Source organism: Pyrus communis, chromosome 14 (genome assembly GCF_963583255.1).
Source record: "Pyrus communis chromosome 14, drPyrComm1.1, whole genome shotgun sequence".
NCBI lineage: Eukaryota > Viridiplantae > Streptophyta > Magnoliopsida > Rosales > Rosaceae > Pyrus > Pyrus communis.
In genome coordinates this window covers 9,117,702-9,260,206 of record NC_084816.1, presented here as the reverse complement: position 1 = coordinate 9,260,206, position 142,505 = coordinate 9,117,702, and the positions used below count along the sequence as shown (strand labels likewise).

The following is a 142,505-nucleotide window of genomic DNA, read 5'->3' as shown; positions in this document are numbered from 1 at the left end:
AGTTGCTCTATGTTTTTTGGAATTTAGTTTTTGTAATTTTTGGTGTTCTGTTTATTTCCTTGGAACTGTTGTTTGGTTGTATGATTTGCATCTCTTTTTTTGTTTCAGGACATTTTGCTTTTCGTTTTTTGGGGCTTCAATGTGCAACTTCGAAGCCTTTTATGCTCAAGGTAAATAATTTCGGTTTTTTCCTTTTAGCATTTTCTGCAACAAATTTTATTTTATTTTTTTAATATTGTGAAGTTGTGTTTTCTATTGTGTAAAAGTCAAATATGTGGGAATTATATATATACATATATATATATATATATATATATATATTAGATTTTGGTGTCTTTTAGGGTTTTATTCTGGAGCTTGCAAGCCATTTTTGGGTCAGGTATATACTTTATCTCTTTGCTGTTAAATTTATTTTTATTTGGGTTTTTTGATTGTTTGTGGTTCAATTTTTCCCTGAAAATTTAAAAAGAGAGGAATGGTCATGATTAATTTTTCCGTATTGAATGTCAAATTATCATTGTATAGATACAAAAAATGATTTCAGTGTATGTAGGCAAGATAAAATTTCTATGTCAAATGGTGAAGTATCACGACTTGGTTTCCAGTTTTAATGTTCTTTTTATGTGTTGTCTTTGCTTTCATAAATTGATACTTTATTGTTGATAAAACTGATTTGGTTTTGCAAACCATAATTTTTAAGCAACAAAATTAAGCTGGAAATTAAATTGAGGTATGAATGCTTCCACTTATTCAGGTTATTCAATTGATATTTTCCTTTACTGGATTTTATTTTTGAATGTTGTTTGATAAAACTAATTTGGTTTTGTAGATTAAGATTTTTAAGCGAGAAAATCAAGTTGGAAATTCAGTTGAAATTGTAATGAATTTGCAAATTTGTCAAGTATATCTTACATTCATGGTTCCATATTCACTTTACCCATAACTATTGAATTTTCTCTCTTGACTGGATGGATTTTTATGGTTTCCAGGATCTACAGTTGCAATGCCTTTGATGGATAAAACACAGAGGACCCAGCTACTCTTATAGAGCTTCTTTAGCATCGTAAGTTAAAATTGCATATCATTTTTTTTGCTTCATGGAATTCATTATGTTTAATAGCATACCAATTATGTGATACCAATTGTTATTATAGCAGTTTCTAACAATTTGTAAAGTACGGATAAATGTGTAGAAATTTGAATTATACATATGAAAGTTTCATCTATTATACTCTTTTACTAAGTTTTGTTACACAATCAATCATTTACTAAGTTTTGTTACACAATCAATCATTCACAAGTAATGCTATTCAGAGTGGTTCAAAGAATTTCAAGAGCTTCATTCATCCAATTCATGTAAAAATTCTTTCAACAAGTATAAACATCTTTCAGTGTAGATAACATTAACATTCTGTAACAATATATAATAGCTTTGAAACATTTGTTTTCATACGATTTCTAATCCCGTAGCAACGCGCAGATAATATTTCTAGTCAATACTAAAACCCTGGACTATTCTTCTTTTGATTAAACTACAGTAGTTGAATTGACAATGAACTAAGATAAACCTCTATTATTTGGATTGGGCCACAAAAATCATGGTTATGTCAAATGTTTTTAAAAATCTGTTGATCCTAGAAACTACAAAGCTTAAATGGTCTGCAAGCTGAGTAACTAATAAGTTAACTACGTCCTTCGGTTGATGCGGGGCGTGCCAACTTGTCAATCAAGCTCAGCCGAGGAGTAAAATTTGATGATGTTGCGTTGAGCGCGCTGTTGACTTCTTGATCTTGCAACTGCAGCTGAGGAAGAAACAAGTTTCGGCTTTCGGGTTCTCGAGCTTGAAGACAAGGCTGCTAGTTCTACGAAGTTCACGAATCGTCGACGTCGGGTTTGGTCACGATGATTATATTCATAAGAGTATAAGCACGTCGAACTGGCTCTAGATTATATGGACACAAGTACACAAAAAAATGTATGTTTTGATGGTGAATGTGGTTCGGCCGTCAGAATGTTGAACTTTAAAACTCACTTGTGAGTATCAAATCATAAAATCACTCGGCGTTCAATATGCCGAATGTAGTGACTCGTAACACCTTACTTCGCCGAGAAGGCTAATGAGATGACCTCTGCCAATAAGGATTCGAAAATCTATGTCGACCAAGACTTGGATAGATAACCAGTCGGCCTTGACGCAGTGCTCTTTATCCAAACTGAAGGTGCTCTGGGAACGGCTGATTCTACGGCAACAGTGTTAATTATCCAAATTGAAGGTGTGTTGGCGGAAAAAGAAAATAAAAAATCTCAAAGTGTTTGAGAGGTTTGCGCAGGGCAGTTTGTGTGTTGAATTAGAGGGGGTTGAATGATGAACTCTGCTCTCTATTTATAGCAACAAATCCTCCTTAAGATCGAGTCGGAACCATATTCGGATTAAGACTTCTTATTCTAATCCAACCTTATCTCGACCAATCCTACTCCTATTAGAGCTTTGAACTCACCCCCTTTTCAGGCCGTATTCATTTCAAGCCAAGAGTCCTCATTGCATTAGGACCCCTTATCGTACTAAAACTTCGACCCATCCGCTCTTATCCAAATCACTCATTCTTGCAATAGGACTCGACCATCCTAACTGAGCAGCTTAGAACCACCAGACAGCCCACCGTACATTTGAAAAAGCTTTGGGCCAAACATAAACCTACACTCGGCCCAATAATATTATTTTGTGCCTAAACAAAATCATATTCTCTTTTCGAATTTTAAAAGTCCAAAAGCTATTATATTATTATTATTATTTGATTTTTAGTAGATCGATAAATTTTTGAAATCATACATTCTTGACAAATTTTTTTTGACAAATAATAACGTTAATGAGTTAAATTGTTAGTTTTTAGAAGGAGAGGATCAGAGGGGATCAAATCTGCACCAGAGTGCATTAGCATGATTGCTTTTTGCTACTGCAATAAAGCGTCATCTGCTATATAACTAACAAATTTAAATCTTATATTTTTACCAATTTTGCTTTTCTTTTGTGGTGCTATCCACACACATCTTTTCATACACTCTTTGTTCATTTCTGTCATTTGATCTTCTTCAATTCATTGGACTCGAATATGTGTGGAAGATAAAAAGGGGTGTGTTGATAGGAACAATGCTTGGTTACTCAATGTAACAGCCCGTCCCGAGAATTTTAAAACGTACGAGTGAAAAGACGATTTTGCCCCTAGTTCGATTTCTTTACGTTTTGTGTTATGTTTTGAGTTTTGTTGGCATGTTTTGGGCCACACACATTCTCCCACACTCCACACTCTTTTCTCCCTATTCCTGCACCCTGTCCCGAGCCCCATTCCTTTCCCATTTTCCTTGAAACGTACGGACACACACACAAACACATCAAACCTTCACAGATCGAAGAAATAAAGTACATATCCATGCTCGTGAAGCTCGTAGGAGTCTAACCATACCTATTTCAGGTAAGGATACCTTCGTTTTCACGTCAAACTCGAGATACCCGATTTTGGGTACTGTTTATGCACACGTAATTTCTCATGTTTTTGGGAATTTCAAGCTTGTAGGAAGCTTGGTGAGGTCCCTAGGAGGCTCGGGGTGGTTCGTTTGAAGGTTTTGGACGTCGGGATCACGAGTTTCGAGGTTGGCTGGAGTTGGGGTGATTTTCCAGTTGAGATTTTGTGGATTTTAGCACTTGAAAGTGGATGATTGTGTTCTTCTCGTTGTAAGCTTCATTTTGGTACCAATTTTGTGAAATTTGGTTGAAAAACGAAGAAGATAGGACGATTTAAAGTTTTCCCGATTTTCCGGCGCCGGAGCCTCGCCGGAGAAAACGACGGAATATTCCTGACACCGTTGACGGAATCTGTTAGGTATAACGGAATATTCCTAACGGCGTCAACTGACGCCGTCAGCATGCCAGGCACGTGCCTGCGCGTGGCCAGCGCGTGTGGCCGTGCCTTGGCCGGCGCGTGGGGGCGCGTGCGACGGTGAAAAATTATTTTAAAAATATGGGGATGTTCCTGAGGTTGAGTAGATCACGTTGGTGTATTCATACATCCCATTTGAGCATTGTATGAGAAGTTATTTCTAAAGGTTGGTTATGTGCTTTAAAATTAACGTTTTTGTAGTTGTTTCGCATATAGGTGAATCCTATCCCGAGGACGAGCGTGGTCACTCGAGCAGGGGGCTACGACCCTTCCACATACCAGTGAGTGGGCTTTTGGTTTCCCGTATATACCTATATACTTATATTTTCCCAGAAATCGATTTAAACGTTGATTAGTTTTATGCCATATATTATATTGCCGTTTGTTATGCATGGTTAGTTGCATATATATGTGTGTATGTATTGGTGCTGCGGACGCACAGGTAAGTGCCAGGTAAGTGTTATTCATGTTTACATTCAGTAGTGATTCGAGATGCTTAGAGAGCTCATAACCTGCACCCCCGGTGTTAGTGCTCCCGCCCAGAGTTGGGCACAGTCCTTCACGTGATGTTCACCTCCCGCACCACACGCTCAACTTGGATCCAAGTTAGGTGCACAGTCCTGTCGTACAGACCACTTTAGGTGGTTCCGACTCGTAGGTGACCCGCGTCTATTCGCCCAGCCTTCACGTGATCGTAGCACTTGAGCGTATATATATATTACACCCAGGCCTGTCGTACAGACCACTTTAGGTGGTTCCGACTCGTGTGCAGGTCTAGTTAGTGAGATTGAGATTTGAGCTCTAGATTCAGCCGTACAGGTCACGTTAGGTGACTCCGGCTGCCAGACTATATGATAGTGATATGATTATACCTGAGCACTTGCATTTTATTCTGAGGTTTTGGCACATCATATTCTTGAGCATGATTGGTGTATATATATATATATATATATATATATCTATTTTCTGGGAAGTATACAGGTTTTACGGCGAGGGGTTAGAACTTATTTGTTAAATGGTTTTTGAAAAGCTTTGTTTTTGCCCACTCACGCTTTTGTTTTGCGCCCCTCCAGGTTCTAGTTGGCTAGCATGTAAGGTGGTTTCCCAGAGGATTTTCCCGGCATTTCTGACAGACGATCACCAGCGTAGGACCACCTTCGGGTGTACTGTTGTTGCGTCCTTTTCTTTTGGACTGCTTTAGGCTTTATGCTCTGAACTTAGCGTCACACTTACGCTTGCACTTGTTATTACTCTATGTAAAACCAATTTTTATTTATTCGTATTACTATTTCCATTATTATTTTATTAGCTTCCGCACTGTGCACATGGTTACGTCACTTACACGTGACGGCCAGCATGCCCTGATCTCGATCGGGGTGTGTAACTCAAGGATGAGTAAGAGCTCCTAATCAAAACTCATCGTTTTCGAATCATATAGTTTTGTGTTTATGATCAAAACCATTCATATTATGGATCACTCTGTAAAGATCATTTTTACAAAAATTGAATTAAAACTAAGGTTGTTTAGTCAATCTATTGTAGCAAATATATAGACGATTTATGATGCTTTTACTAATTTCGTTCATCTGTTTTTATACAATTCAATAACTAAACGACTTTAGTTTAATTGATTTTTTTTTTGCTTAGAATCCATTCAACTCAAGAACAAAGTGAGTTGAGAAATATTATACCTTTATTGATTCCTTTTTGCATAAGCAAAGGCTAATCACCCAAGAAAGGGCCTTCATTCCTTACTTCTTAGCTCCATGGATTTCTTGAAGGAGGATGGATGAATGGATTCTCCAAGTTCCCAAAATAGAGAACCTCTAAGTCTCCACACCAAGGAGAGCATTGATGAAGAGATGAGTGACCTTGAATGAAATAGATGCTAGTAATTTCTCCAAGGGTGGCCGGCCTCTTAGAGAGAAAAGAGAGCTTTGTGTTCTCATATTTTCTCCAAAAGAAACCCCTATGATGAAATGTTATAAAGTTCTTTATATAGTCCCTCCAATTAAGTGACAAAAGAACCAAAAACCCTTCATCCTCTAATGTGGCCGGCCATAAGGGTTCATTGGGCTTTCAAGCCCTTTGTGTTTTCAAGTTGTCATGCAACTTGAGTTAATGGGCTTGACATTCAAATCTCATTGGGCTTTGCGGCCCAAAACTAACCCGAGGTCTATAACGAACATATTTGTTTGATTAATTAACATATTAATTAAGGGAACTTTAACGAAAAGCTCCCGGTACTATTCACTTTAACGAAAAACCACATTTTTACACTAAAAAGTCAATCATGGTACTATTCACTTTACCCTTTATTTTGTCCTTATCGTTAAAACTCAAAATTTTCAAGCATTTTTCATTAGTTTTCCTATTAATTAATCCTAACCATAAATAATTAAACCATTTAATTATCCTTACTTATCTCCGTTGTTTCTTCAATCTCTACCTTACACGGTGTACGATCCATTAAGTTCCTTTTAACGAGGCATTGGGCGATTAGAACTCGTAGATGCGAGTTCCTGTTTATGTTAAGTGTGAAAGGAATTAGATGGGGGGTTTTTTATGACGTTTGAAACTGTAGCTCTTAGTATATAAGTACAAAATACTATTGGTTGTATATGTGTGGACTAAATGATGTAATTTACATAAAATAAACCACCAAATAGGCATCAAAGTTTGGTTCACACTGAATGTTACTATAATAAAATCAATACTAAAACCTTGGACTATTCTTCTTTTGATTAAACTACAGTAGTTGAATTGACAATGAACTTAGATAAACCTCTATTATTTGGATTAGGCCACAAAAGTCATGCTTATGTCAAATGTTTTTAAAAATCATATTCTCCTTTCGAATTTTAAAGTTCCAAAAGCTATTATTATTATTATTATTATTATTATTATTATTATTATTGTTTAATTTTTAGTAGATCGATAAATTTTTGAAATCATACATTCCTGACAAATTTTTTTTTGACAAACAATAGCCTTAATGGGTTAAATTGTTAGTTTTTAGAGGGAGAGGATCAGAGGGGATCAAACATGCACCAGAGTGTATTAACATGATTGCTTTTTGCCATTACGGTAAAGCGTCATGTGCTATATAACAATCAAATTTAAATCTTATATTTTTACCAATTTTGCTTTTCTTTTGTGGTGCTATCCACACATCTTTTCACATACTGTTTGTTCATTTCTGTCATTTGATATTCTTCAATTCATTCGACTCGAATATGTGTGGAAGATAAAAAAGGGTGTGTTGATAGGAACAATGCTTGGTTACTCAAGGATGAGTATGAGCTCCTAATCAAAACTCATTGTTTTCGAATCACATAGTTTTGTGTTTATGATGAAAACTTTTCATATTATGGATCACTCTGTAAAGATCATTTTTACAAAAATTGAATTAAAACTAAGGTTATTTAGTCAATCTATTGTAGCAAATACATAGACGGATTGTGATGCTTTTACTAATTTTGTTCATCTGTTTTTATACAATTAATAACTAAACAACTTTAGTTTAAATTGATATTTTTGCATATGCAATCTTTATAAAGTGATTTATAAATATAAAACAGTACTAATCATAAATATGGAGTTTTATAAATCGGTAACGAATAATTTTGAGTAGGAACTCATCTCATCTTTTGAGTAGTCAAATATTATTCTGTGGTAGTACCAATTTCTTTTTCTTGAGAATTTCTTGGGAGTTTTAACAAAACATTCATGGTATTACTCACTTTTAACGTTAAAGACATTTTTACTTTAAAAAGTCACTCATGGTATTATTTACTTACATTACATTTTTATCATTTTGGTTAAAACTCAAAGTTTTCAAGTCATCTTCATTAGTTTTTCTGAATTTGTTTTTACTGATTGAGGTAGTCTCGTCGCTGCATTTGGTGGGCCGTCGGGCTCGTATTGACTTGAAAAAGGAGTTTCCAGTTTTAACGATTGTATTAAACGTTAAAAAAATTCTCAGTGTAGTAGTAGTAGTTAGCGCTAAACCCTCACTATTCAACACGATGTGCTGGACACATAATAATCTTTTTCAAACAAATCATGAGTCGTGACAATCAAATTGTTGCATACATAAAAATATTAGGTGCTTCTTTGACTTTGAGAGCGAGCTCTCTTGCGTCACTCGCTATGTCATTTCGGGGCCGGATTAATTAGGGCCATGGCCCATGACGGTCGGACCCTGATAATGTTCAGATAAACTGATTAATTAAGCTTAACATTTTTATTCTCATTACTTTGCTCCTCCGAAGTCGGAATGGATATTTTTTTTTTTTTTTTTTTTTTGGTAAAAAGGTAAATATTGCCACAAGAAGCAAACAAACTTACAAACTATACAAGCAATGTTCCAAAGACAAAAGTACATAGACAAGAAAAATAGACTAGCCAAGCAAACCAAAGCAAAGCCCAACCAACAGCGTGGGTCCAAACTAGAAAAAACCAAAGAAAGCCGAGAATTCAGCAGCAACCATCGCTGCAACAGTATTTCATGATTTGCCTAATTCCAAGCCTCCAACATCACGCTGACTCGTCAATCATAGAATCCAACCTCAAGCACCACCTAGTACGCAACCTTAATTGAAGAAATCAAGCGACCAGAAGAAGAAGTCTGGCTACCAGAAGAAAGAAGTCCGTGAAAACCACGAGCAACACTGCCATCAAAGGCAGACATAGAGAAGGAGGTGGCGTTGGGAACACCCGAGCCTGTGCGCACTGAAGCTTTACACACCATCTCAGTAAAGCATATTGGAGTATGGATGAACAATGAGGAGGGACGCCTGTGGGATAAGAAGAAAGGGGAAAAACGAAATAGAGAGAAGGGGAAAGCGCAATCGAAGGTAGGAAGAGGAGACAACGAAAGGAAGGGGAGAATGGCTAACCAAACCTAGCCGAAGCTAGGGTCTATGTTCTAGTGAATCCACTTTCTTTTCTATGGAGTAGGATTCTCTCCCCTCTTTTTTTTTCACTCCCCTTCCTTCCTCTCCTATTTGAACAGTCACAGTTAAGCAACGTCAACATTTTATATTAATTTTTTATAGAAAAAGAAAGACTAAATAGACAATGTTTTTTATAGAAAAAGAAAGACTAAATAGAGAATGTGAGAGGAGAGGATGGAAGGGATGGGAAGGGGATGGAAAGAGGATGCGAGAGAATTATAGTCCTTTTCTAATAGCTTCTAGGTTACATGGTACTTTTTTGTTTTTTTTTTTCCAATGTTACGTAGTACTTTTAAGCTTTCTATTTTTTGCAGTTTTATATTTGTTGTTATTGTTGGAAAATGATAAGTGTAGGGTTTGGGCCCCGTCCGTTCAAGTTAGGTTTTCGTTTAGAGATTAGAGTTTAGTGTATTATAAATGGTATGCATGTTATTTACTTGTAAATAATAAGTCAATCTAATAGTCCTCAATTTGTAGTTGTCTCAACATTCTCGTTTATTTGTTTTTCATTAATAAAATAATGTTCATAGTTATATTTCGTTTGATCGTCCCTTCGTTTAGTTTCAACTTGGTATCAAAAAAAGTTTGATTCTTAGGGGTTTTATTTACTTCTGTTTTGTTCGTATCAATTTATCTGTTTCCATTGTTGTTTTGTCCAGTTTCGTTCCAAGAAACTTTTTGTTCTGGTTTGAGTTACCCTTTGTTTGTCGTTCATAGTCAAAGGAAAAAAGAGAGTATGTTGTAGTCTGGAGCTGAGTCGCATCGAATCAGCTGCCATTGAAATCAATTGTTGTGCACCACTGACCACCACCTTCTGACGAAACCAATTATGTCTTTGTCTAGCACCACCATCTGCAAACGTAGTTCGCTGAATCGCATGATTGACCTGCATCTAACCTGACGTTACCTATGATCAACTGTTTTCGATCAACACTACCGCACCACCACCGCACCACCACCAACCTAGAAATTTAATAAATCCAGTCTCGACAAACCCTAATCTAACTACGCCAGTCATCGTGAGGAACACAATTTCCTTACGTTCCTTCATACAAATCAATTTCGTTTGAAGTGTAGCTGGACTAAAAGACCAGGGCAATTTTTCACTTCGACCCCAATCAGGTCTCAGCATAAGAGAATTATCAATTTGGCCAAGGAAGTGCTTAGGAAATAAGGAGGCAACAAACCGTTGTTTGAAAGAAAAAGAAAACAATTTTAATGGCCACCTATTTTAGTCAATACGCCTTCATATAGGCTAGTTGGTTAATCTAGCCGGAAATGTTCACATCTAATTCAACCGAAAAGGCGTATAGGACGAAACTCAAGGAAACTGGGGGACAATGTTTGAGCCTAAATTAACATTTTAGGCCGAATTAAGTCTCGGCAATCTCAACCTAGTAGTGTTAAAGTAGCCAAGTCATAAACAAAGTAGGATTGTCTACGAACTAGAGTGTGGCCAAGTCCTAAATAAAGTGTGACTATTTGAAGATCAGGTATGGTCTTTGAATAGAAGCTCGAACTGATCAGGATTGGTTTTGGATGGTATATGAAATGATCCTCAAATGAGTTTAGGTTTAGAATCCTAGTTCAAGATAAGGAAGGTGAGACTTCACGATAAAATTTCGGCTAAGAATAATTTCGAGTATATTCAAAGAATATGCCTAGGAAATGGAATATTATCATAATTTTATCAATCGACAGGCTTGGGCACCAAGAAATGTATCCTATAAATACAATAGGGTGTTCAACGTAGAAACCTCATTCGACACAACAAACAACTTAAACGCTCTAGGGGAAAATCTTTGCTTTACGTGAAACCTTCTCACACTTTTTGAGAAAACACTAACTATTCACCTCCCATCAATACATATTCAGTTTAGACTAACAACACTGTGCTGACAACCGGCGACATATTCAGTTTGGACTAACAACACTGAAGTTGTATAATCAAGTGATCAATGAGCATCTTCAGTTTGAATTAACATCATTACTTTTGGTTGGTTGGTTATTTATCCAAGTCTCAGGCGATAAAGAGTCTTACTTTTTCATAGAAATAGGCCATTCCATTAGCTTCCCAGCGAGTTGAAGTGTTCTTTGATAATTTATTCTTAAGTACATTTTGAGTTTGGCATTTAGACGACTGAACCACATCCACCATAAAAATGCTTATCTCCGTTGCGTACTTGTGTCCCTATAGGCTAATACTGATTTGACGCACCTATATTCTCACGAATATAGTTGAGGCAGCCGAACCTGGAGCAGGAAATCCTAAACTTCGTAGTGATCTAGGCAACGTTGTCTTTAAGTTCTAGAACCCAAGGCCGAGACGTATTCCTTCCTCGATCGTAATCCCTACAGTACAGAAATCAGCAGCTCATTCAACACCACCACCACCAAATCTATTCTACTCGCCTGACTGAGCTCGGTTACAATTTGGCACGTCCACATTCACAAGACAGACATAGGTAGCTCATAGTTACTCGATATGCGGTTTGTTATTTTTAGGGTCAGCAATACTGTTGAAGTTATTTTAATTGATATCGCTCTTCCTTAAATTAATAATGAGGGAGGAAATGAGGTAAATTTAAAAATAAAAAAAATTAAAAAATTCATCTTTTGACAATGTCCACGTAAGCTATATATATGTAAGGAGCACCCCAAAATGGTGAAACATTCAAAATACCATAAATTGCCTCTCAAGAAGAGTGCTGCTAGACCCACCTCATTGTCCTATTTTCCCACCTACATTATAATTTCACCCACCATAAAAGTTAAAAAATTGAAACACTATTTCTCCACCCACTATTATACCTAAAATAACCTCAACTATACATTTAAATTCTTTTTAATTTGAAGTAGAATAAATATTAGCTAATAAGCCCAGCGACTTTGTTTTGCAAACCCAGCGAAAGATACGAAGAGCTTCCTCCCCACGATCTTGTTTTGCAAACCCAATGATGATGTTGGTCCATGAGACAGTGCTTCTTCTTGGCATCTGCTTGAATAACTTATAGGCGTCATCAATTAAACCGCATCTGGCATGTGTATGAGTACACCCCAACTCACAACACTCCTTTCACCAAACACCCAGCGTGCATACTCCACATCACTACCCGACCCTCCACTCGTTGCATACAAATTAACCGAACTCGTCTGAACAAACACATTGGACCCAAACCCTCCCGTGCACATGTTCCCCTTCTCTCACCAACCTCAACCTTGCACTAATACATACAAATAGGTAAAACCCATCAGCCTCCGCTTTCGAACCCACTAGCCATTCATACAATTTAACAGATTTTCGCGGTGTGGCCTATGATCATCTGGTTTCACACATTAGTACCGGGTTTTCGACATTTTCAAAAACTTCGCAGGCATGATCAACACCCAAAAGCAACTTAGAATGATAAAATCCAAACAAGAATGTAGCTTTTTTGTGTGAGTCCGTAAATATTTTTGGTGTGAATTAAGGGTGTACTTGCAGATCAATGGAAGCAAGTACTTTTTGGTTTTAGTCCTTACTAGAAAGTACCACCCGCACATTGCTGCGGGATTAGAAAATGCATGAAAGATTATGTTTAAAATATAAAAAAGGTTGTGTTGTAGTAAATTGTTTCAATTTAGGTACAATGAATTGAAACTTTGAACAATCATACCCAATGTTGTGAATAAAGGTTTTGTCCGGAATAACATTGATTTTGTATCTGCATAGCGGTTCCTGCTAGAATAAGAACAAATTTACAAAATGATTTGCTTTTCAATCCAACATCATCCAAAACAATGAAATAACAGATTATTTACGAAGATTAAAAAAACAAAAAAGAATTCACAGATTCAACTTTCACAACATATAAAACACGACTTTCACAATATTCAAATAAAAAAAAATTGTTGGAGAAAAGGCTGAAAGGAAAAATCCAAAATTATTTACCTTGAGCATAAAGGGCTTCAAAAACTGTTAAGATAAAAGCCCCAAAAAATGAAGAGCAAAATGTTCTGAAACAAAAAAACAAAAGCAAATCATACAACCAAATGATCTTACGATATAAACAAAATATCCAAAATTATAAAAACAAAAATACAAAAAACAAAGAACGTGTTCTGAAACGAAAAACAGAAGCAAATCATATATAGCCAAAATTACAATGAATGATTTCATATTTTCAAGATAAATCGTATTCCCTTTCGTTATGTATGATAAACATTGAAAGTTATAGCATGCCAATTCCACAGATGCCAATTGCACATTGAAAGTTTGTATAGCTTTATTTTACAGAATACCAAGAGCCAAACCTGCAGAGCCACTGAACATGCTCCAAGGTCCCAAACTTTGAAGTTCTTAATAGCAGTCTGTTCATGGCTTGGTAGCTCATATACCATGACATCGCCCATGTTTGTTCCAACTGAAATCATAAAATCGCTTATTACTAAAAGAGAAGCTATAATCCAACATTTGAAACAATGACATAAAAAAGACATACAAACACAATAATTCACAATGAGTGGAATTGGAGGTCAGCTCTCTAGAGCTTACCAAGAAGTAAAATTTGTTGCACTGGGTGGAAATCCATACTCTTGACAGTTGAACCTGGACGTAAAGTCATAACAACAGACCTGGGCAAGTCATCAGAAGAGTAGGAACTCTGACCATGGCTCTGATTAGGATACGCAACAGGTGGCCTGTTAAAAATTGAGTTAATATAGAATCAATTACAAAAACTAAGAAGTTGAAACTTGAAATTTTTCTGTAAAATAAAGCTATACAAACTTTTGGCATCAAAGTTGCACACTGCTCATAAAAAATAAAAAAATAGGGAACTGCAGGACCATTTGCATCATGTTTATAAGAAAAAAAAAATTGCTTTTAATTCTGTTAAGCATCCTTCCTCATCAGCCATGTTCTAGTATTTTGCATAATCTAAACTTACCTTTTTGTTACTGGCCTTTTAGGAAATAATTTCGCTACCTACCTTTTATGGAACAATACATTAAGGATATGAAATACATTTATTTCTGTAAAACTGAAATAATTCAATATTACACAGTCAAACGAATATATGTCATAACAAAAACTTCAAATTTAGCAGTGTAACTCGGACTTCCATCAGATAAATCAGAATATGCAAAAATTAACGGATAGATTTATACCTCATATGTTATCCCGAAAGGTCTTGATCTCTTCAGAATGTGTTCAGAATCAACCGTTTGATAATCCATAGTTGGGTTACTGGTTGGAGGAGTCGTGGGCACTTGATTGCAGCTATATGATAAGCTTTCTGCAGCTTCCTCTTGGTTGCCTAAAAGTCAATTCAAGTTTAGACTTTGCACAAAACTGCATTAATTAGCTTCACAAGAAAGATAAAAACTTTGCAGTAAAAATATAGCCTTTAATAAGTGATTTTAGATGGAAAGACCTTTTCTAACACAGCCCTTAAAAAGTTCATTGTTACAGTTAAAAGCAGACAGTTCATTAGCCTTATAAAAAGTGTGAGAACAGAGTTGCCTTAAAAATAAGTCCTTTTGAAGAAGTGCTTAACCAAAGAGCCTCAAGGAATTTAGAAAATGTGACCAAAGTACCATACAAAACTTGATCTAAGGCAAGTGTAGCAAAAAATTGATCATAATTTTCGAAACAATGTAAAAACTAACAATATTTTGTTGATAAAATTTGTATGTAACACCTCAAGAATATTAATATTATATGGTATGGAGTTGGACATGGCGAAAAATATAAAACTTACAGCAGAAAGATGCTTGGAAGCATCTACCATGAGAACTGGTCTGCTGTTAACATAAAGAAAGTCGTGTACATTAGCTTTTCCAGTTTCGGCTATACCCTGCACTCAATCATAGTATTAGGGAAGTACCAAAAATGAAACATTAATCATAATTATATTGTATTTACAGCTTTTGAAGATGATTTGTTAACATGCTTTTACCTAATATTTGGTATGTAATTTCACACTTGTTTTCAAAAGCCTTCTAATCAGCCACTTTTTGTTCTATTGCAGCAATGTGTCCAATAACAGCTTGTAATCTCAAAAGAAGCTTATGATAATTAATATAATAAAACCTAAACAAAATACCAAACTCAACTCCAATATAATGAAGAGAACCTAAACAAAATACCAAACTCAACTCCAAAATAATGAAAAACTAAACAAAACTCTCAATTCAATAACCCTAGAAATTGAAATCGCTCACCTTGAGTACACAGGGCTTTGCAGCCTGGAAACAAAAGCCTCAAAATCCGAAAAACCACCATCTCCTGAAACCAAACCCTATTTAAAACAAACATTTCAAGTAGAGGGAGGACATGCATGAAAAGAAGTCATCTTGCAAGCAGAAACTAAATGGTTTTTTTTCCTTTTGATCACCCACGTTGTTATTCGACTCAAGAAATCAAGAAATCATGAAACCAACCACGCAATTAAATTAAGACCACAATGCACTAAATGACATTTACAACCACAATGCACAAAAACTAAAAACGAATTGAAAATGCTAAATAAATGTAAGTATTCATATCTAAATTTAATTTTGACAGATAATTTTCTTGCTGAAAAACTTTGATCTGCAAAACAAAACAACATTTTTCCACAAAAAAGAACTAATTTAACAAAGCAAATACAGTATACAAAAACAGCTATTCAATTTAGCTTCATTTAGAATACAGGAAATCCATTCAAAACGACCAAAAGGATAAAAATACAGAAGAACCAACCTTTTTGAAAGATCACTGGTTCCATCGTACGTTCAGTAACTTTATCATGAACCAAATTATCTGAAATAAAAACAAACTCCATTATCCAAATCAGAAGAAAGCCAATACAGATTAACAGAGAAAAACGCATTCACACACATGCATAATACAATACATACATATACAATTTTAAATGACATACCTTGATGGTCCGCGGATCTGCGACCTTGTTTCAAGAAGAGCAGAAGGGAACAATTTTAATGATGAGGCAGTACAAACTTCTGAGTGGGAACTGAAATTAGAAAAATGCAAATTTCAAACCATTTATAAGTCCCAAATCACAAAGGCCCCAAATTTAAACAAATTAAAGACACCCGAATGTACAACCCGAAGAACTCGCCCAAAAGCCCTAGCTTTTCTGCCTAAAAAAATCCTTTAAATCAAACCGAAAAACTGAAGATGGTTACCTGAATTCAATAAAAATTAAAATATAATGAATTTACTATTAACCATGGTTTTTTTAAGAATCATAAAAATCTAAAAATATCCCAAACGATCCCAAATTTTGGAACTCTTTAAACCAACCTGCCATGAAATTATAGCCGCTTGAGAAATCTTCTTCAAATCAGACCGGAAGAGGCAGCACGTGCAGTCGGTTTCCGCTGTGCCTCGAACGTTGCTTCAGCTTTCTCCCTTGCTTCTTCACATGTTTCCATCCCTGAACTGCACTTGTCTGCTTCCCTTTGACACTGGGATGCAATCTTCTTAGCCTCCAGCAGAGCCATATGAACTTGTTGCTGATTTTCCAAAGCTTCAACTCCTCAGTTAAAAAATCCACAAAGTTCTTTAAACCAAAGGAGAATTCCAGAGATCCACCCGAGAGAAGCAGAAGAGTGCCACCCGTTCCCTTCCCTTCTACCACGGCGGACACGCGTACAGAAAGGTAAATCCCTGATTTTACTATATAATACATAAAAAAGTCGAGAATTGTTAGCAATTGAAGGGTAATCACGTCAAAACACTGTTAATGAATAGTACCATTCGGTTTGGGTTTTAGTATTTACTAGAAATAGTGTCCACGCGTTGCTGCGGGATTACAAAATGTGTGAGCATATTATATACAGATGTTTAAAGAATAACGAAGTTTGAATCAAGGGTGTATAAGGGCTTGTGAAAATGATGACATTCAAACAAAACTCTGTATGAAAGTAAAGGAAGAGAAAAAGAGAAATATAACACATACCATTTGTTTAGTGTTAACCAATGTGATTCAAATGTGTTCATTACGATGATAGAAATTGAGGATCTGAAAGAATTCGACAAAATCACATATTTGAAATCAAAGATCAAAACTGCCTAAATACCAAACTATTCATTAAAAATACTGAAAACTTAAAAATTAGATAAGTACATCAGTGAGTTTTGTAAGATCATCTATGTTGAAAATGTTTCGAACTAAATTTATTAAAGTAACTGATATATTGTGATAGAGCAGGAGAAAAACAATAAATACAAATTGGATATAATAAGGTATAATTGTTTGGTGACGTAAGAAAAAGTATTGGTTGATTGTAAAGAAAGTGAAATATGTTAAAATTAAAGTAATTGAAAAGGAAGTGTCATTGAATGCAACTGAAAATGTGGTAAAGTTATTAGATTTTTGAGTTCAAAATTTGATGTCATTGTTTAGGAATTTTGGTGTAAATGGCAGAATTCTAAAAGTGATATGGTACACGAAAAAAGATAGATCAGATATAACTTTACATGTTATCAATTTCCCAACAAAATACATAGGTTCCAGCACTAACAACATAAAAACTTTTAAAATTGCAATCTAAACTAATGTTTTCTCTCTTCCTCTCCCTGTCCATATTCCCTCTGTCACATAAAAGGCATAAACACAAAACTGTCTAAAATTCCAACGACACCTCTCATTTCTTCCTAAAAAATACAAATTCATTTTAATCCAACAATTATCAGTGCATCCCCAAACTGGAAAAAAGTAGAAGGACAGAAAACGTACCCAAAATATAACAGCAGCGTCACAGATGCTTCGAAATAGTCACACCTTACTTTCTAACTCATTCGTATACTTGACTTTCTTTTTCTTCTACCTCAGAGCAAATTGTGTATTAGTTAAAGACCACAAAATCAAAATACTAGAAAGCCACAATTTACAACCCAAGCATATAAGATTAAGAAAAATCAAGCAAAAAATAGCTGCACAGACCAAATGAAATCCACAAAACTAAGCCAAATGTAATATGTAAAGATTTGGCATAACACAGAGACCAATTTCCCCTAGTTTAATTCTGATAAATGCAAAATGATCACAAATAACTCACTCAAAAATAGGAAAGCAAAATGACCTAAAAACAATAAAATCAAAACCTCAAAATTAGAACAAAAATCGCAAACCATATAAGCAAAATTATTGAAAATAAAAAATCAACAAGCATTAAAGCCAACAATGATCGGCAAAAGCATGGAAATCAATTAGGAAAAAAGGTTTTTATTTCGAAACTCACCAATTTGATCCTCTCAGCAACGACGAATTGAAATCAGCAACGTGGAAACACCGAATTTTGATAATTTAATCTCCAGGGCAGCAACCCAAGGAGCAGAACCAAGCCTCAGAAAATTGACTTCAGTTGGTTTCTATCCTTTGACACACGCGGACAAAGCCAGAATCAGAGAGGCAACACAAATTGAGAGACAGCAGTGGAATGGAAAACAAAAATCCACAGGATAAACTCAAAATAGAGAGTTGATCGACGATGGTTTCTATGGCTTGACAGGCACGGAGCAAGCCGTAATCAGCGAGGCACCACAAAGTGAGATAGACAAAGGGTAAGCTCGAGAAGAACATAAGAGATCTAGATATGTGAGAAAGCTGAGAAAAACCGAGAAGACTCAGTCCAAATAGAGCATGCATCGGTGACAGACGTGTGGAAGTAATGGCCAAAACCGGCAATTTTCTGTGGCAAAACCTGAAGAGAAGAGAAAACGGAGACAAAATAAAGGGCATTTCCGCCCTTTACTATTTCTGAACAGTGCTAAAACTCAACTGAGTTTTAGTTTATAGAGAAAATTTGAAATATGTCCAATTTTTAGTGACTTTTAAATTGTGAAATAGATCTAATTTTTAGTTACTTTGGACCCATTTCAAAAAACTCCTAATTTATATAATGTAAATATAAATTTGTCATTTTATAAGAGGGTAAAAAGGGCATCAAAATTTTTATTAAAATATGGGTGAGGGGAGAAGACAGTGGAATGAAATTATTAGCTCTACTCAAGAATTTTAAAACTACAATTGAATTACAAGGAGTTATAATAATTCAACAAATATTAAATTTGAATGAAATTAAAATTTTAAACTTTAGAAAGAAAAAAATTAACAAAACCCCACATTAATGGGTGGTTTATGTTTAACTTCTAATTTATTCAAGAAAAAAAATTTTCTATTTTATTTTCAAAATTTTTTTAATAAATATATATATATATATATATATATAGAAAACACTTGAATTTCTTAGGGGGTGTAGTCAAACTAAGATTTTAAAGGATTTTAAAAGTGATAGATTTGATAGGATTTAAGAGGATTAAAGATTCCTACAAAATTCATATGGATTTTAAAGAATTCGAATGGATTGTGGTGGATTGTTTTGGGTGGATTTGAAATTCTAGGGGGTGAGGTTGGATTCTTTTTAGTCTTGGTTATATATACTTTTTGCTCTCAAATCCTACAAAATCCACAACTTATTGAAATCCTCCAAAATCTTAATTTTTTTAATACACTTAGGTTTGGATGGATTTTAAAATCCTTTAAAATCTTTTAATTAACTACACCTAGATTTGAATGGATTCTAAAATCTTTTAATTTACTACACCAAGATTTGAATATATTCTAAAATCTTTTAAAATCTTTAATTGACTACACTAGGATTTTAAAGTTTTTTAAAATCCTCTCAAATCCGAGTTTAACTACATCCCCTAATTTATTTTGTAAAAAATCATAAATAAAAAAATTTAATTTAACATTCAAAAGCTAAGGGGCTAGTATATTATTTATTGGTTTGTTTTTTTTTATTTTATTTTATTTATTTTTACTTGTTTTAGTTTTATTATTTTATTAAATTATTTTAAAAAATAATAAACTTACAAAACCACCCAGTCCCACTACGCGGGTGTTTTGTTCTTTTGAAATCCTAATAGGAGAAAGACAATTTTGAGGTTATGAAAACTTCATTATTTCGCCTTCTCCCTATATATATCACTTTAAATAAACATTAGAGAAATTGGATAAAATGCATTAGAATTCAAATATCAGAAGAGTTGCTACGTAAACTACGTCAACATCCCTTTCACATTTCTTCTCAGCCTAGATGTTCCACCTTTCCCTCCAAATTCACCTTCTTTTTTTTTCTAATTCGACATCTAGTAACATGGCACCGAATGATTGGATGAAATTGGTTCAAATATAATTTAGGGGTAAATTAGCTATTTCCAAACAGATTAAGTGCTAAATTTGGAGATTTATAAAATAATGAAAATATGGTGATAGTTCAAGATGGTAAGAAAATATTTTTGCTCACCTCCTAAAGTGGGGATTAGGTTCACCCTCCATTGGTTATTGTGAGGTTAGTTTTAACTTTGAAATTTGTGTCTTAAATGAATTGAATCAAACTAATCTAACGATAAATAATATAGGGTGAGCATTGCCTCCACTGTTGGGGATGAGCAAAATGTGTTGAGAAGTCAACGATATCATTCCTGATATCTTGGCTTAGTTTTAGGAAACTATTTTGTAAATTATTTGTAATTGATTTGTGAATATTTGTAATCCTAGAATGTAGGCTAGGTTACTTCCTCGGTAAGGACTCTCATTGTATAAAGTCTCTTAGTATCAAATGAAGAAATTAACTTCTGCAAATATTCTTTGCACGATTCTTTACAAAATGCACTCAAGAGGACAAATCGCAGTTTAACAAAGTAAACAAAGAAAAGAAACATACCAATACCGCTTTAGTTGTAAAAATGTAAATGTCAAAATTCAACATTATATCTTGGAGAAAAGTAATAGGGCCTAGTTACCGCATGACTTGTTGGCTTTAGACTCTTAATATGCATTTGCTTCAGGTCCATAAGACTAGTTTCCCCGTAAGATTGACAGACTAACATGTTTGCATTAGTGTCAATTCCACTTTCACTAGCTTTTTCTTCAGACTCATCACCTGATCCACTTGCTTCTTCTTCAGACTCATCACCTGATCCATTGGTTTTGGGCTCATTGGCTTCAAAATTATCATGGTGTCTTTCTTCTTTTTCTTCTTCTTCTTTTGGTTCCCCTGGCACGATGACCAATGCCGTCTCAATGCAAGATGAGGCCTAAGACGAAAATGAAATGAGACCTTCCAAATGTAGTACTTTAATATAATTTCTTTTAATAAACTAGGAAAACTAGGAGAATAAGGAAACTTTTGCTTTTTTCTTATCTTTTTTCGAGTATACGATGAAGATGAAATTTTAAATATATATGTAAAATAAAGGTATAAAAAAAAACATGAGGCCTATTTCAAAGTGAGAGGTCCAAGGAACAGGCCTTACTTTCTTTGCCTCAGTGCTGCCTCTGACAATGACAAGACCACATTTGAATCTCTCAGCATCTTCGACATACAATGGGTATATCCCACACTTCTCCACCTTCATGTAGGAAGTGGGTTCGCCGGAATCCTCATCCACCAGGCAGAATTCAACAGAGGCTTCATTGGCAAGGTTGCAAAAGTCAGGGGAGCATTTTTTTGCTACCTCTTCACTTTTAAAGGCCTCATTCCATAGGTACACGTGACGTTGGTCGTAACAGTAGTCATTCAATTTCCAACTGGCTTGTCTGATATCGAATTCACTAGTGAACATTTCGTGGCTTTCACCCTTGAATTTGACGTTGAAACTAGCTCTTACCATCCAGTTCAGCTGGCAGTTCAACTCCCAAGAAACAACAACAGCAAGCGCGAAACCCAATAAACCTGTTCGAAACCAATCCTGACGAAGCTCGATGATTACCGAAGATTCCTCACTTCGATAGCTGAACCAATTTGGAATTTTTTTTCCCGGACATACAATGCTAACCAAAGGCCAATAACTGTAATACTCCTGTAATATTTATGGGAATTACATTATTTAAATTTATGGGAGCTAGCAGCTGCTCCAACATTAATTTGGTGAGAGCACAGAAACATATATATTCAATTCAACAACACAAGTGAGAAAGAAAAAGGGAGGCATACATGGTCGTGGTCTTCATCAGCATCTTCTTCTTCTTCTTCTTCTTCTTCTTCTTCTCTTAACTTTGACGATGCAATTGCCACTTGCATAATTCTAAGCTGTGCATCATCCATTATGTTGCTCCTTGCATTTTGATCCAAATTTCGGCAATTAGAAAAATCAAGTTCTCCAAAATATTCATATTTATCCCAACCTTGTGTGTAGTGTGTGGTCCTTGAACTTGACACCGTCTTCAGTGACGTGCAACCATGTGCTTGAAGTAAACGTACTACTGGGAGCTCTGGTAAAGATTGAAGCCACTTGCAGCCAATTAAGCAAAGTGTAGATAACTGAGAAGCTTGTTTGATGTTCGCAGGTAAGCTCCTAATCGTGCTTCTACTCAGATCTAAATCTCGCAATGAGGTTGTGCAAACGAAGCCATCGGGGATTCCTAATATACTGCTGCGACTAAGATTTAGTACTTCCAAAGAGAGCAAACCGACAGAGTTGGAAGGCAATTTTTTAAGTTTCCGACAGGCATAAAAGCTGAGAATTTTAAGATTGGTCAAATTGTAGATACTTCTTGAGACTACTTTAAGGTTCTTGCACATACCAAGATCTAATGTCTCAAGCCCAACTAGATTTCCAACAGACGAAGGAAGCTTTTCGACCGCTGTGCCTTCCAAACTAAGAAAGTTCAGATGTTCCATTGGCTCCAAGATTTGAGGGAATTTGTAAAATATTGAGCACCATTTGAGGTCAAGACTCTCAAGATATTTCAACTTACAAATGCTCTTTGGGATACTTAAAAGCCTTTTGCAACCGTTCAATTTAATTCTTTTCAGCGCAGGGAGAAACTTGATTGACGAGTGTAGCTCTTGAACAGCTGTTTTATTTAAAATAAGAGACTCCAAATGTTCGATTGGGTCCACAATCTCTGGGAAGGATTCAAGTTTAGAGCACCTAGACAAATCGAGTTCCTTGAGAGATTTCAACTTGCAAATGTTCGTAACACTGAAGAGACTCGTGCAGCTTCCAACATCAAGATAAGTAAGCTTGTCAAGATGTTGAAAATATGAAGGAATTTCAACCAAACTTTCACAGCCACGAAGATTTATTTGCCCAATTTTTGGACTCCCAGAGAGATTTGGAACTTCAGTTAGATCGCTAGAGTACTGTAGATTGATCACTTCTAAGTTCACAAGTCCCTGTAACACAATTAAAGATAACTAATAAGCGTGATTTTCTACAATGCAATTTATGCAAGAACTAAAATAAACATATGTACCTTGTCTTCTTTCCAAAGCTGCTTAACTAGGCTATCGGGCATATGAAGCTCAACTAGGTTTTCAGGAGAAAAATTTGACGGCAAATATTTCAAAGGATATCGACTCCAGTAAAGATAACGAAGAGAATTGGGAAGATCTAGAGAAGTGGTTAATGTGCTGTTGTTTCCAAAATGTTCAGAATAAACCACAATTAGCATTATTAGGTTAGGCATCACTTTGAAATCTGCACGTTTCAATGGTCGCTTTTCAATTTGCCAACATTTAATCAATATGGCTTGAACAATTGGAGTTCCCTGACAGTAAGAGCAAAGTTTAAATGTGAATATATATACAACAAAATTCAATCAAATTAAACTTTCAGGAATCTGACTTTTTTTGCTATGAATGAGTTCTTTGGTGTTTTATCAAATAAAGTTCACTATTTACTTTTAGTAGAAAAGGAAAAGAAAGAAATTGAATGTAGTTGGCTCTTACCGTGTTACTTTCCAGTAAATGGTAGACATCCTCATCGTTGAACAACCTATTACGTTTACCAGGATCTTCAATACATTGTTCGTGAACAATTGTATAACCCATTTCTTGAATCAAATCATGCATCTCTATGATTTCCTGTGCTGAATCAATTGATATGAGAGACATGTCAATGAGAACTCTAATTCCAGCTGCCGCAAAGAATCCACGAATGCCTAACAATTTTTTTACGTACTCCACATTCTTCCCTTTATGAAAACAAGCTATATCTAAAAATATCTCCTTTTCATTTCTTCCCAATCGATCATAACTTAGTCTCAACACTCTTTGGATATTTTCATTGGGAAATTGTTTCAACTTGTTCAATTCATCTTCCCATTCTTCTTTGCTCTTGCAATTTAGGAGTGAGGACCCTAGAGTTACAAGAGCTAAAGGAACACCTCCAGCATAACCCACTGCCTTTTCTGCCAATTCCTTATAATCTATTGTAGGAGTATTCTTGAAAGCACGTGAATGAAATAGCTGAAGAGCATCATCTGGTTTTAATCCCTCGACCTCGTAGATCTTATCCTCTTCAACAGTTTGCCGAAGTGTGCTCCTATCTCTACTTGTGATAATTATTCTACTTGCAGTGCCATACTGAAGACAATTGCCAGCTAAACGTTCCATTTGCATTGAATCACTCACATCATCAAGAACAATGAGGACCTTTGTACGACTGAGCCTTTCTCGAACAAAAGTTGATCCTATGGACAGACCTTCCTCCTTTAGTATGTCTTTAAGAAGTGTTTTTTCCAAGTGATCTAGTCCATGTGGTTGTTTTGAGTTCTCCCTGACATTTCTAAGAAAACAACAGGCTTCAAATTTAGAAGAGAGTTTGTGAAATACAGTTTCAGCAAGAGTGGTCTTGCCAATACCAGCCATACCCCAAATACCTACAGTGATGCAAGCGTCCTGTGAATGAATGCCTAATAGTGATTCAATTTGCTCGATGCGGCTTTCAATTCCGACCAAACCCTCTAAATTGCATGATGATTCACATTTCAATCTGGTCCAAATGTGATCAACGACTTTCTTAATTAGATCCGCCTCCGTCTCCGTCCTGGCATATTTAAGTATGATTATGTACGAAAGAAAAAATTAGTCTTAAATATGCCTTACCAAATCTTAGCACAAATCAAATTGTCACAAGTTTAAACAAAATTATTATTTTATACAGAGTAATGCTATTCATACCATGTGTTTATACCACATTTCTATATCACCTTAAGTGGCATCTAATGTGGACAACCACATCATTTGAAAAATTGCAAAACCCAAGGAAAGGAAGGAGAAAGACTTCTCATATACAACAATCATCATTTAATTAACTAGTTTTTCTTAATTATTAGTTTATTAAATAATGAACTAAATATAAAAATCTGATTAATTCAAATGATGTGGATGTCCACATCAAATGCCACCTAAGGTGGTATGAAAATGTGGTACAAAAACATGGTATGAATAACATTACTCTTTGGGTGCTTTAGATTTAGCCCCTTACAACTGTTGAACTCTAGACATAAACCCACCTATATTAAAATATCTAAATAAAACCCAAATTTTGAATTTGATGTCATGTAAGATAAAAGATGTCCATATATTTAAATTAATTTACAACACCATGCCACCAACATTAATATGGCTATTACGGTTTTTTTGTAGACTTTTAATTTATTGTCTTTTGTTTGTCAACAACATTCAATTAATTCAATTTTTTTTTGCTTTTAATTTAGAAAAACAAAAAAAAGAAGTTCTTTTCTTCTTTTAAGTGAAATCGCCTAATCCAAATCTAATTAGTTCAATATACATTCTATTGAAAAAGTAGATACATTAACTTGTGAAAATTAAAAAAAAAAAAAAGGGTAAAATTAAACTTGTAGATACATTGTTTCTTGTAAAAACTAAACAATAGTTACATTATTTTCATAAAAAAAAAATAAACAATGTGTAATTTTTAAAAAAAAAATTACACAATACGTACACAATTTTCGTAAAAATTAAATAATAGGTACTTTATTTTTGAAAAAAAAAAAAAGAAGAAGGAAAAACTAGTAGAAACATTGTTTCTTTTTTAAATTAAACAATGAATTTATAAGGTAAATTAGTTTTCATGTATTTTGCATATATGGGTTTGTTATTATGTAGGTAAATTATTTTTCATGTATTTCACATATACTGGGTATATTATTTTTCTTTTTTTTTTAAGCAATCTAACATTTTAAAATTTTAATAGTAGGTGCACTATTTGAATCAAATGTGTCACATCCCGACCCAGGACGGATCACTTCCTGGGCCCACTCCACCATCGTAGCACGATATTGTCCGCTTTGGGCTTACCATTCCCTCATGGTTTTGTTTTTGGGAACTCACGAGGAAATTCCCAATGAGTCACCCATCATGGGATTGCTTTAGCCCCCTTCTCGCTTAACTTCGGAGTTCCTACGGAACCCGAAGCCAGTGAGCTCCCAAAAGGCCTTGTTCTAGGTAGAGATGAGAATATACATATAAGGATCACTCCCCTGGGCGATGTGGGATGTCACAATCCACCCCCCTTAGCTCTGATACCAAATTGTCACATCCCGACCCAGGGCGGATCACTTCCTGGGCCCGCTCCACCACCGTAGCACGATATTGTCCGCTTTGGGCTTACCATTCCCTCACGGTTTTGTTTTTGGGAACTCACGAGCAACTTCCCAATGGGTCACCCATCATGGGATTGCTCTAGCCCCCTTCTCGCTTAACTTCGGAGTTCCTACAGAACCCGAAGTTAGTGAGCTCCCAAAAGGCCTTGTGCTAGGTAGAGATGAGAATATACATATAAGGATCACTCTCCTGAGCGATGTGGGATGTCACAAAATGTTTTTTTTTTTTTTGCAGGTAAATTATTTTGCATGAATTTTGCATATATCAAGCATTTATATATATATATATATATGTGTGTGTGTGTGTGTGTGTGTGTGTGTGTGTGAGAGAGAGAGAGGGAGAGAAATAATTTAACTACATTAATATGTAAAATATAATTTTATTGAATTAATTAAGCTTGTATAATAACATATATTAGACATGTTTTATGTTATTATATATTAGGCAATGAATTTATAACATTATTGTTTTATTTTTTATTTTTTATTTTTTTTTGGGTAAAATCATTAATTCTCCCTTACCATCTATCAGCATGACATTAATTATGTACATCAAACATTCAAATAGGGTTTATTAAAAAAAAAAAATCAAATAGGGGTATTTTAGGCATCCGAAATTTTTTAATGTGTGAAGTCAAATATAATTAATGAATTTGCTGATGTGGAATCTAGTTAATGGGTTTTATTCAAGAAAAAAAACTTATGTCTGGTTTTATGTAGAAAAAATTAAGTTTTAGGAGCTAAAGTTATATTTTCAGTTACTCTTTTATACAAGTTAAATAAATAGTTACCTTAATTTTTCTGAATAAGGAAACCCAGACAGATTGGCTGCAGTGGTCAAAGCATCCCTCCACTTTTGCACCTCGTCGATACTGTCGTTGAAACGTTTTTCAAGTTGAGCAAATGCACGTGCATAACTCCCGCGCTGTCGTCGTACATCAGATGGATTGATGTCATAGAATATGGGTATAACTATCTGGCCAGATTTTTCCTTGCATTTGAGTACATGCACAAGTTCCTTCAAACACCAGGTGGAAGAAGCGTAGTCTTGTGAGAAAATGATCACCGAAAGAGTGGATTTCTCGATTGCCTCTAGAAGGGCAGGTTCGATTTCTTCTCCTCTCTGAAGGTTGCAATCTATGTAGGTTTCAATTTTCCTCTGAACTAAGGCAGCATGAAGATGGCTAGTAATATTAAAGCGGGTGTCCTCACCTCTGAAACTGATGAACACATCATACTTTTCCTGGCGAGGGGTGTTATCAGCATGAATATCATCATCAGCAGCAGCAGCAGCAACACTAGCAGCACCAGCAGAAGACGGAGAAGAAAATCTTAACGATCTGCAGCACATGTGCAAGAGAGGCATGATACACTCCATCGCTCTCTGTCTGTCTCTCTGTCTCTCTGTCTTTCTGTCTGTCTGTCTGTCTGTCTGGCTGTCTGTCTCTTTGTCTCTGTCTCCCTCTGTGCACTAAGCATAGACAGAGAGAGCTAGAAGTTGGGAAGCAAGCAAGGGAGGAGAGAGCAGTTGCCCGCAGAGACTAGATCAGTTTTGAGTTCAGCAATTGTACTTTTTGACTTGACGTGCAGAGAGTACCGAAAGTTCGGAGTACTCTATACGGAATCTCCAAGAAAGTCATCAAAGAATGATGACAAAAAACAGTAGAAATGAAAACCCAAGTCAAGCACCTTCCGCGAACAAAAATTCAAACGTTCACACAAATAAAGACAAATAAAGGGCACATCATCATCAGTTCATACATTTCATTAAAGCTGACGACTCACGCAACTCTTCAATTAAAGATAAGAGCAAACCAAAACATTTGAAATGAACGAGCGAACCTTGAGATAGAAAACGTACACCTCCCAAATTGGCTTTGGTGAACTAGAGTTTAGCCTGATTACTAGAGTTATTAGAAGGACATGTGGTGGATTTGCCCTTATGATTAGAACATTTCTCTTCAACTTACTGTGTGTCACGTTCAAATCCTCTTCTCTCCCTTTAGCATAAATTGGTGTAAAATATTGGTTATAATTAAAAAAAAAAAAAAAAAAAAGCAAGCTCTTTCCCATTCAATTGATGTGTTTACACTTTTTACATTCAAAGTTTGGAATTTTCCCAGTAGTGAAAATGCACATATGCTATGAAAGTGCTCCTTGGTGGAGAATCTCTTAACAAAACATGAGACCCCTTGTATTTTTTGTCTCACCCTAATTTGAGAGTTGCCCTAGAATTAAGATGGGACAATTAGTTAGCGTATTAAACAATACAATCAGTTTGACAAACTCACATGTCCATATCGAAAATGAACAAACTGTAGTAAAATTGATGAGGTTCCAATCCAATTTTATAGGACCTGGATTAAAGTTAGCTGCAATATATAGGCCATAACCTAGCTATCTCGTACACGTTGTACTACGTCGTACACGTTGTACATTCCAACCCCAGTTATGAAAAGATTAACTGAAAAAAAAAAGAAAAAAAAAAAAGCGAATGCAAATTATGACGTTGGATCTCTCCCGCTTGAGGAGACCATAGGCAGCAGCACCTGTCCTATGTGCAACAGAGGTTACCAACCGGGCCATGTGCTTTCTTATAAATCATTGACCCATCTATATGTGTTTTTTTTTTAAGAAAAATTAATGACAATGATTTCAAAATTTTAAATCTTAATCAAAAGTCATGTAATAATTTTATTTAACGATTATAACAAAGTCTAAAAATAAATTAGTCTAATTTAAATAGCCCAAATATTAAGTTTTCAATTTTGTCCATGACTGCAAACTTTTGTCTGTTTAATATATTTCTTCATTTATGGATGTCCTATTTTGTCTACTTCCCCCATATCTTCTTGACATTCAAAACCTTTCATTTTTTTTTTAATTTTACATCGCAGCTCCATCTCTGTCACCATGCAAAATCCACAAATCAGATCCCCAAACTTCATTTTGAGCCGTCTCTATCTTGGCGGCGAGGCAATACAAAGTGACTAATATTGACTGTCGGGCTGACAGAAGTCGATATTCAGAGGACATTAGAGTTGGAGAAGGTTGTGTTGTCAAATTCTAATCATGTCTAATCTAGGGCTCGTGGACATCTTCCACCACAAAATTCAAGGAATTCGTCGACAAACACCTAAACCAGACCTCATTTGCGCCATTGCACAACGGTACCGTTTCATAGACCCTCTCCCAACTACTTTATTGAAGCCATTTTCTGTGGTTTTCCTTGCCGACATTAACAAGCTCCAATTGCAGCAAAGTTAATTGCTCATCAAATTAAATTGTATTATGTTTTTTTTTTTGGGGAGTGATTCTTGTTTTGCATAGACAAGGTGTTCGAGCAACACAAATTTTTGTATCCTTTTCTATTTTCCCTCTTTCGTTATGATTAATTAAATTTTACCCGCATGTGATTTTTTTATTTTTTTACTTTTTATTTTTTTTAAATTCGACAATTGGGAAATGCAATCCCATTTGGTGATGTTTGGTTGTTGAAGGTGTTTTCTTGACTTTTATTTAAATTAAAGCTCGGATTTACGGAAGACCATATAAAATTTGGAGAAAATAGTGTGACCAGTCTTAGGACTTTGGTTAATCTTAGCTCTGACGTTCGTGTAAAAGTATAACTTGAATTCATTAAATCATTCAATGTTCTTGTTTTATGACTATGGTTGAAGAAGATGTGGTATATGGACCTAAAAGTTGTAGAGTATGTAGTCCTTTGATCTTGAAAATTGTAGTTGTACACCCATGGATGTATATCGTATGGGTCAATTTTACTTCCATTGACACAGCTAAATATAATCTCGCTTTTCACATTCAGTAAAATTGAATGATGGAATAATCACTATATTGTCTTTATCTTGACACACACATGGGATGATTACATGATCACCATATTAAGATGCTTGTAAAATGATAGAGATTGAAAAAAATAATTCTCATGGTCTTGCCGAATATTGCTTGTTTATGTGGGGTTTTCACATTTTTTTTGTCTGCTGCACCACGTGTAATGTAACATACCTTTTCAAAAAGGATGAGAAGCATCTCTATATATAAAGCCAAACCTAAAGGTAATAGTGTTTTTGGATACACAAGTTTCACCAAAAAGAAGTGGATAAAAATGCTCCCAAAACCAAAAAGTTCAAAAGCAACCCAAAATAATGCATCAAATGTGGTAGGGGTATTTTCATCATTTTAACAGTGTTTTTCTAATAATTAATTTTTTTGTACAGTTTTTTCTTTCAAATAATTAGTACCTCATAATAGACTAGCAATAATGTGATTCAATTAGTTGTTCATTAAATATTATTTTCTCTATTTTAAAATACATTCAAAATATCTTAAGAGGCTGCAATGCCGGTTATAAGAAAGGTCTTTCGCACGCGGATAATAATGTGATTAAATTAGTTGTCAAATGATTGTTTGTTTTAACAAACGATATTATCTACACTAAGGGGACCAGGGGTGGGCTTAGCCTCACAATGGGTTAGCAATAATGTGATTCAATCAGTTGTTTATTAAATATTATTTTCTCTATTTTGTATGATTAGTACCTCAAAATAGGATAGCAATAATGTGATTCAATCAGTTGTTCATTAAATGTCTCACAATGGGATAACAATAATGTTATTCAATCTGTTTTTTGTTTTTTTTGTTTTTTTTGTTTTTTTTTTTGAACAAACGATATTATCTACACTAAGGGGATGGGGTGTGCTTAGCCTCATAATGGGCTAGCAATAATACGATTCAATAAGCTATGTATTAAACATTATTTTCTCTATTCTTAATATAAATTCAATAGAGACTAATTTTATTATGTGGATTTAGCTACTTTAATTGATTTATGAGGGGTTTCTTCTAGTATGATCTAATATCAAGTTCTAAAAAACGCTAGGCGCTAGTCCTGTGGCGGGCAGAGGCCTAGCGCCTAGGCGGATTTATGCAAATTTATTATATATCTTGTAAATAAGTGTCTATTTACACCTAAAAAAAAACTATATTTCTATAGATAATAAAAGAATGATAAAATGCAAAAATAAAAGTAGCAAACTACACAAAGTATATACATCCAAAAAGACATAACCCAAAAATACCTTGTATGTGTAGTTATTTACAAAGAAAACCCTAACCTAGGATGATAAAAGATTCGACAACAACTTCTAGATATTTTGTTTAATTTATTATATATATTAATCCATTATTCTATTAAACAAGTATTTTTCTTTATGCCGTCAATTCCAAAGTCTCCGTCCCTTATCTTCACTTCTCCATCAAACTCCAGATCCCTTGGTTTAAACAACCCAGTTACCCTCTTCCTACGGTGTCGACGTGTCATCAAGCAAACAAGCCTTCATCTCCATCAAACTGCAGATCCCAACCAACCCAACCCAAAAATCAACTGAATTTTGTGGGTCAGTGTAGTGGTCATCCCTGACGGCTCTCTCTCTTTTCTTTCAACAACAAAATTGCAAATCTGTCTCTCCTTGCTTAACAGATCACAGTATAAAGAGTTTTTATTTTTTTATTTTTTTTTTGGTTACAAAACCAAGAGGTTGTCGAGGCCGCATTGCCCACCCAGCGGCCGCCTAGACACCAATTAATAGCCTTTCCAATTTTTGAACGATTTCATAATAATCGTGGCAGAGGCCGGCCGTCCAGCGCCTAGTCCGCGTTTTAGAACACTGTCTAAGATTATTCATTTACTTCAAATATTTGATTTGTTTTTTTTTTTTTACGCATATAAAGACATTTAAATCGTGTAAGTCACGCATAGCATGTCGTGATTAAAAAAAAAAAAAACCTTATGCATGATCATGAACATGTGCATGAAGGCTAGTGAATCATAAACTAAACACAATAGTTTGGGATGTAGTTGGACATGCGTGGGTACTTGGTGAATCAAGAAACTTCATGGATCTGGGATACCCAACAATCAACACGCATACAATATAAGTTTGGAATGAATACTGTCATATCAGTTAGCTATACCAAAAGATTTTTTGGCATCCGGAGGATTATTCTTCCATAGAAATTTCAAAAGATGATAAAGTTGAACTAATCAAATTTCAACAAGTTTGAAAAATCAACTACTTATATATGTGAGGATCCGGATTGATATGTTATGTTGATTTGAAGAACGGTGTTGAAGTTATGGAATGAGACATTCATTTAAAATTAACAAAAAAAATGAAATAATTAGAAAAAAGGTTGTCTAAATGGTGGGATACTCATTGACACATGACCTAAAATAGAGGAAAAATCATACAGTTTATTTTTTAAGTCTTTAAGGAACAAGAGTGGCAGGTTCCAAGTTGGAATAATGCAATTTTCATCTTAAGAGGCTGTAATCTGGTTATAAAAAAGGTATTTCACACGTGGATAATAATGTAATTAAATTAGTTGTCAAATGATTTTTTTTTTTAACAAACAATATTATCCACACTAAGAGGAGGGATGGACTTAGCCTCACAATAGGCTAGCAATAATGTGATTCAATCAGTTGTTTTTTTGTTTTTTTTTTTTTTTTTAACAAACTATATTATCTACATTAAGGGGGAGGGGGGTGGGCTTAGCCTCACAATAGACTAGTAATAATGTGATTCAATCAGTTGTTTATTAAATATTATTTTCTCTATTCTTAATATAAGTTCAATAGATGCCGATTTTGTTATGTAGATTTAGCTGCTTTAATTGATTTATGAGGGGTTTCTTTTAGCATGATCTAAGATTAATCATTTACTTCAAATATTTGATTTTTTTTTTTTTTGTCATTTTACGCATATAAATATTAAAACGTATAAATCATGCGTAACATGTAGTGATTAAAAAAAAAACATATATATATATATATATATATATTTATATATATGTATATATGCAAAGTTGCAAACAAAATTGCAACTTGGTCTGCTAAGTTATAGCCTTAAACCAAATCGATGACTGTTTGTGGATCTAACATGTTTTTCTTGAGGTCTTATGTATTTTCTAACTAATTTAATCTTGTTAAGGGATCCGAAATATTATCCATATTTATATTATTCAAAAATTCAATGTTTTTATATTAAGGGCAGAGTATGAAGCACTGTTCACCAAACTTGGGGCAGCAATGAAACTCCAAGTCAAAGAACTGTCAATCAATGAAATTCGATCATCAACTAAGTCGAGGGAGATTACATTGATCATCATGCGACTATGGAGATCTAATGCATGTACGAATGAGGCATCCAGACTAGGAATTCTCAAAAGGAACTTTATTCTTGTGAAGCTCTAATAGGCAGAAGTTCCTTAGCAAGCCAGCTAAGTGTATTCTGATCGGAAACAATTAGTTCCAACGCATAGGGTTTGACAAAAAGATTCTGAAAGTGTTTCTGGCCAACACACAAAAGACCAAACCCCTAACAAACTTTCCTTTAAGATCCACTAAGGACGGACACACAAGTTAGACTTAGGGGGAAGCCTCTTCTTAGTGACACATTGCGACTATTAAAATCTTCAAACCCGGAATGGAGCAAGGTGAACCAACAAATCGAGATACTCATGCTTTTAAGAATTGGAGACCAATCCAGATAAGACTCATCACTTTCTCATCCTGCATCTAACCAATGCACCAAAGCAAGTCCAGAGTAAAAGATTTTTTTATAGGTTTTTGAACCTGGTGTTGGAATAAGGTGGTATTCCAATTATCGCAGTGAAAATCATTAGGAACACTATGTTTAAGAGATTTTTCCAACTCAATGTTACCGAGGGGGCTTAAAGCTCTGTCTCGGGCTTACAAACTTGTTCGTGTTTCAATTTGTTACATAGTACTCCGAAGTTGGTTTACTTCGGAAAGATTTGTCGGATTAAAACTTTATTTAATATGTGAATAGGAAGCAAGGGAAGAAAATTTTTAAGTGTTTTACTCTAACAGGATTAACGATTTGAGTAAAGTAGTATTTAACAAAATATGTAAACACATGTTTGTTGTCAAAGTCCCATAAAAATAGTAAAAAGATTACAATTATTAGGGGAGACACGCAGTCACCCCTAGCACATAATTTGACTAAAAAAAAAAGTGTTTTCTTCCAGTGGTGATGCTTGTTATTCTTGCTCACTCAGCTCACTTTAGTAGGATGTCGAAAGGGCTCCAATGAAGAATAACCATTGAAGAATCTCAATACTTTACTCAAGTTGAACCCATATGCAAAGACTACAAGAAGGATGTTGCTTTTGGCTATGGAGCAGAATATAAAGACTAAGGAACCCGATAAAGGAGAAAACTTATTGAAAGCTTATGGTTCATTCCTACTTCATCTAATAATTCTTGATAACACCGAATGGGAGTGTTGCAAATTTCTTGCCTAAATATATTAATCATCAAAGGCTCAAAGTGAGGAATAGGTGAGAGAAGTGGAGCAGGAATGGGGGAGAGCCATACTTTGGTTCGAAATTTGAAAGAAATGAGTCAAAAAAAGGAAAGAATACCAACTTTATTTACAAAGGAATCTCTGGATGATCTCTCCATTGAATTTGAAACCCCTCACCTTGAGATCGCGTGTCCAAAAGCTGAAGTCACTCGATAACGTAAAAAGCCACTTCTTGTTTATTGTGCACACGCAACATGACATCCCTCATCGTTGATTTCTTCATGCCATAACTTTCGAGACCGCACCTTTGGATCCAGAACGTCATAGTTTGTGGGTTACGAAGTTCAAATTTCCACATGCTAGAAGAATTAAAAAGGGTATGTATTTCAATTTACTTCGAAAGGCTAGTCTTTAGATAACTATATATCCTCAAGGGAAACAACCATTTCAGATACATAGTTATGGACAATTATGGGACCATGTTTTTTTAAGGCCAAAGTAAGACGAATCGGAATACAAATACCTTAGAAGTCCGTCATGGTTCAACAACTTCCACCTTGGAGCTACATAAACGGATTTGCAATACCACTATCATCCTGCTCCAAAGTAGTAGGCGAAGTTCGTCTACTTCGCTGTGATTCACCATGCTTGTTCTGCAAGATACAGAAACTTGATCCAGTATGGAATCAGTCAGGTTTCTTATATTCTAGGAGATTCCTTCAATATAGAATTTGGTGTGTGCCGCAAGTAATCATACTTTGAAAATAATGCAATATCTACTCCTAGATATCCTCTGAGATTCTCTCGGATTAATACGAATTATATTTCCTAAAAGGACTTTATCTCACTTGTATAAATCCACACTTCTAGGGGTCATTTTGACAGACTGAGCTGCATGGTATACAACTGCTATTGTTTTGTTCTAGGCCTAAGAGGCTTGGGCCTTAGTTCCAACGTGGACTGCCTGCTCCTAGGCCTCATGTCTTAGTGTTACTGGGTCTTCACGGTGCAAAGGCTGCTGGGCAGCGCCTTGTGTCGTCACCTGGTGGCCTTGTAATGGCTTCTAGGTAGTGGTCATGATGGTGGTAGTAGTGGTAGTGTTCCGCGGCGGTTGCGCTCCAACTGTCGTGTTGAGCTTTGAGGATCATCGACGTAGGTTGCATCTCGGGCCATATCCTTCGATGTAGGCTGTTTCGTTCGTCGTAGCTTCAGAATTTTCTACCATTGTGTTCTCTCTCCAAGGATTGATCAGAGAACGTTTCTGAAAAAATTTCGATGATACTGCGTTTGAGAAATTTAGTGTAACAAACAATCTTGAAAGCAAATGCAATAGCCTTTTTCGAGAATATTAAATCAGGTTTTCAATGAAAGCACCAATTTATGGTAGAAAAAACCTGTCATCTTTAGTCTTGATGAATTTGTACCTACAATACAATAAACACATTGATTTGATCAAGGCCAAAGCTTTATGTGCCCGTGAAGTGGGGAGCTTTAACCAATGAATCTCTAATACCTATGTTAGTTTCTCATAAAATGGAGAAAGTTTAGGGCTTAAAGGCACATCAAAACTATACCAAAAACTGGTGTAGATGAAGTATTTATAGGGAGGTGGCTGGCCACAGTAGGGTTTTGCCTTACACGTGGCAGTTTACGATTGGCCAAGGTGAGTCATATGTAGGATGGATGATGAAAGAATTATTCCGAAGATATTAATTAGGAAATAATAGCTTGGGATTATCAGGCAAGTATCCTTGATTGATTCTAATAAGGATTCCTTACATGTGCTTATGGGGCCCACTTAGTAGCTTGGGATTATCACATATATACACATATGGCAGATCCAGGGCACCAAGTTTTTACACAACTTTTGACACATGTGTTTGTGGGGCCCACTTAGTAATGTATTTTAAAGATCCAAATCGTCAATCTTTTAGAACATTCATAGATCATCCTTGCAAAAAATTAGACAAATCCAAAATCATCGAAACTTTCATTTGCTGTTAAGAAAATCGATGAATATAGTTCTAAAAAAAAACCAAAAACTCGTAATCCAATAGTCCTATGGTTTCTTTTAAACCGGATTGAAATCCTCGACAAGGTTTTTATCGAGGCCCATTATGCACCCTATTCCCAAGTTTTGTGTACGTTTTCAATTCCATTAATGACTATCGTATCTTTTCCTCGAAAAAAAAAATACTCATATGGTTTCAAATTTGGGTATTTTTGGTAGACATGCTTTTTGAGGGATGACCTAAAAGATAGATTGTTTGGATCGTTGAACATTACGAAGTAGGGCCCACAAAAACGTATGTCCAAAGTGTAAAAAAAGTGGTGTTACGCATTTGTCCCCATTATATTATATGAAAATAAATTACTTAGGGAATTATTATTGGTACTCTAAAAATCTCATTTTATACTCCAAATTTTCTATAATTAGGAAGAAATATACACCTATGAGAAGTGTAAAATAAGATTTGGGGAGTGTTAATAACAGTTCTCATTACATATATATTAGCAACAGTTCCCATTATTTATATCATGTAATGTTGTTATTAATATGCAATAAAATCATGACATTATATATATATTTTTTTTTGTCAACTTGCGTAATTTATCTCACAAGGTACATCAATTATATGGATTGATCTGTAAATGTTGACAACAGGTAACCAACCAAAAGTCAAATGTTATTAGGAGTATTTTAGGCATAAAAATACAAATTCTACGAACAACGAAAAATAATTAAATAAGGGTGCATAAAATAATATATACATAAGAGGATGGGAAATATATTGTGCAAACAACGAACCCATAGAGAGGAGGAGAAGAAAGAACAAAGAAGATGATATTAACGATATATTTAAGTAAAGAGATGAGAAATATATTAGTTGTGAATTCACTGCTTTTGAAATTCGAATATAAAACTTGTTATTTACAAATATATAAAAAATCACTAAACTGTTCACAAAAAACTAAATTACCATCAATGGGGTTTTAGTGGAAGTGATGAAAATTCCCTTCTCGTGAGGGCTCTCTCTACTCTCGCTTCTAGCAGCAACTAGGATTTCTGAATTTCAGAGTGCATGTTTTCTGGATTCCAAATAGCGTGGGGCGGCCTGAAATGGGTCTTCAATTTGCTACGATACATGGATGAGATGCTCCATTCCTTTGCGTCTCGTTCTGGGTTGACAGAGGAGGAGGAACGCAAAGTTGTAGTCTCGGCCTATGGGGATTGTCGTATTTCCCAGTATCTTCTTGTAGGCAAACTTCTTGCACATAAGAATTATAATAAGGAGGCTTTTATGTCTTTCTTAGTGGAGATTGTTTCCTTTTTGATTTTCGTTGGACGAGGACCGTAAAATAGTTCTTCATGGGGGTCCTTGGACGTTCAAGAAGATGCGGCTCCTTCTTGCTCTTGTGCAGGACAATGGTATCCCCCAACATATTCCCCTACAACGTCAAACATTCTGGGTTCAGGCATTCGTTATCCCGTTGGTCTTTATGGCCATGGAGATGGGTAAAGTTATTGGACAAAGCCTTGTTTCTCTGGTGAAGGTGGACCAGAATCGAAATGGAGATTGTCTAGGGGATGTTTTTTCGTATTAAAGTGGAGATTGATGTGTTCCAGCCATTGCGAAGAGTTCTTAAAGTTTGTCTTCCGACGGGTGATGGTGTGGCAGTTGCTTTATTATATGAAAGACTTCCAGCATATTGTTTCTTATGTGGTTGTTTTGATCATACTAGTTTGGGGTGACAACGTTATACTGGGGGTCACATTAACCTTCATTGTTTTGAGGAACCACCGGATTATATCCATAGTATCCTCTTGGATGATTGTTTATTTTTTCCTTGACATTAATAAAACTGCTATCATTTCTCTCAAAAAAAAAAAAAGAAGTAAATTTCTATCCAAACTCTTCAAAAACTTTTCTCAGTTTAAAGGAGAAACGTTAGATTTTGATCTATTCGCTAAGAGACTTGGATGCTATGGGCCCTACTGATGACAGACCCACTTGCTACAAGATCCTAATCTAGCGGCCATAAACGTATCAGTAGTGCTGGAATTTGCACATCATTTGCAGTAATACTATAAACGTTGAGTATTAATTGGGTCTTAATAAATTAATTAGGTAATTGTTAGGAAATGACCTAGCCAGGTAAAGGCAAATCATATTTTAATATGGCATTCTTTCCTCCCTTTAATTTTTCTTTTATTTTAATGTGACAACTGTGTGCTTTCCTTTTTTCCAGCTTCATTTTCTACCGTATGATATAAATAATCAAACCCGTTTTTCTTTTTCATCACCATCATTTGGCACAATAGCAAAGTTAGATTGGAGTCAATGAATGAAAATGACCCCAATAAGCTGTCATTTTCCAACACCAGTACCGGTCAGCCAAGCATAACCCCTGTTACCAAGATTTCTTGAACTTACAGCCTCTAATGTCCCTACTGTGAATTAATTAGGGCTCCGCCACTAATTCGAAAAATTATCATCATCTGATAATTTCATAACAAACTATTTTTTTAGACAAATAAGTCCGCCAACTTACTAAAAATTGTTATTCTACTCTTTTAAGTGTGCCACTTCCCATGACTTAAATTGACAAAAATGAAATAGAATGGCTTTGAATCTTGTAATAGAGAAGAAATTGATAGTTTTTAAAGAGTTTAAGGACTTAATTTAAAATATATATAATTTAAGGAATTATTTTTTACTTGGATAATAATTCTAAAACCAAATCAGCATATTACAATATACCAAGTACACTGCTAGATTTACCAAATCAGCAAATTTAAGGAATTAATTTTGTTATTATTTAAAAAAAATATTAGGAACATCAAATGCCGAACATCACATGCATGTGTACTACAATATATCACTTTTATAATAGAGGTATGAACTACTTGTATTGATGAATCATATGATTTTATCTTTATTATATAAGTGGTACAATGTGATACAAATCAAATGTAATCTCCCAAGTAATAGACCTTTTATGATTGAAGCACTCTAATGGGCTCCCTCAATAAGTCCCTAACTAAAATTTAGAGAGGATATGAAAATTTGACCTTCAATAACTCCCTATCATACTTCGAGAATAGCAAAAGAAAAATCTCTAGGAGCTCCTAGCGTAAATTACTATTTTTAACAAAAAAAAAAAAAAATTGAATAACTTTTAAATAAATAAACTCTATTTATATTGGTTCATAATTTTTCTCCCTCCCTAAATTAGAGAGTATGGTTGAAGTAGAATTTTTTTAGGGAGTTTCTAAAATAATTTTCTAACATTTTAATCTATTTAACTTAAAAATAAAGCAGTATTTAACGACTTGAGTAAAGCAATATTTAACAAAATATGTAAACACATGTTTGTTATCAAAGTTCCATAAATAGAGTAAAAAGAGTACAATTCTTAGGGGAGACACATTTTCACCCCCAACGCAGAATTTCTCTAAAAAAAGGTGTGTTTTTGTACATTACCCATCATAATATAAATAGTAAATACTACACTTGTCATGAGGTAGGTGATGTATGCAAGTTACCATCAGCCAATTACTTGGATAGTATAAATTTTTTGAGTGGAGTGTAGCTTAGGATATTCAGGAACAACTCTGTCAGATTCATCTGCAAGTTCGTTGATCGGGAGAATTAGAGAAGACGAACCCATGACACAGAGGAGGAGAAGAATGAAGAAGATGATATTAACGATAAATTTATGTAAGAGAATGAGAAATATATTGGTTGTGAATTCACCACTTTGGAAATTCGAACATAACTTTTTGGGTAAATTACACATAACTACCTCAACTATTGAGTCATTAACAGTTTCATACCTCGTCTTTAAAAAGTTTCAATGTCATACATCGTCTACGAATTTGTTACAATTTTATACCTTCCGTCAGTTGTCTGTCAATTCCTTCGTTAAAATGCTGACGTGGCTTGAGGCGGGAACCATTTTCTATTAAAAAATGGGTTTGGGATTTTTGGGTTTTTTTTAAATATTTAATTAATTTTTTAAAGAAAATGGGTCATGCCTCAAGCCACATTAGCATTTTAACGGAGGAATTGACAGACAACTGACGGAAGGTATGAAATTGTAACAAATTTGTAGATGAGGTATGACATTGAAACTTTTTAAAGATGAGGTATGAAACTGTTAATAACCCAATAATTGAGGTAGTTCTGTGTAATTTACCCTAACATTTTATTTACAAATAAAAAGAAATACTACTAAATTGTTCACGCAAAACTAAATTACTATCCAAACTCTTTAAAAACTTTTCTCTATTTTAAATGAGAAACGTTAGATTTTGATCTAATCGCTAAGGCCATCTCCAATCGAAGGTCTAGAGGATCGAAAGTAGCCCGAAAACCGTCTCCAACCGAGGGTTAGGCTAGAGGGCTCGAGGAATCTAAGAAGGGCCCATGGAATTTGAAAGGGCCAAATGGCTGGAGAGTTGGCTGCATGCAGCCAGCCTGGGGCTAGCCAGAAAAAACATTAATCATGTCGGTTATAATCAATAGGAATGCTTAAGCTAAAATTCAAATGCAACGGCTAGCTGACGTCAACTAGCCGTTGCATTTGATTTTTTTTTTTTTTTATAGTTTTATTATTATTTTTTATTTACAAAATTTTTCCTATAACTTCTATTTTTGATATTTTTTTTTAAATTCTATTTTTTTTTCCTATAACTTTTATTTTACAAAATTTGTTTCATTTTTTTTTAAATTCCATTTTTTCCTATAACTTCTATTTCACAAAATTTGTTTCATTTTTTTTTTAAATTATATTTTTTTTCCTATAACTTCTATTTCACAAAATTTGTTTCATATATATATTTTTTAAATTATATATTTTTTTTCCTATAACTTCCTAAGCCATTATACAACATTAAATTAAGTAACATGAAACAACATTAAACAATATGAAACAACATTAAAAACATTAACCAACATACAAATTATACAATATAAAAAAAAAACATTTAACAACATAAAACTTAAACAACATTTTTAAAAACATTTAACAACATAAAACTTAAACGCCTACTCCATGCTTCTTTTGGCTTAAAGATGTGCAACAAGATCCTATTGTAGGTACTTATTTGTGGCACAAGAACGTATCATTCTATAGCCCTTCATGTACTCATTTATGGAGATACTACTAGTTCTTGGATTGAAAGGCAAATTAGGCCCATCATATATTTTTGCACGAGCCCTTCTTGATCTATTTGGATCTTTTTGGTCATCATCGGACTCCTAATCAATATATCTATCTCGCTTATCCTCCACTATCATATTGTGTAATATGATGCAAGATATCATGATGGCGTCCAAATTTTCTCGACTCCACCCTCTTATCGATTTGCTGATGATCTTCCACCGTGCTTGTAAAATACCAAAAGCTCTCTCAACATATTTCCGATATGCCTCTTGGTGTAAGGTAAACAACTTTTCTGTGTCATTCCTAGGGTTTGGAATTTCTTGGACAAGTGTCGCCCACTTTAGGTAAATGTCATCTGCCAAGTAATACTCCATATTGTATTGACGGTTGTTGATGTAGTAGTCAAGCAGAGATGCTTTACCTTCCGTCAAGTTATTGAAAAGGGATGAATGCCCAAGAACTGTAATGTCATTTTGGGATTCAGGGACTCCAAAGAAAGCATGCCAGATCCATGTGTCATATGAAGCAACTGCCTTTAACACAATAGTTGGCTTTCTCGACCTTCCGGTAAAGCCTCATTGCCATCCTGGGACAGCTCTTCCAATCTCAATGCATGCAGTCTAATCTGAACAATTGTGTCACAGAATTGTTCAAGAGTATAAAGGCATGTAAACTTTAGACATACCATGGGTTTCATCCATCGAATTAGCTGGGGAGCCATAGGCCATCATTCGGAGTGTAACAGTAACCTTGTGATAAGTTGAGAAACCAGGGCGGCCTACTTTGTCCCGCTTCTGTTGAAAGTATGGATTGACATGTTGGATATCACGAAGTAAACGCTCAAAGAAATGACGCCTCATCCGGAAGCGACGTGTGAAATCCTCTTCTGTGTACACCGAGTTAGGGTTGAAGTAGTTGTTCATCAGATTGGCATGCGCCATCACTCTGTTTCATGGTTTGTAAGAGCGATCAGTAACAGAGCCACCCCATTGAGGTTGTTCCTTAGTTGGTTGACACACCATGGTCGCAGCCATGGCTGCTGCTCTGTTTTGTTTGTTGCACCTTACTTGAACTTTTTCATTAGACCCCTCATCTTCTTGTCTCATTTGTGCCCATTTTGCTTCCAATTTGGAATTGGATGAGGACCCCCAGTTGGAATCCGAAGAGGATCCAAAGTTGGAATTCATTGCAGACTTGAATTGAAAAAGATTGAATTGAAAGAGATTGAATTGAAATAGATTGAATTCAAAGTTGTGTGAATTCTAGCCCAATATCCACCCAATTTATAGCAAAAAAAAAATTCAAATCCAACAACTAGCTGACGTCACTTAGCTGTTGGATTTGAATTTAAGTTGTAGTTTTTAAATAATAAATTATGTTTGACCCAATGGCCCTTTAGCCCTCGATTGGAGACGGTATTTTGTGACAGGGGTAAAACGAGCCATTTGGCCCTCGGTTAGAGGCAGAGGCAAATATGGCATTGTACTGTTCATTAAAATATTAATATCTTGGAGGGCCAGATGGCTAAAACGAGCCATCTGGCCAGCCTTCAGTTGGAGATGGCCTAAGACTTGGATGCTAGGGGCCATACCAATGACAGACCAACCTCTTACAAGATCCTAATCCAGCGACAATAAACGTAACAATAGTGCTGCAATTTGCACATTATTTACAGTAATACTATAAACGTTGAGTATGAACTGGGTCTTAATAAATTAATTAGGTAATTATTAGGAAATGACCTAGCTTGGTAAAGGCAAATCATATTTTAGGGTGAATTACATTTTGCACCCTCTAATTTGGATGCAATTGCAACCTCATACAATATTTTTAAAATATTTCAATCTCACACACTTACTTATCATTTCATTTCAATGCCATACATCTGTTAAATATTCTATTAAGCAATCTGTTAAATGATGATGTGGTTAATGTAGAACCCACACTTTGATTAATTAGTGCCATGTGGAAAAGAAAAAAAAGGAACCTAATTGTTTAAAATATTAAAAAACTACAAAAACAATTTAAAATAAAAATCTAAATCCTCCAGCACCACGACCAAACCACCCCCGAAACCCTTTGCCGTAAAGAGAAACTTCCACAGCTTCCATCTACGATCAGCCATGGGCAAAGTTCACGGATCATTCGCACATGCCTTCATCCCTTCACTCAAGGACCTGCAAACAGATCTCGACCCACCGCCGCACCACGAATCTGTTCTGAACCACCACCATGATATTAGGCCCGATGAACCACAAAGACCTACCCCAGACCCGCTGCATCCACGGGCACGGCCTGCTTGCCTCGAGCAGATGTAACCAAAAGGCTCGGTACCCTTACCCTATGTGCACTGCATCCCGCACCAGACTACCACCGTGTAGCGCCTGCCTGAAGCCAAAACCTCCTTTTTTTTTTTTTTTTTTTCTATTTTCGTGCTGAAAGGGGGCTTCAAGCCCAGATCCTACTTCATCAATTTTAAATCGAGTTGAAATGAAATTTTCAAAATCTTTTCAATTTTTTCAAAGTTGCAAATCAAAGCAATTCATAAAATGAACACAATTTCATCAATTTGGAGCCTTTGAAGTTGTTAATGGATGAAAGAGGAGGAGAGGGTGAGTTTGGAGAAAGAAAGACGGTAAATTGCTCGAGAAAATGCAGGTGGGCCCTTTTTATTATTTTTAATATTTATGTGGATAAATTTAACTATCGCGTCATCATTTAACAGAAAATTTAACGAAATATTTAACAATTGTATGATATTAAAATGAAATGATAGATAATGTATCAAATTAAAATGTTTTAAGGATGTTGTATGATGCAAACTGTAATTTATCCTATATTTTAATATGGTATTCTTTCGTCCTTTTTATTTTTCTTATATTTTAATGTGATTAACTGTGGACTTTCCTTTTTTCCAGCACTCTTTTCTCTTTAACGTGATAATTTCACCATATAATATAAATAATTAGAATCGGTTTTCCTCTTGATTGTCATCATTTGAAACAATAACAGAGTTAGATTGGGGTAAATGAATGCAAATGACCCCAATACGCTTTTATTTTTTAGAGAAAAACTAATAAAAATGATTTGAAAATTTTGAGTTTTAATGATAAGGACAAAATAAAGGGTAAAATGAATAGTACCAAGATTGATTTTTTAGTATAAAAATGTGGTTTTTCTTTAAAGTGAATATCATCGTGAGTTTTTCGTTAAAGCTCTCATTTTCTAACACTAATAATAGTCAGCAACCTAAAATCCCTTACCGATGAGCCAAGCATAACCCCTATTACCAAGATTTCTTGAATTTAGAGGTTCTAAAATGTCCTATTGTGAATTAATTGTGGCTCAGCCAATGATTTGGAAAATTAGCATCATCTGATAATTTCATAACAAACCATTTTTTCAGACAAGCAAGTCCGCCATGTGACATCCCACATCGCCCAAGGGAGTGATCCTTAAATGTATATTCCCATCCCTACCTAGCACGAGGCCTTTTGGGAGCTCACTGGCTTCGGGTTCCGTAGGAACTCCGAAGTTAAGCGAGAAGGGGGCTAGAGCAATCCCATGATGGGTGACCCATTGGGAAGTTGCTCGTGAGTTCCCAAAAACAAAACCGTGAGGGTATGCTGGGGGCCCAAAGCGGACAATATCGTGCTACGGTGGTGGAGCGGGCCAGGGAAATAATCTGCCCCGGGCCGGGATGTGACAATTTGGTATCAGAGCCTAACCCTGGCCGCGTGTGTGCCGACGAGAACGTCAGACCCCTAAGGGGGGTGGATTGTGACATCCCACATCGCCCAGGGGAGTGATCCTTAAATGTATATTCTCATCCCTACCTAGCACGAGGCTTTTTGGGAGCTCACTGGCTTCGGGTTCCGTAGGAACTCCGAAGTTAAGCGAGAAGGGGGCTAGAGCAATCCCATGATGGGTGACCCACTGGGAAGTTGCTCGTGAGTTCCCAAAAACAAAGCCGTGATGGTGTGCTGGGGCCCAAAGCGGACAATATTGTGCTACGGTGGTGGAGCGGGCCCGAGAAGTAATCCGCCCCGGGCCGGGATGTGACACGCCAACTTACTGAAAATTGTCAATTTACTCTTTTAAGTGTCTCACTTCACGTGACTTAATTAAATTTACAAAAAATGAAAATAGAATAGCTTTGAATATTGTAGTAGAAAAGAAATTGGTAGTTTTTAGACCTACTTCAACCTTTGGAGTAAAACTCAAATTTTAGGTTCTAAATTTACCCCAACTTGCTCCAACCCTTGAGGCAAATATGAGTTAAAATTCAAAACTCATTTTTGGGCAAAATTTAGCCTAGGATTACCTTATGAGTTAGTGGGGCTAGCCCACCATATATGTATATTTTTTTTAGTTTTATATTTATAAATTTATTGAATTCAACGGTTAAGATCTAATTTAATGAAATCTAACAGTAAAAAATATATCCAACGGTCCAAATTTAAATTCAACGGCTAAAGTAATTAAAATAAATTCTTTTATGTGTTTCATATGCTTTCATAATATTTCATGAGTTTCATGGTGTCAGCTAGTGATTTTTCAATATTTGTCAGAATCTAAATACTTTAAGGTTAAAATGTTCATAAAATTAAATTAGGATAGTCTACATAGTTTTATCTTTTAAAAAAGTTACTTTAAGAAAAAAAATTAGCCTAAATTCATTCTCTAATAATTTGGAGCTAAAATTTTAACTCCGAAGGGTTGGAGCAAAAAAAGTTGTTTCTAGGTTAAAACCTAAATTTTTTGGGCTAAAAATTTTAGGTTTTAACCCAAGAGTTGGAGATGGTCTTAAAGAATTTAAGAACTTAATTTAATAAAAATATATATAATTTAAAGAATTAATTTTTACTCATATAAAAATACTAAAACCAAATCAGCATATTACAATATACCATGTATACTGCTAGATTAATTTATTATTTAAAACTAAATATTAGGAATATCACATGTATGTGTGCTACAATATATCATTTTTCTTATAGAGGTAGAAACTACTTATATTGATGAATTGTATGATTTTATCTCTACTACATAAGTGGTACAAATGTGATACAAATAGAATGTAATCTCTCAAGTAAGACATTTTATGATTGAAGCACTCTAATGGGCTCCCTCAATGAGTTCCTAGGGAGGATCTGAAAATTTTGACCTTCAATGACTCCCTATCATACTTCGAGAATAGCGAAAAAATCTCTAGGAGCTCCTAAATCTAGGGAGCAAGAAAGGATTCCTTAAGAGCATCTCCAAAGAAGATGTCAAAATGTCTAAATTAGGAATACCAGTAAAAAAGACAACAGTAATGTTTTCCAACCGAGAAGCCAAATCTGATATAGCATGACATGAAATGACATCTCTCCCAATTGTTGCAAAATTTGATAGCACCTTCAATTTTTTTTTTTTGATTAATTATTAAATACTTTTTATTAAATTTTTATTAGTTTAAAGCATTGTCTTTCTGTTTCTTTCCATTACCAATGCAATATTTAAATATTTTTATACCTTTTTATTCATTTTATTTCATTCTCAATGCAAAGAAAATAAATATGAATTTTTATTTTATGTTTAAAATTTGGTAGATCGGGTGGAGAGTAAAATTTTAAAGCCTTCAAATTTTAAGTTTAAAATTTGGCATCCCCTTTGGAGATGGTCTAAATGATCTTAGCATAAATTACTATTTTTGAATAAATTTTCAAATAAAAAAACTCTATTTATATTGGTTCATAATTTTTATCTGTCCCTAAATTAGAGAGTATGGTTGAAGTAAAAGGTTTTTAGGGAGTTTCTAAAATAATTTTTTAACATTTTAAGCTAAAATTTAACTTAAAAATAAAGCAGTATCTAACGACTTGAGTAGAGCAGTATTTAACAAAATATGTAAACACATGTTTGTTATCAATGTCCCATAAATAGAGTAAAAAGAGTACAATTCTTAGGGGAGACACGCCTTCACCCCTAGCGCAGAATCTCAAAAAAAGGTGCTTTCTTCCATAGTTATTCCAGCTCACTCCTTTAGGAGGATGCTGAGAGGGCTCCAATGAAGAAGAACTATTGAAGAATCTCGACACTCTACTCAAGTTGAATCCGTATGCAAAGATTGCAAGAAGGATGTTGCTTTTGGCTATGGAGCAGAATATGGAGACTAAGGAACCCGATAAAGGAGAAAAGTTTAGTATTAAAAGCTTATGGCTCATTCCTACTTCATCTAATAATTCTTGATAACAATAAATGAGAATGTTGTGAATTTCTTGGCTACATATATTAATCATCAAAGGCTCAAAGTGAGGAATGGGTGGGAGAAGTGGAGCATAGAAAGAATGGGGGAGAGTCATACTTTGGTTTGAAATTTGAAAGAAATGAGTTGGGGAAAAAAAAAGGGAAAGAATATCAACGCTATTTAAAAAGGAGTCTCTGGATGATCTCGCTGTTGAATTACGAATGCCTCACCTAAAGATCGTGTATCCAAAAGCTGAAGTCACACAATAACGTAAAAAGCCACTTTTTGTTTATTGTGCACACGCAATATGACATCCTTCATCGCTGTTGTCTTGATGCCATAACTTTCGAAACCACACCTCTAAATCTGGATGTCACGGTTCAATGTTACGAAGTTGAAATTGCCACATGCTATAAGATAAAAACTGTATGCATTTCGATTTACTTTGAAATGCCAGGTCTTTAAATAACTATACATCCCCAAGGGAAACAACCATTTTAGATACATGGTTAGGGCCATTGTGGGACCATGTTTTTATAGGGCTGGAGTAAGGCTGATCAGAATACAAATACCTCGGAAGCCCAGTCATGGACTTAACAGTTTCTATCTCAAAGCTGCACAAATGGATCAGCGGTGCCACCATCATCCTCCTTCAAAGCAATGGGCGAAGTCTTATACTTTGCTGAGATTCATCATGATTGTTCCATAAAATACAGAAACATGATCCGATATGGAATCAACCAGGTTTCCTGTATTCTCGGAGATTTTTACAATCTAGGGATTTTGTGTGCGCAGCAAGTAATCATACTCTTGAGATTATGCAATATCTACTCCTAGATATCCTCTGAGGTTCTCCCAATTTAATATGAATTATATTTCCTAAAATGACTCTCTCTCGACTTGTATAAATATGCCTTTTTAGGGTTCATCTGGGCCACCTGAACTGCATGGCTTGCAGTTATTGCTGCTTTGGTATGGGCCTACAAGGCTGGGGCCTCGGTTCCAACTTGGGCATCCTGATCCTAGGCCTCATGCCTTGGTGTTGTTAGGTTTTCACGCCATAAAGGGCAGTTGGGCAGCTCCTTGTGCCATCGCCTGATGGCCTTGTGGTGGCTTCTAGGTAATGGTCACATTGGTGGTATTGCTACACAGCGATGAGGCTCATGCGGTCGCGTTGAGCCTTGAGGATTGTCGGCGTGAACTGCATCTGGATCTGTATCCTTCGACGTAGGGTGTTTTGTTCATCGTAGCTTTAGAATTTTCTACAAATGTATCATTTCTCTAGGGACTGATCAAGAACTTTTCTAGGAAAAATCCAATGATACTAAGTGCGAGAAATTCAATGTTACAGAAAATCCTAAAAGCAAATGCCAAAGCCTTTTTTGACAATATTAAATCGAGTTCTCAATGAAAGCACCAATTTGTGATAGAAAAACTCTATCATCTTCAGTCTTGACGAATTTGTACCTACAATACAACAAACACCTTTGATCAAGGTCAAAGCCTCATGCGCCCTTAAGGTGGAGAAGTTTGGCCAATAAATCATTGATGCCTAAGTTAGTTTCTCTGAAAATGCAGAGAGTTTATTGCTTTAGTGAGTAGCAAAAGCTTACTAGAAAATGGCATAGATAAAGTATCTATAGGGAGGTAGCCGGCCACGGTAGGGTTTTGCTTTGCATGTGGCAATTTTTTATTTGCCAAGGTGAGACATCCTCAAGATGGATGAGGAAAAAATTATCCTGAAGATATTAATTAGGAGATAATAGCTTGGACTTATGAGGTAAGTAACCTTGATTGATTATGATGAGGATTCCTCACTTGTTTGAGTTGATCTTCAATTAGAAATGTATTAAATATAGGATTTGATGATTAATCCTATCTTTAATGCCCTTGAGTTTCTTTAGGAATGTTAAACTACGCGTGAGAATATTTGTGTGCCCTCCCCTTTTAATGAAGGCATTGTTGTCTTCTTAGGGAAAATGTCCACGTGTTGTATTCTGGTTTTTTGGAATTATTTTTGCTCCATAGTGATCTTTGAGGGAACATTTAAAAGATAGACGGTTTAGATTGTTATAATACATTGCGGAGTGGCCCCAGAGAAAACTTGTATCAAAATGTGTGTCAAAAACGTGTGTCTTTGAATCTTAACTCAAACATATGGGGCGGATCTAGAGCACCAATTTTTTTACACAACTTTTGACACATGTTTTTTAGGGACCCACTCAATAATGTATTTTAACGATCCGAACCATCTATCTTTTAGAACATTCATAGACCATCCTTTCAAAAAATTAGACAAATCCAAAACCATTAATACATTCATTTGTAGTGAAGAAAATGAACGAATACGGTTCTACAAAAACGATAAACTCTTATTCCAACAGTCATATAGTTTCAAATTTGGGTATTTTTGGTAGACATGACCCTTGAGAGAAGACTTAAAAGATAGACTGTTAGGATCGTTGAACATTACAAAGTAATGTCTACAAAAACATGTCAAAAGTTATGTAAAAAAAATGGTGTCACGGATTCGTCCCCATATATATTATATGAAAATAGTCTACTTATAGGGAATGATATTGGCACTCCAAAATTATCACTTTACACTCCAAACAAAGGTTTGAAAAGATGTTATGCGCTAATCGGGCGACGAAAAAGGACCTAGCGCCTAGGCAGATTTAAGTTAATTTAATATAAAATTTAAATTTATTATATAAATAATATGTTTTTTTTTAAATAATATATATGTAATTAATAACCCTTAGATACTTTTGAAATGGTCCAGATTAATTATCTGGTACAGGATCCTAATCCAGGGGACATGCATGTGTAGGTGTGTGTTTTTATATATTACCCAGCATATTATAAATAGTAAATACTGCACTTGCCATGAAGTAGGTGATGTATGCAAGCCCCCATCAGCTAATTAATTGGATATTATAAATTTTTTGAGTGAAGTGTAGCTTAGGGTATTCAAGAACAACTTCGTCGGATTCATCTGCAAGTTCGTTGATCGAGAGAATCGGAGAAAACGAACCCGCCATGACAAAGAGGAGGAGAAGAAGGAACGAAGAAGATGATATTAACGATATATTTACGTAAGGAGGTGAGAAATCATTTTTGAAATTTAAACATAAAACTTCTTATTTACAAGTAAAAAAAAATACTACTAAATTGGCCACACAAAACTAAATTACTATCCACACTCTTCAAAAACTTCGCTCTAGTTTAAAGGAGAAACGTTAGATTTGCACATTATTTGCGGTAATACTATAAACGTTGAGTATTGTCTGGGTCTTAATAAATTAATTAGGTAATTATTAGGAAATAACTTAGCCCGGTAAAGGCAAATCATATTTTAATATGGTATTCTTTCGTCCTTTTTATTTTTCTTATATTTTAATGTGATTAACTGTGTACTTTCCTTTCTTTCCGCTCTCTTTTCTCATTAACGTGATCATTTTTACCGTATAATATAAATAATCATTTGGAGACATTAAGCTCCAATATTCCTCCAATATATATATGCGATTATATATGTATAGATATATATATATATATATGTATAGATATAATTATGCAAATAAGTATTGGTATAAATATACAAACAAGAACCGAACTGGTAGGAATATCATAAATAGATACTGGGTTTTGTGCTAAGCATTTCAGAAATCTAGATGCTGAAGAAATCTATGTGCTTGGGAACAAGAGCAGAACCGTTTGATTGGGAATGCATTCCATATGCAATTTTTTTTTTTTTTTTTTCAAATTCTGCATAACATATCAACTTAAAAGCAAGCACACATATATGTATATCTGTATACGTATGCCACATGGATATGAACCGATTGCACTGCAAGAACTCATCCATTAATCCAAAATAGATTCCAGTACGAAACGATGCGACTAAGAGAAGAGCCGCATACAGTTTCTGCATTGAGTAACCAAATAACGGACAGATTGAAAAGTCATAAAAATGTAATCGCATAAGAATGTTATAAAGGTAGAGTTATGAAAGCAAGTAGATTGTTATATTCCTGGTCGCTGTGTGCATTTGTAAATTTTATAGGACGGAGAGTTGGATGGAGACCTCAACTATAGAACACAAGCTATATGGATGAAGTGGAAGAGTGCATCCGGCATGTTGTGTGACCATCGTATGCCATTGAAGCTCAAGAAAAAAATTTATAGGACGGCAATAAGGCCAACAATGCTTTATGACACATAATGTTGGGTAGTGAATCATCAGCACGTACATAAAATGGGTGTAGCCGAGATGAGAATGCTTCGTTGGATGTGTAGGCACACGAGAAAGGATAAGATTAGGAATGAGGATATCCGAGGTAAAGTAGGAGTAGCCGAAATTGAAGGAAAGATGAGAGATAATCGGTTACGGTGGTTTGGACATGTGAAATGATGGCAGAGGTTCAGGGTCGAAGGGGTAGAGGAAGACTTTGGAAGAGACTCTAAGAAAAGACTTAGAGTACTTGGATCTAACGGAAGACGTGGCACAGAATCGAGCGGAATGATGTTCTAGGATTCATACAGCCGACCCCACTTAATGGAAAAAGACTTTGTTATTGTTGTTGTTGTTGTTGTTTGTGTGCATTTGTAAATTACTTGCTTACAGGAAACAAACTTTGTAGTTTCAACTTTCAACACAGTCACGTGTGGTCATTCAGAAACTAAGTAGTTCAATTTGAAATGAGCATAAACAAAGTCGACAATAAGTATCATATATTTTTACCTAACATACCAGGTCTCTCAAAGCTATGTCAATAAAATGAAGCAAGAGAGAAATATATGTGCATAGCAAGATGAAGATCTTAACAACTTGAAAAATGAATCAATTTAAGCAAAATTCCCAGGACGCAAACGTCCCCTTTTAATCAACTTAAAAATATCGATTTTCATGTTTTTATTCAATCATAAAGTATACTAAATAAACCATGTAAACTTGTCTTAAGATTGTTGGACAAATAGAGTCTAATTGCTATATAAAATCACATTGAAAATCAAAAAATAATTCATGCAATTACATAAACAATTTAATGCACAGAACAAGAACAAATAATGTTAAATGCACATGATTAGAAAAACTTGAAAATTGGTCGAGGCAAATATTAGATATTATGTCCTTAAGACAAGTTTACATCTCATTACTGTAATCATGGTTGATTGTCGCTTGTCTCTCAGGATACAACAACCATGTCCTTATAATAGCAGCACTTCAAATCACAAGGCTCCAATAAACCACCATTGTGTTGAAAACTCTCTCATATGAACTCAATGAGACTCTCTAATGTTTAGTGCACTCTATATATGATTATCTAAAACTACATTAATGAAACCCTCTTTGTCAACCAAAAGAGAGTGAAAAGACTATTTAGTCTTCTCTCATATAAAAAAATGATGAGCAATATTGTAATTTCAAATGTCTAAATTTTACTGTTTTTTATTGAAGCATCATCTAGCGGTGAAGTTAAAACATCTCTAATATTTAAAATTAAAAAAAATTAAAAATTAAAAAAAAACCTCTCACTTCTCTCACGTTCTCTCTCTCCCTCTCTCCTTCCCATTTTTCTAAAAAAATGCGTAGGCAAATGCTAGTGTAAACAATGAAAAGTTCTTTAATTACTGTAGGGGTTTTCCCTATTTATAGAAGTTGAGATGTTTCTTTGGAAAGCATGTGACTATTCATGAAGCGTTAAAAGTTATAATTCATTTTAATTAAGATAGGCACATCTTTTCATCAGAATGGACCACTTCTAATTTTCATTTAATTAATAAATTTAATACAATAATAATATTAAATTTTCCAACCAGCTCTGCCACCTGCGAATGCCATTGTTTTCGACCTTCGTGGGTAAAGACTCGAATAGCGTCACTAGTTTCTAGGATCCGAATCGCAACCAAACTACCTTGGTAAAACATTTGCAACCGAAAGTCAAATTGGACTCGAAAACTCAATCAACACTAAGTTTTCAAAATGTGGGTTGTGAGGGTTTTATGAGTCGTGGGCGTTATGAGGGGTATTCATCGATTGACCGGGATGTCGGCTTAATGGTGCACTCGGGAGAGGATGAGTGGTTTCGTTGAGAGGAGTGGGTGCGTGTGAGGTGCTTAAGAAGTTGCAATCACTTCCAGTTGTCTACACCGAACACCAGACAAGTATCTCGATGTTAGTTATCACTCAACTTGTCACCTCTCCTCGCCTAACCAATTCAAAATACAAAGCTTTAGTCCATGCCAACCCACCAAATGAAACCCAGTTTGGTGTTCCTAACGGAATGTTAGCTATAACTAGGATATCTCTCTTCCTCTTTCTAGAGCACTGGCTACGGGGATGACATTTCTCTAATGCACAACAAAACTGCATAATTGAATACGGAGGTCTCATTAAGTAAAAAGTGTTTTTAGATTTTTTTTTTTTAGTACAAGCGATATTCTACACTAGAATGAGAGGGGAGAGTGTTTAAATTTCAGATGCAGCAAGTTGAAAAGAAATGTCTTGACCGCTAGGGCAATTTACTACTCGTAAGAAGTGTGTAAAACAACCCAAACACTATTTTAAAGAGCCAATCTAAAAAAACATATCTCCAACAGACTCTATGAAAAAGTCTCTATTATAGTATAATGAACAGTTGCTCTTTAATTTTACAGAGCAACTGTTCATCAGCTGAATATTAAAAAAATAAATAAAACTCAAGGGTGGGCCTTTTTTTTTAAGAGCAACGATAGCAAATTCATTCAATACAAAAAAAGGTTGATTACAATACAAACCACAAAAAGGGGACAACAGAGCAGCCCCTCACAAAACAACCAACCATTACATTCAAGCACAAAAAGATCAAACAACAGGTCAGGAGGTTCCTCGAATCAAGACTGAAAATCCTCACGATGCAATGAGGGTTGTTTTAAAAAAAATGAGTAAGTTGAATTTGAATGTTTTCAAAGTTTGTTAGAATAAAGAGTGTTCTTGAAGATGAAAATTAAACTAATAGCTAAATTAATTTTTAACATTGTTCACTTGCTAATTTAAAAAAAATTAAAAATTCCTTGGAGATGCTCTTTTGATTTGTGCAAATTATTTCGCACTTTCTTGTTGTGCATGGTAGGAAAATCTTGACGGGCCGAAAGCCTCTGCTTGGACACAAAAGATTAAACACGTACTGTCACACTGCTTGGACATAAAGGCTCGTTTGGTAGGTATAATGGGATGAGTTATTTTCAATCAAATTGGATCTGTAACTCAGCAAATGTTTGTCTAGAAAAATTGTAACAAATAAGAAAAACCTTCGATCTTCTTTTCAGTTTTGCAGCGATCTGCTTCTTCGATCTGCCGGTGTTCATCGTTTTTGTTTTAGCTAGCGTTCTTCTTCGTCTCGTTGCGAGCAACACCGACGACGTTGCAAGCAATGTCGTATGGTGGGCGTGGCGGGTTGCGAGAGATGTGGGTCGATGACTCGATGCCTACCTATTAGCTAAGGGTAGGCCCAGGCCCAGTGCAGGCAAGGCGACCGTTTGGAGCCCAAAAAAATTAGAGGCACCAAAATTATTATTGTGGGATATTTATATACGTTTTCATAAAAGTATAAATTTATAAAATTTGGTTTAATGACAAAGAAATTTAACTAGAACAAATGATTATGTTGGTTGAAATTAATGAGAAGGTTTTGGGTTCAAAACACAATGTGTGCTTATTTAAATTTAAATTTTTACAAATTTCTTTTTATAACAATATAAATTTATAAAATTTGGCTAAATGATTAGAAGTTTAATTAGAAGCAATGGTTTTTGTATTTAAAATTAGCAAGAGATCCTAAGTTCGAAATGTTATGTGCATGTTTATTTTTTATGAATTTTTGTTTGGTTGTTAATTTATTTTTAATTAGTAGCTAGTAATTATGTGAGTTGATATTTTTAAACATTCATTCCAATTCAAGTCTAATCTTCAACAAAAGGTAATGCGTAAACTAAATTTTTAGACCAAATTTGCAAATCATATGACGTGTCATCCAAAGGTTTTATTTGGTGCCCTTTCATTAATTATACATATCCCTAAAGACTTGAAAATATCGTTATTTTTTTTAGTCTTATATTGACAAGGTTAGTAAATAAGAAAAAACACCTCACAATTTACAAAAACACTTTAAAAGTTCAGATGGAAGACAAAACTCATAATCTATCTACTTGTAAGCCTGAAGTTTTTTTTGTTTCCTTCTCTCGATACAAAATAAATTAGTTTTTCCGTGTTTCAAAATTACTGAGTTTGAAGTGCTTTTCTAAATATAATTTTATTAATATCTTACGTGTAAAAACAAATAATTTTTTTATATGAAGTGAGGTATATTTTTTGACTTCACCCCGGGCCTCAAAAATCTCTGGACCAGTCTTGAGCTAAGCTAGCTGTCCCACATCCCAAGAGACAGAGGAGAGAGATGTTTGTATGGTGGATGTTAGAGTAAAAAAGCTGCTATTATGCGTTTAGCTATCCCAAGCTATCCAACTTGAGTTGTCTATACCAAACGTTATCTATCAACCTATCCATTCCAATCCTAACTTAACCAATCTAAAATACAATATCCTATCACTTACAGTCCGCCAAACGGACCCCAAAGGACTCTGCTACTTGATACGCAACGCAATTCTCCCCAGTCCAATCCAGTATAGTCCACGTCCAGTCCAATCTCCACCACCTTAACATCCAAAATACTGAGACAGGTCACACGAGGACCACCACCCACTTCAACCACCACCAGTCCCTCTCCCATCTCCCTCCCCACCGCCTCATGAGCCGCTTTTATTATAAATGCAACCTTGTATCCCTACTTGTCTTTTTGCTTTGAGCAAAACCCCAGCACTTGGTGTATAAAGAGAAAAACCAAACATTATTCTCAATCCTCACCCCTTCCACTGCCTTGACAAAAGCACCAAAGTATCAAAGGAAAAGTGCCCTTACATTACAGCTCATATATCCCCCGCAGCTCCTTTTATTTAGCACAATTTACATAAAACAAACACATTATCGTTGGGTGTATGATACGAAGTCATATGAAAAAAGAAAAAAAAACTTACACCTGCTGCGGCAACATCGACACGGAAAACCACAATGATGGTGTAAAGGACTTAAATTTTAAGCATCACATAAAAGCATCTCACATGGGAGTAGATTTAGAACCTTTTTTTTTTACAGCCCATGCCCCATTGACTCTAAAGCTACTTTGCCCAAAAAGAAGAGATCTAGCTTGTCACCAAACGAGAGGAAAACCAAGTCCATAGACAACCAAGAAATATAATAATTTAGAAATCTTGTCACTCCCAATAATGATAAACCACTATTCAAGGAACAATGGCATTATTATATGAACTGTGCAACAAGGGGAAAAGTGAAATCTCTCTCTCTCTCTCTCTCTCTCTCTCTCTCTCTCTCTAAATGTTACTACCTAACTCCAAAGTAAGTTGCTTTGACCTTTTGAGTGACATTTTATATTTGAGAAATGAGAGTCAGAAGTACCTTTTGCATAAGAGTCAACCACTTTACAACAAGACATAAGGAATCCAACGAGATTTTGAAACCCAATAACGACGGTAAATTCGTTTCATGCAAGTTGTTCTCTTACCTCCGAAGTTTTTCTAGTATCAATCAAGTATGTAATACATTGCTCAAACTGAATGACTTAATTTGAATGTTTTAGATGAAGCCATCATGTCAGAGAGAGAGAGAGAGAGACTGAAACCCATCTCATGACAGTAAAAAGGAAGATTTTGAAACCCTAGTTACAGAAAAGGGGAACCCCATTTGAACAGCCTGACCCAAAAACCCAACTCCATATCTCAGGATTAGCTCCACCAACAACCAGGACCGCACCTAATATTACACCATTCCCTTTTGCAAAGTAAATGATTGCTCCTTTCTTTTTACTTTTCAGATGTACAAAAAAAAAAGGAATTCCTTTTACCTCACCCGCCAACAAGTTTACATCATTTGAAATTCAAACCACCTGAAAATTTACCCCTTGCTTTTCTGCTTGGCATTGGTGTCTACGAGCTGCCAACTGCGGTGGTATCGACAGGTGCTCTGGATTGGATTATAACCCGAGCTCCTGAAGCAAGCCTGTTTTGGAGGAAAACAAACAAAATGTCAACCAACATTGACAAGAACAAAACCGGATTACGGTAATAAATTTGAACAAGGTGAAAACAGAGAGGACTCGGCACTCAACTTTCTTCGATTTTGATCACCTTCTCCTTCTCTTCTCTAAATGAATCTAACCTTTTTGATTGCTTTTTAAGAGATGAAGGGTCTTTGATTCTTTTACTAACTCCATTGGATATACAGTGGGTATTGATATGTGCACCATCAACTCCATCTGAGGAGTTCCTTGGTTTATCGGAAATGGGGGATCTCATAGATTCGCTTCGCAGTTGCTTGTTCAGCGAAGCTTTGATTGATATTGGGATGCATTTCAAACGTCCTGACGTAGACTCCTCTTTGTCCTCTTCTGAATCCAGCTTCTTGCAACTCCTGCAAGTTGACAAGTTTAGCATTTGAACCATAAAAAGTAGTTATGCTGGTACAGCAGTATCAGAAATATGGATGGTTAGCATTTAACTGATGACCGCCCAGTACCGACCAGATACAATTAAAACTCAATCAACAAATTAACCAGAGGCTAATCCTTTCTTATAAGTACCCACATAACTTTTTAAGACAAGAACTCCAGAATACTCGACAAACTTATCCCCAAATGAGAGGAACTCCCAAAGATGGCGACTAGGTGGACCTGAGACATGTAGCCCCTTGAATTTGTTTTCAGCTAGCATGTAACATGCATCGGCTCATAATGTCAAAAGAAAGAAATGAATCTGCTTCATTACTTGTTCAGGATCAATGCAAAATCTCATGATTTGACATGATTTTTTATTTTAGAATCAAACTTTTATAAGAGTTGCACATTTGTAATATTACCACAGCTAAATTCTTAACAAAGAAAGGCATTCCTTTCTACCCTAGTAAACCCGAAAAAGTTATTAAATACAAACCCTGTAATTGACCGAGCTAACTTAGGAATTTGAGACATCACACCTAAAACAATTCAACATTCTTTTGTACCATTTTATTTATTACTTATGAGTTACCATCTAACAGGTATTGTCCCTGCCTAACTCAGACATCACACCTAAAACGATTCAACATTCCAATTGCTTGAACCGGCCTAGCTGAGATGTTCAGAAGCCTAACTGAATTGATCATGGTCTTGATAAAGCTTAAACTTGCTAAGCAACCAAACCTTTTGAGTTCAAAATGCACTTGTGTCGCCAAGAATGAAAAAGCATCCAAGGGACCCAAGCTCAAGTTGATCAACTTCTAACATAATTTGGAATGTTTAACCGCACTAGACTCAGGAATCTTCATCGGTAAGGTTTCATTTTCTAGCATTCAAATTCTACAACTGATTAATCGGATTTAAAAATTATAAATCTTAATTCTTGTAGGTTGTAAGAAACTTCAAAACTCGGATAGAATCCCTGGCTTTCACCATTCCACCTCAATTTTATCATCCTACGTATGCTTTTGACTAAAATTTGGTAAGACCTTACTAAAACATGCTAGGAGATGACCCTCACATACTTGTGGTTTAATGCAAAAGCTGTCTAAATTTCTAAAAGAATTGAAGGATAAGTTTAGAAACTAGGTTAACCTGTCAGCATTGTATGATGATGATCGTTTTAGAGCTGTACGTCCATCTTCCTCCTTGAGCATTTTAGTCTCAATCAAGCTCCCACTAAAATATTCTTTATCTTCCAATCTCAAACCCATGAGCCTTGGATTCTCTGAAAGGCAGTCTAGCTCTCCTAGCATTACTTTAGTAGAGAATAATGGGGAGTGGAAATTCGAATGGCAATACCGGGGCTTGTAGCTTGGAATAAGACCAAAATTGTGATCCTTCACTGATAATGAACCACATGATATAAGTTGCATAAGTGCATTGGTAGCCTTAACCCTTGGATTGTTTTGCATTCGAATGTCTTCCTCTTCAGCTATTCTAAAACTGTTGAGTTTACTAACATCAGCCCTAATAAGTGATTCCAAAGTTTCAGTCTTCCCACCTGACGAAGATGGGCTGGGGGATGACAGAGGAGGAGAAACTGAATAACTGCGAATCTCAGAGTTCTCTTTCACACACGGCACTCGATCATGATAATAACTGGAATCCGGTTCTAATGACCCACCATCTGTGGAAACACCTCTTGTACAAGTTTCTGATGCTTTAGGTTTGTTCCCATTTTCTTCAGTCTGCGTGGAAGCATCAGCTAAACCGTCACTCTTGTAAATCTTGTAATCTGTCAAGCTCAGTGAACCCCCCCAAGTGGAATTCTTTCCGACTGTAGACTCCGGAGAAGCGCTAGAAGAGCCTTCGGGACGTTGAACTGGAGGAGAGAGCTCATCTTCTTGAGAATGCTTTATTTGCTTCCCATTCAAACTTGACGACGATGAAGAATCATCTTGGCTCCTAGAAGATGCTGGTTCTGGTAATTGTTTCAAGTTCTGGATTTTAATTTCTGCCACTGGGCTAAACCGATCTGGACAGAAACAACAGATGAATAAACAAAGTATCTACATTAGGATCTTAAACTTCTTAGCTATGGAATCGAAAATTATGGTGAATACTGAATGAGAAAATAAATGGCAAGTTTGAAATCAGTAACTTGAATTCCTATCAACCAAACAATGAGAAAATAAATCATGTATGCCATTTACCCGAATTCGATTCATCAAAGAGCTCAGAACCTTTAAGGACGTACTCATTTCCATGAGCCGGAGGAATCAGATCACCTTCACAGAGATCATGCCAAACATAACCACCTTTATAGTTTCTGCACTCATTCAATCAAACCAATGCAATTACAAAACTGTCTTAAAAAATACAATTTTAAAAATTTAGGGATTTTAGAAAAGGGACTAAAATTCACCTCTTAGAAGACCATGAATACATGGAAGCCATGCCTCTGCCCCTCAGAGAATGAAGCCTATTAATCACATCTGCACCAAACAAAATTGAAATTCACAAATAAATCCTCAACAAATTCAGAAAAAAAAAATAAACAAATAAAAAATACCCCACTAAGAAAAACCCCAGAAATTCATGTTTTTACTATTTGAATATTCAATACCTTTGAGGTAGAGCCCTTGGGGAGAGGTTACAGGAACCTCCATGAAATGGGGGTGTTGAAGCTGCCGGTTTCGTGAGAGATAGTAAACCACCGGGACTTTTCGGTTCTGATGGTACTTGGGCGACTTCTCAGTCCACACTTTCGCCCTCTCCGGACTCACTTGGCTGTACTTCTTCATCCTACCCTCCATTGCTTCCTTCGTTCTCAGTTCACTTCCACCGCTTTCTGAGAAATTTGAAAGCTTTTGGGTTCAGGGTCGTCGCCAAAATCTGCTAAACGGAGCTCTCTGAGCTCCAGTGGCGGATTTGCTGCTGAGATCAGTGAGAAAACAGCTGAAAAAAATGGTGGGTTTTAGAAATGGCGGAGCAAATCGGATCGGAGAGGGAGTTTGAGAGAGTTGGAACCTTTCAAAGCAATCAGGAATTTGAATTTGGTATAGTGGTGGCGAGACAAAGAGACAAGAAAACACAGACAGAGAGATACCACGAGAGGAAGCTGATAAAAAAATGGAGGAAGTGGAAGTGGAGCCGGCATTTAATGCATTTGCAGAGTTTGGCGGAAACACTGTGCAGCGTGCGGTATATATATGTGTGTTGTATATATGTTGTATTTTCGACTGCGTGTTTAAGTGTTCGAGGAAAGAGAGATTCTAGCTTCTTCAGCTTTCACTGGGACTGCTCTCTCTCTCTCGCGCTCTGTTTGCTTTTGTTTTTGGTGCTTTTCTACTGTTTTGGTTGGCATTTGCTTTCTTTTGGGTGGTGCTACACAATCATTTTACCTCGGGAATTGAATCCGCTCCGACTTTTAGTGTTCAAAGTTTAAGAATCAACTTATTTGAGCCGCATATATTGAATTCAACGGTCTTCATCAACTCATTTCGATGGTCCATCACACACAAATCAACAGTTCTAAATTCTTTTACACATCAATCAGATGTTCAGATGAATTAATCTTTAAGCTCTGGACACTAAGGTCCGAAGCAATCCAATCCTTTACCTTGTATACTCTTCATAATTTTTGGCCATCAATTGAACGAACTAAAAAAAATTAATGTGTTAAAACTACTAAAGGTGTGTGAAAGTTAAAAAAGATATGTGAATAACATTATCTTTAATTTATATAAAGATGATGTAAAAATCTTTATACAAAATGAAAATATGCCAAAAATCATTCACCCATTGATTAATTGATAGAAAACAAAAAAACAAACAGTGTATAATAATTTTTTATCAAACAATTTATTAAGGGTTTCATTTTAGGACTTTGGCTGAAATGATATAATCTCAGCTTATTGTTGTTAAAATTATTATTTTTTAGTAAGTCGTCGATATACTCGATCGATACATTGTGTCAATATTTGATTTTGATTAGTTCACAAATTGAAATTTGATTTTAAATTACTTCTACCAAGATTTATATCATTCGTACATTACTTTACAAATTTTATCATTTTTTAATGCGTTTAAGGTTAATCAAGATTTCCATAGTACGGACGTTAGTTTACGAACTTTATATAAATCCGTTGAAAGGAATCGGCCACCCTTAAAAATCTTCATCCCATATGCTGGTTAGTTGGTCAGTCATATTTTTGGGTGCGCATCGTCACTTGCTTCGACTGGAAATAATCTTCATCCCATCTTTGAGAAAGTTAAAATTCTTTTGAGGTATTAATAAGAGCAGTGATTTTCATACTTTTAATTCAGCTTTCGACATTTCCACAATGAGTGTAGATAAATTATGAAGCAGTCGACCGGAGTGTTATAAGTTAAAGTGAGATTGTCAATCTACAAGCTTTAGATGTCATTGGATTGATGTTGACACCCTTACGAAATATCAGACATTAACGTTCAAATAATTGACAAAATGTTAAATTAATACTTCACAAATGAAAGATTGCCGCACACTTATTTTCTTCTTCTGTATACTCGTATTTATTTGTCTCTTAATTTATTCAATTCAAACTTTAAAAATATTTAGTAGTGCATACAGTGGCGAAACTAGGAATTTAAGATAATGGGGTTAAAAAATAGCTTTCAGAAATCTAGCATAATTTCATTTATAATTGTCCACGACGTGTTCTCATATTTTGGAGACGTTGTATTACAACATCATTATCAATAAAATCAAATACCTCTTTCTTAATGTACACAACCAAACTATCATTCAATCATTGATCACCCATCCTATTACGTTGTGGATTCTTCACAATTTTCACCATCGAAAAAGCTCTTTCAACTAAAACAGGTGTAACAGGTAAAATCAATACTAATTTTACTAGCAAGTACACCAACTTAGGTCACTGGGCTCACATGTTCCATGTTGGGTGACCCAACTTGGGTCAATATTTGTTGGCCATTGTGGCCCACGCAACCAAGGTTACAATAGCAATGTTCTGTTACTAGTGATGTTGCAGTGCTGCTGCTGTAGTGCAATTAGAGCATTTCCAAAGGAGATGTCAAAATTGTCATGTAAGCATACAACAGTAAAAAATAGCAGCAAACTCTCTCCAACTGAGCCTTCAATTTCTTAGATGATGTTGAGTCATTTGAAGGCAAAGCCTTTTGCTGTCAAATTTGACAGCATATGTCTTTATTAAATGATATTTTAATAGATTAATATAATATTTAATAAATGTTGTTATGTTTTTTAAATATTTGATTGGTTGCCTTAATCATTGGACTCCACAAAAAGATAAAAAGTTTATTAAATAACATTATTATTTAATATATCGGGTGGAGCAAAATATTGTACAAAATGTCAAATTGCCACATAAGCTATTAACTATCATTTTGATGTTTAAAATTTGACATCTCCTTTGGAGATGCTAAAAAAAGAACAATATTTGGCTACTCAAAGATGAGTAGGAACTCCTACTCAAAATTTCTCAAAATTTTTCATTGTCAATTTACAGAACATTCGTGTTTATATTCAAAATCGCTCATGTTATAAATCACCCTATAAAGATGATGTTGATGTAGTGCTATTATAGGGGTCAGAAAAGAACAATACTTGGCTACTCAAAGATGAGTAGGAACTCCTACTCAAAATTTCTCAAAATTGTTCGTTGTCAATTTACAAAATATTTGTGTTTATATTCAAAATCGTTCATGTTATAAATCACTCTATAAAGATGCTGCTACTGTAGTGTTATTATAGGGGTCCAAAAAGAACAATACTTGGCTACTCAAAGATGAGTAAGAACTCCTACTCAAAATTTCTCAAAATTGTTCGTTGTCAATTCATAGAACATTTGTGTTTATATTTAAAATCGTTCATATTATAAATCACCCTATAAAGATAGCGTCTGCAAAAAATCAATTAAAACTAATATTGTGACAGCCCGTCCCGGACTTTTCTTACTGTATGGGTGAAATGACGATTTTGCCCCTAGTATGTTTGTTTCGTTGTGTGGTCATTTTTGGGCTTTGGTTAGTTGATTTTGGACCACACACATACCCACACTCATTTCCCTCTCTCTGCCCTGTCCTGAGACCCTTTCTCTCTCCCTTTCCTATCCTTTTTGTACGGACAACACCACAAACCCTTGAAATCGTCACGGATCGAGGAAACAAACTACATAGTTGTGCTCGTGAGGTCCTTAGGAGTTCAACCATACCCATTTCAGGTAAGGATACCTTTGTTTTCATGTCGAACTCGGGATTCCCCGATTTGGTCACTGTTCATGCACACGTTAATTCTTGTGTTTTGGGAATTTCAAGCTTGTAGGAAGCTTGGTGAGGTTCTTAGGAGGCTCGGGGTGGTTCGTTTGAAGGTTTTGGACGTCGGGATCTTGAGTTACAGGGTTGGCCGGAGTTGGTGGTGTTTTCCCGGCGAGATTCTGTGGGTTTTAGTGCTTGAAAGTGGTATGGATTTGTTCCTCTTATTGTAAGCTTCATTTTGGTACCAATTTTGTGAAATTTGGTTGAAAAACGAAGAAGATATCAAGCTTTGAAATTTTCCCGATTTTCCGGCGCCAGCGACGGTGCCAGAGTTTGGCCGGAGAAGATGGCGGAATATTCCGTCATTTTGGACGGAATATTCCTAACGGCGGTAACGGAATCGTCAGAGTTAACGGAATATTCCTGACAGCGTTAACTGACGCCGTCAGTGTGCCAGGCACATGCCTGCGCGTGGGCAGCGCGTGTGGCCGTGCCTTGGCCGGCGCGTGGGGGCGCGTGCGGCATCGGAAAATTATTTTAAAAATATGGGGATGTTCATGAGATTGAGTAGATCACGTTGGTGTATTCATACACCCCATTTGAGCTTTGTATGAGAAGTTATTTCATAATGTTGGTTATGTGCTTTAAAATTTACGTTTTTATAGTTATTTCGCATATAGGTGAGACCTATCCCGAGGACGAGCGTGGTCACTCGAGGTAAGGGGGTTATGACCCTTCTACATGAAGGAAAATTTGTGAAAAACAAGTTCATTTGAGCAACATCAACAACATGCAATTAACAATTAAAAGGCGGAATCATGTTTATATGCACTCAAAAGCAAAACTTAACCCATGAACTTCAAAGCCTAGTAGATAGGTGAACCAAGACTCAACTCAAAACAAAGTGAGTTGAGAAATCAATACCTTTGTAGATTCCTCTTTGCATAAGCAAAGGCTAATCACCCAAAGAGAGGGCCTTCATTCCTTGCATCTTAGATCCATGGATTTGGATGGATGAAAAGGTTTCTCCAAGTTCCCAAAATTGAAAACCTCTAAGTCTCCACACCAAGGCATATTGTAGAAGAAATGAGTGACCTTGGAGGAGTTTGATTGCTAGATGATCCCTCCAAGGTGGCTGAAATTTTAGAGAGAAAGGAGAGCTTGTGTTCTCATCCTTTCCCCAAAAATTACCCTTAATGAATTTTGGCTATAAAGTCATACTTATTCCTTAATTCATTTGAGTGGCAAACTTGTAAATAAGTCCAAAACCACTCCTTCTTTAACATGGGATTTATTGGGCTATTTGGGCCTTTGTGAATCATTATTCATTAAGTTGTCACACAACTTAAGTCAATGGACTTGACGTTCGAAGCCCATTGGGCCTTAAGGTCCAAAACTATCCCATGGTCTTTTAACGAACTTATTCGTTTGATTAATAATCATATTAATTAATCCTTGCCATAAATAATTAAACCATTTAATTATTCTTACTCATCTCCGTTGAATCTTCAATCTCTACCTTACACGGTGTACGATCCATTAGGTTCCTTTTAGCGAGGCAGTGGGCGATTCAAACTCTTTCAAATCGATTGTGAATTGAAACTTACTTTCAATTCTCCCGTTAGTGATAATACACTTTTAGGGCTTCCACAAACCATGGTTGACGCCTAGCAGCATGTCATGGTTACCCAAGCTAATCAGAAGAGGTGGAGAACCTATTCAGTTTTAGGATTACAAATGCAATACGGTCTTTCTCTAATACAATACTCTTGACCACATTGTTTGGTTTGATAGTTTATTCATGTCTACTATCCAATGTGAGTCTTGTGCTTATATGATTACCTTGAATGTGATTTGGAACACATTCCTAAATCTCATTCATACTCTGGCCAGAGATTCTAAATCATATCATAGAGTATTCTCCCTCAAACAGTTTGAAGGTTAGAGATCCCTTGTTGCGCATTCACTTGTCTCCATGGCTAAGTGGCTTAACCCCAACGATGCCGTGGACACCCTCCTGATGGAGTGACTTTGACATAATCAAAGATTAAGGACCTAACCACAAGACAACTGTGATGCCTCAGGTCAAAAGACTAATTTGCATTATCCCAACCATGACTTCTCATGTGACATGAATATGAGAACTCTTCGTTGATCGTGTTCAGTGAACTCATTCTCTATTGAGCACCTACGTACTTATCTTGATGTCACACACACCAATGACTCGAGACTAGTCACTCTCCCTGAGAGAAGACATAACACGTACTGATCTTAACGGACTGTCAATGCCCAATTGACAATCCTATGATTAGGAACGTTTAGGATGTGTCAACGAAAGAATGGTCTCATGAATCTAACTACTTTAGATCGCATTCTTCCAATCACATATTCCTTGGACTTATCGTTTAAGCATATAACATTTATATGAGACGGCTCAAACAATAATCTTTGCCCTTTACATTAAACTAGATTAGTTTAACATGTGAAATGTCCATAAAGTATCATCATATGATTGGTTTTAGGGCACATTTCCAACACTACATACCAATGAGTGGGCTTTTGGTTTTCCATATATACCTATATACTTATGTTTTTCCCAGAAAGTGAAATGAAACGTTTATACGTTTATATGCCATGCATTATGTTTGCCCATTTAATTATGCATTATTAGTTGCATATATATATATATATATGTATATGTGTGTGTGTTGGTGCTGCGGACGCACATGTAAGTGCCAGGTAAGTTATGGTTTATGTTTATGTTTAGTAGTGATTTGAGATGTATAGAGAGCTCATAACCTGCACCCCTGGTGTTAGTGATCCCGTCCAGAGTTGGGTACAGTCCTTCACGTGATGTTCACCTCCCGCACCACACGCTCATCTTGGATCCAAGTTAGGTGCACAGTCCTGTCGTACAGACCACTTTAGGTGGTTCCGACTCGTAGGTGATCCGCGATTATTCACTCAGTCTTCACGTGATCGTAGCACTGAGCGTACTTATTATACACCCAGTCCTGTTGTACAAACCACTTTAGGTGGTTCCGATTCGTGTGCATGTATAGTTAGTGAGTTGGAGATTTGAGCTCTAGTTTTAGCCGTACAGGTCACGTTAGGTGACTCCGACTGACAGATTACATGGCATTGTTTGGCATTACCTGAGTACTTGCATTTTATTTCGAGACATTTGCATGACATATTTCCGAGTATGATTTATATATATATGTATATATTCTATTTTTCTGGGAAGTATACAGGTTTTACGGCGAGGGGTTAGAACTTTGTTTATGAAATGGTTTTTGAAAAGCTTTGTTTTTGCCCACTCACACTTTCTGTTTTGCGCCTCTCCAGGTTCTAGTTTGGCTAGCGCTTTTGGTGGCTCCCCAGAGGATTTTCCCGGCTTATCTGACAGATTATCACCAGTGTAGGACCACCTTTGGGTGTGTTTATTTAGTGTTGTTTCTCCCAGACTGCACTAGGTCTTTCGTGCTCTGAACTTTGTTATTTACTTTGTGTATAGCTAAGGTTGTTTTTATTCGTACTTTTATTATTATTTCTTAGTTTCCGCACTGTGCACATGGTTACGTCACTTCCACGTGACGGCCAGCATGCCCTGATCTCGGTCGGGGTGTGTCAAATATCGTTTAGTCATCAAACTGTTTAAAAACAAATGAACGGTATTAATATAAGCATTACAAACCCTCTATGTATTTGCTACAATATATTGACTAAACAACTTTAGTTTTAATTTATTTTTTGCAAAGATAATCTTTACAGTGTAATTCATAATATGAACGGTTCTAATCATAAGCACAAACTCTATGATTTAAACACTAAGAGTTCTGAGTAGGAGCTCCTACTCATATTTGAGTAGCTAAGTATTGTTCGTCAAAAAAAATTTAAAAGGAAAAATTCACAAAGTTATTGGGGTCAAGGGAGCCCAATACCCTTGCATTGACTTTGCTAGTGAGTGCATATGAGGAAATCACTTCCCACTCACCCTATAAAACTATAGGTTTACCATACGTGGTAGTAAATTTTTTTTGTCCTAATTGGATTAAAGCCCCATGATAGTTGGTAGATAGCCCATGTGGTGAAAAAAACTAGGATTTAGGCTTCAATGGTAAAGTCTGTTAGGATTTATGTTCAAAATTGAAAATTTCGTCAATTTTCTGTTAATTATTACACGTGAGCCGCACATATTAAGCTAAAACGAAACTCTTCATACACATATTAGGCTAAAACAAACCTCTTCGTTAATTGTTAACACGTGGGGCTGGCTCATGTGTTAATAATTAACAAAAATTTGACAGAATTTTCAATTTTGGGCATAAATCCTAATAGATTTTACCACAGGAGCTTAAATTCTAGTTTTTTTTTTTTTTTTTTTTTATCACATAAGTTATCTTCCAACTACCCTATCACGACATAGACTATTAATCTAATTAAGCCTTTTTTTTGGTTCTATGAACTGCACTACAATATTATTATTTCATTGTACGAAATAATGCAGTAAAAGTCAAAATCATTGTTCTTTGTCAATTTTAATAATATTTTGGCATAATAATGTTTGTAACGTTGGTCAACTCCCAAATTAATTAATGCTCATCAACCAACACGAGGTGGCTTAGCGATTGAAAACAAATTCCAAACTCATATTTAATATTGCACATCCTAAATTCGATTTTTTATGTTGGTGAACCAAATAATAGTGGTTAGAATGTGACTAAAATATCTTTATAAGTCTTCTTGATCCTCCAAAATAATGAACTACTGTAATGAAGTCACCAGCTGATCTCCTTTTTTAAAATAAAAAAATAAAAAAATATATTGACATTAGAAAATTCACAATCCACAAGACATGGCACTGATTAGTTTTGTTAGTAAGGGCATTGCCGTATTATCATTTATCATGTGTCATAGATTGGGACCTTCAAACATTCTATTCAGTACTTGTAGGCCTCATTTTGTTTCTAAAATTTGGAACCGGATCCCTTTCGGACCCAAATAAACTAAGCCTAAGTATCAAATAATCCGGGTCATTAAAATTTTATTAAACGACTACAATTATTATAACTTTTAGGAGGCCTGTTTGTAGTCGTTAGATCAAATTTCAACAGCCCGGATCCTTTGCTCAGGAGGCTCAATTTATTTGGATCCGGAGAGGATCCGGTTTCCTAAAATTTGATATAGATAATTTTTAAATAGAATTTTGTTTTAAATTTAGGTCATTTGATAAGGACATGAAGAATGTTCTTGAATTCTAAAATTTGATTTTTTTTCTTTTTTCCTCAAGTGAATTAAACATGAGAAAGTTGTCCCAAACTAATAAGTAGCTCATTTTCATCACTTAGTATTATGGTATAGTAGTATTCTTCTTCACTAATAAATAAGAGGTCTTAGACTCGAATGTCGTGGATAGCTTCTAAAACCAATTTGTTTCCCCACCCCATTAGTGTAATATAAAAACCAATTTGCTTCCCTACCCTATATGACGACTTCTAAAATCTTAATATTAAAACCACAAATTCAAGTGAATGAGTAAAGCTCTGGCAATATGTTGACAAATATGGAATGATATGAATGATATTATTTTCAGAAATGAAAAGCCTATTCATAGTAGATCTTTTATTCGTGCAATGACTACTGTTAATAATTATTCTTAAGGAAAATATAAGTACTCTAGGCAGAGCAAAAATGCCAGCTTCAAGTATTTGATTAAGTGGAATTGCCCCGTGTCTCCTTCTGTAAAAATCAACTTCGATGGCTCGGTGTCCAACTCGATGGCTGCTGGAGGTTTTGTCATTAGGAACATGCATTGCAGCCATATCATTGTCGGGGCTATGAACTTGGGGGTCTTCCACCATCAACGTTGATGAAGCTCTTGCATTACGCGAGGCTTTGATCTGGGCTAAAAGGAGAAATTTGACGCATGTGATGGTGAAAGGAGATTCTAAATTAATTATTGATGTCATTCGGGGGACCTGTGAAGTGCCGTGGAATTTGAAGCTATTATTGAGGACATCAGGTGGTGTGCTACTTTTTTTTTTTCAAGAAATCAAGTGGAGTCATGTTTTTAGGGAAGCAAATTTTGTTTCCGATGTGGTTGCGTCCGTTAGGCTAAAGATAGATAACCTTTGTATTTGAGATGCTTGTCTTCTTGTGAGAGCTAATATGGTTTCCAGTTTGATTGTATTGGAACTGATTGTGTAAGAGGTTTCTTCCTTTAATGAAGTTCTTTTCCATAAAATAAAAAAGGGATAATCTCAGTTTACTAGTATGAAGTTTCTTGGTTTTCAACATTTAGTATATGAAATTTTTTTCATCCCAGAGTGGTACCTAAAGTCATATCTATCCGTTAACGTGTGTGTGTGTGTGTACGTTTCATGGATAAAAGTCATATATTTAACAGCAACCTTAACGGATGTATGAAAGTGTCTTAAAATTATGACTTTAGGTACCACTCTAGGATGAAAAAAACTTCATGTACCAAATGTTGAAAACCAAGAAACTTCAGAAGTAGTAAACTGAGATTAACCTTTTTTTTTATTATTATTATTATTTTTTTTTTATGGAAAAGAACTTCATTAAAGGAAGAAACCTCTTACAAAGTCAGTTCCAATACAATCAAACTGGAAGCCATATTAGCTTTCACAAGAAGATAGGCATCTCAAATACGAAGGTTATCTATCTTTAACCTAACGGATGCCACCACATCCGCAACAAAATTTGCTTCCCTAAAAACATGACTCCACTTGATTTCTTGAAAGAAAAAAAAAAGCAGCACACCACCTGATGTCCTCAATAATAGATCTCAAATTCCACGGCGTTTCACAAGTCCCCCGAACTGCATCAATGATTAACTTAGAATCTCCTTCCACCATCACATGCATCAAATTTCTCCTTTTAGCCTAGATCAAAGCCTCACGTAATGCAAGAGCTTCATCAACGTTGATGGTGGAAGTCCCCAAGTTTATAGCCCCCGCGATGTAGGGCTGCAATGCATGTTCCTAATGCCATCTCCAACCAAATGTCGCTGTTTAGCAAGCAAAAGCTGGGTCTGGATCATGGCCTCAATTTTCTTTTAGTCTCGCTTAATACCAAGCGAAAGTATGGGACTAGATAACGGGGTTTAGCGAAGCAAGAAGGGCCTCGTAGTCGAGGCGAGTCCCATTTATTGTAGTCCAAGACCTTATCAAACGTAGGATAATAATCCCGGTTAAGGCAGTCCAAGCCAATCCCTCTTAAGGAGGTGAAACAAACGCACCCTAAATATTATTTAGGTTTCTATGAATTGTAATGGCAGATGGACTTTGTAGCTTGTGCCACGTATTAAAAGAAAACAAACTAAAAGGCCGAAACACTAGAACGAAGTCGTTGAAATACTGGAAATGCATTATCGCAGCTTGTAGGCCTTCTTCTTTCTTTAGCAGTTACATACTTTTAACTTGCAATTGGCCAATTTTTAAAACATGTTCATTGCAAATCCATTGAGGTCTGAACCCCTTTGTATGACCACTTGCCCAGACCATTAGGGGTCCTTAAGGGACCTTCAGGTCATCTCCAATCGTCAAAGGTCATAGGCCAAAACTTAACCCTTTTTGACACAAAACTAATCTCCAAATGAGGGATGGCCAAAAAGACTGAAGACTCTTCGGGCCAAAATCTAGCCAAATGGCTAGCGGGCTGGCCAAACATAGCCAGCCACCTAGCCCGAAAAGTTGGGCCCAACTGTGTTGCTAGCTGACGTCGTGTAGTTTTTTTTTTTTAAAGGCGAAATTTAAAAAATTAAAATGTCTATTTTTTTTCCTAGAAATACCTAATCCATTTCTACACAATTTATCACATCCTTTTTCACCCTTTCATAGGATGTTACCAGTGACATCCCACATCGTCCAGAGGAGTGATCCTTATATGTATATTCTCATCTCTACCCAGCATGAGGCCTTTTGGGATCTCACTGGCTTCGGGTTCCATGGAACTCCGAAGTTAAGCGAGTAGCGCGCGAGAGCACTCCTAGGATGGGTGACCCATTGGGAAGTTCTCGTGTGAGTTCCCAGAAACAAAACCGTGAGGGCGTGGTCGAGGCCTAAAGCGGACAATATCATGCTACGGTGGTGGAGCGGGCTCGGGAAGTGGTCCCACCCGGGTCGGGATGTGACATTACCTCATTTTAATGTCTATGTTAACATGCAAGTAAAATTAAAATGTTTAATAACATGAAACTTAAAACGTTTAGCGACAAGTGGCACTCACGGAAACCTTATTTTAATATAGTAGTTTAATTCATTTAACCAATAAAATTAAAGAACAAACTTAAAATAATAAATTATTGGGGGGCTAAAAAATAGCCCTCTTTGGTTGGAAATGATATATAAATATAGTCTAACACTGTTCAGTAAAAAAGTAATTTCTTGAAGGTTGTAATATGGACAGAAATTAAACATAGCCCTTCAGTTGGTGACAGTCTCGCAAACACTTTTCCGACCTCTGGAGGGTTTTGGAACCACCTGGGTTCCTATGTGGATCCGCTCCTGTTTCATGAGGCGTATACAATTATTTTCATTATAGTGCTTCCAGTAAAACATTAGTTAGAATAAAAGCCTTTCACGTCACGAAAGTTAGTTGACATTTGCAAGTGTGCTTTACTGAGATTTTCCTACTTCAATCAACTCTGTCATATTGTTGTAGACTTATTTTCGTAAACTATTGCTTTGAGAAATTGTTAATTGTTGCAAAATTAAGAGTGTGTTCCTTTATCTACTAAAGCATTCGCAGCCCTAGTTTTTGGTTTGATGGCTTGATCACACTGATGTATTCATTGAGGATTGCACTTATTTATAGCTGGACATTTTATTTTGCAACATTGTAGAAAAGGTAAATTGGATATTGCATGTGAAAAAATTAACGGTTTTTTTTGTTTTATTGGGTGTTCTTGTATATAATACAAATTTTAACAATTGTCCAAACAATGATATTTGTAATAATCGTCATTTCATAATTTATGCATTCGACATCCAAACAATGAAATTTTAATTGACGGAATTTTAGTTACTGTAAATTATAGTTCACGTTATTTCTATAAAAATTTGGAAATTCTCCGTTAAAAACATAACATGTGTAAAAATACATCTTTGTTCTTGATCTTCACTTGGAGCGCCTCAATCAATCCTTCCCGCCATTTCTCTCGAGTCTCACACCCTCACTCCCCCAAATCCTCTCCATTTGATGCTCTCACGATCACTCTGTTCATGCCATTGTCTACGCCTCCCCTCTCTCCTCCGTCTCCATTACCCCATCGCCCTCTTCCGCCCTAAACCCTCTTCTCTCCCTCTCATTTCCCTCTCCCCCCAAAACCCTAATCTTCGCGCCATGTCCTCCCGCCCCTCCGCCTTCGACGCCCTCATGTCCGGCGCCCGCGCCGCCGCCGCCAAGAAAAAGTCCCAGCCTTCTCCCTCCAAGAAGCGCAAAGCCCTAGACTCCACTGACCCTATCAAAAAACCCCAATTGCTGCCTACGCCCGAAAGCGTCGGCGCAACCCAAGACCCAGAATCCGTGGAAGTCAAAGCTCCGGAATCCAAGGAAATTAAAGAAGCTCAAGAAAGTTCTGGCAATGGCGGTGAGGTGGTTCCGGCAGGGAAGAAAGTGTGCGTGGTGGCGGGTGCTAAGAAGCGGACTGAGGAATTGAAGAGCCGAATGCCGCTACTGAAGAAGAAAGCCGGGGAATTTGACCCAAAATTGGTGGCGAATTGGGGCCAGGGCGAGAGGGTTCCTTTTGTGTTTGTTTGTTTAGTTTTCAATTTGATTGACAAAGAGACGGGTCGGATTGTGATCACGGATATTGTTTGTAACATGTTGAGGACTGTAATGTACACCACGCCTGAGGATTTGGTGCCTGTGATTTATCTTGCGGCGAATAGGATTGCTCCGGCGCATGAGGGTTTGGAGCTTGGAATTGGGGATGCTTCGATTGTTAAGGCCCTTGCAGAGGCTTTTGGGACGACTGAAGCGCATGTGAAGAAGCAATACAAGGTATTATTACTGTGGGTTTTGTGTTTTCATTTAATCTTGAATACGTGTATCGATTTTGTTTCATCAAGTTTTGAGTTTTTATGATTAATTGGGTTGTTTCATCTAGTTCATGATATAATGAAGGAAGATTAAAGAACAGAAAGTCATAAATCTTTGCTCCACATAGTTGATTTCTTTCATTTTGTCGAGGCTGAGTTGCGTGGGAATTTTTTGATGTTTAAATCTTTGTTACTTCATGCTACCAGTGCTCCTATCTGAGTTAGCTGTCACATTAAATGCATTTTGTCTTTTAAATCTTCTAGGAACTTCACTTTCATGTATGCAGTTTATTTTTCTTTCCTTTACTGATAAGTGAGGTTGAAATTTATAGGAGCTGGGAGATCTTGGTTGTGTTGCAAAGGAAAGCCGTTCTTCACAATCTATGATGCGCAAGCCTGATGCATTAACTGTCACCAAGGTTTTTAGTACATTTCGTCAACTAGCTAAGGTGATCTATCTTCATATTTCCGAACTTAGACTCTGAAATTTTAGTACTTTGATGTATTGATTTTGATGCCTCTTCTTGTCTTGCCGTGGGTTGCTTTATGTAGGGACCTGGTGTTGATAAGTACAATTTTGTTTTCTCAATTGATGTTTCTTTTTTTTGCTTTTCTAGTACTATAACCTTATATGCATTCTGTTGAGAAGTTGTCACATTTTCAAAACAATGTGGGAGTGTAAAATTTTGTGGTGATCAAAGTCCACTTCCCTTGACACGTTATGTTTCTTGTCAAAGGATCTTTTTTTTGGAAATTTTCTTTTTACGTAGAACTAGAACAGAAGGACGATTATTGTAAATTATGAATTATGAAAGCTAAAAAGGGTTTTTGGTAGGTCCATTAAATTATGTTTCTTTATGTTGTTTATCAAGGAGAATTTCCTGTAGTTTTGATGCACTGAGTTATTGTAAACTATTTAGGGAAAATAACTATTATGTAGATGGTTGGATTATACCATATTTAATTAAGCGAAAAAAGATTACACTGTATGGAATGTAGTTAGGTGGTGAACATTTTTCTCTTTAGTAATTTTACCTTAAATTTACTGGTGGATAAGATATGAAGATTTTGTGGAGGGGTTCAATTTTTTTTACTATAGGATATTGTTCTTGTAATTAACTTGCCCTTGCTTGTAAAATTTAATAGGAATCTGGGAAGGATAGTCAGGAGAAGAAAAAGAACCATATCAAGGCACTTCTTGTTGCTGCCACTGATTGTGAACCTCTATATCTGATCCGTTTGCTTCAGGTTGTAATTTGCTTATATAGTAAATTTCAGTTGTTAACACCTTTTAGCCTATTGTAAGGTTTAAGGGTTTTGTTTTGTAGACAAAGTTGCGAATTGGATTGGCAGAGCAGACTCTATTAACTGCATTGGGACAAGCTGCAGTGTATACTGAAAAACATTCGACACCACCTTCTCATATTCAGAGTCCTCTAGAAGAGGTGAGTTTAGGTTCGTTAGGTCAAATGATGTAGTTCTAGAGAAATCTTCATGCCATCAAATTTTGTTGATACTGAGTTTATAATCTGCTACTGAATTGGTAATTGCTAAGAGTTATGGGTCTTGTAGGGTTATTTAGTAGATAACAATAATTTTGGCTATTAGACCATTATACTTGATCTTTATGACAATATAAGTAGTTCTAATTAGCTACAAGCTGAATTGATCTTTTGTTGATGGTCTTTTGTTCTATCTTGTAATACGTTCTCTATAACTTTGATTTCTCAGGCAGCAAAGATTGTTAAGCAAGTGTACTCTCTGCTTCCTGATTACGATAAAATCATCCCTGCCCTTTTAAGTGGAGGTGTATGGAATCTTCCAGAGATATGCAACTTTACTTTGGGCGTCCCAGTTGGGCCTATGCTAGCAAAACCAACTAAGGGGGTATCTGAGATTGTACAGAAGTTTCAGGATACAGAATACACGTGTGAATACAAGTACGATGGAGAACGTGCCCAGGTGATACCATCTTGTTAATTCCAACATGTAACATTTTTCGGTTCATGATATGTTGTGTGCCATAGCATGCTTCATTCCTTTTTGTTTTCTGGTTACAATAACGTTCCCATTTCTTACAGATACATTTCATGGAGAATGGTTCTGTTGAGATATACAGTCGAAATGCTGAACGAAACACTGGAAAGTATCCTGATGTGGTTGCTGCAGTGTCGAGGTTGGGCTTCTATCTTGGTTGTATGGTATTTCATATGGAACTTAGGGGTGATAATACGTGAGGGAGTTTGGTACTCTGGAATAAAAATTCGAAGGTTTCACATCTCCTATAATATAAACTGAATCAATCTGTAGTGCATTTCTCCATGTGCGATGGGTTAAAGAGTTGGTTGGTTACTGAATATTTTCAAAATTCTTTTGGGATCTTTCTTCTACTACTACATCCCCACTAATGAAACTAATGTCATAAACTATACACTGCACTGAGTAAATTTAGGTGATTGATATTTCTGAAAAGTTAGACTTGATAAATGGGTGATGAGGCATTTGTTTTTGTAAACAAATTAATGCCTGTAATGTTTGTGGTCTGGTGATGTGTTTAGAATTTTTCCAACCTGTATTTGACTAGTTTATTTGTTAAAGTATGGTTGCAACTTCATGTTATCCAGAATGTTAATTATGCTGTGACAAAAGAAAAAAAAATGCTTATTGTGCTCTCAAATTTTCAGTTGCTAATGTTTTCTGTCAGCTTGCAGGTTAAAGAAGTCATCTGTAACATCATTCGTTTTGGATTGTGAAATTGTTGGTTATGACCGTGAAAAACAAAAAATTCTGCCCTTCCAGGTAAATTATTTCCCCATCGTATTCCAGTTTTATTCTTGGTGCTCTTCATGGTGATTTGCTACCCACCTATTGGAGTTGGGGTCACTCCATATTTGTTTTCGTTCACAAAGCTTCTCAAACATTTTTTTTATTTGAATATTAGATATACTTATATATAAAAATGTAAATCAAAACATGTTGAGAAAAGCACTTACGGAAGGGCAGGTATCCTCAAATGGTGTACCAAAAATAATTTTATGGATATGCTATTGTGTATTCTTCTTGTGGAAGAATAGTTACCAAAGTTTGACCTTTGGCTTACCCTTCCTTTGCATAATGATAACGCATATATATGGGTATATACTTCGCGGTTACACCATCTATTCCGGCTTCACTAATGATGGTGCATGAATATCATAATATTTTCTGAATGCTTTTTGACTTTTTTCTCTGTAAAAATATTGTTTTATGGCTTTTTACACCCGGGACAGTATTTAATTTTGAATATTGTTGAGTTAAGATTTGAAAGCCTTTACAAGATATTATTGTTGCAGGTACTCAGCACTAGAGCGCGTAAAAATGTGAGCTTGAGTGAGATCAAGGTTGAAGTCTGCATATTTGCTTTTGATATGTTGTATCTTAATGGCCGACCACTTATTCAGGAACAACTGAAAGTTCGTAGAGAGGTATAACTTTGTTCTTTCTTCCCAATTAAGTTTACAACTTACTGTTATTGCTCTTATGGATGGGAGCAATTGTGTTTCTCTAAAAATTAATAACTAATATCCAAGTCATGCATATTGTATGACCAGGATATCTTATTGATTAATTTATTTAGTAGAATAAAATGAATTGGTGTCGAAATTTACTATTTCTAGTCTTTTTTGTTCTTTCTTTTCTTGGTGTTATTAATTTTTTTTTGTTCTTTCATTGTTTTTTTATTGAGAATCTATCTTTGCCATTCCTATTCATGTTTTGAATTTATTTTTATGTTCGCATTTGTATCAAAATTGTTGATAGGTTCCCTTTTTGAATCAGGAAAATGTTTGTGTTGGTATCTAACTAGTGTGATTAAACAGCCTGCTATGGCATCTCTAATTGCCTTTAGGAACAAATACTGCCGGAAGGTTTATAATAGAAGTTAATTATTAATTGGAAAAGGTTATATTCTAGGTACAGGTAGCAAAGTAGCGGGCAGTAGTATCATTCAAGATTACACCTGTTGACACTTTACTTCTTGTTATTCAATGCCTTTGCATTAGTTTCATGTGTTTAGAGTGGGGAGTGCAAGAAGTTTAAAGTGCCAACTGTGCTGCTTCTTTTCGTCCTTTTTTCTAGTAGTTTATTAGTCTTCGTTGATGATGCCTTGGGGCATCAACAGTATTATTTCATAGGAAAATTTGAACATTAATGAAAACAAAAGTGCAAGAAAAGACGGAACAAGGTGTCGTGTCTTCTTAATAGTACCATAAGTCTATGTTGATTACAGTGAGATTACGAGAAGGGTGCCCCATTGACTAATTCATTTTAGGTGCCACAATTATTGTTGAAGGTTCTGCTTTATAAGAAATTCTGGGTTTTTAATGTCTTCTGACCATTCTTCTTATTCTGCTTTTACACCAGAAAGTAATATTTATATTCTTACATGTGAGACTGTTGTTGCATTGTGCAGTGTCTGTATGACTCTTTTGTGGAAGAAGCTGGGTTTTTTCAGTTTGCCACAGCCTTAACATCAAATGATATTGATGAAATACAAAAGTTTCTTGATGCTGCTGTCGGTTCAAGGTATTCACTCCATTCTTTTGACTTTTCAGGGGGCAAATGGATATGAACATTAGATAAAGTAATTCGAATTTCATAAATGTGCTGTCATTGGATCACTAGGATTTCAAGTTTTGCACAAATACATTTCATGAAGGTGGAAAAATGTACTAATTAATTGTGTTGAACTTCTGCCTTAGAATTTAATTTATTTGTGGTTTGGTCTTTCACTTGCATCCCAGTTTATTTTTATCTGTATAAGTTTGTCCTCTTTGAGCTATGGCCTTCTTTTGTTATTCCTTCATCCTGGATTGCAGTTCTGAGGGTTTAATTATTAAAACATTGACCAAAGATGCTACATACGAGCCTTCAAAGCGATCACTTAACTGGCTGAAATTGAAGAAAGATTACATGGACAGGTAAGAATTAGTGTTTTCCATTTTAGTAATCCTGATAAAGCTTTGTGAATTTTATGTTTATTCGTTTGCTATGCCCTTCAGTATTGGGGACTCACTAGACTTGGTGCCTATTGCTGCTTTCCATGGCCGGGGAAAACGTACAGGTAACTGTAATGAAACAGCATTTTCAGTTGAATGAAGGGGCACTTTCTGTTGAAATGTTTGTCTTTCTGGATTTAATAATTAAAAATTCTCCCATTTTTCTTCAACGTAAAAGTGACGCTCTTTAAAGGTTTCCAGTCATTTACATCTTTTAGTTTTATCTTCAATGTCTCAATGATGCAATATTCTTCTTCTTTAAACTGTCACTATCTTATTCTTAAATTGAAATACAAGGTGGAGGTGATAATCATAATCTGGTCTTCCTTAGGTGTCTATGGTGCTTTCCTCCTTGCTTGTTATGATAGCAATAATGAAGAGTTTCAAAGCATTTGTAAAGTAGGTCAGTGCAATTTTTTTATGTATGTGTTGGCAACCTTTTCAGTGATTTCCAATATGTTTTACCTATTACTGATTGGTCGGCCATGTATCTTTATTTTTTACAGGCACTGGACTCACTGAAGCAATGCTTGAAGAACGTTCTGCCAGTCTCCGTACTAAAGTGATACCCAAACCTAAGGTCTGTGATTCCTTCTTTCTGTCTGAATTTTATGTACATTGTTCTTCTGATTCTCTTGCTAATTTTGCTTTCTTGTCAATTGCAGTCATACTATAGGTATCATGATACAATGAATCCAGATGTATGGTTTGAACCCTCAGAGGTAATAACCATTGCCTTTTTGTTTTCTTTGCATATAGCTTTTTGATAGAACTCCCTCTGCACTTCTATTGTGTTGCCCAGTTCATTTTGCACATTAAGGGTGCGTTTGATATACAGGAGTCGCTTGGCTAGGACTAATTATAGGAATTAGTGTGGATTGGCTTGGATTTATTTTTGTCTCATGTTTGGGGTCTTCACTAAAAGGCAAGATAGTGCCCGCAAAACTGTAAACAAACATATAGTATGATTTATATAATTCCCAGACCTGACACCACTCCCAATTATCACTTAATACTACACACCTTTACACCTCCATCAGCTACAAGGGGGAGGAGAAACCAGTAGCGCTCATATCTTTAGAGTTGACAAAGTGAGAAATAGGGCTTATTTTTGGGCCCCAGTTTCAACTTGTATAAAATCAGGATAGAGCCTACATAGCCCTATTTGGGATGCCAGTCCGGAGGAGCAAATGTACCCAAAGAGTTAGAAGTCATTGGTCCTGATTCCTAAATAGGAAAGGGAAAAAGCAAAACCCTTTTTTTTTTTTTTTGTGGGGGTGGGGGGAAGGGTTATGCTGGAAGTCTTCCTAATCCCTAGGAATCTTACATTTTTGTTGAAGCACATCTTGGACTTTGCATTTGATGTGTCCGGTAGTTTGGATTCTTAAGCTGTACAGAGAGATCTTTGAGCAAATCAATATTATAGACGAGATTGGGTCCTGTTTTTGATACAAGAAAAGTTACTATCAAAATTCATGGAATGATGCTCTTCTTAAATTATTTTCCTCATGGGTTTTAGTTTTTTTTTTTTACACTTCCACGGGTTGAGCTACTATAAGTCTCAGCTTGTTTGGAGAATTTAAAGAAATTATTGAAGTGGTAAAATACAATTTTCTCGAAAATGCTGAATTTTTCATCTTGAACAAGAATATTAAAAAGGTGGAATGTGAACAAATTTGTTCAAATTTACAAGGATTGCCATTTTTTTCCCCCTTATACTCAAGTGACGGAAGTTTTCTAGACTATAAAGTTAGATGGCGAATGAGTTTTAAGTACTTCCGGTCATCTGTTGTTTAGTTTTCAAAACAATGCAGTTTAGCTGAATTGCGTGAATATAGCTGAGTTTTGCTTTCTAAGTGCTAGACTTGGTGGAGTGGAGTACAGCTTCTTCTTGTGATACCCATGGTATTTTTTTTTTCTTTCAGGTTTGGGAGGTGAAAGCTGCGGACCTGACTATTAGCCCTGTTCATCGTGCTGCAGTTGGCATAGTGGATACTAATAAGGTTCACTGGAATTTTTTTTTTTTTTACTTGTCAATATTTGCTATTACCTTGTGAATGTGGATTAGATGATGTGTTTTCTTCATCTAATTCTATGTGCACGTGTGATCAGGGTATTTCTCTCCGGTTTCCACGTCTTATTCGAGTTCGGGAAGACAAACCTCCGGAGCAAGCCACATCATCTGAGCAGGTGAAGAAAGTTAATTTGAAACACTATTGTACAGTTTATATGTATTCTCACACACTTCTTCTAAGTTCAGGTAGCCGAGTTGTATAATGCTCAAGCGATCAACCATTCAAACAATCAAAATGACAACGAAGATGATTAGGGAACAGAATCTTCATCATTTTACTCATTTCTGGAGATGTCCTTCTGTGTAAAGAAATCAGCACTCATGTTGATACAGCTCATGTGAGTATCTCAATGTGAATTTTCAAAATTTTAAGCCGTTAGGGTTTAATCGTTACATGATGGATCCTTGGGTGCTTTCCCCAATAGTCTGGTGCCAGAGGCAACATATAGAGGAGTCAAAACATTGAGAATTTTATCCTGGGCTGCTAATATTCATCCTGTGCCGTTGCTCATTTAGGATTTAGGGCTTTGTTTTTTGTTGTTGTTGATCAAATATTGGGAAAACTGTACTTTGTATCAAAGCATTATCAACTCAAAATTTTCTCCTTTTTAATTGAAGTACTAATTTGTTTAGAAGATGGAGCATATCTCAATCATTTGTTTACGGAACTCTAGTTCATGTTGAGGAATTCTTGGGGACAATCGACCCGTGCACACACATTTGTTGACTCAGGTCATTGACGCGGTTGGGCCCACGCTTACATCAATGACCGGAAGTCGTTCACACAAACGCCTTGGCGAATGCCCCTAGCATATTTCTTTCATATTATCATGAACACAGTTGTCTTGTTTACTTGTCTACATCATTTTCAGCACGGTGCGCCTGATAACGTGATTCCGCCATGTTACTTGATTACATGGCTGCATCAAACCTTCAAACCCCAAAAGAAGGATAATGTAATGTATAGAATGGTTTAAAAGTCTTGTTCTCAGTTGTAATAATAACAAAGGAGAAGAAAGGATGTGACAACGACGTTTCCACTTTGAAGGAAGAAATTTAGGTCTTGTCTTAATCATTTGAACCATGAGCTGTTGGTCAAGAGGATCACATTCGAACCAGTGAATATTTCCATCCTTCGAGCTTCTGCCGTGTTGAAAAATCAATTGATTTTAGCAGCCACCGTTTCAGGATTTGGATGTTATCTTTTGGTCCAAATATTCTGATTTCTCACTAGTTCTGGGTTTAAACTAGTTATTGGTAGGGTTGGGCATAGTTCGGCCCGGTCGGTGAAAGTTTCCGAGTCCCTTAACCTATGGCACCCATCCACGGTGAAAATTTCAAGTCCATTATCGATGTTGAAGTGTTTGTTCCTTAAGTCAAAGTCCCTGTTACACGAAATGTTAGCTTTAGTTTTCGACTTTTGTTCTAAATGTGGCTGATTGTCGACAGTTAATGTATGTGAGATTGATTATAGGATCTACGCACATGAATCCTTGATGTAGATTTGAAAAGCCTGCGGAGTTAAGAAAAAACATTGGATTATGATTCGAACGATGGACTATAAAATCGCAAGTCACAGTGGCTTGTGAGGAACCTTCTTGTTGTAGTTGTAAGCCACTACTATAATATGATATGATTTAATCCCGTGTTCTATATAGTTTTAAATTGTATATCTAAACTCATAACTCACCGTCCAAGTAAAGAACTCCTAATTAACAAAAGTATAATGTGTAAGTTATCCCATCTCTAGAAAGGTGGATTATTGTGGCTTGGCCACCAGCTGGTTCTTTTTAAGAAAAAAGAAAAAAGAAAAAAGAAAATAGTAAATAAAAGTATAATCATAAGCACTCAATTTGCATGTTATGGGCCAAGAACACAAGCCACTGATGTATATTCCACGTTTATAATAAGAGTAGACGATATGGTTGAAATGTCTAACTTTTAAGGTATATTGATAAAAAAACAAATCCACAAGTTGCATTTTTGAGTAGAATAGTAGCGTCACATGGTCATCTTCTAAGTGAGAGGGCTTGCAAATGGTCATCTTCTAGCGTCACAAAATGGATTAAAAATACCCTGCATGAGCATTACAAAACATATGTGAGAGGGCTTGCAAATCCGGACTTGAAAGTAGTCAATTGCAAATCTCTCTCACATAGCTTTGTAATGCTCATGAACGATATTTCTAATCTCCTCTGTCTATCATTTTGTATTCCATTCACTCATAACTCGACTTAAGAAATGAAAATCTCTCGCCCAAACACGACCTAGCTGAAATGTAAATCATTTTAACAAAAAACATACTTTACTAGGGAATAGAATGACACTTAGAGAGCTTTGGAAGGTCACATGTCTCCATGTGCAAGTACAGTTGTTTTGTTAACCTGTATCCTTGTTGAAAACCATATGTCTTGTCAATTGTAGCTTAAGTTTGAAGAACACAAGGCCTGCAACTGTTTGAATTTGATGGTGCCAAAACATGACTTCTTCCATCTGCCAAAACATGCCTAATAGCATTTGAATTTGATGGTGCCGTAATTGATGGAATATATTGCACTTAAAAATATCAATTCAGCCTTAGTGTTGGTCCTCAATTTTCACTTGGAATAGTAAAACGATGTAACAACTTAGCTGCACTAGATGTATGCTCGTTTATTGTTATCTCTTTATCCTAGAAGTGAGAAGGCAGAAACATAAAATAGCTTATATACCCCGTTGCAGGTGAGTTTTTGTTATCATTTGAGGGAGAACTAAATTGTGCCTCCATTGCTCATTGCCAATGAATTAGAAACTGCAAAGTCAACTGAGTAAGTTTTAGTAATGAAATGTTATTGGTAAGTAGGATTAACCTGCAATAATTTGCTCCACTTTTGAGAGATAAAGGTTTAAGCTAAATTTAAGTATAAACAAGTGGGGGCAGATTAGATAAAAAGATGCCTTAGTTAATTTAGAATTAAGAATTAAACTAGAGATTAGGGAAAACAAATATTGATGTTGGGAGAATTCTACATGGGGATTGGACTTAAACAATCATGCTTCCCCCAAATATATATTTATATGTGTGTGTGTATATAATCATACATCACACCAGTACCAGATCCTGATTCTGATTTTTGGGTTCCACTCAAACCGACAAACAAGGCTCTTAACCTTTCTGGTTGTTGGCCACACCACCCATCTTCTAATAAACTTCAACAACTCCACACCTACAATCTTACTAGAGAAATCCTGGGCAAAGCTCTCGATTCACGTCATCCGTTCGACCAAGACAGAATCAGAATGAACATGAACTTCGTGAACTAGAATCAGAGTTACATTTTACATCCCACAACAATTTGGAAAAAAATTCAAGACCCCTTTCACATTACCAAAATAGAATGTGAAGGGCCAAAAAGAAAATAGGCAAATTAAAACCCCCACTAAACAAACAAAGCTCTCTGATTTTTTTACTGCCTTCTTCTCACTGAGTTAACCTGGAAGCAAACCTCTCTCTCTGTACAAATCTAGATAGTTCAGTCACAAAAACCCAATTGAAATCTGGAAATTTCATGGGTTTTTTTTTTCTCCTCACTAACCTTTTAGTTGTATTAAAAATATCAAACAGTAAATTAAGGGGTAGATTAATAATCATAATCTGAAGCAGCGGCTGCAGAGTCAGTGGAGGGCAACCCTTTGGAACTTGGTCTCTGGAGGAGAGGCAGAGCCCTCACAGAGGGCTCTTTTTCTGTTAACTATGCCACAGTTAATGTTGACCAATGAGGGGTCTTGGTGCTGGAGCTGGCTTTGCAGCTGGGTCTGCAATGGTGGTTGTGGTGGTGGTGAAGGAATGGTCACAGGGGGGATCTCAAACGACTCCAGCGGCGGTGGCGGGTGTCTCCACTGCGGCAGAGGGCCGGCCAGAAGAAGGGTCTGAAGCAATGGGCCAGCTTTCATCACAGCCTGCAAAAGCTTTCCCTTTTCAGGCAATGGCTTCTCAGGCAGCAGCCCCACTGCTGGGTGTGGCATGGATGGTGCTGGTGGCAGCTGCTGGGTTTGCTGAATTGGGTCAATAACCGGGGAAGATACAATGCTTTCTTCACAATCTGAGGAGGAGAAGCCATTGTTGGAGTCGATTCCTCTTCTGGGTTCGTCTTCAATGCTTGAAATACCAGAGAGAGGAGCTGTTTGCTGCTTCTGCTGGGTTTGCTGCTGGGTTTGTTGGAGGAGGAGTTTCTCAAGGAGAAGTCTTCGGCATTTGTCTTGGGCTTCATCTCTTTCTCTGATGGCTTTTTGGAGCAGATCTTTGAGATGAGACATCTGATCGTCTCTTTTTCTTAGCTCCTCTTGAACTGCAACTCTTGTTTGCTCAAGCTCCACTGTTGTGTACAAAAGAGAATTCCTCAACTCTTCCACGCTCTGTGTGATCATAAAAAATTTGTAAACTTCAGCAAAAAATGATCCAAAAAAGTCTCAAAATTTGAGGTTTTGGGCTCAAATTATTAGAAGTAGAAACCCCATCATGCAAGTTTAAGCTCGCCCTGAACCTGACACTCATTCGAGGGCCCAGGGCGATACTTAAAAGCACACAATGAGATGCTCACCAAAAACAAAGTAAAGTTGTAAAATTGAAAGTTGGGTATGAAATTGTGGAGAAGATAAACCCCATTGTGCAAATTCAAGGACCAAATTAGACTAGAAATTCAGAAAGCTCCTAAGAATCTGAAAATTTTGAGAAATTTGTGGTTACCTTTCCTTGGCAGTAGTAAGCCCAGCTGCTAAGAAGAGGGCTGCTGCTTTGGTGGCTGTTCATGCTGGTGTGAAGAAATGGAACCCAAGCTGAAGTGTTTTAGAGAGAGAGAGAGAGAGAGAGAGAGAGAGAGAGAGAGGAGAGGTGGGGTTTTCGAGTGGTTGTCCTTGGTCTTATAAAAAGAGCTCAAGTCACTGTTTTCCCCTGTTGTCTGCTGCTTTTTTTTTTTCTAACTGGAGGAGGTTGGACAAAAGTGCGAAGGGCCAAAAGCCTACCCAACCCAAAGGCCACTCCCTCTCCCTCTCTGTGAGTCAGTCAGTCCTAATGCCTAATACGGCTATGTCACTGTTGCACATATAAGCGCGGGGAATCGTAAATCAGCGATAAAAGCGGGAGTAAGAAAACGAGTCTAACCATGTTTTACTTTTTCCACCAACTTGCACAACATGAGAAGGAAATTCTGCAGAAAATGTGACATCCAAATTTCTGACAAAGCCTTTAGTATCTTAAAGGTAATTATAAATAAAAATAAAAACACACAAATGATTGATAAGACACCTTACTTTATAAATTATGGTTACGCTTTTCCTTTATTTTTGGTAAATGGCTTATGTATGACAAGTAAATTTGGAGCAAACCGTGATCATTTTTTTATTTTATTTTATGTTTGTATTCACTTTCACATCTTTTATTTTATTTATTTTTTAAATTTTTTGAAACAAAGGTAAAAAAATTTCATTATTAACAGAATTATTACACAACAAAGGCCCAAACCAAGCACAAAAAGCGAAAGAGGACCAACCAAACAAAACAACAAACACCCAAATAGGAGATTAGGTTAAAAAAACAGAAGCAAACCAAAAGCAACCCCTAGCCTTCTGCTATTATCGCCACCGCAGCACCTAGCAACAATATGAACCAGCGACCGCAATGAACGCCATAAATTGTACCAAACAACGCCTCAGGGATGGAAGAAAGGAAGACTCCCCATACATCAAAGAATCCTTCTCCGATTGCATCCACCAAGTAGAAGAAATCAAAGAGTCCAATGGGATTCCCATAAGCAACATTGCCAACAAAAGAAGACCGAGAAAAAGGTGGTATGCGAACACCCTAGCCGGTGGGATTCACATCTTAGTAAGGTTTTAAAAATCGAACCGAATTTGTACATAAAAACCAAATTGGTAGGTCCTTCGAATTGTGACAATGTGACCTAAGAGAAGAAATTACATAGGATAAGTTAATCGGGACCATGACGTCTCGGATAACTAATAGTCTAATACAATGCAATGTGTAAGACTCTCTTCACTTGACCTTGTATGAGTGGCCCAAGATGCGATGGTGGTTGTAAACGTGTTCTATGAAAGTTTCTCTCTTTGAGGCAATGATGCAGCCAGATTTTCAATTTGGTTTTACTCTTCCAAAAGATTAGTCAAACACCTATGCAACTCCATTTTACTGCACCATGTTAGCAAAAATCTCCTTTTATGGAGAGCAATTTATCGCCATCATGATTTGCAATGTTAATGATACAATGCCGAGTAGAAAGATTATTACCTGTGTCGTTGGATCATTGGCACGAAACGCCATAATTACGGTAAGTTCATGTCATGTAAGCTTTTATCCTTCCACTTAGACTAGGGACTCCGTAATATCTTAGACCATTTTCAATCATGGAGGGCAAACGTAACCCTTGACTATATTTTAGCCCTTCCTAAATAAATATTATTTAAAAAATATGGGATGGTTAATTTTTTTTTTTATCTCCAATCATGTAGGGATAAATCTTTCCATCTTGAATTAGGATGCATATGTTGGGGCCCGTTGAGGGTGCTTGAGGGCTTGTTATATGTACATGGAAAGGGATTCTCTTTGAATCCCTTCCACCTAATCCTCCTCATCAAACAATCCGGACCCTTGAAATTTGATCCAACGACTAAAAACATGGGCCCACTTTAAAAGTTATAATAACTTTAGTCGTTGGATTAAATTTCAAGGGTATGGATTGTTTGATGAGGATGATTAAGTGGAAGGGATATGGAGAGGATCCATTTCCATATGTACACAACCCTAGGCTAAATTTATGCAAAATCATTTTGGTCCTTGATTGGAGACGAGTTTTGCAAATTCAGGCTAAAAGTATAGCCTTTGGTTGGAGATGGTCTTATGGGATTTGCTGAGATATTTTACCTTGTTGAAAAGTTAAGGAAAATTGGGTCTCACTATCCTTTTTTTTTTCTTTTTTTTCTTTTTTAAATTTTTTTTATTTTTATTTAAGAAAATGACATGACACATGTACAAACAATTAATAAAGTAGTACTCTCTATGTATTGTCTAATTAATTTCTTCATTTACAAGTGGATTGCCTTGATAGTTAGGACATTCCTTTTCAACACACTGTCCGGAGTCAAACCAAGTCCCTCTCTTTTAGTGTATATTAGTGTATAATATCACATATTATAAATTGTTTAACAATTCAATTCAAGTTGTAATAGTTTCAACATTCAACTTAAAAATTGTGGTTCATCTATTTATCGAATAACAATCAGATGACTAAACGATTTTGGATTTAGTTGATTTTTTATAGGGATGACCTTAAAAAGTAAATTGAAAAATAAACGATTCAAATCATCACGCAAGATTGTAGGACGAACAAGGGAACAAAAAGATTACCAACATTCCTCCTCTATAATAGGCCTATACAAAAGGAGGTTCGTTAATGTTTTAACCAAGACCTAAAAACAAGCCCCCAAAAAAAGAAAATTAGGAAAAGGGTAAGACTCGAGGGTTTTGCTTTTTTTTTTTTTAGAAAAAAAATAAAAGAAATCTTTTTCTACATATTTTATAACTTTTTATATTCTTAGTTAAACAAAGAGTTGACAAATTATGGAACCAATAAAGTCGACAATTTTAGTGTAACACATACATGATATTGCACTATAACGATACATCAACTTCGTATGTGTTGTAGGCATAATTTACTGAACAATTATGGAGGCCATATAGAGAGAGAAGGTGCGGCATAGAGAGAAGAAGATAGATGTATAATTGTGAGGTGTGTGTTATTCCACCTCATTGTGCCTTTATTTATAGTAGTAGGGAAAATTAATTCCTTACCCTTTAGGATTACAACATTTAATAGGTAATCTACTCCTAATAGGAATATAAGATACATTCCCATATCTACTAGGATTTACACAATCACATTCTTATTCCAATAGGACTGCAACACTCCCCCTTGAGTGTGTAAATACTTAAGTAAATGGTGCATCAAGTCTTCAGTGATGACGCAAGTATAGTTGATGAAGTCATCGGCACAATGAGCGAATGCGAGTCTCAAATCAACGGAAGAATGCATAAAAAGTAAAAACTCACAAAACCTCGCTATGTTAAAACCCAAGATGGGAGAAAAACCCATAAGCTAAGGAGAAAAGTGAGAAGTTGCATTAAGTCAAAACTATATGTCTTTTGGATGTAAGTAGAAGAGTTCTCAACGGTATGAGTAGCCCAGGATGAGTGCCTTGTTAAAACCTAGTTAAGTAGCAAAAACCAGTGGGAAAAATGCTCCTAATCGTAGGGAAAAAGAGTACATTAAGATCAAGTGAGTATACTTCTGGATACTCCCCCTGAGTTTGACATAACTTCCAAATGAGAACTACAAGCATTGCATATGAATAGTTAGGCATACCAAATCCTCGGACAAGCTTCTGGAAGGTTGACTTCGGCAGTGACGTCGTGTAGAGGTCGGCAAGGTTGTCTAGGATCGGCTTGCATGACTTCAATCTCCTAATGCTTTGCTAATGTAGATGTGAACGCAATATGTCTTGGCATTGACTTTGTTGATGGCTTGGTCGGGTTGATACATGCGGCATAATCTTCATGGATCGTCGTTGGGACTCAACGATGGATGCAAACATAGCAAGTACTTCGAATATGCTCAATAAGAACTTCTAACCATGTTTCACTTAGGGCATAGTGAAGTGAGGTGAGTCTTGGAATGATTCGAAGATTTCGCAACTAAGGTCATATCGTAGACCTCCAAGATATTGCGATATCCCTAACGGTAAAGACATAACCATTTGGGGATTTTACTTTGTACGGGTTTGATAAGTAACCTGCGTCAGCATAACAAACAAGGCAAGTATCATTTTGAGGATCAGGGGGGTTGGATCCGCTCGAGATGCGTTGGGATTTGCCCTCATAGTACCTTCAGGGTACGTCTTTAATACCAAATCAGTGGTTACATGTAGGCACGGTGCTGCATCTTTACCAAGATTAATAGCGAATGAGATGTCCTGTCTAAATACAATGAGCTAAGTACAACGAAGTGCAAAGTTGAACTTATATATGAAATTTCAAATGCCATAGCCTATTCAAGAGTCTCATTTGCATATAACGTATAGACGATCAAAGGTATACTTAAAGGTGACACATTCGAAGTGTAGTTCAACTAATAGACCAAAATACCATCAGAACAATGCTTCAACTTCAGGTTAAGGCATAAACAAGTTTTCCCAAGATCCTTCATCTAAAATTCCATCTTCAAGTGCGAGGTAGTTTTCTCAAGCTCTTCTGGAGTCTTAGTGAGATATGTGTCAACGACATAAATTGTAACTCTAGCAATTTGGAATAAGACTTCATAGTTTAACATACAAGGGCATAATTCATCCATGACTGATCAAATAATCACCCAAACGGGTATACCACATTCGTCGGATTTTTCAATCCATAAGTGAACGCCTCAAAATAAGTTAAGAGGGTGTTCCGTGGTTTTGGAGCTATTTGAAACAGTCTATGTAATTCTTCGAGAACTTACATGTAAATCTCCGTATCTATATCCCCATGGAGAAAACACTAACCACATTCATAATGCTGCTATCAATCACAGGAAATTTGAGAGAAACCTTGCGCCGTAAGGGGTGCATCATATTGCACTATTTCATTCATCTTATAACGCTTCATTTCCCACTTGTAACACAACAGTGTTACCTTGGGCAGTATAGGAACGACAGGTCCAATACATATTTTGGTAAAGAATTTAACCTGGATTGCAACTTTAGTTGTCCAATCAGTTCTACGTTGTCACTTAATCAACGGAACACAGTTCGATATCGTCGCTTTTCATTTATGTTGGTAGTTTCCATATAAGTGAAAACATCATCGATGATAATCTCATTTCAATTCCATTTAGCTCATTCAAACTAGTGTACTGGACTAAGAACTTTAAGTCTTTGGAGAAATCCGGATTAATCTCATGAGATGGAAATGATTTGAGACAGCGATCGAGTTTAGATTCATTTTGTGTCGTGCCTTCCTCTTTTAGGGAAGTGAATCCTACGAACCGAGTGATCTGTCGTGCTCCAGGCCAAGACAGATTGATTGGCTATCCGCTGGTGTACCAGACCGTCCAACAGGGGTGTCTAAACTGTCTAACAATGGCGGCACACCCTTCAGGGATGTTGGCTCGATGTCCGTTAAGTACGTCAATCTTTGCAGGCATGTTTGCAGCTAGTATATGATCTCGTCACTTTAGCTAGATCAGAGGAATGTGTCTGGAGCAACATTCTGAAAACTAGAATTCATCACACTTGCTTATCACACTTGTGCGGTATGGGGATTGAGATGAGACATAGTGGGTAATGTCCACAAAACTTCTTGCCGTTTTACAGGAACGTTGACGTTCTTATCTCCCCCTAATGACGGGAAGACTGTCTCATTAAAGTGACAACCAGCAAATAAACGGTAAAGATATCGCATGCAAGAGCTTGAAACGAGCTAGTGTGAAAGAGAATCATGATCGACAAAAGATATACATCATTCTTTGAGGACCCATGGTGGTACGTTGCGACGGCGCAACTTGGCACATGGAATACACACCTAAATGCGTACATACGAAAATCGTCAGCTTCATACAAGATTGCATAGCCCTAGGCAAAAACCGAAAACTTGATACGTTTACGAAAATTCGGGTGATCATTTAAATTACGCTTTATGATTGTTAGGCGAGGCTATTTGGAGTAAATATGGGAATTCGATGTTCAAATTATAAACCCAAAATGACATGCAATACTTTATTGAAATCGTCGATATAAACTCTCCAGCATTATCCAATCTCCCAGACCTTAAGGGATAAGTAGGGTGGTGAGCCCTTAATTGGCCATGAGGTTTAGCAGCAATGTGTGTGGACAAACATATGACCAGTTTGTCGATTCATCAACCAAAACCATAAGTATTTATATGGTTTGTATTTTGGTTGGATTAGTCCACATATATTCCCTTGAATCCATTGTGAAAAGAGAGTCGTGTCGTATCTTTGCGAGGAATGATATAGAAAATCGATTTCCCTAATGAGCATGCTTGGCAAAGTGTGCTTGTAGGCAGAATAACCTTACTTTAGATAAGGAGATGCGTTGTAGCATCATTGTTCGACCTAAGTGTCCCAAATAGTCGTGCCAAAGCAAGTAAACTGCTCAATGTCTTTCAGCAACTTCAAAACCCAGGCCGTGGCCTAGCCCAAAAAATTTCCCATTCTTTTTTTTTTTTTTCGAAATTTCAAGGATTTGAAAAACCCTAATTGCTTCTAATTTCTTTCAATTCTTTGACTCACAAATTTCACATAGCATAATTGCGTAATGCATGAAACAAATATATATATATATATATATATTGACAAATATATGAACATATACAATATATATATATATATATCTATATATATATATATGTATATATATCGGAAGGAAAATATAAACATAGGGGGTTCATGCATCATGGGGAATGTTTTCATGCTTCACAGTCGTTTCAAATATCTTACTTTATTTTAAGCGTACCTGATTGGCAGAAAACGATAAAAGCCTTTGAATTTGTAGAAGTTCCTTCTCGGAAAGCTGGAATTGCATCTCCAATGCGTTGTATTACATTCAACAAAGAAAAAATAAATTGAATCAATAGCATGTAGATCAATTCAATAAAATAATAAATTAATCATAAAAAGAATGATTAAAACGTAATACTCCCCTGATTGAAGAATAAACTCTCTTTAGCGCAGCGTCAAGAGCGTGCTGATAACGTGTTGTAGGCATAATTTACTGAACAATTATGGAGGTCATATAGAGCAAGAAGGTGCGGCATAGAGAGAAGAAGAGAGATGTGTAATTGTGAGGTGTGTTATTCTACCCCATTGTGCCTTTATTTATAGTAGTAGGGAAAGTTAATTCCTTACCCTTTATGATTACAACATTTAATAGGTAATCTACTCCTAATAGGAATATAAGATACATTCTCATATCTATTAGAATTTACACAATCACATTCCTATTCCAATATGACTGCAACAGTATGTGTATTATTGTTGTTTTCTTAGAAGAACAAAAAAATCCTACGTGCGTGCGTCAAATATTTGAGTGCTTTTCTATTGAGAACCTTTAATTAAGGGAATATATTTAGTTTATAAGCTATAATATGGGAATGGGTTGTTATAAACTAATGTTCTATTTTCATACGTTTTGACACATTATAGTGTCATTTATGTTAATTAATTAACTCAAATTATGTTTTTAATCGTGCAATTTAGTAATCATCTCTTATCATATATTTTGACATGTTGTATAAGTTATGTTAATTAATTAAGTCATTGCTTTGGTTGAATATCTCATAACATTATATATAAACTTCCTATGTGTTTCTTTATTTATTTTTTGTTAATATATTTATATTTAGAAGAGGTACGTGCCCGCATCAATTGTGAGTGCTTTACTAGAAAAAAAAAAAAAAACAGACATTAAAGGGAGTATACTTCAATCAATGAAATAATGTATGGCATGGTCAGAAGTAACCCCCTTTTTCTTTTAAACTAATCTTTTGCCCAGTCCAAGCGTAGTTTAAGTTTCTTTCCTTCGAAATATTAAGACAAGTCAACAACTAACTTTTAGTCTAGTAGTATTTGTATCTTCTTAAATATGTCACAACTTCAACTCACATGAATGATTAGATGATATAACTGTTTGACAAGTTTCATACCTAGTTGCACCGTTGTGATTGTGCCAAACTCAAAATAGACTAAATAAATTAAGTCCTTGTAGAGCCAAATTTTAGTGGTGAACTATCTTGCATGATGGGTGTAAAATATCTACTCTTTCTTATACCGATTCCCAAACGTACCTCAAACCTTTTGTTTCGGCACCCGACCTGCTTAATTTTAAAACCATGTTCCCTATCATGCACTAACTGATCATTTAGGCCTTGTATGACAATATAGAGCAAACGGTGACAAAAACAAAGTAACATTCTCTCATATATAATTCAACCTGCTATAGTATTAATGGACGTCGAATTATATCTTGAACAATTTTCATTGACAATCTCATAACATGGTATATTGAGACTTTTGTTGTAAAAAGGAAACATCTAACTTGGTTAAAATTTTCATCATTTTCTTGCACGAGGGCTGCCTAACCTGTCCTCCAATTCTTTCCACTCTTTAATCGATTGCATTTGAATATGCCTTGGCATTGAAATTTCCTCTTTTTCTGTGAGTATTCGACAAATTAAGGTATAACTATGGGTACAACCGTACAAGCACTAAGAAAATTGTGGTTTCGTTTTCCATGCTCCAATTGTTTACCACGTGGAAGCAGTTGATTTGGCATGAGGCTAGAAAGTCTTACTAGCATTTACCCACACACTTTATGTGTATGAACACATTTTTTTAGAAAATGAGAATGAGAGAGGGAGAGAGAAAGAACGTGAGGGGAGTAGGAGGTTTTTGTTTTTGGTTTTTGGTTTGTATTTTATTTTAATTTTTAATTTTTTATATTGAAGGTATTTTAACATCATCTGTACGTGAGGTTTTAATAAAAAAAAAATAGTAAAATTTGAACCTATAAAATTACATTATTGCCCATCATTTTTTTTGTGTGATAGAAGACTAAGTAATCTTTTCACTATCTTTTAGTTGACAAAGAAGGTTTTAATTAGTATAGATTATGTTTTTTCAAATGAAAGAAAGTTTAATTAAATTTTAATAGAAACGCGTACATCAAAGACTATAATATCAAATAGTCACTTCGGCTCAAAACGGTATCATTTATAAAGGTCATCCCTTTCTTGAAACAAAAGAAACCACTAAATGTATTGTCCTATTACAATCACGGGGAGCTAAAAAGAATTTATACTAACTTTAATTGCTGTTGTAAACACTGTATATCATATAAGAGACCTTCAAAAATAGCGTCAGGTTACATTTCACCAGTAATCATCTCCACAAGCCATTTAGAACATGATTAGGTTAATATTGCAAAGCGATAGGTTTTGTCTGAATAGTCTCAGCAAAAGAATCTAGAAACTGACTATACTTCGTTATAAGTTTGGTTCTATTAATTAGTATTTTAATATGAAGTCGTATTGAAGTAGTTGTTTTTAAAGCTAATATTAGGTAGGAAGGATTCTTTAACTTTTACTTGGAAATTCGAGAGAATTTTTGTTTTCATGAGTTGAACAGTTTACTTGAGGTCGTCTCATGCGCAACATCTGTTTTCTTTTGTCATCCGAATAGATTCTTTCCCTTCGTGGAATAATGCTTTAGATCTCCAACTTAATAAGTTCGCAGTTTGTCAATTCTAGAATCTGTAAAGTTTAGGGTTTGAAGCTGTTATGCATACTTTGAAAAGTTTTCATACCCTTCTTTGTATTTGAAGGAAGTGTTGAGTTTTGTTGTAAAATTAATTGGCAATATATGAAGTAATCAAATTACTTATAAGCATATGTAATGTTCATTCTTTCCTCGATGTGAGATCCACTGAACACACTCATCACGTGGAGAATTTTCAAGCTTAACACATAGACAATGCAAATCAAGTAAAGTGGAGCATGTATGACCATTATGCTTTATATGTGGGGCAACCTGGAAGCTTATTTTCTCGTTTAAACCTGATGGCGTTTTTGTGTAAAATGTTTAATTATGTTTGAAACTATGTTTAATAATGTCTAAAACACATTTTGCACGTGTTTAATTGAATTTACCCTATATTTAGTTACGTCTGAAACTATCTCATTTTGCCTTTCTTCTTAGTTATGAAAATTCGCAAGGAAGAAATAATAAATTACATTAGTTAACAACTGTTCAATTGGAGTTTTACCAGTCTTAATCACTTGCTATAATATAACTAGGTGGAGAAGCATTGAAGCAGCATGCATGTCTATTGTCTAACCAAAAAAGAAAAAGAAAGAAGAAGTAGCAGCATGTCTTATTTGACAAAACCCAAATAACTATGTGATGGCTAGGAATCATGCATGTTGGGTTGAACATCGTGTGGCTCTCGTGTTTGACTTTGAAGGTTCTCCAAGCAACCAAAGCATGTGCATGTCTTGCTAAGCATAGTGAACCCTAAAGCCTAAACACATATACATATATGCTTGGAATTTTTCTTAAATATGTTCCCAACTTATGACACGGTGTCTTATGTTGGTTTTACATATATAAGTATATAGTCAAGGGAGCTGCTTTCATTCATTGGCTAGAAAAAAGGAGCTGGTAACCAAACTTTCCCACCAATATTTGGCATTTGCCGAAAGAAAGGTAAACGACCCCTTTGTGCACGATTATAAAGTCCTTGGAAGAAAGGAGAGAGGCTTCCATTTGACTAATTCTAGACTCTTGCTTGGAACTATCTTATGCAATTACCTCTTCATTGTCTTTTGCGTTTGAAAAAGACTACCACGTGATGTTATCATTTCACATGTTATGATATTGGTAGACGATAAAGTTGATTTGTCTAACTTATAAGATATACTAATAAAACGTATATGTATGCATGTTTATAATTTAGTGATAAACACAATGTTATGATAGTAAATAAAATTAGTCTACCCATAAAATCTCCTTGACATTAGATTTTGCTCACCATCCTAAAGTGATTGTAATACTCACTACCCTACTTATCACTGTTAGATGAGTTTAAATTTCAAGATTTGTGGAGTGAATAGATATAAATCTCAAAATTTAAACTCATTCAATAGTAACAAGTAGGTTGACGCCCATTACCACTATTTAGGAGTGGTAAGAAAAAATGCTCCTGTTTTTATATGTTAATTGTGGTTTTTGTGGGTTATTAGATTCGATTAATTTATATAAGTAGGTTAGGGAATATTAATTTTTTTTTTATAATTTTGGTAAGGGGAGGCGAAAACATCCATGTTTCAAAAAAGACCCAAAATTTCAAACAGAATATAGATGGGGCGCCGAACCTTTATGTCCCATCTGTGGTGCCATTATCCTTGGCACTATGTTTCAGCTGCATGTATACGTACGATTCCCCAGGAAGCTGCAAACTTAAGCATCAGACCAACTATACGAAATGACCACGACACATCCAACTTTTTCACTCTTTTGCAGCTCGAAAGAGGACACCTAGCTACGAGACTAAGATTAAGAGGTTTAGAGATATATTGATCAATACATGTAGTTTACCATTTTATGTTGTTAGATTATGAATTATAGTTATTTGTTAAGTATCATATATGAATGTGCGATCCTAAATATTCACATTTTAGCAAAATATGACGTGTCATGTCCTTGACAAAAATATTGTTTTTCTATATGACTTTCAACAATTATTATACTATTTCTTTATTATTTTGAGTAGCTAAAGTATAACAATTTCTAATTTTTGTTATGATTTTTTTTTTTTTTTGGAAACTATTTTTGTTATGAACCATATATGAGCATAGACGATGTGCATAACTTACCAAATTAAAAAAGGAAAAATTAGTATCCATCCCTAGTTATTAATGTTCATTGGCTGAGACCTTATTAGTTTTCAAATTTTGATTGGAGTCTCTAGCATTAATGTGATAATAAATTTACATGTTTATTACATATTTTTTAAAATAAAAATTAGTAATTGATTTAGAGTTTTAATACTCACACCTTTATTAAACTCCAAATTAATTTTCAATTCAAACATTTCCAAAATAAATAAAAAATTAGAATAAGTTTGTACCCATTAGTTTTTTTTTTTATAAAAAGATTCTCAATTTTTTAATCTTAAATGCACCCATTCATATAATTTTCAATTTTTGTAATCTTAAATGTACCCATTATTAAATATACCAATTTGTTATATGTAAAATGTAACATTTTTTAAATATAAAATGTACAAATTATTTATATAAAAAGTACCCAAATTTTTAATATAAAACCCATTAAAAAAAAATTAATCCATTTTTAAACTCATATGGGTATTCTTTTTTTGTTGATTTGATAATGTATCTATTTCAACTTTAATCAAAGAAATTTACTAATGTTTTATTAAGCCTAATATCTTCTTCTTTTTTTTTTTGTTTTTTTTGTTTTTTTTGTGTTTTGAAGAATGTATCCATGTTTTGGTACAATAATTTTTTTTTTTGTTAATTTTGATGAATGTACCCATATTTACACACACACAAAATATAATAGGGAGTATAATTTATATTTTATTATTTTTAATCCCTCAATGTCACATCCTGGCCCGGGGGGACCACTTCTCGGGCCCACTCCACCACCATAGCATGATATTGTCCGCTTTGAGCCCCGACCACGCCCTCACGGTTTTGTTTCTGGGAACTCACATGAGAACTTCCCGATGTGCGCTACTCGCTTAACTTCGGAGTTCCCATGGAACCCAAAGTCAGTGAGCTCCCAAAAGGCCTCGTGCTAGGTAGGGATGAGAATATACATATAAGGATCACTCCCCTGGGCGATGTGGGATGTCACAATCCACCCCCCTTAGGGGCCCGACGTCCTCGTCGGCACACAGGCGGCCAGGGTTAGGCTCTGATACCAAATTGTCACATCCCCGCCCGGGGGGGACCACTTCCCGGGCCCACTCCACCACCGTAGCACGATATTGTCCTCTTTGGGCCCCGACCATGCCCTCACGGTTTTGTTTCTGGGGAACTCACACTAGAACTTCCCGATGGGTCACCCATCTTGGGAATGCTCTCGCGCGTTACTCACTTAACTTCGGAGTTCTCATGGAACCCGAAGCCAGTGAGCTCCCAAAAGGCCTCGTGCTAAGTAGGGATGAGAATATACATATAAGGATCACTCCCCTGGGCAATGTGGGATGTCACACTCAAATTATGGGTTATATTTAAAATCTCATTACTATAAACAAATACAAATTTCAATTTTTTTTTTTTAATTTTAAAAATATAGTAACTTACACTATTACATTAATGTCAAGGACTTCGATAAAAACTAAAAACATACAAGATTTCAGTAAAAAAAATATTGATCGTTAGGGATCACATCCAAAGTGTTCCATTAAAAAATCACACATAAAATATAACCAAAGAAAGGGTGTCAAGGCCACAAGCTTGAGTGTTGTTTTTTCTTTGTCTCTCACGCAGGCATGTTATGAAATAATAATAACAATGATCAAGATGCCATAATACTAATAATTAAATTAATTATGCCAATTAGCGAATGTAGTATCAGGAGATATATATTTCAAGTAGCTTGAGAACTTAGACCCAATTATAATTGCTCTCTCTCTCTCTCTCTCTTTGCAGAATGTAGAAATCTTTAAGGAAAGTCTTTTCTCACATAAAAAAGAGGGGACATGAAATATCACTCCAACATTACTTTTATCAACATAAACATGCATTATACGAGAATCCATCGGGTGTATTTTTGCTCGAAGGTAATGCTTACCAATTCATCATTATTAGATGAGTTTTAATATTGAATTTATGTCTACCCACTACATATATTTCGAAACTTAAACTCATCGTACGATAATAAATAAAATTATTATCTTACAGTGATAAATAAAATGACGAACATTATGGTCACTTGATTTCTCAATCCATCAACACATTTGTATATTATTTATAAGTTATACTACAGTAACAGCACTAACTCCAACAGAATTTTTTGTAGGACCCATCTTCCAGATTTTACACTTGGACCCCACATTATCTTACTTGTAATGCCTTGTAAATTAAACAAGCATTTGGCTTGAGCCAAAGACTATGATCTGGTTGGCAACATGGAGAGCACAATTCTAGTGTTATAGATAGTGGCTGCTAATGAGTTTGAAACCCTAATAAGCCTACAAGGCGCGCAGTATGCTTGCAATTTCCAAACAACAAAAGACATATGTAGTGGAGATTCGCATTCAGATTAGAAATTTAAGCTACAATTTTGCAATAATTCTTGGACCAAAATACTTGAATTTATTATTGAATGGTTTATTTGGAATGTATAACAAGATATACATATATTTACACACAACTACTAATAATTAAATAATATTATATAAATTTCCTCTAGAGCGATTAATTCTGTTGGAGCTAATTATAACCAACAATCCTCACATACGTATTATATATATGCTAATTAAAAGTGTTATCTTATCAATTTGACAAAACAAGATATGTTTATGCATGAATGTATAATCAATGGCGGATGTACATTGGGCTCAAGGTGGATCAAGGAGTTTGAAAAATATACATGTGAATATCTTTCGAATGTTTGGTGTGAGACTCTTTTGTGCTAACCAAGTGTTTGATGTAATATCTGCTAGGTAGCACTCGGCAGGTTGCCTTGAGAGCACTCGACAAATTCTCTGATATCACTCATCAAAATGCTTCGGTATATGTCGATGTCCATTGACATATGTGTAACATGATTCGGATGACGACAACAATCCCACCAAGTGTTCGACAAAATGTATTGGTGACTAAATTAAAAAAATTTTGCACACTTTGCGCTCTATCTAAAAAACTTAGATCTTAAATAATGGGACCCTCAATGTTCAAATCCTGAATCCGCAATTGTGAGTAACTCAAATTTTTGTAACAATTTGACAAATCATCACACACTAGTTTTCTCCTTCTACACACCTATCTTTAATTTTTTTCATCAGATTGAATAAATTAAACAAAAACACGAACATAATTAAAAAAAGGTAAGGAGAGAAAAAAAAATGATGTGTCGTTATCATTTTCCCGCAAATAATCTAGTACCAGAACAATTTTTATTAAAAACAATAACATATATTAAGAGCTAAGGTTGTCTCTTTGAAAAGTGGTATTCCATTATACACTTGAGAGGGGGAAAGCAACTAACTGTGAAGTGGAGAATCATGGTACAATATTGCAGGCAAATGTATCAAAGTGATTCTAAAGCTTCATAAAGAACTAACGAATTTCTTTTTTGACAGTTAATGGAATTATGTGTTTGTTAAAAGGCAAAAATTAGGATACTACAAATATATACCTTGTAAACACACCTAGGTGATTTTTCTGACACTCACTTTTCTCATACATGCAAAAAGAATTTATAGATTCATCCTTGTATCACACGAAATTGACTGCTTAGGAAGCTCTAGTACACAATCTGAGTTAATAATTCTTGTTAAATTTGCTACACTCAAAGTACACAAAATTAACGTTGTCGTCCAAATGTGACTGCTATCAAAGAAAATTATATCGTACGAATAATGTCTGAACCGTTATATGTAAACCAATAACGTAATCACATAATGCTCATATAGTTAGGGGTTACATCAACGAATTAAGCTCGAATTACCTGAATTGAGTTTGAATTTAATTGCCTTAACAGTTCAGAGACAGTAATTAATTGGGCTAAGAAAGTTTAAGTCACCATGAGTGGGGTCATAACGGCTAATACCTGTCGGCATGAAACCCCAAAAAAATGATGGATGCCAACTTTGTTTAAGCGTGTGGGTCCATTAATACAAAGAAAATTTAAAGATTAAAATTGGGTCATTGGTAATCCTCTTTTAGTCTTTAGGTGGGTCGTCAATTCCATCTCAAATCATATCATGTTTTGTTTCTAGATCTTTGGAATCCCAAGCGGTCGTTAAGCAAAAGTTAAAGCGGCTTCAACTAAGTTCATAGTATATTATTATGTTTAATGTCTGAGATGCTAATGCTAAACCCTAACCCTAAACCCTAAACCCTAATGATTGTTGCAGGTGAAGAAATTGCTGATGTTCCACAGCCATGCTATACGGAGAAGATGAAGCGTATGCACCCATAGTTTTCTGGGAGGGCAAATTGATCTTATTTCAAACTGATTTATCGCTTTAGATTTAGAGTTTCGCTCTTGGACTTAAACTCTGAACTCTAAAAGGATACAGACAACCCCTACACCACAAAGTATTGAATATATTTAAAATGAGATAAAAACACTTCAAAAAGTAAGCATAAAATCTATTGAATGATTCGATTTATATTTTTATCCGAAATTTATTCTTACCGATTGATAGACGCTTTGTAACATGTCTATTCTATATTGTTTGATATATGAAAGTCTCATATGTTAAGTTGTCTGAATTATCAACCCAAATTAACCACTGAAAATAATTAACTTCTGTTTAAATGTATATTTAGTCAAATTATTCTGCAAATTATAGTGCGTATACAAAGTTAAAAAGGGATGTACGACTTAGTAATATACAATGGAGGGTGTAAAGAGTGAAGAGGTTGAGTGCTCAATTACTTTATGAAGAAAAAAGGCGTAGAATTTTGGGTGCAATTTTTTTATTAATTAATTAATTTTGCAAATATTTTAAACCCTAATTAAACAGTAGTCCGTGATCTAACGCGGTTTTGAGGTCTCGAAATCTGATAAATACGACGGCCCCATTTGTCCTCTTCTCTTGCAAATCTTTTGCTTGCATGTGAGCGGAAAAGCATCCTTGCCGGATTTTTTTTCTAGAAATCTTAGGAATTTTGTAATTGTGATCTTTTATCGTATATTATGTGGTCTGTTTTCGTTAGATACTATTTATATTTAATTTTAAATTTTAAATATTATAATAATTTCTAATCACACAATATATGATAATAATCATAATCACAGGATCTTTAAGATCTCTAAGAAAAGAATCCAACGAGGATGCCTTTCCCATGTGAGCCTCTTTGATTCGCAAGTTATAGTTAGTTGGATTACGCCACGGGGGGGCCCATGCAATTTTCTTCTAAATTATTCAGGAGAAATTGCAATTAAAAAAAACAAAAAAACAAGTTGGATGTTTGTGCATTAGGATTCGTGGAGCCCATGCATGATCCATGTCCATACATACATGCGTATACTTCTTGGCTTACGATCATGGCTACTAAATTTGAGCTCTTTTTATAATGCGGGAGAGATCTAAATCAAGATACACTTGTCCATCATACAGATTGATTACGTAGGGGCTTTAACGAAAGAGTTGTGCTACGGTCAATCGTTTGTGTGTTTTATATCGTTGCCCTTTAGAACAAGTTCATCAGTTTTAGGAGGATAAGGGTAAGGTCAGTAAAATTTCTTTACTACGTACTCTAAAGTAATTATTAGTATGCAAGTCCACCATTTTGAGAAGAGGAAGGGTAAAAATAAAGACGATTACTATTCACAAATATATTTCTTATTTTTTGGTAAGCATAAATTTTTTATTTTGTATGCCTTATAAGTGTGTAATTAGTAAGTTTGTTCTTTGAAACTGGCCAAGAGCTTAGCCTTTCTCAACCACATGTGCTCCAACTTGGACGCCAAGTGTGTCCGATTCTCAAGCGGGGCCATTCTCAGTTTGCTCATTATAAGTTTCTTTTTTTTCTCCCTTTTTTTTATTTGTCAAACAATAAATTTTTGTTAGATTAGCCATCGACGGAATTCGAACTCCTATTGTTATGCAAAAGTTCAACTCATTTCCACCACTGTGATAAAGTGCCACTTACTTAAGTTTAGCAAATAACCCCACCACCGTTGATCGTGCCGAAAGCTCTGCCGGAACAAAGCGAAGAGTCTTGCGAGTTGCTATAAACGCAACAGGTGTACTTCATTTTGGGCCCAAGTCGATTATTTGGACTACTTTCTTTGACCCCACTCTTTTTCTAAAGATGGGCCAAGCCACCAAGATATCTTATCAAGCTTTGGGCTGGATCAAGAGGTTTTGGGATTAGATCATTACAAACAACAAATATTCTGTATAAATCAATGGAATCTTTTAATATAGGTGCCTCAGTTTTCAATTTTCTAGATTAAACATCCATATCTTTTAGTGATTTGATTAAACTTTTTTTTGTCATAATTTTGGTGCTATATGCATATTATATTGTAACAAATTTCCTATAATCTAGCCTTTTGATTACATTCTCCTCCGTTAGAGATAATTGCAAAAAAAAAAAAAAAAAAAAAAAAAGTTGGTTAGGTTCAATTAATTTTCACAATAATTCTACAATTTAGCAATAATTATCTACGATTTAAGATATTTTCTTTCCAAAGTAGTTTAAAATATTTTTAAATCCCAAAATCAAACATACCGAAATAAGTTTTCTTTTAGTACGTTAAGAGAAAATATGATTGTGAATGATATAAACGTACCAATACACAATATGTACAAAATAAAACGTGCCAAAATAAAAATAATGTACCAATCTTAACAATAAGTATGAAATTAAACGTACCAAAATTGCAAATAAACGTACCTGCAGATAATATATATGCAATGTATTGTATCTAATAATAATTCGTCAACAACTATTCTTAAAAAAAAAAAAACAGCAAAAAAAATATAATTTCACAAAAAAATTGAAAAAATTACACGGAACTTTTATGTTGATCACCAACTATTTGACAAAGAAAAAATCGTTTGGAAAAAAAAAATATATTAAATGTTTGCATAACAAAAAAAAAAAAAAAAAAAGAAAAAACGTGTGATTGAAAAAACATATTTGGATGAAGAGAAAATATAGTTTAATTACTAATATCTCCACTAAATAAGGAAAAGTGCATCATGCAGATAAAAGAATAAATTCCAAAAGTATTTTAATTTTAAAAAATAGAGGTAATTATTGGTCAAAGCAATTTAATCAAATTTTAAAAAGGCACAAATGTTTAATCTAAATGATATAGAAAAACAAGGATTCTAATTTTCCCTAAATCAATATAACTGCTAATCAAAAGCTTCTTTTATTTTTCTTTTTTTCCCTAATGTGGCTTACAATAACGTGGCAAACAAGTCACTACAAACGATATCACAAGTTGAAAAGATACAGAAAGATAAGGATACAACTGTTCTAGTTGTACAATCATCTCTTTTACATTTCTTCTTTTCGTCAACTACGTCACCAGTATTCTCAACATTGAGATGCTGCCCTTCTGTCACTCCGATCTCCGCATTTTGGCTATTATTGGAACTTCTTTGTAGGACTTGACCTTCTCAGCTGCTTTGCGTAGCGGTCTTCCAACTGAAGACCGCCTTGGGGCACAATTATCTTCTTCCCCTTCTTTTCTTGTAGATGAAATCAATGGAGTGGGACCGCTTCTACGCATCGGACTGTCTGGTGTGTGATTGAATGGTAATTGGACATCCTCTATTTCAAACAGGTTCTCTGTCTGGGAAATAAATCTAGCAGATTGCCTCCTCAAACGCCGCCTGCACAAAACAAAAGGAGCATTAAGGGAGAGAAAGAGGGGGGGGGGGGGGGAAGTAAAATAACTTAGGCACAAAAGTTACAGTTCTTAGATACGGGAAAACAATGTGCATTACCTTGTTTACTTAAATAGTCTAACAGAAACACCCTTGACAGTTGTTAACGTTAGTGAGAAATGCTTAAAGGACCAAATCATGGGTTTAAGGTGTATTTTTTTCAATTCATAGGTTGGGTGATCACCTCTAATTACAAAGTTTTTACGATAAAACCGACACCTGATAGGTTCATGGGGCCGGGTGAAACCCTATATATGTTGGCCAAGGTGACTAATACTGGTGCTGGATCAAGATCAGTAGTGGTCCCACATCGGTCAACCGCTCTATAGGTGGCTCAGAGCCGACAGTTTGGTTGAGCCACATGGAAAATCACCATTTTTCAAAGTGAAGCATTCACATGGTAGACACGACTCAAGTGAAACTCCCTACACAAGCAGCTCAGTCCAAAGTCTTAAAGGTGGTTAGGATTCCTAAACGAAAAAATCTGGTAGGAGATGGGAGTTGCAATAATCATTGTACACTGTTGGATTGTGCAATGAACACAATCAACAATGAGTATAATTTGCCAAGGTGATCTTTTTTGGGGTTATGTTAGCACGATCAGATCCCCAAGGCCTTATGTGTTGGACAAGTAATAAGCTGGGAAAATATTGGTGCTGAATCAAGATTATTGGTGGTCCCACGTTAGTCCCTTGTTCAACACAAAGTGCAGACCCTTAAAACTATCAAAAGCGCACCCTGCAAACATTTCTTTCGGTATGTAGACTGTAGTACACTGTACTATAGGCTCATGGAATATGAATGAGTATCCATATTCAACATGAAGGTGCAGGACCATCTAGAGGGAGCAAAATATGCATAACACCACTCATCTACTAACCTTTTATTTTCAGCCTTCTCTTTATCTTCAACCTTTTGGCATGTAGTAGAAGCGCCAACCGCTGCAAGAAATCATAAGTGCAAATGTTAACATGGTGGGTGCAAAACAAAGGGGGAAAGGAAGAAATATATTTATGAAAAATTAGATCATCCACATCAATTGCCAAAGTAAAAAAGTTTACATCGACTTCTTGTTGCATGTCTTTTGTTGAGATTACATGCTTTGCCATCATTATCAGCTTTATGCAGAGATATCTCCTCTGCTTCCTTGATCTGGAAAAATATATGAGCTTAAATTATAGAAATATAAGGCACCGTGAAGGGCTCTCACTACATACAAATTCATAGCTGAATGATTACCTTAGATACCTGAGTCTGAGAGGCAGAATTTTGACGTTTGAACTCTTCTTTTCCCTGTAAGATGAGGGGTACAACAAGAATATTGGTGAACTGAAACTTCAAACTCACGGCCTGACTAAATATAGAATGGCATCAGAATAAGATTTACTAGAGTACAACAGGTCATTGTTTGTCATCCATGTAGCTTAACACTTGAGGAAAATGGAACTTTGTCGAAGTGTATGTGGAACGATAAAAATATATGCAGAGAAGCAGAAGAAGTTAGTGTAATCGCTCCTAAACCTGCTTTTATGGAACACTTAATGTAATTGCAGGATACAAGGATTAATTCTATTCATCATGAATCATGATGAACTATACCAAATTAGACATTTGAAAAATAAATAGAGGCAACATTCTGTGAAGGTAATAGTTGGATCTATATTTGTGTGGTGACAAACAATCAGACAAGGAACTATAAAAAATAGAGCTAACAATATTTAAGTTGCTAATCCTCTATGTTGCTTATGTTGCTGTTAGTCATCCATCAAAACTGAAGAATACAAATATCAATATGTAACAGCAAAAGAACTTCTGCACCAACAGTTCCAGCGCGTACTGACATGCAACGCAAGATAAGGGCTAACCTCTATTTCTAGATTCTTTGCTTTAAGTAAAGCATTCTTGCATACAAGTTCATGCTGAAGTGTTTTTACCTGGTAAGACCAAGTCAGATATTATTATAAGGGACGATTTCACAAGCCAATGAACTGACCTATATTACTTCGGTTATTGCAAACTTACCTTCTCTCTTCCTAAATTAAGCTCCTGCAAAATGAAGGAAAGAGAGTAAATACCAGAGACGATTAGATAATTACATATTATTTGAAGGAATTAGACACTAATATAAATATGAAGAGAAAACGCACCGCTAACATCCTGCTGTTCGATTGTGCAAGACTCAAGTTTTGTTGCTGCAATTTCTGGAGGCTAATTCGCAGTTTCTGCAACTCAGCTCCACTTAATTCAACGATTTTACTGTTCAAATACAATTAAAGGAAAACACAATATCTCCATTTTATGTAACTTTGATTCTGGTTGTATGTATCCGGGCGAAATCTCACCCAATCATTGTAGTAATTCATTCTTGGGGTGTAAACTCAGTACCCAAATACCAATAACAAAATAAAACTAGAAAGGAAAACAACATTGGATGGTATCGGATACGTCCTTTCGGCGACAAGTCTGATCAAAGTCATCCTTTCCTGGTTCAGAAATTCATAAACACAAACAAAACCCTCTAAGCTCTGGCTAAAAATATCGAAAATTGGAGAAAGAAATGGAAGAGGACCCAAGTGAGATTATACCCTCCTGAGCTGCTCAATGTAATCCTTATCAGTCGGACAATCTTCCAGGGGCTTTTCATCCTCGCTCATCGGTTTCGCAGTCTGCAAGTTGGTGATGTCCGATAGCTTCTTCCTCATTATGCCACCCAAAGACAATCTCTTGGCCATTCTTTCACTTCTCATACAGTTCGAAACCCTAATTTAAACTTCAAGATTCGTAATTGGGCCTTCAAGAAATGCAATTCCAACATAAAAATTAGTGATATTTGGGGGGAAAAGCACTTCGAGTGCTGAGAACCCAGAATTCGAATTGGGAAATTTAAACGAACAAGCAAGTGATTCCGAGAGAACTAAAGAATGAAGACAACCCAAATTTTAAAAGCAAAAATTTGTCTGGATTTTGAAATCTAAGGAGGGAAACTAATCAAATGGATGAAGAGTTAAACCCTAATTTTATTTCTGCTGTCGCTGCAAAACAAAAAAGTTTGGGTTTTGAGCAGCTGAGGGAAAAGAAAGGGGGAAAAGGGAAAGCAAAGCAAATAGGGAAAGCATGTAGGCTTGGAGTGAGGTTCGGGTCCACAACGGCCTTCCGAACCTTAATTTGAATATCTCAACGTTCCAAACCCATTTTTTTTCGTTTTTCATCTTTGTTTTGGTCGATTTAAAATTAATCCCTATAATTTATAATTTCAATGTGGTTTAATTTCACATCCAAAGTATTAATTGTTCAAGGCTTGATCAAATTTTTTGGTCAAATATTGTAATAGAATTAGGAGAAAAGGAAATCAAACTACATAAAACAAGTAAAAACTAGAGAATAATAATGCTTTTTTTATCTATAAATAATAAATATTTTTTTTCTTAAGGAAATTATAATTATAAGTATTGTATCTTGGTTGTTTTGGTGGTAGTCAATACTTAGGTTGTCATCAGTGAGAACACATATTTTTATTCAGTGATATGAATCAATAATAATGCAACATATGTTCTCTTATTTTAAACTTCGACGACTTCAAAAACACATTAATAACATGTGTTTTGTTTTTCAAAATAAAAATAAAGATACAGCGCGAATGACATCTTAGTATTTTCCATCATGAATGTCTTCGTTTAGGTTTATTTTCTAGTTAAATAAAAATCAAAAGGCAAATCAAAGTACATAGGGTAGAAGCCTTTGTTACTGTATTCTGATGTCTCCAAATAACCCGAGAGACCACTAGTTCTATAATACGTTGAAATACCAAATATTCCATTAAACAGAAACAAAACGAGGGAGAGGAAAGAAGCATAGAACACAAAGCAAACATTCCTACAGCCAAAGCCTCAATATGCTTCAAACCGTCCTACTTCCGAATTTTCTCTGGTTCATGCTTAAAATAATGTAGGTCGTGACTGAACACGGTCATTACTCATTAGTAATCTACCAACTTTTTATACATATTGCGGCATTTTCTTCCCTCTACTTTCCTACCTTTGTTCTTAATATACAGAATTTCAACTTGCCGATCCTAGTCAGCTTGATGGTGCCTTGCAGAAGATACAAAGCCTTGTTACGAACCTGCAATTCGGAAAATACTTTTAATATGCATACTCCAAGGTGAAAGGAGAAAATAGTTAAGTTTGATTCTGTTGGCTCAAAACTCCATACCTTGGAAGACCTCAAGTCTGTACTGGCTATCAGGCAAGAACAGTTTCGTAAGTAGAGGCGCCACATTGCTTTCAAGACTGGCTTGTCTTCTACTAGTTAACTAGACAATAGCCAATTCTCAGCCAATATCAGGTGTACGTACATCTAGAAAAAATCACAGCTTTTGTCCTTCACATTGACTGGGATGAACAGTGTTAGGATCTCTTTATTGTTAGGGGCCTGAGGTGGAGCATTACGTAAAGCAACAATGCCAAATCAGATTCACGAAATTAGAGGGGAAAAGGACTCTAGATACAGTCATTTAAAATTAACAATAATGTCTTTTGAAGTTGAAAGGAATTAGATTTAGAGAATAAGCGATACATGTTTACTTAATGAACATCAGAAATCAATCATAAGTTATTATGTATACTTCATGTCATACTGAATCCTGAATGTATTGCCTTAGTTTCACAACTCTCATGCCCATACGAAAACAACTTATTAACAGTCTCTAACACAAAAATATCTAAACCTTACCCACTTATTCAAGAGCTTAAACTATATGCAACTGATTTTAAGTGCCCCTCATACATGGGCTCTAGCAAGCTTAAATACATGAAGAAAAAAAAAAAATTGGGAATTGGATATTAATTAGTGATTACACAATCCGATTATTACGAGCATATGATATTAAAATTCGAGTCATATTACATAGAATATGCTTCTTTATTCTGCTGGAAGCCTGGAACAATTGTTCGATAAAATGGAGAATACCTGTATTCAAAAAACTTGAAATCATGTTCAGTACCTTATGATCAAAACAGCTAAGAAGGATTTGATGGGCAACTGCACTTTTAAACAGCTTACTACGAGTATTGACTCTCGAAATGCATTCCACAATTCTTAGGCAGGTAATGCCTTTAGGGACTCTGCTTATTATCATAAATCAGCAATAGTAAGGGAGAGGAATTGAAAAAAAAAAGAAAAAAAAAGTAAACAGCAAAAGGCAACAACAATATTTCTGCATACTTTCGATATATGTTTTTTAAGTCTTATTTTTCTTTTTCGAAAATTCCTGTTATAATGATTTGGGTGGAAATACAGTCACAAATCTGTACGAATATACTTAATTTTTTTGTTACTGTAGAATAACGAGTGATCATCACCATTCCAATTAGAAAGGAAAATCCAAGATCTTCGGCCACAGTGATCATCACTCTAACAGCGTCTAACTTGCCACAGTGATCATCGTGTTTTCTTACGGGGGACAAGTGACACTGCTTTTCACAATCGATCGTTTCCAAGATATTCGGCCTCAAGTACTACTCCACATTGACGAGCTGTGCACAAATTGCAACCTCAATTGGAGTGTATATTCTGAACAACAAACTGACCAAAACGATGTACGATCAGACATGTTACAAAGGTGCAGGTGCTTTTATAGTTGTGACTGCTGTCGTGATTTTGGGAGCTCTATCTTCGTTTGTTTTGGCTAGGCGAATTACCAAGTTTTACAAAAGTGATATGTGTAAGAAGTTTAAGGACGCAAGATCTAGGAATTTTGAAGAGGGCAAAAAGGCCAGATAGTGAGGGCGGCTTCATCCTCCAATCGAGGAGGGTGGTGAGACTGGTGGCCGGATGCAATGCAATTTGGTGTACATTACAGGGCCATAACTCTCGCTCTACGCATTTTTTTTCCCTAAATTTTGACAAGGGGAATCCAATTATCTTGTAGTTTTGACCATGATTAATTTCAATTCCGTTCATGCAGTTCAATTCTTTAGTTAACTAATCCTTACAATTTGATCTAAAATAAAAACTCTCTTCACATATCTTCGTGTTTCTAACCATCCAATTGTTTTTGCTCAACCTGCTGTTATGCTAATACAAAAAACGATAGTGAAAACTCAATACGATTGCTCTTTTAAACATGCTTCATGTCACGATAACTAGTAAACCAATCTTGAGAAAAACGATCTCTTCTGTTTATATTTATTTCCGCTTAACTATCAAACTCTCTTATACATGAAAAATAAGAATTATTAACCTTGCTATGTGAATTTATATAAGCTGTTTCTTTTCATTTGTATAACTATTTAATTAAGTTCATCAGTTCGAATAATGAACAAAAATTGAAGATATTACTCAACTGATTCAAGTATATTAGAATTATTTAGACTTTGTTAAGTACAAGAACCATTCGATCTCCAGCCTCTATCTCATGGATTAATTATTCGTTCATTCTGTACTCCTTCCTAGAATAAAAAATAAAATAAAAAATGATGAATGCAGATGAATTTTTTAGTGTTAACTATTTTCTAATTTTTAATCAGTCTTCTAACACAGGAAACCTAGCTTCAACTGTTTCCCTATATAGCAGCTTCAATGGTTTGCTTTGTACAAGCGATAATGGGGGTAGGAGACCTGATCGGATGTTGTGGTAAATATTATCAACCACTTGAGATCAAATCTGCTCGTTTTTGAAATTACATACCTAAATGCAAACGAGGTTGGAAAATACATGTAAATTTTTTCACTAATACATAATTAGAAAATTGGATTGGAAAAAAAATGTAAAAATACAAAATAACAATAAGGAAGTTTACTTATACGTACCTACCATGGATATATCTAAAATCATAAAAATGCTAGAGATACCACATTTTGAAAATAACATTCTATCAATTCTAAAAGAGAGAAACCCTCAGTGACCTACTAAAATATGGTCTCCAATAAATAGATGTACCTAAGGTTCATGGTACATGCAGTTCAACGTAGCATACGTTTCAAACACAAGGTGATGCGGGTCCCAGCTTCGTACTTAATTTGTCTGGTCTTTGGTTAGGTCAATAGTCTATCAGCATACCTTAGATGAACTACGTATTGAATTTGATGAATTAGTTAAGTTAGGGAGGTGAACCAACCAACGGCTTTTCATGCATCCTGCAACCACAACTCATCAAAATCGCATGTCAAAAATTCCAAGTCCTCGCACTCTTTGCACACTTATTGTCTATAAAACCAATGCAGACCCTTTCCCTCTCCACAAACCAAAAACATTTCAAGTGTGTAACCAAAAGGAAAAAGAAGAAAACATTTCAGAGACTCGATCATGGCCTTTACCAAGCTTTTCTTCATTTTGTCTTTGTCCATGGTGTTGTCACTCTCAAGCACCCATTTCAGCCTTGCAGCTCGAAACCTTTTGGCCACGCCGGGAGCTCCACCACCGGCCTTGACTGTGCCTACAATTCCGTCTCTGCCGAAGCCAACATTGCCCACATTGCCGCCAATGCCCTCAGTACCAATATTGCCCAAGTCCACATTGCCGCCGTTGCCCTCTACCCAATTGCCTACCCTCCCGACTAACCCAACTCTACCACCACTCCCGAGGACCCAAATCCCAACTTTACCACAACCAGCATTGCCTACAATGCCCACAATCCCAAAGGTGATACTACCCCCATTGCCAGCACTCCCCACTTTTCCAACAACAAGCCCTTCAATCTCTAGTGTTCCATCAATTCCGTTCTTCTCCCCACCCCCATCAAAATGAACCACTTGACGGATTTGGCTTGCTAAATGTGCTCCGGAGTGCTGTGGATTTGTTGTTCGAATTCGATGATGGTTTATTCTACTTATACTTTGCATTAGAAGCTTGCGAGGATTCCATTTTTTATTTTGTTTTTGTTTTTTAATGTGTTCGGTTTCACATATCTTGATATCTATTAGCAGCGTTTATTGTTGTTGAATTCCTGTTATTGTTGGTCTACGAATAAGATTTATTATTGTTGTTGGTTTATTGTTGTTGTTATTGTTTTTTCTTATTTTTTATTTTTTTATTGTTGTTATTCCGGCCATGATTTATATTTGAAATGCATAGTATCAAGTCATTGATCAGCGTATAGCAACTTATACGACTTGATTAGAACGCTTCTTTTTGACAAACAATAGGACATTTACAAAAAGTGATATTGCACCCATAACAAAGCTACACGCCAATTTGGGGATAGCTACAAATAGATATATATCATATTCACATTCATGTAAATCGAAATTGAAACTACCTTGGCTAGGGTGGTGTCTTTGTCATTCACACAGGCGAGCCAACCAGTGAGTCTTTATCGGAGTAGTGTAGTTTTGTCGTCTCACCTAGCGAGTGTTGTGGTCCCGTTTCTGTGATGGCTGGATGTAGTCTTAGCCATTGAGCAATGAGTTATGTGGTCTAGTCTTTCAATGATGATTTTATGTAGTCTCGCACCCCTGCGACGATGATTTTATGTGGTCTCACATTTTAGTGGTGGCCAGTGTGTTGTCAATATAGGCTTGTTGGATCTATCATTTTTTATGACAAGTCTGTATTGGTGACGGTTTTGTAAGTTTGTGTTTGTGGTGACCATATAGAGGTTTACTCTAAATTGTATGTATGTGCTAATTCACTTCATATCAACTTTAGTCACTGGAAGAATGTAATCAATTGACACCTTTATATTTACTTGTAAAAAACACTGAAATACCACTCTATTGTTTGGGTAAAAAAAGAGAGAAAATAGATGTTGGTGGAGCTGATGAAACTGACCTAGATTGGTGGTAAATGCATGGTGATCTGATATGTCTAAAGTTTGATTCGTTTACACGTCAAGTCTATCTATATATATTTTGCGAACTGAAGAATTAGGTGACAAAAGTGTTATGGTTTACTAGCCAAAAGAGAGAGATATATATACATTTACAACCACATCAGTGTGTACCGTAATTAAGAAAACAAAGAAAGGATGGCATAACATAGTTGAAGGAGGTCAAACTTATGACAAAACTGATGATAATTTACCTATGCAAATCAAATCCTGCTTGGAAAGGCAATACCCACCAACTAGTTGGCAACAAGGTCTCTTTTGGACAATTTTTAGAACTTTCTTTTAATAACAACACGACAAACATAAACTAAGAGAAATGTTCTTTTGTCAAGCAAGACAGGAAAATTTACTACTTAAACATAAATCTATACGATTGATTACGTTAAATTCTATTAGAACATGTGGTTCAAATTAACAGTGGAAGTATAGAACAGTAATAAACATTTTTCGGGCACCAACTACCCCTTCCTTCGACCGCCAAAACCGGCTACATGGTAAAAGAAATAAAAATAGGCCAATTGTAAGTGAAGAAACCACTAGTGAGAAACCCACATATGAACCACAAAGCAATTGCCATTGGCTTACAAAATACATCTTTTCAATAGTAATTGTAGTACATATATCCTGTCAAACTTTATTGTTCACCAGGAAAATGTCCAAGTTCTTCTTGGTGCGCTTCATGCATCTCAAGATCTCTATTCCAACAATTCTTAGTTGCTAACAGATCAAACTCCATATGTTTACCAATGCAAGAGAAAGAAAAATCTATGAATCCTCTGCTTCGTCTCTAAACTTCTTATAAATATCACCTTTGTAAAACTCTCTTGTCCTCACCACCAAGATCAATGAAACAACTGCACCAAAGAATGTTACAGCAGCCAAAATTGAGAAAGCCAACCTATAACATTGGCTCCCAAGACAAATCAGCTCCTTCACTGAAGACCGATCCCTCCCACTCTTTGCCAGCTCCTTCAATGCCTCTCTGTCATACAGCATTCCTGTGACCTTCACATTCAGAATATAGGACCCGAGGGGGCTGGCAAGCTGTCCACAATTGAACAATGTGGAGTAGTACTTGAGCCCAAAGAGCTCGGAAATGATTGCGAAAAGCAACGGCAATTGGGCACCGAAAGAAAATCTGATGATCACAGATGCCACATAGACCGATCCCGGGGTTGGAAATGCAATGAGGAGGTGGCCGACGCAGGACAGAAGAAGAACAAGAGTCATCTTTAAGGGTCTGGAGACTTTCCATTTTACTATTAGGCTTTCGGAGACAAACCCCGAAAAATACCTCCCAAAGTAGTTCCATATGCTCACTAATGACACAAATGAGCTTATTGTTTTTGTTGGGTATCCAAGAGAGTCACCAATCTGCCCCAAATTGTCTACTGCTGTCAAACTTTGCTGGGTATCCAAGAGACTCACTAATGACACAACTGAGCTTATTGTTTTTGTAGTGATTCTTACGAATTGAGATAATTCTTGTGTATTTCTAATTGATAAAAAGAAGTCTTAATGTGTCTATAAGAGTTAATCCAACTTTGGTTTGGATTGAAACTCTGTTATTGGCTCGAGAGTAGAATTCATACTTGTACAGGGATTGAGTTTTGTAATCCTTGTATGATTGTTATAGGGCAATCCAGGCCTTACAGTATAAAACCACATGCCACTGCTCTCACAAAGATCGCGCTCTTATTGTTCCAATAACCTATAATTTGGAGAGCATTGAGGAGAAGGTTTTGTGTGTCAATTGGTATGGCTTCTTCTTCCACCGGCATGTCTGCAGGTATGTTTTCCTTGCTCAGCTTAGTTTGACAATGTTCTTTCTGGTGCTTGGTTATGAGATTGTGGTTTAGTTGTTCGATCCTTGTGTTTATGGTTTAGAGGTATTAAAACATCATCTTACAAAGGACACCTTAGTATTTTCCTTCACGAATGTCTTCATTTAAGTTACTTTTCAAGACTGCTTATCTAGTTAAATAAAAATCAAAAGGAAAATTTCAGGTATAGTGGGGAAGCCTTTGTTGCTGTATTCTGCATGTCTCCAAATAACCCGAGAGACCACTAGGCCCTAGTTATATACCAAATATTTCTCCATTAGACAAAAACGAAATGAGGGGGAAATAAGCATAGAAACACAAAGACGACATTCCCCACAGCCAAAGACTCAATAGGCTTCAAAACGTCCTACTCCTGGATTTTCTGGTTCATGCTCAAAATAATGCAGGTCATGACTGAACAGAGTCATTAGTATTCTATGAACATTATATACATATTGCGGCATTTTCTTCCTGCTACTTTCCTACCTTCGTTCTTAATATAACACCGAAAATACTTTTAATATGCACACACCAAGGTGAAAGGAGAAAACAGTTAAATTTGATTCTTTTTGCTCAAAAATCCATACCTTCGATGCAAAAGACCTTAAGTCTGTACTAGCTATCAAGCAAGAACAGTTTCGTAAGTAGAGGCGCCACATTGCTTTCAAGATTGGCTTGTCTTCTACTAGTTAACTAGACGAGAGCCAATTCTCACTCAGCCAATACCAAGTGTACGTACATCTTGAAAAAATCACAGCTTTTGTCTTTCACATTGACTGGGATCATAAACAGTTTTCGGATGTCTTCATCCTTAGGGGCCTAAGGTGCAGTATTACGTCAAGCAACAATACCAAATCAGATTCACAAAATTAAGGGCAAAAAGGACTTTAGATACAGTCATTTAAAACTAACAACAATGTCTTCTGAATTTTTATTTTATTTTTATTTATTTTTTTTATAAAAAAAAAGGGATAACTGGTGGCAACCCACGGTTATCCACCTCTTCTGGGGGCTGGAAAGATTCATAGATGATTTCAGTCCCCCTGGCCACAGTCAAACAGACTCACAATGTCTTTTGAAGTTGAAAGGAATAAGATTTAGAGAATAAGCGATGCGTATTCACTCAATGAACATCAAAAATCAATCATAAGTTATTATGTATAATACTTTATGTCACGCTGAATGTATTGCCTTAGTTTCACAACTCTCAGGAGTCATGCTCATACGAACACAACTTATTAACATTCTCATTTATGGTCCTAGCATGCTTAAGTGCATGGAGAAAATAATAATTAGAAATTGTATTAATTAGTGATTACACAATCCGATTATTACAAGCATATGATATTAAAATTCAGGTCATATTACACAGAGAATGGTTCTTTCTTTCCCATTAGAAGTCTAACTTATCCTGCTGGAACAATTGTTCGAGAAAATGGAGAATGAAAGCACAATTGTGCCTGTATTAAAAAAGCTTGCAATCATGTTCAGTACCTATGATCGAAACAGCTAAGAAGGATTTGATGGGCAACTGCACTTCTAAATAGTTTACTACGAGTATTGACTCCCGAAATGCATTCCATAATTCTTAGGCAGGTCATGTCTTTAGGGACTCTGCTTATCATAAATCAGCAATAATAAGGGAGAGGAATTGAAAAAGTAAACAGCAAAAAGCAACAGCGATATTAGGCATAATTTCAATATATCTTTTTTTAGTTTTACTTTTTTGTTCCCAAAATTCCTGTTAGAATGATTTGGGTGGAAATACAGTCACAAATCTGTACAAATATGCTTAATTTTTCGTTACTGTAGAATAAAGGGTGATCATTATAGAATCTGAAGACTTTCCTTTCATTCAATGTAATTAATAATTACAACAGAATTTGTTATATATAGTATTGGGTGTTTTAGCAGATTACACTTATACCCTTAACCAAACTAACCATTTACAAAACAACATAACAAACTATAAGCAATTCTTATCAACACTTTGATGACTGAATTTTAGCTTCTTTACACTCCCTCAAGCTAAACTTGGAAGCATCAAAAGGACCAAGAGAAAGCTTGGATTGAATATATAAGAACCTTTACTGAGACAAGGACTTTGTATGAATGTCTGCCAATTGATCTTGACTACAAACATATTGAATCTTGATAAGTTGAGCAAGAACAAGTTCACGGATGTAATGATAATCAATTTCAATGTGTTTAGTCCGGGCATGGAAAACAGGTTTAGAAGCTAAAAAGATTGCAAAAATATTACCACACTAGAGATGAGGAATCTGAGGTAGAGAAAGTCCAATATCTCGGAAAACTTTACAAATCCATGTTATTTCTGCAAAGGTATAAGCTAACGACCGGTACTCTGCTTCAGTAAAGGATCGTGCAACTGTGAACTGTTTCTTGGCACTCCAACTAACCAAATTAGAACCAAGGAAGACACAATAGCCACTGGTGGACCTTCTGTCAAAGGTACACCTGCCCAATCAGCATCAGAATAAGTAGTAAGAGTCAGAGTTCCTGGTTTGAACCATAAGCCATGCGTGTCGTACCTTTTAAAAATCTAAGAATACGTTTAGCAACTTGAAGATGGGAGTCATGTGGAGCATGCATAAATTGACATACTTGATTAACGGCAAAAGATATGTCTGGCCGTGTCCAGGTAAGATATTGTAACGCACCAACTAAGGATCGATACTCTGTAAGGTTGGACAAAAGAGAACTTGTATGATCAAGCTTTGTCGGGCCTAAAGGAATCTTAGTTTTCTGAAGAAGATTAAGTAAATATTTTCCTTGATGTAAAAAGATACCTTCAGACCACATGTGCACCTTAAGTCCCCAAAAATAGTGCAAAGAACCCAAATCTTTGACTGGAAATACAGTGATCAGTTTGTTAATGAAATGTTGACAGAGAGTAGCATTAGGTCCTGTGACCATAATATCATCAACATATACAAGGATAATAACCAAGGTTGGAGCGTGTAAGACAAAGAGAAACATCTGAAGATGATTGCTGAAAGCCAAAAGATCGCAACACTTGAAATAATTATCAAACCAAGCCCGTAGAGCCTGTTTAAGGCCATAGAGAGACTTTTTAAGCTTGCAGACATGATTAGGAAATGAGGGATCACTAAACCCAGGAGGTTGCTGCATAAAAACATCTTCTTGTAAATCCACATGCAAGAATGCATTACTAATATCTAACTGGTTTAAAAACCAGTGAAACTGAGCAGCAAGAGACAAGAGAATGCGAATTGTAATAGGCTTGGCAACAGGGCTGAAGGTTTCCTTATAGTCGATGCCCTCTTGTTCATAAAACCCTTTGGCAACAAGCCGAGACTTATATCGATCTATAGAACCATCAGTATGTTTCTTAATCCGACACACCCATTTGCAACCAATAACATAGTGATAAGGAGAGGAAGGTACAAGAATCCAAGTCCCTGTAGATTGCAGAGCATTAAACTCTTCCTGCATGGCTGTTCTCCAATAAGCTTGCTTTGAAGCTTGCAAATAAGTAGAGGGGACAAAGTCGATGGAATAGAGAAAATGATGCTTGGTTGCTGAGAAGGCTTTTGGTTTGAATATCCTTGCTTTTGACCGTGTAATCATAGGATAAATATTATGCATAGTAGAAGAGGCACGAGGGACTGAGAAATGAGTACTAATAACAGCAACAGAAGTAGCATGTGGGTCAACAATGGCAGCATGGGTATCAACAGTCTCAGCATGTGAAGAAGTATTGATAATACTTTGGATGGGAGACAGTGAGAACAAGTCAACATTGATATCAGTAGATGGGACAGGTGCAACATTAGTAGAAGATCTGGAAGAGTAGGGAACAGTAAATTGCAAATCGACTGAAGATATTACAGTAGACTGAGAAGTAGTCGAGGACAATGGTTGACTCGAGGATAATGGTTGAGAGTGATGAAATGGAAAAGTAGATTCATCAAAAACAACATGACGAGATATATATATATATATATATATATATATATATATATATACCATCTGTGTCAATGGATCCAAGCACCTATATCCCTTATGTTGAAGACTGTAACCCAAGAACACACAGTACTTACTTTTGTTGTCCAGTTTGGAAGTTCTATAAGGTTTAAGCCATGGAAAACAACTGCAACCAAATACTTTCAATCGACTGTAATCGGGTTGAGTATGAAACAATAATTCCCAGGGTGACTGCATTAGGCCAGAGATTGGAAGGCGATTAATTAAGTTATAGCAATGGAAAAAGCCTCTACCCAAAAAACATGAGGCATATTAGAAGCAACCAAGAGGATTCGAGCAGTCTCTGGTGATGTTTCCTTTATGCACAACCATTCTATTCAGGTGTGTACGGACAACTAAATTGGTGTATAATACCATGAGTTTTGAGAAAATTCTGTAGTGCAGAGCTAGTAAATTCACCCCCTAAATCAGAATGAAGGACTTTTATTTTATTGCTAAGAAGATTTTCTACATAACTCTTGAACTCAACAAATACATAATACACTTCAGATTTTGTCTGTAAAGGAAAGAACCAACTGTATTTACTATAGTCATCCATAAGCAACATATAATACCTATAACTACTCACATACATAACAGGAGCTGGACCTTAGAGATCACAATGTACAAGTTCTAAACAAGAAGAAGAAGTAGAACTAACAGGATTAAACGATTGCTTGTGAATTTTTGCAAGAGCACAGTTAGAACAAAAGAAATCCACTGAAGTTCGTCCTTGAAGAGCAAGTTTATTCATTGAAAGAACACGCTTGAAAATTGATGAAGAGGGATAGCCAAGTCGACTGTGCCAAACTGGAACAGGTGCTGTGACACTTATTAAGGCAGTGGTTGAAGTAGCAGAGCTTGTAGGTGACTGGGATGAACATTACAAGGGATAAAAACCATCTTTAACCGGTCCCCGCAAAAGCGTTTTCCCGTAGAACGATCCTTTACAATGGATCCATCAGAATTAAGTGTCAAAGAACAATAATTATCCTTGAGAAATTGATATGCAAAGAGTAAATTGTGCTTTATTTATGGAACATGAAGAACATTTTGCAGTTTAAATGTAGCAGAGGGAGTATGTAAAAAGGAAGAACCAATGTTGCTAATTGTCAAACATTTACCATCACCAATGTAGACTTTGTCTTCACCACGATAAGGAGTAGGAGATGAAATGCTAGAAATGTCATTTGTAATATGTGAAGTAGCACCCGAATCAATGAGCCAAGAAGAAGAGAGCTTGGATGAAAAATGTGCACACATAGTAGCGAGTTTGGCTGGAGGAACTTTGCCAAAAATATTCGGATTCATTCGATCAAAACAGTCAATAGCCTCATGATTGGTTGATCCACAAATTTGACAATTAAGACCATGAGAGCCTTGAGGGTTGCCACAAAAGCCTTGAGAATTGCCACAGAAATTATTACTTTTGTAATTACCACGATGACCACGAGCAGTTCCTCTATAGTTTCCACAATGATTGCTGCGGTAATGTCCAAGATGAGGTTGGGGTTGAACAACGAATGCTTGGTGCGGTGGTGATGCAGGCAAGAGATGAGACTGTGATTGAATGGCAAAAGTGTAACATCCCACATCGCTCAAGGGAGTGAATCTTGTAAGCCTTATATGTATATTCTCATCTCTACCTAACACAAGGCCTTTTGGGAACTTATTAACTTCGGAGTTCATCGGAACTCCAAAGTTAAGCGAGTTCGGGTGAGAGCATTCCCAGGATGGGTGACCCATTGGGAAGTTCTCGTGTGAGTTCCCAGAAACAAAATCGTGAAGGCGTGGTTACGGCCCAAAGTGGACAATATCGTGCTACGGTGAAGTCGAGCTCGGGATGTGGTAGAGGCTCGGGTCGGCATGTGTCAAAAGGCATAAAAAAGCTCTATGGTGCTCGAGGATACAGCTTTTTTCCTTCGAGACATTGACAGTTCTTTAGTGAGCAGTAAGCCATGTAATTCATCCAGAGTTGTGGTGGAGATGCGAAGAAGAAGTAAGTCAGTAAAGGATTCGAACTCATTAGGTAAGCCAGCCAGTGTAGCGGCTATTAGGTCACAATCGGTGACAGAAACACCAACCGCCATTAAAGCATCGGAAATTTCGTTGATTTGTTGTAGATAATCAAAAATTGACTGTGAACCTTTCTGAATTGACTGGAGACGAGAGCGTAACTGATGAATGTGAGCATCAGAAACTCCTCTAAAGCGCTGCTCAAGCTTGAGCCATAAGTCCCAAGACGATGAGACACCGACGGTGAAAGGAATCACTTCTTCAGACAGAGTAGAATTCAACCAGATGAGAAGATTCTAATCTTTCTCATACCAAATCTCAAAAGCAGGATTAAGAGAGATATCAGGAAGAAGAGGTGATAGACGGACTTTGGTACTATCAATGATGCCAAGAAGCTTATACCTGCGCAGAACTGGGGCAAATAAAGCACACCAGGGGAGGTAATTTGATCGTTTGAGTTTGATTGGTATCATATTGTCGATGTTTTGGATTGTAAGAGAAACATACAAATTCGAAAACATTCCAGAATTGGAGAAATTAGGGTTTGGAGCTTGCACCGACTCAACGGGAGAAGACGAATCGGACAGTGATGCCACGACGAAATGCAGAGAAATACACCAGGCAACTACACAGAAGTTGCAATCGAAGAAAAATAGAGAAGAATCACAGCAGAAATTGGAAAGAAAGATCAGAAATTGAGAGCAGAAACGAAAAAGATCGGGAGGATCGAGAGAGAAGAAGTCGTGAGGCAAGAAGGGCGTGATACCATATAGAATTTGAAGACTTTCCTTTCATTCAATGTAATTAATAATTACAGCAGAGTTTGTTATATATAGTATTGGGTATTCTAACATATTACACTTATACCCTTAACCAAACTAACCATTTACAAAACAGAATAACAAACTATAAGCAATTCTTATCAACACTTTGATGACTGAATTTTAGCTTCTTTAATCATCACTATTCCAATTAGAAAGGAAAATCCAAGATCTTCGGCCACAGCGATCATCACTATAACAGAGTCTAACTTGCCACAGTGATCATCGGGTTTTCTTACGGAGGTCAAGCGACACTGCTTGTCACAATCGTTTCCAAGATCTTCGGCCTCAAGTACTACTCCACATTGATGAGCTATGCACAAATTGCAACCTCAAGTGGAGTGTAAGTTCTGAACAACAAACTGACCCGAACGATGTACAATCAGACATGATATAGAGTTTCTTTTATAGTTGTGACTGCTGTCGTAATTTTGAGAGCTCTAGCTTCGTTTGTTCTGGCTAGGCGAATTACCAAGTTTTATAAAAGTGATATGCATAAGAAGTTTAAGGACGCAAGATCTAGGAATTTTGAAGAGGGAAAAAAGGCAAGAGAGACAGTGAGGAAGGCTTCATCCTCCAATCGACGACGGTGGTGAGACTGGCGGCCGGATGCAATGCAATGTGGAGTACATTTCAGGGCCATACCTCTAGCTCTAGGCATCTTTTTTCCTTAAATTTTGACAAGGGGAATCCAATTATCATGTAGTTTTGACCATGATTAATTTCAATTACGTTCATGTAGTTCAATTCTTTCGTTAACTAATCCTTACAGTTTGATCCAAAATAAAAACTCTCTTCACATATCTTCGTGTTTCTAAACATCCACTCATTTTTGCTCAACCCACTGTTATGCCAATACCAAAAATGATAGTGAAAACTCAATAGGGTCGCTCTTTTAAGCATGCTTCATGTCACGATAACTAATAAACCAATTTTGGAAAAAACGATCTCTTATGTATATGTTTATTTCCACTTAACTATCCAACTCTCTTATACATAAAAAGTAAGAATTAACTTGTTATGTGAATTTATGTAAGCCGTTTTCTTTTCATTTGTATAACTATTTAATTAAGTTCATCAGTTCGAATAATGAATAAAAATAGAAGATATTACTCAATTGATTCAAATATATTAGAATTATTTAAACTCTATTAAGTACAAGAACCATTTGCTCTCCACCCTCTACCTCATGGTTTAATTATTCGTTCATTCTACGCTCCTTCCTAGTATAAAAAATAATAATAATAAAAAATAAAAACGATGAATGCAGATGAATTTTTGAGTGTTAACTATTTTCAAATTTTTAATCAGTCTTTTAGCTTTGACACAGGCAACCTAACTGCAACTGTTTCCCTGTATAGCAGCTTCAATGGTTTGTTTTATACAAGCAATATGGGGGGAAGGGACCTGATCAGATGTTGTGGTAAATATTGTCAATCACTTGAGCTACAAATCTCGATGATGTGGTAAATATTTTCAATCATTTGAGCTTCAAGTCTCGTTTTTTAATTTACTTACCTAAAATGCAAACTTGGTTGGAAAATACATGTAAATTCTTTCACCAATACATGATAAGAAAATTGGATAACAATAAGGAAGTTTACTTAAACGTACCATGAATATATTTAAAATCATAAAAATGATACAAAGATCACATTTTAAAAATAACATTCTATCACTTCTAAAGAGTTAAACCCTTAATGATCTACTAATATAGGGTCATGGACTCATGGTACATGTACTTCAACGTAGCATACGTTTCAAACTTAAGTTGATGTGGGTCCCAGCTTCATACTTAATTTGTCTGGTCTTTGGTTAGGTCAATAGTCTGTCAGCATACCTTAGATGAACCAAGTATTGACTTCGATGAACTAGTTAAGTTAGGGAGGTGAACCAACCAATGGCTTTTCATGCTTCCTACAACCACAAATCATCAAACCCCCATGTCAAAAATTCCAAGTCCTCGCACTCTTTGCACACATATTGTCTATAAAACCAATGGAGACCCTTTCCCTCTCCACAAACCAAAAACATTTCAAAGAGTGTAACCAAACGGAAAAAGAAGAAAACATTTCAGAGACTCGATCATGGCCTTTCCCAAGCTTTTCTTCATTTTGTCTTTGTCCATGGTGTTGTCACTCTCAAGCACCCATTTCAGCCTTGCAGCTCGAAACCTTTTGGCCACGCCGGGAGCTCCACCACCGGCCTTGACTGTGCCTACCATTCCGTCTCTGCCGAAGCCAACATTGCCCACATTGCCGCCAATGTCCTCAGTACCAACGCTGCCCAAGGCCACATTGCCGCCGTTGCCCTCTACCCAATTGCCTACCCTCCCGACTAACCCAACTCTACCACCACTCCCGATGACCCAAATCCCAACTTTACCACAACCAGCACTGCCTACAATGCCCACAATCCCAAAGGTGACACTACCTCCATTGCCAGCACTCCCCACTTTTCCAACAACAATCCCTTCAATCTCTAGTATTCCATCAATTCCGTTCTTCTCCCCACCCCCATCAAAATGAACCACTTGACGGATTTGGCTTGCTAAATGTGCTCCGGAGTGCTGTGGATTTGTTGTTCGAATTCGATGATGGTTTATTCTACTTATACTTTGCATTAGAAGCTTGCGAGGATTCCATTTTTTATTTTGTTTTTGTTTTTTAATTTGTTCGGTTTCACACATCTTGATATCTATTAGCAGTGTTTATTGTTGTTGAATTCCTGTTGTTGTTGGTCTATGAATAAGATTTATTATTGTTGGTTTATTGTTATTGTTATTTTTTTTGTTTATTGTTGATATTCCGGCCATGATTTATATTTGAAAGGCATAGGATCAAGTCGTTGATCAGCGTATAGCAACTTATACGACTTGATTAGAATGTTTAATTTTTTTTTTTTTTTTTTTGACAAACAATAGGACATTTACAAAAAGTGATATTGCACCCATAACAAAGCTATGCGCCAAATTGGGGATAGCTACAAATAGATATATATCATATTCACATTCATGTAAATCGCAATTGAGAATACCTTGGCTAGGGTGTCTTTGTCATTAACATAGACGAGCCAACTAGTGAGTCTTTATCGGAGTAGTGTAGTTTTGTCGTCTCGCTTAGTGAGTGTTGTGGTCCCGTTTCTGCGATGGCTGGATGTAGTCTTCGCCATTGAGCAATGAGTTATGTGGTATATTCTTTCAACGATGATTTAGTCTTGCATCCTGCGATGATGACTATATTTGGCCTCACATTTGATTGGTGACCAATGTGTTGTCGATATAGGATTGTTGGATTTATTGTTTTTTTATGACAAGTCTATACTGGTGACGGTTTTGTAGGTTTGTGTTTGCGGTGGCCATATAGGAGTTTACTTTAAATTGTTTGTCTGTGCTAATTCACTGCATATCAACTTCGATTACTGGACGAATGTAATCAATTGACACCTTTTTATTTACTTGTAAAAATCAATAAAATACCACTCTATTGTTTGGGTAAAAAAAAGAGAGAAAATAGATGTTGGTGGAGCTAATGAAATTACCTACACTGACTTGGATTTGTGGTAAATGGATGGCGATCTGATATGTCCAAAGTTTGATTAGGATTTATCTTATGGGATAAATAAATATCAAAGGATATTCCACCCACATGAGGATATTAACCTCCTAATTATCTATGTGATAATTAGATGAAAATCAAGAGATATTCATATTTGAATATACTTGGGATTTTCATGGGCTTTTCAATCTTTGTACACTCTTCCCACTATATAAGGAGGCTTTGGGGAAGAAAGAAACAATAAGAAATACAAGCTTTTCCAAAGTTCAAATATTCTAGTTAGGTCTTTAGAGCTATCACTTTCGGCTCTAGGTCATGGGAGGCGAAAACCAAGAGGCAACTCGACATACTGTAGCCAACCCAACGACCTGTGAGGTTCTAGATGTGCATGGAGAATTAGTCTTCCGACAGTTTACACATCAAGTCTATCTATATATATTTTGCAAACTGAAGAATTAGGTGACAAAAGTGTTGTGGTTTACTAACCAAAAAAGAGAGATATATATACATTTACAACCACGTCAATGTGTACCGTAATTAAGAAAACAAAGAAAGGATGGCATAACATAGTTGAAGGAGATCAAACTTATGACAAAACTGATGATAATTTACCTGTGCAAATCAAATCCATGCTTGGAAAGGCAATACCCACCAACTAGTTGGCAATGTATAAGGTCTCTCTTGGACAATTTTTAAAACTTTCTTTTAATAACAACAATTGCAAAACTCTTAGTGTCGACAGACATAAACTAAGAGAAATGTTCTTTTGTCAAGCAAGACAGAAAAATTTACTACTTAAGCGTAAATCTATACGACTGACTACGTTAATTTTTATTAGAACATGCGGTTCAAATTAACAGTAATAAACATTTTTCGAACACCGATTACCCCTGCCCTTGACCGCCAAAACCGGCTACATGGTAAAAGAAATAAAAATGGGCCAATTGTAAGTGAAGAAACCACTGGTGAGAAACCCACATATGAATCATATAGCAATTGCCATTGGCTTACAAAATACATTTTTCAGTAGTAGTAGCACATATATCCTGACAAGCTTTATTGTTCACCAGGAAAATGTCCAAGTGCTTCTTGGCCCGCTTCATGCATCTCAAGAATCTCTATTCCAACAATTCTTAGTTCATAACAGATCAAACTCCAAATGTTCACCAATGCAAGAGAAAGCAAAATCTATGAATCCTCTGCTTCGTCTCTAAACTTCTTATAAATATCACCTTTGTAAAACTCTCTTGTCCTCACCACCAAGATCAATGAAACAAATGCACCAAAGAATGTTACAGCAGCCAAAATTGAGAAAGCCAACCTATAACATTGGCTCCCAAGACAAATCAGCTCCTTCACAGAAGACCGATCCCTCCCACTCTTTGCCAACTCCTTCAATGCCTCTCTGTCATACAGCATTCCTGTGACCTTCACATTCAGAATATAGGACCCGAGGGGGCTGGCAAGCTGTCCACAATTGAACAATGTAGAGTAGTACTTGAGCCCAAAGAGCTCGGAAATGATTGCGAAAAGCAACGGCAATTGGGCACCGAAAGAAAATCCGATGATCACGGATGCCACATAGACCGATCCCGGGGCTGGAAATGCAATGAGGAGGTGGCCGACACAGGACAGAAGAAGAACAAGAGTCATCATTAGGGGTCTGGGGACTTTCCATTTTACTAATAGGCTTTCGGAGACAAACCCCGAAAAAACCCTCCCAAAGTAGTTCCATATGCTCACTAATGACACAAATGAGCTTATTGTTTTTGTTGGGTATCCAAGAGACTCACCAATCTGCCCCAAATTGTCTACTGCTGTCAAACTTGACCCGAGTCCACATAGTGTTGCGATGAACAATATGAGCATGTCGACGCTTAGCAATGCTTGTAAGATTGTGTAGTCCTCTCCTCTTTTTGGTTTGTTGAATACATCAGCAAAACAAGAAATATTTGTTTTCTTTTCTTGCTCATCTTTCGCTTCAATTGCTTGTGCCGGAAGTTTCTCAACGGTTAACTCGGTTGGAGGATCAACAGGTTGCTTCATGAGATTCCAGAGGATTAACTCCTCTCTAATTGCAATCCCAAGAGGGACGAAAAGGAAAAAACAAACCACGGAAACACTTCCAGCATAAGCAGCTTGTGAGAAATTAATCTGCTTTTGAAGTATAATCATAGCCATGAGGAAAACAGCAAGACCAATTGAGACATAGAGGAAATGGTAAAACACTCTAAGCTCATTGGGTTGCCTAACAAGCTTCATTGGCCTAATGGTGTACACAAAAACTACCGATAGCGCAGCAGGAAGCCAAGCAATGAGAAGAATCATAGATTTCGAATTGTTTCCGTAAACCGCCAAGTAAATTTGGGTGAACATAGCTCCACTGAGTCCAGTAAACCCCTTTAACAATCCCAGCATAACGCCGCGACTAGCCGGGAAATTCTTGACACATGTGACAAGAGCTCCAGTGTTTGCAAAATTCTGAGAGTTGGCACCAATGCAGATGTAGAGGCACATATGCCAAACTTTAGGTTTTGGGATTTTGGCAGTGACAGCAAGCCAAATCATGAAGTAGCCCGTAAAGTTCAAGGCTGAGCCAATGAGGAGTACAAACCATGTTGGGGTGACTTCACCAATGAGCCCTGAGAGGACACCAACATTTGCGCCAAGGTCCTTGAAAGACCCTAGCAGGTTGAGGGTGGTTTGGTCATAGCCAAGAGAGGACTTGATCTGCTTGGAGTAGACACCAAAGAGGTAAGTAGCTCCAGCTCCTGCCATGATGAGAAACGAGGCAAAAACTGAGAACCATCTTCCTTGAAGCACGTGGATTGCAAATCGAAATGCTTCACTCCCTCTCTTGGTGCTCATTTTTCGCGGTGTCGGTATAGGGGTGCGCTGTTTTTGGTCGGGATAAACTGCAAAGGAAATTTAGGAGGTGTGGCTAGCAAAAATTTGTGTAACTTTTTGGTGAAGATCCGAGGAAAAGGAAATTTGGAGACTGGTTTTTGGATTGGTTTTGATTCAGATATTGGAAGAGGTTCATTTTCTTTCTAGTTTCTAGTACAAAAGGCCAAAGGGGGTGTAGTATAAATAAAGCCTAGTGAGTGATCTAGTGGGAAGGTTGGCCTTTATTTAAGGATTTATTGTATAATAATCCCGATTAAAGTGTTCTCTAATCAACTATGACTGCTTTGATTAGTGTAATCCAGTTGGCTTTTAATCTTTGGGTTGACTGTTGGACTGACATGGAGTCTATGAGCCAGATAATCTTTATCCTGTAACCACATTTTCTATTCACTGTTGCAATATCTTCATTTGCCCAATGTCACCGACTCACAGATCTAATTAATGAGTTAATTTTAAGGCTGCTCGGTTTCTTTTGACTTTCATGGCCATCGGGTTTTTCATACCCTATATATTTCTACGACACTGATAATACGATTTGTCACGTAATAAATATTGTAAAAAATACAAAAATATGAAACTCATTACATAAAAATTTTTCTCACTAAAAATTTACTTCTTATGTTCAATTTCATGAGTTATACTATAACTCAATGTATTTGGGCACATGATGCTAATCACAATTATTGACGGGTGTGTCATTCACTATAAGCACTACAAACATTAATGGATATTATGCTAACGTCATGCGCTCGCATACGACTAACATTAGCATATTCTCTTATTTCTACAATGTATTTATAGAAGTTGTGTGACAGATCTTTCACATTTGATGAATTAGCTGTAGAGTGCAGCCCATATTCAATTATATTGTTGAGAATGAAACACACATTGATGGGAGGAGGAATTTTGCATGAGCTTATAGGTAGTTGGGTTACTACTCATATTGTCAATTAGTTTTATGGTAGAACCCGAACTTTCTTCATATATCAATAAAAGTTTGGTTTTCAAAATGAGAAATGCTAAGGAGATTTCTCTCAAAAGTAAGATTGTTCATGAACTATTTGCCACCTCACGTTTTTGCATAATATTTTATAATATTAGCATGAAAATTAACGTTAAACAGCAAGATAACAAAGAATTTATAAAAAATTTCACTTTTAAAAAAAACCTCCGTGACGTCTCTCCTTCAAAATTATTAAGCCTTAAATCATGCTATTTTCTTTCTTGAATATTATACTTGTGCTTCTGGCCAGCTGATCGGTTGGCACAAGCACCAAAAACCTTATTACATACAAAGGATGGCGTCATCTTATCGTATTGAAGAACATCCATGAATGACATGATTGTGATATTGAAACAACATAGGCAAATTACACCAAGTAAAAGCTGGATTGCCGGCCAAATACAAAAAATTAGGGATACCACAAATGTCACCTTTCATAAATTTATTTTAAATTATTAGCAATTTTCACCAATAAGTTTATAGTAACATCTGACACTGCAAATTAACTATTTTGCAACGAAATGAATAACGAATGTTAATGAAAAATCGAAAGTCGCCACCCATGATCCGGCATAAGCATGCATTAAGGATGACATCATATGGAGGATAATTCTTTCCGCATTATATTGGTCGACAAGTAAATTTAATATAATAGTATGCAATCCAATTATGACAAAGCTGAAGCTTTATAAATCCAGGCCAAGGAAAAGGCAATATCCACCTATAAATATAATGTTGACCTGCAATAAGCCACATTTCTTGCGTGTCTCGCCCACCACCATGAAAATCTGTTCCACATTTAGAGTAAGATTCTTCTGCAAATAATGAGTGCAGAAAATGACCAAGTTCCCAACACTGAAATACTTGAACTGAGGGGGACATGAAAGCTTCATCATATGCTACTACTTACCCTTGATACATTCCTTTGTCAGTCATTAGGTTGCAACCATAGAATCCACATAATTTAACCTCTAAAGCAATATTATATTGTATTCAGGACAAGTTTGTAATTTTGAAATCACATAGTCTTTTTAGCGTGTGTGACTTCTTGGTTACGTTTGGCACGTTTGTTCTATATATATTGTTAATGATTTCTTAATATATTTGTATTACCTTATAAAATCCCCCCTTTATTGCATCGTTAACTTTGGATCTTGTACTTCTATTTTCTGTGTTAAATTACATCGATTTTAGTTTACATACAAATTTTTTTAGTAATGTTAGAGAGGTCATATGATCAACATCCAATGAGACCAACTCATTAATTGATATGTCATATACACACCGTTTGCTGATGTATACTACCGTGGTAGTTTCCTATCATGTAAACATCTATTGCCTTTTCAATGTAATCTATAAACTAAAAATGTTTTAACTCTAAACTCTAAACTAATTTCTATGAAAGGCAAGTACTGCATCATTTTACGCTGGTTTGGGTGTCCAAATAGGACATTTCAAATTCACAATTCATGAATATATTTTATTATACAACCAATATTTAATCTCAATGACGTTACTCTCTAATAACTATTTACCACGAGTTCAAAAAATAATACTATTTATCTAATAAACGATTGAGACGTGATATAAATTTGATGAAATAAAAGTATCCCTCCAGTTCATTGGTTTGTGTAGTTGACTTATTAGGAGCACTATCTCCACCAAAATAATTCTTGGGGTCATTGGCATTGCAAATTGTCCAGCTTGGGTGGTTATTTTGAATCTTCGATGGCAAATCTAAAAAAGTTATCAAAATATTCTTGAGGGCCATCTTTAGCCACTGTAAAGACTCTTGAGTTTCCTTCAAAGATATTCGTTTTCTGAACTGATCTATTTCAAATTAAAATCTCTTGTGAAGAAACACACTATCTCCACCATATCTGGAGCTGATATCAATCCAACTCTCCAGAACAACATAGCCATATAAGATTTTTTATTGCTTAATTAGGTCACAACCCACAACCATGTCAATCATAGGCAACCCTCGTGACTCACAAAATAAAAATCTGTGGAGGAAAAAAGACGCATGAAATGAATCTGAGAAGATTGGGTCATTGGCTTCATCCAAATATATTTTTCATCACGAGGAGTATAGGAGTGTATATCTTTATAACATATCCTAGGAATAATTCGTCACGGGTTTTAATATGAACAAGGAAAGTAGTGTTTGTGGAGACATAAACTAATCATATTTAATAGGAGAATGATATGTGAACTATATGTTTTATATGACGGGTCTACCTTTGACATTGTGAGTATACCACAAATTAGTCCCTAAGGAATATGACGCAATCTACTCTAAAGTAATTGGGTTTTTATGTCACGAACGGATCATGAACTCTTTGGGCCGCCTGCTATTGGGCATGTCTGGTCTAGTGATGGTAGGGCACCAACTCTCCGTAGTCTCTTCTTGAGTGTCCGGTGGAACTGTGTTTTAACCAATAATGACCTTCAGAACTATGACTGGCAAGACTGTAAAGACTAACCTACATCATTAGAGCAATTCCACCCCTAAAGACTTTGCGTCAGCACCCAGCCCATTTATCCACTCAGTGAACAGTAATAGACCCCAATGAATAGTAATAGGCCAAAGCATCTCCACCCCTAAAATAATGCGCTGGCACAAACGATCTCCACCCCTACAAAATGTGCTGGCACCCAGCCCATTTAAAATATTATTAATTTTTTATAAAATAATAAATAATTTTTAAATTTTTTCTGTATTTTAAAAAAAAAATCATAATTTTTAATAAATTTTAATGTTGTTAATTAATTTGGACCGTTGGATTTGAAAAATATTCAAATCCAACAACCAACGAGCTGCCACGTGGCCAACGGTCATAATTCTGACCGTTAGGCCCTTTTTTATTTTATTTTTGGGGGAAAAACGTGGACCATTGATCTGTGATCGGACAGTCCAGCTTAAAAGTGAAATTCAAATTTTTTTTTATCGTTGGAAATCCAACGGTCTAGAAAAACTAGTCATTGGAAATCCAATGGTATAGAGTGGGCCACGTCACTAAGCCCGAGTGACATTTGAGTGCACCTGCCAGCAGGCCCTGCCTCTGATTTCTTGTCTGCTACTTGCGCCCACGCGCCAAGCTCAAAAAACCAGACGGGCCGGTCCCTTGGTCAGTCGATTTTAGGCTGGCCTGGAGATTGGCTTGGGCTGGGTGCCAGTCTATTCCACGGGCTGGAGTGGATTGGCTAAGTCCGAGCTTGTTTTTTCCACTGGGTGCTGGCCTCTTTTGCTTCCGATGGAAGTGCTCTTAAGGACTGCTTAGTATGCTACGCAACCTCCCCTCCTAGTTGTCTGCTAGGGCTTTTTCCTATAAATAGCTAGGTCAAACTCAAGAAACAATAATCGTTACTTACTACTCAGAACACTATCAAATTCTATTTTTGTCTCTCATCCAAACACGTGTTACTTCAATGAGGCAAACCCTAAGAAAAATATAGACTAGACATCATGAATACATCGTATGGCTTTGATATGTTTTTCCATTCAGTACTAATAACGAGGTTCACTAATATAACTAATTTAATATATATTCTTTTAAGATTTTTTTTATTAACATCCTACAATCTTATGAATACACTTCACTTTTTTTAATTCTCGTCGAACTTTCTCTTTTCCCCTTGTTTAAATCTGAAGGAAAAAAAAAATAAAAAAAATAAAAAATAAAAAATAAAGTGAAACAAACCCAACACCCACCAATGCACCACCATGTTCCCTTCTTGACAGCCAAACAACATGCACCACCATTAACAAAATTCCATTGATCTTAATATTTCAATTGTTACAAGAAGATAGTCTTGATTACTTTGTGCACCCAAACATATGATGACCCAATAATTACAATTAAAGAATGCTTCTATGCATGACGCACTTCCCCATATGTTCCCGTGCCCATAGTCATCAAGTAGACATCCTTGATTTCGGTGTCTGAAATTGCAGTTCCTACAAGCTATTAAAGGCCTCGCAGAACGAGAGGGAGGGAGGGAGGGAGGGAGGGAGGGCTAGGAAGGGAACGAAGTGTCAAGTGTGGATTGACGAAGTGGCGGAGGGTGAGAGAGATATCAGTTAGGTGAAATAATATTTGAGATTTTTAGTGTTTTGAACAGATGAGGTGTCTTCACTGGAAGTAGGATAAAATTAGAATTAAAAATATAAAAAAAATAAAAACACACACACACACACACACACAATTTTAAGTTTGGGATGTAGTCACAATATTATGGAGTGCCAATAAAACAACCCTTCTTTTATCAGTCAATTAATTATTTATGCAACACATAAATATGTTTCCCCATCGGCATCAACTTTATCCATGGGTGGTAGTATGATCATGTTGTTTCATCACATCTTTCCATTCCCGCACAAACAGACATGTCCCCCTTAATTAGGAGTAAGATTCTCTCCCTTTTTATTTTCATCCCCTTTCTTTGGGAAATTCGGAAATGAAACCATTTTCAAAAACACCTAATGAAATATAGCCTATCTTTTTTAATTCTTATAAAACTGAGTGTTACTAGACCTACCATAATATCTTGTCTTTCCATCTAGATTATAATCTCACCCATCTCAAAAAGGTGAAAAATTAAAATATTATTTTCCCACCCACTATTATTTCTAAAATAACCTTTAATGTATTGCTATAATATATCCCTTCCTCCTCTACTTGCACTTGCAAAAAACTGAAATTAAATGATTAAATACCTTCGAAAACGAGTGTGAAATTTGAGAGAGAGAGAGGACATGAACAGAAATGAAATGGTGGTGTTATAGATGGAGGAAGAAAGAAGTGACAGAGAGGTAGAGAGAAGTCCAGGGAGAGAAAATAAATGGGAGGGAAGAAAAGGACCGCCAGCGTGATTAGAGACGAGCCAAAGCGGATTCTCTCACTTCTCTTGTCATTTTGGTTTCAGTTTTTTTCCAAGTTTGAAAATGGAGCATGAGAACGAAATTTTGAGAATATGTTATGTTGGGTCCTTTCCAATCAAAGTTTGTTAAATTATCAAATTCACATTCTCCACAATTGAGGGCGCATTTTTCAAGATAATCCGACCCGACATCTCTCAATTCAACTGAAGGGATGATGAGGAGCGATTCTTTTTCTCTTTTTTGTGCTAGTCCTTGATGTCATTTTATAAAGAAAATTTTAACAAAAAGTTTTTGGTATTATTTACTTTAATGAAAAACCACATTTTTACACTAAAAAGTTAATCTTGTTACTATTCATTTTACCTTTTATTTTATCTTTATCGTTAAAACTTAAAGTTTTCATGTCATTTTTATTAGTTTTTCTTTTTATAAAAGGGTAAAATTGATACTATATTTTTTATTAAAAAATAGGGTGAATTAATAAGACAGTGATATGGGTTTATCACCACTCATAAAACTAACCAAAATTGAAGTTAAAAATACTTAATTACCCTTAATCTAAAACTCTCTTTTCTCTCCTAGTCTGGTCTGGTGTTCGTCTACTATGCTCCATCAGGTTGAAAAAAGAATCATTCATGCCGAAAAATCTCCCAAATCCAATCCAACACAATGCTTTCTCACTTCCTTGTCCTAACACTCGTATTTCCTACCAATTTTTGCTAGAAAATTCCCAACTATTTTCCAGAAAATTCACAAAAAATTTCCAACTATTTTTCCAAGAAAATTAGCCCCAAGTTCCCAAATCTAAAAATTAGAGAAAGACTCCGTCTTTTGTTAATGGTTGTGTGGCGATTAAGAGGAGAAAAGAAAAGATAAATGCTGCCAAGAGGCAAATTGGCGGCAGCAATATTTGCATTTCTGAATAGGTACCACTTCAGCAAGTAAAAGAGTAAAAAAGTAATAATTGGGATAGAAAGGACGTAATATTCATTGGGAAGATTTAATTACTGAAACCCTCCTCCTTTATAAAGTAAAAAAGTAAAAGAGGATGAATCGAGAAGGGGTCGTACAATGTATTACATGTATTTTAACTTTGGGATTGTGTGAGAGCTTCTGCATTTTTGAACAGAAATGAGAGGAATGTGCCTCCACGCCTTTGCAACCCCATGATCAAAGCAACATGTTTTTTACTGAACTTTGTCTAGATTTTGCAAATCTTGCCGTTGATGCAATCATACAAGTTACGAAAGATGGCCGAATGAAACCATGAAAGCAGTGGAATGCAGGTTCCGCTGCATGAGTACGGCTATTCGTTGAAGTAATTCAATATGCCTTAACATAAGGGCAATTAAGTCTTTTTAACTTCAATTTTGGTTAATTTTATCACAATTGGAAAGTGTAGGCTATATATCATTAGTTGGTTCTCAAAATGGCTATATTTCCAAATTTCCTCATTCCCTTCCCTCCTCTTACATATTGCTTTTGTCTTATTGTCTCTATAAAAAAAAATTAATATAAGATGTTGATGTGACTTAACTAACCTTAATCAACCTACTTTCATATATAGTTCTATCTTCACATTCCACACATTGATCGACCAATCATTGTGTTTGTATGAAATCTACATTAATCCATAAACTATTAGCAAGCTAGCCACCACGTTCAAGAGTTGTAAGACAATCACTTATTAATACGGTCAACTACTATTTCTTCGTTTGTAAGTGAGAAATTTTAATTTAAATCTCATAAATGGCGAGTTTCATATCAATTTATTCTTCACAGAAATACCCCTTGATTGAAAATCTGTTTATTAATGGAAAAATTTACCCTTATAATTAATTCCTCAACAAAAGAACAACTTTTATAAATAAATAAGAAAATCAATTCAAATTAAAAGTTACCTTAAACATTAAAAAATCAAAAGTTTTTATTAATGATTAATGTAATTTTTAATTTGATTTTCATTTTCTTTTTTTTTTTATAAAAGTTTTTTTATTCTGTTGAGTAATTAATTACAAGGGTAAATTGATCTTTTTATAGATAGATTTTCGACCAAAGAGTATTTGTGAAAGTGAACTAAAACCTTAAAAAGTGTTATTGTAATATTTCAAATTTAAGGAATTTTGTGAAAAACTAAAAAAACCTCAAGAAAATTAGTGTAATTTACCCCAATTGTAAAGTCGTTCAGACCATTTCAATCTCATGATTCATTGGGCCATCCCTTTTTAATCATTTTCGGCTTGGATTTAGTGCTCGTCACATTAGAATCCAATGCAGGGATAGGCCCAGTTGAATCGAAATCCCAGCCCGGTGGATTTACCTAACAAATCAATGGAGCGAAAAGTTGGAACAGGTTCTTAATGTTCAGAAGTTTCAGATTTTGTTTATACTCAAATTTAGCTTGATTTGTAAATCGGTTATTTATTTGTTTGAAACTGGAAACATAATTGGTTATAAATTCAGACTACGTATCTTAGTGATTGCATTTTACCTGTTATCGTTAAAAAAAGGCGCGTTTATTTGATGGTACTAAATGAGATGATCCATGGCTTCCTCTTTATGATTTGTGGTCTTCTGACTAGAGTTTCCTCTCAAGCTTAGGCAACCTTCGAGCAAGTCCATCCCGCTAAGACAATTATTGTCTGGGCTAGAGCTAAGGCAAATACTGTCTAAGTAAACAGTTAGTGTCCGTGTGCTTCTCCACACCTAAACGCGAATGACGCATGCAATTGGCATTAATTTTTTTATATAAATAAATAAAAATTTTTTTCTTTTTTTTTGGTCTATTGAATCTCGTTTCCTCCATCCTCATCCTCCGCATTTCTCAAAATTCTCAAACGATTTATTTTCCAAATTCTCCAAAAATTTCACTCTTCTAATCTCCCCGAGGAAAACCGGATTTCGAGTTTCCAAAAATCCATGGGAACTGCAATGTCACAAACACACAAAGTCACATATAAGCTAACATGTGCTAGTACAGCTCACACCTTGTGGTAATAGGGCCAATGACCCCAAAACAGTTTCGGCTGTTCCAATTCGGTGTCCTAAAAAGGACCCACTAATTCTTTGTCTGGATGGCTTACAGGGGAAAAGAATCCTCTCTGGATTCTCCTTGTGAGGATTCGGGGAATCCATCAATCACGGTCGTTTATCGTACATTGTACGGTCAGTTTTCGTTAGATACTATTTATATTCAATTTTAAACTATAAATTAAAAATGATTTCTAACTGCAAAATATACGATGAACGACCGTGATTGATTAATCTTCCGGATCCCCACAAGAGGATCCGGAGAGGATCCTTTTCCGCTTCCAGGTAATGGATAGGCCCCACATAACTAGTGAATGGTATGGGACCTCTAACTTTAGGATTAGAATGGGTAAGAGAGATTTATCAATATTATTAAAATGATCATGTGATAAAATAATATAATCCATATAAATTAATTTATATAGCGCCTCAGATGTTGAATGAGTTTAAGAATTCGTTGAAATAGTGAGTTCGATACAAATTTACTATTATATTTGTGACTTAACTCAAATGGGCACCCGTTACCGTGAATACATAGTTGTACGAGCAAAATATACTCACATGAATGGTCGGTCCTGTCCCTCATGACCTAATGAAGCATGGCCCTAACATGATTGAATTCAAACCCAAAATCATATAAGAGCTTCCTTCCATCACTTTGTAATTTGGGCATACGGTCCTGTCGCCACAAGTACTGCACCATGTGCCTTTGTCTTGGCGGTCCATGTTCCTTAATTAGCATATGCGCTTTTTTTTTTTTTTTTTTTTTTTAAGAAAAACTAATGAAGATAACTTGAAAACTTTGAGTTTTAACGATAAAAATAAAATAAAGGGTAAAGTAAATAGTACCAATATTGACTTTTTAGTGTAAAAATGTAATTTTTCGTTAAAGTGAACAGTACCAAAAGTTTTTCGTTAATGTTTTTTTTTTTTTTTTTTTTTTTTTTCCCTAGGATTAAGTTTGGATATTCCTCGAATGAAAAGAAACCATGCTCAAAATCAAAAGGCTAATTTAGATAATCTATGCGCCACAACATTAGTATCACATCGAACATGAAGAGGGCAAGAACTAGAAAATGAGCTCAACGCGTTATCTCTTAACCGGGTTGATCTTTTCAGCATGCATTGCAACATGGTAGGAAATGCCCTATAAGTTTCTCTTCAATCATATAATTGGACAAACTATATACCTAAGATCCACACCAATTATGAATGAACTACTGACAATAATGAGAGTAAAATTTCTCTTTGTTGTCTTGTCCAATACTAGCTTAAGTAAATGGAGAATTTCAAGTATATTTTTCGCCGTAAAATTCTGGTTAACAATCTAATATCAAGAATTAACGGCTACAAATTCAAGCATATAGAATACACCAGATCATCATAGAATCGAAACCAATGTTTAAAGTTTGTAAACAGATACTTAGCGTCAAGCTAAACTACATTATCCCATTGCTTCTTTTACTCATGAGATATATTTAACTTGGCTACAAGGGCAGCGAGATCTTTGACGCAGTCCAACATCTCATAAATTGGGATAACCTAATAAAAACCACTCTGTCTCTTTATTCTGACTTTGATTCACAATATATAATGGCATTTTCTGATCATTTCTCATGAAATCTTTGTATATTTGCACTCTCACTCCAATAATGCATGCTGTGCGGCCATTTATATAAAGCTAGACAACGATCGATGGTGACAATTTTTGAGATGCTTGAGAGGGGCAATGAATTGAACTTTTGTTTATTTGTCATAACCTAATCCGGTGGTTAGTATGTTTAAGCCGTCGGGCAGTTGATAAATGCAGATTGTTTGTTAAGTGATTAGGAATCAGTCAATTCTCATGTCAAGGACTGAAAGAGTTTTTATATACACAAAGACATTTACAGTAAGGAGCGAGAGAATAAATTTGTATCGAACTCGTTTTACGAGATTCGAATCCAGGACCTCGTACTTACAAGTCTGACTCTCTCACAAACACATACAAACCTATATGTTTGTTTGGTAAATTTGGCTAAAATGACAGCTCATTGGACGGTCATACAAGCCTGACCACGTGATGTTTGTAAAGAAGAGTCATGTTTAATCAAAGATTGAGCTAAAATTATACTACAAACATCAATCAAGGATGCTTAATCTGTGACATTAATTTCGTATTCAATGGGCGGTCGGAAGGAAGAATTTGAAGTCAAAAAAATTTCCAATACTCGAAAAAATAACTTATGATATATCACGTGTTATGTTTTCTAATACAAGAGATTAAAGATATTGGAGTTTTCATGTTGTCCTAGCTAGTATGATGCCTAACATAACAAGATGCAATCTGACCCATATAAAAACTCAACTTATGGTGGTGAAATGTCATAATCCGTATTGAAAGATTGGGACTTAGGATCTGCCGTATAGAGATAAATTTAAATTGACTTAATCAGATGTCTAAACTTAGGTGCCCCTGCAAAAATTGTCATCCTTTTATATCACTGCCATTTTTTTCAGGAAGAAGGGAAAAAAAAAATTTTGCATGGTTGCACTTAAATGGTCATGAGTACATAATTACACCACCATATTAACAATACTCATATCTAAACTCCAAACCAAAACTTAATCATTTATCTCATTATTTTCCAACTAGATTGTTATGCTATCTAACTGGCCAAGAGCATGCAAAAACATTTAGAACTGAGTAATGCTAAGGAGACTAAATTTGTAGATTAAAGTTATAAACTAAATGATGTGTCACCAATAGAAAATGAAAACGTTTATCAACATTTAAGTAATAATCCAATCATCAACTTCCATGTCATTTAGTTTACAAAATTTGGTTTACAAATTTAGTCTCTATAGCATTACTCTTTAGAACTGAAAAGAACTTGTGGGACCAGTAAATGATTTCCTACATATATTTGCAATCTCAAATGTACTCCTATTTGGCCCTAAAATAACAACTTGGGCCGAGATGAGCTGACCTGAGGACTACAGTTCTCACCCCAGTATGTGTCCTTTAAGCCAGTAAGCTTTTGGCCCATAAATAGGATCGACTGAGTTCTTATGAAGAAAGAACTGTATTGATCAAGCGTGGGTGGTTCGGTCGAGTCCTATATGAATTGATTGCTAGAGATCGAATTGATCCATGGACAAATGTGAATTATCCTAAGGATCAAAATACTTGCATATTCATATAAAGATGAATGAATCCCGTAATAGGACTAGGTTCAGATTCATGACGAGAATCAAAGAAGCCGAGATTGGATGAAGATGAGGTTTCGACTAAGAGAGGATAAAGGAGATTTGAGCGAATGCCGAGCCAACACAATCCCATTAGGACTATACCTCGACAAG

At 35.8% G+C, this 142,505-nt stretch overlaps 9 protein-coding genes across 9 annotated transcripts; 1 reads left to right on the top strand and 8 right to left on the bottom strand.

The window, feature by feature from the left end:
* Positions 1-11,972: 11,972 nt before the first annotated feature.
* Positions 11,973-18,549, bottom strand: LOC137715839 (topless-related protein 4-like). Its single transcript, XM_068455188.1, has 12 exons — positions 18,125-18,549; positions 17,620-17,706; positions 16,182-16,556; positions 15,799-15,888; positions 15,618-15,677; positions 15,098-15,161; positions 14,635-14,730; positions 14,042-14,190; positions 13,428-13,573; positions 13,187-13,296; positions 12,825-12,889; positions 11,973-12,614 (listed from the first exon to the last, which is right to left on the bottom strand). The coding sequence occupies exons 8-11, from the start codon at positions 14,044-14,046 to the stop codon at positions 12,842-12,844; spliced, it is 309 nt and encodes a 102-aa protein (XP_068311289.1). The 5' UTR covers positions 14,047-14,190; positions 14,635-14,730; positions 15,098-15,161; positions 15,618-15,677; positions 15,799-15,888; positions 16,182-16,556; positions 17,620-17,706; positions 18,125-18,549; the 3' UTR covers positions 11,973-12,614; positions 12,825-12,841.
* Positions 18,550-19,981: 1,432 nt separating this feature from the next.
* Positions 19,982-27,804, bottom strand: LOC137714798 (disease resistance-like protein DSC1). Its single transcript, XM_068453934.1, has 6 exons — positions 27,099-27,804; positions 23,627-24,725; positions 23,152-23,445; positions 21,887-23,071; positions 21,207-21,752; positions 19,982-20,987 (listed from the first exon to the last, which is right to left on the bottom strand). The coding sequence occupies exons 1-6, from the start codon at positions 27,683-27,685 to the stop codon at positions 20,646-20,648; spliced, it is 4,053 nt and encodes a 1,350-aa protein (XP_068310035.1). The 5' UTR covers positions 27,686-27,804; the 3' UTR covers positions 19,982-20,645.
* A 30,018-nt stretch (positions 27,805-57,822) lies between these two features.
* LOC137715888 (protein SOSEKI 3-like) lies at positions 57,823-61,921 on the bottom strand. The gene is made up of 6 exons (XM_068455248.1): positions 61,240-61,921; positions 61,039-61,108; positions 60,827-60,942; positions 59,766-60,648; positions 58,287-58,588; positions 57,823-58,177 (listed from the first exon to the last, which is right to left on the bottom strand). Exons 1-6 carry the CDS (start codon positions 61,427-61,429, stop codon positions 58,152-58,154), a joined length of 1,587 nt encoding a protein of 528 aa, XP_068311349.1. The 5' UTR covers positions 61,430-61,921; the 3' UTR covers positions 57,823-58,151.
* Positions 61,922-74,031: 12,110 nt separating this feature from the next.
* On the top strand, positions 74,032-82,712 carry LOC137715379 (DNA ligase 1-like). Its single transcript, XM_068454683.1, has 17 exons — positions 74,032-74,927; positions 75,298-75,414; positions 76,112-76,213; positions 76,294-76,410; positions 76,697-76,927; positions 77,047-77,141; positions 77,677-77,764; positions 78,298-78,429; positions 79,416-79,528; positions 79,822-79,923; positions 80,005-80,066; positions 80,333-80,404; positions 80,508-80,581; positions 80,667-80,723; positions 81,927-82,004; positions 82,114-82,191; positions 82,262-82,712. Exons 1-17 carry the CDS (start codon positions 74,124-74,126, stop codon positions 82,328-82,330), a joined length of 2,391 nt encoding a protein of 796 aa, XP_068310784.1. The 5' UTR covers positions 74,032-74,123; the 3' UTR covers positions 82,331-82,712.
* A 2,379-nt stretch (positions 82,713-85,091) lies between these two features.
* On the bottom strand, positions 85,092-87,069 carry LOC137716238 (uncharacterized). Its single transcript, XM_068455662.1, has 2 exons — positions 86,802-87,069; positions 85,092-86,470 (listed from the first exon to the last, which is right to left on the bottom strand). The coding sequence occupies exons 1-2, from the start codon at positions 86,862-86,864 to the stop codon at positions 85,730-85,732; spliced, it is 804 nt and encodes a 267-aa protein (XP_068311763.1). The 5' UTR covers positions 86,865-87,069; the 3' UTR covers positions 85,092-85,729.
* Positions 87,070-105,789: 18,720 nt separating this feature from the next.
* On the bottom strand, positions 105,790-109,327 carry LOC137716598 (SHUGOSHIN 2-like). Its single transcript, XM_068456045.1, has 9 exons — positions 108,871-109,327; positions 108,731-108,768; positions 108,433-108,541; positions 108,308-108,331; positions 108,151-108,219; positions 107,525-107,578; positions 107,347-107,437; positions 107,166-107,226; positions 105,790-106,231 (listed from the first exon to the last, which is right to left on the bottom strand). The coding sequence occupies exons 1-9, from the start codon at positions 109,030-109,032 to the stop codon at positions 105,958-105,960; spliced, it is 882 nt and encodes a 293-aa protein (XP_068312146.1). The 5' UTR covers positions 109,033-109,327; the 3' UTR covers positions 105,790-105,957.
* Positions 109,328-115,878: 6,551 nt separating this feature from the next.
* LOC137714336 (protein NUCLEAR FUSION DEFECTIVE 4-like) lies at positions 115,879-116,894 on the bottom strand. Its single transcript, XM_068453575.1, has 2 exons — positions 116,767-116,894; positions 115,879-116,608 (listed from the first exon to the last, which is right to left on the bottom strand). Exons 1-2 carry the CDS (start codon positions 116,892-116,894, stop codon positions 115,879-115,881), a joined length of 858 nt encoding a protein of 285 aa, XP_068309676.1.
* Positions 116,895-119,286: 2,392 nt separating this feature from the next.
* On the bottom strand, positions 119,287-126,404 carry LOC137714335 (uncharacterized). Its single transcript, XM_068453574.1, has 6 exons — positions 125,831-126,404; positions 125,622-125,698; positions 122,855-123,256; positions 122,069-122,504; positions 119,747-120,796; positions 119,287-119,414 (listed from the first exon to the last, which is right to left on the bottom strand). The coding sequence occupies exons 1-6, from the start codon at positions 126,402-126,404 to the stop codon at positions 119,287-119,289; spliced, it is 2,667 nt and encodes an 888-aa protein (XP_068309675.1).
* Positions 126,405-128,239: 1,835 nt separating this feature from the next.
* On the bottom strand, positions 128,240-130,418 carry LOC137716508 (protein NUCLEAR FUSION DEFECTIVE 4-like). Its single transcript, XM_068455963.1, has one exon. The coding sequence runs from the start codon at positions 130,204-130,206 to the stop codon at positions 128,527-128,529; it is 1,680 nt and encodes a 559-aa protein (XP_068312064.1). The 5' UTR covers positions 130,207-130,418; the 3' UTR covers positions 128,240-128,526.
* Positions 130,419-142,505: the final 12,087 nt, after the last annotated feature.

What these genes read in the sequence shown, in the direction of transcription:
- LOC137715839 (XM_068455188.1), bottom strand. An exon ending in GCAACAAATTTTACTTCTTG is followed by an intron (nt 13,297 to 13,427) that starts GTAAGCTCTAGA and finishes TTATGATTTCAG; the next exon opens with TTGGAACAAACATGGGCGAT. An exon ending in CATGTTCAGTGGCTCTGCAG is followed by an intron (nt 12,890 to 13,186) that starts GTTTGGCTCTTG and finishes TTTTTGTTTCAG; the next exon opens with AACATTTTGCTCTTCATTTT.
- LOC137714798 (XM_068453934.1), bottom strand. Translation starts at nt 27,685, where the DNA reads ATGGAGTGTATCATGCCTCTCTTGCACATGTGCTGCAGATCGTTAAGA. An exon ending in ATTTACTGGAAAGTAACACG is followed by an intron (nt 23,446 to 23,626) that starts GTAAGAGCCAAC and finishes TCTTACTGTCAG; the next exon opens with GGAACTCCAATTGTTCAAGC. An exon ending in CTGATGAAGACCACGACCAT is followed by an intron (nt 21,753 to 21,886) that starts GTATGCCTCCCT and finishes TAAATATTACAG; the next exon opens with GAGTATTACAGTTATTGGCC.
- LOC137715888 (XM_068455248.1), bottom strand. Translation starts at nt 61,429, where the DNA reads ATGGAGGGTAGGATGAAGAAGTACAGCCAAGTGAGTCCGGAGAGGGCG. An exon ending in TATTCATGGTCTTCTAAGAG is followed by an intron (nt 60,943 to 61,038) that starts GTGAATTTTAGT and finishes GAATGAGTGCAG; the next exon opens with AAACTATAAAGGTGGTTATG. An exon ending in CTTTGATGAATCGAATTCGG is followed by an intron (nt 60,649 to 60,826) that starts GTAAATGGCATA and finishes GTTTCTGTCCAG; the next exon opens with ATCGGTTTAGCCCAGTGGCA.
- LOC137715379 (XM_068454683.1), top strand. Translation starts at nt 74,124, where the DNA reads ATGCTCTCACGATCACTCTGTTCATGCCATTGTCTACGCCTCCCCTCT. An exon ending in ACGATGGAGAACGTGCCCAG is followed by an intron (nt 76,928 to 77,046) that starts GTGATACCATCT and finishes CATTTCTTACAG; the next exon opens with ATACATTTCATGGAGAATGG. An exon ending in GCATAGTGGATACTAATAAG is followed by an intron (nt 82,005 to 82,113) that starts GTTCACTGGAAT and finishes ACGTGTGATCAG; the next exon opens with GGTATTTCTCTCCGGTTTCC.
- LOC137716238 (XM_068455662.1), bottom strand. Translation starts at nt 86,864, where the DNA reads ATGAACAGCCACCAAAGCAGCAGCCCTCTTCTTAGCAGCTGGGCTTAC. An exon ending in CTTACTACTGCCAAGGAAAG is followed by an intron (nt 86,471 to 86,801) that starts GTAACCACAAAT and finishes ATGATCACACAG; the next exon opens with AGCGTGGAAGAGTTGAGGAA.
- LOC137716598 (XM_068456045.1), bottom strand. Translation starts at nt 109,032, where the DNA reads ATGAGAAGTGAAAGAATGGCCAAGAGATTGTCTTTGGGTGGCATAATG. An exon ending in TTAATTTAGGAAGAGAGAAG is followed by an intron (nt 108,220 to 108,307) that starts GTAAGTTTGCAA and finishes TGGTCTTACCAG; the next exon opens with GTAAAAACACTTCAGCATGA. An exon ending in GAGAAGGCTGAAAATAAAAG is followed by an intron (nt 106,232 to 107,165) that starts GTTAGTAGATGA and finishes TGTTTTGTGCAG; the next exon opens with GCGGCGTTTGAGGAGGCAAT.
- LOC137714336 (XM_068453575.1), bottom strand. Translation starts at nt 116,894, where the DNA reads ATGCCGGTGGAAGAAGAAGCCATACCAATTGACACACAAAACCTTCTC. An exon ending in GTGGCATGTGGTTTTATACT is followed by an intron (nt 116,609 to 116,766) that starts GTAAGGCCTGGA and finishes TTTATCAATTAG; the next exon opens with AAATACACAAGAATTATCTC.
- LOC137714335 (XM_068453574.1), bottom strand. Translation starts at nt 126,404, where the DNA reads ATGCAAAGTATAAGTAGAATAAACCATCATCGAATTCGAACAACAAAT. An exon ending in TGTCTCGAAGGAAAAAAGCT is followed by an intron (nt 122,505 to 122,854) that starts GTATCCTCGAGC and finishes ATTCAATCACAG; the next exon opens with TCTCATCTCTTGCCTGCATC. An exon ending in GGTGCACATGTGGTCTGAAG is followed by an intron (nt 119,415 to 119,746) that starts GTATCTTTTTAC and finishes CTGATTGGGCAG; the next exon opens with GTGTACCTTTGACAGAAGGT.
- LOC137716508 (XM_068455963.1), bottom strand. Translation starts at nt 130,206, where the DNA reads ATGAGCACCAAGAGAGGGAGTGAAGCATTTCGATTTGCAATCCACGTG.